Below are 121,896 nucleotides of genomic sequence, written 5' to 3' on the forward strand. Positions count from 1 at the left end.
CTCATAAAAAAACAAATGTGAGACTGATAAGTTTTTTCGAAATGGCCTAATATTGTCAGAAAAAATTTCTTTTATTATTAATATTAATTTTAACACATGGTACATCTAGTTAACTTCCTAGATGGAATTTCCAAAACTTTACTTAAAATCGCAACAACTTAAAGCTCAGCGAATGAAAATCTAGCAAAGTATGAAATTTTGAAAAAATTAGCTATTTATTATTTTTTGCATATTTCCATAGTCTATGGCTTTAAAAATATTGTAACATATTACAATTTTAAATGAATAGTAACATGTTTTGAGTTACAGGCTTCTAAAGTGTAGACGCTCAGTTCAATCAACTCCATCAGTTTCTGAACCGTCAATGTCAAACTTTTTCTGTATTTTCGTATATTGTTGTTTGTATATTATTCTCCATACAAAGCCAAAGAAAAAAAAACAAACTTTTGGATAAAATTTAAATTTTTGCTAAATGCCGCCATTTTGTCTATTTTGGATAAATTTTTCATCGTAGGTCATTGTACAGACAACATCTTCTAGAGATTATTTTTTTTAAATTTCATCCACAGAGAAGACCGGAATCACTGCAACAGTGGAGGTAGCTCGAAAATTATTTAATTTTTTTCTCCAAAAAAAAAGATGAGTATTCCTAAAATATATATAAATATATCCTTAAAATATTGGGTTGGGGTTTTAACATTTTATACACAAAAGAAATATTTCCCCATTTCAAATCCCCCAACTACACATTTCAATTACCGCACCGGAATTTATTAAATTTTTCATCTTCGTAAAATTTTATTAAACGCTAAACACTATAACACATACACACATAACATACGCACTCATAAAGAGATTAACAACGTAATATTGGAGAGATAAGCGCACAAATTGGACAATAATACTCGGAACGCAATAGAAATTACATCATGTGAAGGCCGCACTTATTCATACCACTTTCAATCAATTTCGCATCAACTTTCATAACTACAAATATTTTACGATTAGCGGAAAAGGAAAAGTTGACTAAAACTTTTCTGTAAGCTCACACATTCAGAAGTAAGCGGAGTGTAGAAATTGCCGCTTACTAAACATACAACATAAAATATTAACGCTGCACAATATAATTAAGCCAAAAAAGCAATGATATTCAGCCGAATAAGCGCTTAGCCGTTGCGCATGCGCATAAACGCTCTCACAGTGGCGCGCCGCACTGAATTAGTTTTTGCATTTCTTTTAAATACAGCTTTCATGCCAGCCTACTAGTGCTGATAGAATGTATGGGGCGCTGCTAAAGCGCCCAACTGCTTCGCTAAAAGCGCTATAAAACAATAATTATTATTATTACAGCTGCCAATACGAATACCTCACCGGCGCGCACTTTGTTGCCGCTGCGTTTGTAATTTAAGTTTCATATTGTTGTTGTATTTGCTTTTCGTTTGCCACAGCATTTATTGCCTGCCACTTGTGTCGGTCGCGGTATGTTGCAGCAACAGCTTTATTACTCACTCCACAGCGACGACTGTCGAACATACTAAAATGCTGACTTTGAACTTCGCTGCGCGCCCGCCAAGCTGGTGAAAAGTTGGCTGAAAATGTTGCTTTTCATAAAAGTTGCCACTGCAACAGCTGTTTGGCTTGCAAATAATCGTCTCGTTGCATTTAGATCATAATGATTGCAAGGCATTTCGACTGGTTTACAATTTAAAGTGATCGCGTAACACTTTTAATTTAGGTGAAAGAAGGAAGCACCAATGGCGGTGCATTCGAATTTTCACCGTGGGGTGTTCTATTATCATGATTTATTATGGGTTATGGTATATTTCTGTGAAAATTATAAAATTATATTTTGATCATATAGCATTTTCTCAACTCCTGATCTATGTTATATATCACAAGAAAATATCTATATATTCTTCTATTTACTATATTTCCAAAAGTTCGAATATATGCAGCCCTCTTCACCGATCTTTCGAAAAATTTTCGAAAATTCGAAAGAAATCTTTGCAATATTTCTTGTTTGAAAATTGATATCCTCTAAATTTTTATTATACTTGAGATATACAAGTATATCGGATATCTATCGTAAACCTATGTAGCTACCCAGAACTCAGTCTTTAAGAAAGTGGCCAAGTAAAAGTCGAAACTGATACCTTTATCTATTACCACATCTAATATGTTTAATAATTTTTCACCAAGATCTGGTTAATTAAAATAAGGTCTTTAGATTCCTGAAACCCAAAAACTCTTATTTTAGACCAATAGAAGACACAAAAATTACAAGGGGTCCTAAACTTTCACTTCACTAAACAGTATACATGTTAAAAAAGCTCTTAAAAAATTGTTAGAGGTACTTTTAATATTACCGATTTCTTTCTTAATATGATTCACGATCGATCTATTATTTCACGAAGTTTGTAACACCTAGAGAGAAACTTCGGAAACACTATAATGTATAGATATAAATGATAAGCGTGACGAGCTGAGTCGATTTAGTCATGTCCGTCTGACCGTCCGTGTTTCTATCTGTATATACAGCTTTTGAGAAATCGATCTCAAATTTTGCACACGTTCTTTTCTCAAAAAGAAGCTGCTCACTAATCGGAACTCAAGTCCTTGCATGGAATACTTTTTTATTTGGCAAGGTACTTTCACGAAATTTGGCATAGATTATTTAACGATTTCAAACAACTTTTTGAGCTAAGACCACTAGAGCTTATGCTTCTCAAGACAAAGGTCTTCACAAAATTTTTGAAAGTTGTTTAAATCTATACCTTGGCTACGCTACCACTTTTAGTTATACATATACATTTTACCATTATATGTAATTTAGATATACATATTTTCGTTAATGAAAAGCAAACTCGACCATATACAAGTATGTAATTTAGATATAAATCTTGTCATCACTTCGTTAGTGAAAAGCACACTGGGCCAATACTAAAATGTTATTCCCACAAAAAATTCAACAATCATTGTTGAGATATATCGAGGGATTGAAACCTAACTAGAGCAGCTATAAATAGGTGTGAAACTAAACTACCAAAATAAGAAAACTTTAGAAATAAAAAAAACCTCTATGACCTTCAGCAAATGAGCTCGTTGCTTAAATGTCATCAAAAAATATATTGACAGAAAAGCTTGTGATAAAAATATTGCATTATTTTTACAGTCACTTAACTCTTGTACGACCCTCGAGTTCTAGCTTAATTATATTATTATTATTGCTACACACAATAAACAAACACACCATTCCAGAGCACACTCAAATATTTCATAAATTTCACAAATTACACGAAAGCTTCTCCCCCTGGCCGCCACTGCGCCCAAAACTGCTACCTTTCGCTTTTAATTTTCCTTTCGAAGTGTGTATGTAAATACTCGTACTAAGTAAGTTTACTTACGCGCGCAACAAAGGCAACAACTTCAAATACTTTCGCATATTCAAGTACAACTGCTTATTCTCACTATGTTATCTTAAGACTATTTCCTGCACTCACCACCAATACCAACACAATCACCATCATCATAATCACCACCACCACCAGTGCACCTTTCCCTTCGATACTAAATTTGGCCTCATTTTCGTAATACCATTAGCGCATTGGCTAGTTCACCTGATTGCCTTTCTATGCCAGCCAGTTTGCTTGTATTTTCTTTTCTTTATTGATGAAAATAAAAATTGGAGAAATAAACGAAATTGTGTAATAATTTAGCGAATCGTACATCCGTCGGTGGACTGGCTATAGATAAGCCAAGTGCACATTAACTGCAGCTCTGGTCCGTCGTCTATGCATTCGTTTCATTCATGGCCTCTCGGCGTTGGCACAAGTGGAAATCATATAAAATCAAATGCAGTTTCGGGTTTAAGCACATTCGCTTTGTTACACAATCGGCATCAAGGTCGTTTTTGCAGCAAGAGGAAATATACAGAGATATCAAGGAACAGCAATCCCTTTAGGCGCTCACCAAACATAAGAATTAGTATAAAGGAATTTACCGTTACCAACATACAAAAAGGAATTGAATATGACAAACACCGTTGGAAGCTTGGTGAGTTTAACGGGACTGTGCTGCATTTGAATGTAGTGCAAAGTGATGGTGCAATTAAGTGATACGCAAGTGTAACTGTTAAGGAGTTGCGAAAGACTTACAAAAAACTTATTCGGAACATACATTAGAAATATATCGAAAATTGTTTTTGAGAAATATATAAAGTATATAAAGGTGCAGAAAAGTGAGTTAGCAAAGAATTTTCCAACAGATCGGAAACTCCTCCTGAGTAGAATTACCTATCAGTTTGTATTAAAGTGAGTGTCGAAGTTAATATATCAAAAGTAATAAAAAATAGGGTTTTATAATAATATTTATATTCCGAAAATCAAGAATGCACTTTGAAATCAATTTTAAAAATAATGTGCTTCTCTGCTAACTCAACCATTTAAATAAAATATTAACAATTCTAGAAATTCCACGAGAATTATTTAAACTACATCGTTTTAGAAAAAATTGGTTCTGAGAACCCAACTCACGTTAAATCTGGTCTAATGGTACTATTTTTCTAAATCTGGGCGCTCTATAAATCCACTGATAACATTGCTTTCCCACCAGAAAACAATCAATTATAGTACTCTTAGCGTATATAGCTATTTGGTATAGTATTAATTGGCTGAAAAGTTCACTTAATATCCTGCTTGTATGCAGGTCGCAAGTTTTACCAACATGTAGTGCTGTATAAGTTCGAAACCGCTTGGATGAACATATTCACATATTAGATCTTATTTCGAAACTTTCCATTCATTAGAGATTTTTCGTCAATAAGAGAGATCCTTTTCAATCCTTTAGATTTTGTCTTGGTTGTGGGATTTTAATTCAAAACCCTGCATATTTTTTATGCGACTTTCAAAATTTTCTTTCGGCAAGCTTTCTATCTTTCACCTTTAAAAGAGTGTGAGCTCTTAAAAATATTGCACGCAAAACTCAAAAGCATTCCTGCAGCGCCTTTTTGTGGTGGTTAAACCAATTTTTTGTAATATGATGAAAAAAAGTCAGATCATCAGAACTATTATTAGGAGACACACTTTATTACAAAAAAAAAAAAAACCAAAACAGGAATTAATTTTTAGAGAAATGTTCTTCGAAACAACCTCCGATGGTCTATATGAATATTAATTTGTGAACTTTTCCAGAAGATGAATATTTTCTGGAAAAATGCTAATTTATTCCGCAACCAGAGTGTTTCGGTAATTTAAACAAAATCAAACAGAAAACTTTGAAATGAAAGAGAGAGAGACGGCAAACATTAACACAATTATCTTCAATCATTCAAATAGTTATTAGGAATTTTATCGTTTTCTAATAACAGTCTAACAATTCGAAAAAAGACAATTTCTTCCGTAAATCTACATAGTCAATTTTATGTTATAAATAAAATATGATTTTAACCGGTACAATCAACCCCTAATATGGCAAGAAATACCTACGATATATTGTATATATAATAACTCAAAAGTCGAGATTCCAAAAATGAGGAACTTTATCATTCATTCAGCAAGGGTATTTTACATCCAGAATGTCCTACCTCACTTTATTCATACAATTTTAAATTCACTTATATTTTTCTTTCAAATTTCTACGTTCTACATACATTTTCGCTCAACTTGCAACACTAACTTTTGGCTCAACAACAGCTGCGGCAACTGCTACTTGCTGTAGCAACAGCAACATTACTGTCAATTGTCTGCAGCTCTACAGCCACATCGACTTCATCAAAGGCCGGAGGGCACGGGCGTACACCGGAAATGCACACTGGCCATGCCCAGAAAAACATGGCCCATGTCTATGCAAATCATGTGGGACATCAGCAGCAACAACAACAACAACAGCAACCCACACAGCAGCAACATTACGACATTCATTACAAACGAAATAGCAGCAGCGACAGCAATCATAACGGCATTGCTGCGCTCACAGGCGCCGAGACGGCAGCGCTAGATAAAGATAGAAAAACACAACGTCGAAGTTACAATGGATTTAGCGGAGGTAGCAGTGGTGCGGGCGGTGTTGGTGCACATAATGTCGGTGGCAGCAGTAGTTACAACTTTGGGGCAGCAAAGCTTAATGGTCTCACAAATCTTTCGGGTTTGCGGCACATTAGTAGCGGTTTCGGCGGTAGCTGGAGCACATCGGGACATGGAGGATCGGGCGCGGCGGGTGGTGCAACTACAACCACCGTTGTGGCAAAACAACACATACCAATTTATGAAGAACAGCAAGAAAATAATTATGGCGCCGCCACATTGGGTGCATCCGGCGCAGCAGGACACGCTGTTGAGGAAAACAGTCAACACGGCGGCAGCGGTAGCAACGGTTGGAGCAGTAGCAGTTTTAATTCGGGCCATTCTAGTGGCAAAGATGCGCTTAGTACAGCGCTTTACAATTTACACTCAGCTGGTACGCACAATGGCTTCCTGCCTTCGGCCTTCGCTGGCAAATACTCATCATCGGCAGCAGGCACCACAGCATACGCGGGCACACCTACATACCAACAAAGTCAACAGTTGCATCAGCCAAACGATAAAATCTCCGATGGCAATTTTCTGCATCGTTACGGGCAAAATTCCGGCGGTTACGATGAACTTTCCACCTCTGCCACATTCGCACATCAGCAACAACAAGCGCCAATACCATCGGCAATGCAGTACTTCATGCCGCTCGACAGTTACGCTTCCATGCACGCGGGCGCGGACTCGGCAACTTCATCTGCAACTGCAACGGACGCGGATATCTCATTTGGACAGCATCATAGCGGCGGTGATAGCGGGGACGTGGAGGTCGAAGATGATGAGGCGGGCGGCAAGGGTCCCTCTTACGATGACTCCACTAATTATCTACCCGAACAACATGATGATGGTGCATCGCAGCCCCATGTCATCAACTACATTCCCTATAAGGTGGTGAAAAAAGTACATGTCCCCGTGCGTGAACCCGTTCAAATACCAATCTCGCATGCGGTTATCGTACCCGTCAGCAAACCAGTACCCATACACGTACCCGTCACTAAACATGTAGCAGTGCCCGTTGAGAAAGAGTTGAGAGTCCCTGTGGAGCGCGTGGTTCCATATCCGGTCGAAAAGCCTGTGCCAGTGCCCGTGGAGAAGCGTGTACCATTTACAGTATATAAATATGTACCAGTAAGGGTACCGCATCCATTCCCTGTCAAGGTGCCCGTTTTCAAAACCATTTTGCACAAGGTAAAGGGTGGCATGTGGTGAGAATACCTTCGTTCGCATTTAATTAGTACTCGTACTTATTTGTGAGTATGCACAATAACCACATTCTTAAATAAGTATATATTAAATATTATACATTAATCGACAAGACTGTTATTCAACATGTTTAACTTAAGTATACACACATACATGGCTATTTGATATAAGTCTTTAACATTTTTCGAACGAAAAGAACTATATTTATTAAACGAGCATTACTCACGATAATTATTTACATATTTATATTTCACATTGCAACAAATAACTCAAAATTTACTTGGTTTGTAAACTTTTTATTTTTATAATTTGTTATACTTAATATGCTAATCGAATAAAAGTGTTAATTGCAACCAGTTAAACCGAGCGTTTCAAAATTCGTTTGGAAGTGTATTGAGATCAAGTGGCGGAGTACACTGTCGGGAACTTTCCATCAGCTCTAGTTTCAGACTTTCTGACTACTGCAGTGTCTTTCAAGCGGCTGCCACAAAGTTAGCAGCAGACTGCTCCGGAGCGAAGCCTCTTTCAGAGTGGTGACCTTCCACTCCTATAGTAGGGCAGCGATATTAATCTTGAGTTCGCTGGCTAAGCGCTCAAAACTAATAAAAGAATGTCTAGACTCCTTAACTCTAGCATCGAGTTATTTTATGATTAGACCGGTTTTGGTGCCTGGCCACAGCGACATTGCAGGAAACTGTAACGCTGATGAACTTGTTAGTACAGTCAGTCTCAATAAAAGGATAAATATCGAAGAAGAAAAATGATCAAAACAAAAATACCCTTCACAAACACAAAATATCTGATCTGATCTGAACAATTTCTTCGGAGATTGCACCATTGTCTGCGACAATAATCCATGCCAAATTTTCAAGATATCTCGTCATATGAAAATGTTTTCCATACAAGCATTTGTATGACATCGCGTATATACAGACAGACAGACGGACTTGGCTAAATCGACTCAGCTCATCATACTGATCATGCGTTACAAACAACGTGGTGAACTTAATATACCCTGTTCGGAGGATAATTAACTGATTCAATTTAGTTTTGTGTAACGCGTACATGATGAGCAACACCAAAAGAAATTTTCCAATAATCAACGACAAAAAAGTCCATGTTAGAATGCAGTCGAAGTGTACAGTCAAGCCAATCTTCGTCGGGTGAGCACCTTTTATGCTCAAAAGTTATTCAAAAATGTAATAACGGTTCTTAAAAGACATTTTGGCTGATTCACAAACAACTTTTTCTTCGTTTTGCTTCAAACATTTTCTTTGACAAATAAGTTCGGCGTATGCTTTTGTACGAGTCGCATCGAGGCGAAGCAAACCAAAGGGAATAAAAATGTTGGTCAACTCTTATCCTTTTACCCTTTGCCTCGCTTCGTTAATAAATCAAGAATTGTCGCAAAGCGATGAAAGTTGTTTGTGAATCCATAATTAAAGTTACAGCCTTCTTAGGTTTACCCTAAGTGTTTCGGCAAATGTCTCATCGTTAAAGGTATAAAATGTATACCTTTTTATAAACGACGATATCGTGTACCCAAAATTCTTCTTTTTGTGATTCTTTGTAACTCAACGAAATAATTTTCAATTTCTATTCCTAACGAGTTCCATATTTTCAGCCTTCAGTTAATGTTTCTTGCAGGAATTCCGAATCACGAAGAGGCCATGTTTTCGGAAGTCGTATTCCTCTAATAGTGGCACTCAACAGCGATTTTCCGTTAGAAATTCCGCAATTTTATTATTTAGCTTCAAGCATGCAATTAAATGAAATAACATGAGTGCGAGTACATACCCCATGCAAATAAATCTACTTATGAATGCATGCAACAACAACAACTACGTCCACATTACCAAAAATCGTAACCTTAAAAGTCATCTACGTTTGTGAGAGTAGCGAATTCCGCATTTGCATTGCGTTTTTGGCAGCCCGCGCGTTTTGTTCATTGAAATGCATAGCTTTGTTCTACAAAATTCGCGTGTATTTGTTTATTTTGTCCCGCGCACGGACATGATAATATATGTAAGCATACGCGAGCATATATTAAAACAGCAAACATTATTATGTATGAACAGATACATACACATTCACATATGAAAATGTGTATGAAGTGATATTCGTTGGAGCACCGCCAACGAATGATTCACGACACATGACATTGTACATGAGCATAAACATATTTACAACAATGTGTGGATAGAGTCTTATTACCCAGCAGTAAATGCTGAATGAACTACAGGTTGAACGTAAATCGGGATCAATACAGGTAAATATAAGCGTATTTGGAAAAATCGTTGAACTTAAGGGGGGAAACCAGTTTTGATGATTCAAAAAAATCGAATTTTTTTATTGCATAAATTGTTAGTCCAACTATTCCATAATATGTTGCTTAAGTTTCAAAACGAAATTCCAATTAGTTCCGATGATATGAGCACTAAGGTAACAAAGGTTGATTCAGTGCCGACTTTTTTTTAAATGCGTTTTTCTCGAAACTACTTTTTTCAACTTGCGCGAATCCTAGTTCGAAAAGTTATTGACGAATCAATATGAAAATTTGTGTGAATATCCTTTGTTCAAGTCCGAATAATATGAACTAAACTCTGGAATGATATTATTAAGTAAAATATATTTTTTTATGTAAGAAAGGTGACAAAAATGTTGTAAAAACATAACATTTTGTTCAAACCCTTCCAAAACATTTCCAGGTGTCCCGCCAGCAGGCAACTCTGATGCTATCGTCAATGGACACCACCCTTTAACTCCACCACTTCAAAATAGGAATAAGCTACCCTGCAAGTTTAAACGAATTATAAGTATTCTTTCTCAGTTCAAAAAAAAATCATAAAAAAACACTCGAATTTCCTAAACTGGTTTCCCCCCTTAACGCAATCGGCTCTAAATACTTTAAAAAGCGTTTTTTTTAAACACTGCTTTCAAAGTGAAAAAAATTCTCGAACTTTTTAGATGATTTTCAGGCAACAATCGAAGGAATAAGATGTGACTTTTCAAGTCACTCTAAAGTATAAAATTTTTCACAAATAACGACTTTTTTGGGAAGCTTCTATTTTGTTAAAAGCATCGATCATTACCTGTATTCATCTATTGTAATAATAACATATTTTTCGGATTTTTCAATATGAGATAATTTTAAGCGGAGGTCTTCCTGTATATCGGTTTTGGTATCAAGAGAATGCAAAATTCTAAATGATTTACGGAGTATTAAAGTGCTTTAAATTGTTCAAGTTGTTAAAGTTCATATTTTTATTTTATTATTATATAACATTCCTCTTCCAAAAAAAAAATCACAAAAACCTCTTAAAGCTGATTTTAAGGAAGTCAGGTCGAAAAATAGCTCTTTGATGCTTTTTTTTCAAATTCGGAAAATTCTCGAAAAGTTGAGATTGATTTATGCTCAATAGAAACCTTCTCATTTTACTACTGGGTATCGAAAACACAGCTTTGTTTGTACGCTTATACCATATGTACCCATGTCTTTATGCACCATTGTAAATCTAATGTGAATAAATTTGAAGCTTGCAAACAAATACTGAGTTATGCCTTGAGTATATGATAAGCTAGATAAATGTAGAACATCCTCACATATCATATCATGCCCGATTGTTTGCAGTGCCGCCAACTTCATTTCTATATATGTATATACATACATATGAGTATTATTGTTGTTGCTGCTTTCATTATTCTTTATATTTTATTGCATTACATTTCACTTAATTCATAGATTTTGCTGCTTTGTTTTGATTTTATATTTACAAATTTTTGTTGGATTTTTATTTTATCTTGGCTTTTTGCTGGCTGGCACTTTCGACAACAACAATGTGCATATCATCGCTCTGACTTTGTTGACAGTGAAATGGCAACACGCGAATGTGTTTCTTTGGCGCATTTCATGGAAGTTTTTCAGTTTCAGTGGAATAATTGAGTGAAAGACATAAAACAATTGACAACAATTTGAATTAAAAATGGTTTACTTGTTAAATTAATTTTATAAGAAGTTTGAATTTGGTAACTATTCTTAGATAGTTAATGGTTAGTGTGCTTAAGGAAGATGTTGACCAGTTAGTTACTCTAAATCACATTAGATTTATTACTTATTCTCACTCATATAATTTAATCAAAGAGAAAGAAAATTGCCGCGTGTAATAAATTTAAACGAGAAAGGCGATATTGTTCGAGTTTAGTAACTTTTGGTAAATAATATAAATGTATATACTCATATCTCATATATTGGCCGATATTTAAGTTGAAATGTCAACTAAGTGTCTGAAATACCTATATTCGATATATCTGGACCTGAGAATAGTGTCTACCGATTTTATGCACAAATAAACCAAAGATCTCTCTTATATTGACAGGCAATAATCTTTCAAATCCTTCGGATCGTATACAAACAGTGCCGAACACACACCAGTTGACATATGGAGATCAAACTCTACACGAACATAAAAAAAGAATGTACCTAGCTAAAGTTTTCTATCGATTCAATTTACAGTTTAAGTGGACCAGTACTTTTATTTAATATTCTATATAAAGGGTGATCCATTTCGAGCTTTCCTACTTTTTTAAAGAAAAAAATACAGAAATTTCTAATTGAATGAGAATGTTTATTAGCATTTGAAAGAACATTATTTGGCATTTATTTCTTGAAGATTATCGCTTTTTAATGTTGGCCGCGGCTACGTCCCCGATGGTCTATCCGTTGAGTCCAATTTTCGATGACTCGGTCGAGCATTTCGACTGGTAACTGGCGAATGACTGATGTTTTGCTCCAAGTTCTGAGTCGAAGCAGGATTGTCCGCATAGACTTAAGACTTTACATATTGCCACTGGAAAAAGTCTAACGGTGCAATACCACACGATCTTCGATCTTGGTGGCCAATCGAACGGCCCAAAAACTTGGAAAGCTTAGACATTATTGGCTTGACTACGGTTTCGTATAGCCAAAGCATCACTTTTGGTAAGAGGCCCCACCTTTTCTCCTGTTCTTCTGCATCATTATAAGGCAACTGATGTCTTCCTAACTCTCTTCTCAATACTAGGCCTCCAAGAAAGCTTTTTATCAAGGAATTAGCTTCAATAAGAAACGATTTCCAATTGCGACCATCAAAGTTATGTTTTGGAATAATACAGCGTTGTTTTTTATATCTTACAATTACAAAACTACTTGTATATATTTTTTGTCAGCAAACATTACCAGCCAATGAATAAATTGTGTTCCACTAAAAATTTTATAGAAGTTCATGCTGGAGCCACTATCTTAAGTAGGAAATTTATAATTGTATTAATTGCGCCTTTAAGATTATGCAACAAATGGTCGAGCAAGCATAAATACGCTCTAATCTAATCGTAAGTTTTGTTCACAGCATTTTTAGTTGACTAATTGCGGAAATTTGAAATGTGACACGCACAGGATTTAACCACAAAAAACATGTCACACCAACATCGCGCCGTCGATATCATTTCTACAACAAAGTTATGTCGTAGAAATGTTGGTAAAGTATTTTACTGATTCTTTCATTGTAACGGTGTGGGCGAAAGTATAGTTTTTTACAAACCCGGTTTTCGTTATTTCGTTTTTTAACATTTGTCTTAAACTTCAACAAACACAATTTCATAAAGATTCTACAAGCTCTTTAAAAAGATATTCGAGAACACCTTCTGTGAACTTAATATATTATATAACCAAAGACTGTAAGCTCGACTACGTCCCAGAGCAAAAAAGACTGTCCGAAATAGAGCAAAGACTCTAAACTCGAGAGCAGTACACAAAAAACAAAATTAAAATATATTTTATTTCACCCAACAACTTTGCAGCATATTGGTAAATGATGGCCTTATCCAACGAAGATCCCTTTCCTTATCGAACGAAGATCCCTGGCCTTATCCAACGAAGATCATCTTAAAAACCTTTTCAAAAATTACAATAAGCATTTAAGCATCTTCGACAAACTGAAGAACGAGTTTCCAAAAATTGGTGTGAATCTCTAGATGGCGTTATTGGTTGTTAATTACTATTGTAACTTCAACCATTGGACCTAATAAGATAAAGGTAGTAAGCAAAAATTTTAACTTTATTTTACTCTCTATGCGAATGAAAGCGGCGATCCTAAACATTATAATGATTTGGGTTAGTGTTAATTACAGATCGGAGGTTGACTAAATTAAACGCTTTTGCTCCAATCAATTTTTAAGCATTTTTACTATAGATACTGTTAGGCGGTATTAATCATTTCAGCTAAAAAATGTCTTCAGTTTTTTCATAAAAGGTAGTTGTGCATTTAAGAAGCCTTAATTTAAGGTCGGACCTCTTTTCCAGCGTGTACAATTCAGACCAAACAAACTTTTAATGCAAAAGCCAACGTCAACTACTGAAAAATAGACTAACTACGTTACCATTCTTGATTATCAGTTACATGAGTAACCATAAACTCGAATAATCATCGACACAACAACACGAGATATTTGCATGCAACATTCGGCAACAAAGTGGGCGATTGCTTGAACGTTTGACTGCTCACACGCTCGGTTAGCGGTTTTTGTTTTAACATTGAATTGCTAATTAAGATAAGTGAGCTTGATTTCCATATTAATATACTTACGAACATACAATAAAGTTCCTGTGTATGTATGTATGTATGTATGTGACGCTGAGTCAAAGCGAATGAGCTCAACCAGCTGAAATGGGTTTCGAATTACATGTCAACGGTCAAATAGGCGAAGTCAGTGCGCGACACGCACCTTAATGTCGCAGCCGGAAACGCTTCGCAAGCCAACAACAAAACAAAACAAAAGCAAAATGCGGACATTTAAAGCAAAACACACGCTGTGCGAGCAGTTTCAGATAGTTTCGCCTACGCACACATTTGCCACCAACAAATTAATTGTGTGTTCGCCTACGAGAAGCCAAGCAGTCAACGAAAATCAAATCGACATAACCCAACTCGAATTGCCATCAATATTTTTGTTGTTGCAGCTGATACTCTGGCAGCGTATTTCAGAGAGTGGAATTGTTTTGTCCACCCAACGTTAGCTGGTAGAATCGCAGAGAACTACAGAGTAAACAATGTCCGTTCCACTGACTATATCTTCATCGGTTATATACAGTTGAACTGAAATAGGTCAGTAAGGCAAAAATTTGTTGGTGTCCCTATCGGAAATTTATGGGGCGTGCGTTTAACAATACAAATACAGTTCTCTGCTCTCTGAGAGTACTCTTTAACTTTCCGACAAGAAATAGGATTTCCCGTTCTCCTCAGACCACCGACATAAAACTTCTAGAATTTCTTCTACCTCTAGATTGCAGAAAACTACCGATATGTAGCATACTACAGCGAAATGAAGATACATCAACTATTCCAGTTATAAGGCAACCGACAGCAAAAAAAGGGACAGCCGTAAACAATGCATGGAAACAAAAGATGTCTAAATACGTGAAAGCAAACCAAAAGATCATCCGATAACTTGACCGAAAGGTACGGTGACTTATAGAAAGTTTTAGTACTGGTGCAAATTCTTATAGAAATGGTGACTCAAGTACAGAGCTTTCTAAAGTAATACTGTAATGGAAGACTACGCTACAAATTCGAATTCCCGTAAATCGAATGCTGAGTATGGTTCCTCTGCCTAATTCGCAAGTAGGTTCAGCCCACAATCCGAGTCAACTACGTTGACATTGGATTCATTCCGAACCCATTCAATGGCACTAGACCAGGCACATACGGAATATTTCTCATCTGCAAAAAAAGCTGCCGATCTCAGACAGTCAGCACCACATTTGAGACTTTAGATAGCCGTCGTAAGTTTCTTAAATTCTTTTATATGTTTAACAATAATCCATATTTTTAATATTTGAATTAATCTTCTGAAGTATGACATAAACTTAGGATTATCCAAAGTTCAACACCGCCCGAACTTGGTCTTTCCCTACTCCTTATTTTCCTATTCACTATTTACGCCTTAGCGGAAGTGCGAAACTTTGCGTGAATTGGCAGCACAAGCGAGCAACAACTGAGTGACTGACTGACGCACTGATTGTCCGAAAGCTCAGTTTATCCAGCTGAGGTGCGGATTACAGGCGGATTTGGCAATGAAGTGACACGCTCGGCACGCATTTGTACTACAGTCCACCGGCCCCTCATATTGAGGACACCAGTCTTCTTTCTCCTTCACCTGCAGTTGTACTTATTCGTTGTTAAATAATCATCGCTTGCTATTGCTCGCATTCGCTCGCAGCAAAGGCTTGTAACTAATTAGATATGCGTGTTTTTTCCACTCCAGTTAAGTTTTGGCTCGCACTATAGCCACCAGGTGGTTGATGAGTTAGCTCGTAAGGTATATCATAACTTTTTCCATTACATTTTTAAATGCAAATACACCGTTTCCTGGCAGGCGTCCATATTGTGGACCCCTTATTCTTCTATTTCATCATGCATTGTTGTTGCTTTCATTAGCTCATTTGCATTTTAGCGGCGCTACATTTGGGCTTGGCAGCTCGAGAGCGCAATTGCGCGATTGCTCAGTTTCCTTCGCTGTCTTACCTTCAACGCCCACACGCCCACAGCACCCTGTCTAGTGGCAACCACACCTCTCATTTGGTTTAATATTTTGTTAGTAATTTAACAACATGTAAAATGTCATGTTTTTCGGTTAGATGTCCGCATTTTATTGTTTTCACTCATACCCGGTTTCCTCGATTTCTACGGGGTGTGTCACATTGCTGTTAATTGTTGCATAGGCGAATAAACACGATTTTTTACGACCGACTGTATTTTGTAGTGTTGATTTTATTGCCGCCTTATCTGCTTTGTCGGTACAAATGAAGTTATTCAACTAAATTTTAATTTATATTTTATTGAAAAGCAAATGAAGATCATGCAAGCTAAAAATGGCTCCTGGAAGGCTAAAACAAAAACGTGTTCCAAAATAGTTGTAGGAGAAATTAATGTTTTGACTACTCCAGTACGTGCCCAGTGTGAACACTTTTTATGGCTCGTAAATTAATTCGGTGTTTTCGTAATTTACGACCACGAATTGAATCGAAATTTTATTGACGTCGAGTCGCTGAAGTGCACATCCGCGTGACCGCCACACGCACGCTCCAACAACTCTGACAATTATCAAGTGCTTTTGGCTTGGGCTTTGGGTAATCACAAAATAAACTATTTTTTTAATGTTTCTAGAGAAATTTTGGTGCAAAGAAAAAGAAATGCATTAAATAATTAATTTTCTACACAGGGGAGAGAGAAAGACCAGCTGTGTTGACAACAGTATATTCTATATTTACTCTTGATAAAACAGCATTACACTCAAACTCCTGATATTTCAGACGAATGTCTGTAACTAGTGCGCTCGTCTACAGATTGAAAGAATTCGTAGGAATGCTGCCAAGTAGATATCACTTAGTCAAATAAATAACCGTTTAAACCCGACCAAACCAAAAATACTGTCGTTGTTCAATATGTATAGTGTTACAATTGAAGCAGTATCTTTGTCTAATAGTTCTATTTTGTCATACTGTGAAGCTAAATAATCTTATCTTTTTCAAGAGAGAGACAGAGAGAGTGGCCAAATATGTCCCTTCCAGTACAAAGTGAGCAATCTTTATGAGAATCTTTCCCACACTACTCGGTAAAAATGTGTAGTTCATTTATGCAGTCAACAAGTGATTGGATTGGTTTCGTCTGTATAAGGCCACAGCTAACTAGACTGAATTACTATCAACTATAAGAGAGACTAGACAAATATTTCCAATATTTAAAGTATTACCGAATTGGCATCCAAATTCAGAAGTTTCATAAGCAGTTTTACAATAAAATCTCAGAACAGACTAGATGCACTAAATGTCTTACAAGACGAATTGCTAAGTAGACTCTAATAGTTATCGGTGCTGTTTTAGTCCTCAGACATTGGTTAGTAGCCGGAATAATTTACGATAGTGTAATAATCGTAATTGCTTTCATATGTTACTCAGAAGGCAAAATAACCTTTAAGCGATTATGCATGTGTATGGTTTGGATAAACACAAACAAACAAAGGCTAAGTTCGGGTATAACCAAACATTTTATACTCTTGCAACTTGCAGGATCAAAGCCGGCTAAATACCTTGAGGTGTTGGCAATACTTTATATTCAAAAATGTAACGAAAAGTTTCAACTTCAGTGTTCGACGAAATAGTGTATGGATTACAAATTTCGTTTCATATTAACTTATTTTGAAGGTCATAGACTAAATAAGTTTTATGATTATATTTTATTTTCCGTCAGCGAAAATTATACTAAAATCATTGGGAGCATAGAAATTGAAAAACTGATTGCATTAATTGTTTACATTGCTCAGGTTTACTTAAGAACTTATATTCAAGCAATTTTATAAATCAGCCAGACGTTTCAAAATCCTGAATATCAGTTATATGGGGGCTAAGGTAAGTTTTCGCACGACTTTATTCATTTCAAGCCCAAAGGTACATTGTTACAAGAAAAATACACTCTCTTAATGTCATTTAAACAACTAGCACATTGACCGATATACATATGTGGTATAAAGTCAATCAAAAGTTCCAAAATCTTTATATCTTTATATATATATAAGTTATATAGTGGCTAAGGGAAATATTGTTCCGATTCAACTCATTTTTGGCACAAGGATATATTATTATCAAGGAAACATTTTAAACAAATTTCAATAATAAGTATTTCTCACAGGTTGACGGATATTTTCAACAAAAAGTCAGTCATACGCACAGGGGTCCACATATTTGGCGTCCGGTTTCTTAAAAAGTTATAATCCAATTTCAACAATTTTTGAGTGTAAGATGAAATACTTCGACGGAACTATTTTTGCAAAGTTTTATCAGGATACATCAATTGAGTTCCTAACTTTTTTTTTGTGTAATGTTTAACCCAGTGCTAACATTATGGCCGGACTCGACGAGGTGGTGTATTTTGTCTTTGCTGTTGTCTATCTTTGACGCGTGTTGAATCATTATTGAACCAAGCAATCATAAAACTTTCTGAGAAGTGATTTTATTACGAAATCGTATCTTCTTAACCGCCATATAGCGTAACCCAATCGCACTAACACAACGCGAAATACAGATTACTAAAGTCATTTATTAAAAAATAGTGGACTTCATTTTACTAAGGTGTAGTACTTGCAGTGGTACTATGTTTTGCGCCAGCACTGTGTATCATAAAGTGTTTATACATACACTCGGCAGAAAAATTCTGCGTACAAGTAGTAAAATGAGAATTCTTCGCGTAAAAACCAAGAGTAAAAGTGTCGCCGTACAGTGCGGCTAAAAATACTAGCATAGCATGAAACATGTAACCATCTCAAAATTGTTTAGACAACTTTAAGAAATCTCTCTGCACGGTAAACAATTCGTAAAATTAAAAAAAATAGAAGGGTTTAATGGTCAAGTCGCACACAGGAAGTTAATTATATCGTCAGTCAATAGGCAAGTGCATAATGCTTCCGCGAAAGAGCGCTTAAACAAGCTCAGGAAGTTTTGGCAGAAAGTTATGATGAAAACAAGTTTTGGGTCTTTGGAATCAAAGGCCGTAAGATTTTTTAACGAAAAACGAGCAAGGCACTCGATAATAACATCTTGATGTATACTGTGAAGCACGTTGGTGAAGAAGCAATGATATAGGGGTGTGTGTATTTAATAGCCTTTACTGAATATCAAATAAATTAGTTTCTATAAAAAATATATACAATTATTTTTCCCAACGATTTAGTTTTGCTGGTACCTTGTACGCAGACCCTTTCTGCCTAGTGTACATATGGTACATATAAATATAAGTTGTATGTTAAGCGTGTGCTAACTGCAGCGTTGAACGGTCGTTTATTGAATTGATTTGTTCTATTTTGCATTATTACGAATGTTGTTGTTGTTGTGATTGGCCCTCGTTTATAACGAATAAAGTTGTTGTTACTTTTGACTTTGCTTTCTACATGCTTATTGTTGGTTATTTATCGATGCATTTTATGCTTTGACTTTGTGGTTACTTTGCTATTGCTTAGCATGTGCTCGAAATAGTTTTCCAAGAAGACGTGTTGTGTTGTGGGTTTTGCTTGCCAGAATAGTTCTTAATTAAAATTTTTTACTTTGTTAAATGTCACATATTAAATATGTTGAAGAAACTTGCGGTAAAAACTGAACAACTGAGTTTTTGTATCAATGTTGCCTATAGAGACTAGTTTCAGTTTGGGGCGAAAGTAAGTAGTTATATACCAGTTGTGATTATTCTAGTTTTAACTTCTATGAAATCAGTGAAAATCTTCATAATTATTTTTTAAGTATAAAACAAATGTGTAAGTATATATATACTCACTGTTACTTTTATTACTCTTCGGCGAATGTCGAAATGATGGGGAAGATTACAAGAATGTGTCTTATTTCACAATATAATTCGGGTTTAAAATCAATTTTCTGAAACCCGGTATACTCGTTTTAGTTTATTTCAAAAATGCAAGACATATTATAGTATAGTCTCTTCCAAATGTTGATAATGAAGGATTTTTATTAAAATGAAGCTAAGTTAGTCTGGGCACTTAGATAGATCAACAGCAACGAAATTGTATTGCGCACCAAAATAGTGAATGCTGAACCGATTAGAATATTTTTCTGAAATGGTTAAAAGTAAAGCTTAATTGAGAACGCGTTAAAGACCTGCCGATGAGGGCCACGTTTTTGAACTCGCTAATAGTGTTGGCAGCACAAACCATTTTGAAGAATTTTTTGCGTCTCAAGCGCGTCAAGTCTCGTTTGATGCCAAAATAACGATAATACACCATGTTATACTACATTGGTTGGACTCGTATCGTTCGGCAACCACCGCATTCGACTGATTTGACTCCGTGCAACTTCTGGCTATTCAGCAAAATCAAAAGGCCAATTCGCAGACGCCGTTTTGACACCATTGAAGAAAAAACCAATTCGAAGAAGAAGGAGGAAATAGACTATTCCGAACTGGCAATAAACTAAACAGGTTCAAAAATTATTTTGGTCGGAAATATTTTTGACAAGTGTTGCCACCAATTTGAAACCGTTTGTTATACTGTGGGGTATACATACATACAATTTGAGTAGTACATAGTAAATATCAATTATGCGTGTGAACTCAATAAATTTTCAATTTGATTGCGTGTGATTAATGATAGTAGGACTTCATGTTCTTAATGGAAATTGATATTCGAGTGCCTATTTCAGTTATCTATTGTCGTTCTCTCTTGCGTTCGTTGAAATTCTTCGTTGCATGTTTATATCCAAGTATTCGATAGTAGAATATATACAGTGGACATACATAAAGTGCAATATATAAACCTATCCTCTGTCTATATTTACCAAGAATTCAATTGAGCTATGCACCTAGTATCCACAATGTAAAGTATGTAATTTTGTTTCGCCAGATACTTCGTTGAATTGAGTTGCATTGTAAGTCGATTGAATTTAAGTAATACACGTGCAATGGACTTCCGTAATTGCTAAGTGTATACATACAAGTACATATATATTCATATACTAATTTCCTACACTAAATTATTTATAGTGTTTTGACTTCGGAAAACTATGCGCTCTTGTTGAAATTAGTACCAAAGGGTTAACAAGAAATTGCAACACTTTTTTGGTGTAACTTTTTTATCAAAAGCTTCAGACCTTGGGTTTGGCTGTCACGCCTTTGCCAATCAGCTGTACTGTCTGTAGGCGAAATCAATCACCTAAGCGCGGTTGTGATGGATTCAAGACGTGTTGCAAATATATGACATTAAGATCCATCTTCAAGATTATTTGTATTCAAAGAGCACTTATCTTAATCGCTGTTAACTCAATATTGGAGATCAACTTTAGAACCTAAACTAACATAACCTAAAGTAAGTCTGCCTCAGTTAGAGCAAATGTAAGGCAAGTAAAATATAAAAGTAAAGTAAAATATATGTATGTATGACTATTACAACGCGAGTTAAATACAGAAAAGGAACTTTTAAAGTATTTCCCTTTCATGAAACTGAGTAATAACAATAATACTGAATGGATTCCAACAATTTGCATTCCTAAAGTCATAACTGAAATCAGGAAAGCATATACGACCATAATAGGTTGTAGACACTGCTTGGCTCAAGTAATTTTTTGAATAAGAGAATATATTACAAAAAAAACATTATGCTATACAAATATATTTGTTGTTTAAATCATAGTAAGAAAACAGTACAACTATTTCTGTTTTTACACAATAGATTGGTTCCAGAAAAAACTGTGTAAAAACCGAATTAGGTGTATTTCAAATGTCAATCAGGGTATTCAACGGGTTTATACAACAAAAAAAAAAAAAAAACTGGGACTCCAGATTTATAATAGATAACTTCAAGAAATGTGGCAAGGATTATTGCCTAAAGCAATGGTGTAACCTCCGTAATGGTTCAGATCAGATCAATACAGCATATAGCTACCATACAAACTGAACGAAGTGCTTATGTGGACATATTTTTTCATTTGTATAATAGCCGTGATGGCTGAAAGTTATACAAAAAGCTTAGCACTTTACTATACATTCTTACAAAAAATTAACTAACCTAACATTTTCACTATCAGCAGCATGCGACATCACAAAACACAAACGTACACATAACTTTTAAGTGCAGACAAACGGTTGATAGCAAATTTTGATGGCATTAAATATTAAAACTTTACCACAAGTGTTCCGTAGCATTGGAAATCTACCAATACACACACACTAACATATGTACCAACGAGAGCAATACCCCTAGCTCTGCTAAAATATATAAAATACTGTAGTCATTTTATAAACCCCAAAAAACTATCGAAACTCCAATAAAAAGATACGACTAGGTCAGAGTGACAAATCAGCAGGCAAAACCCGTAATAGGCAAAGTTTCCAAAACACATATCGAGCACCCGCTCGCACAGCACAGCAGTAATGATCTGCAAAACTCCAAATCACTACGCATTTAAGCCAAATCGCTTAACCAAAATCGTAACCGAAAATGAAACCACAAACAGACAAAATTCGTGTGTAATTTTTGAACTCTGTTTAAACTTTTGATCCACAGTACTACGTTATGCTCACTGTGCGACTTAACCTGCCTGCCTCGCTGACTGCCCGACTAGCTGCCGGGCTGTATAGCTGACTGGCTGGCTGAATGGCTCATGTGGAAAGTTATACGAGTCACCCACACACGAATGACAACTAAAACCTTTCACATGGATACATAGATACAGCCTGCCGGTAGCCAAGCGAACCCAAATCTAAGCAGCCACAAGCACCGACAAATCGAATGTTGCAAGCCGCTATCAGTCCGCCGACGCATAGCGTGTGGGGGGTGTGTGTGTGGCGACTTTCAATGAGCCAGCGAATGAGTGTGTAAAAGTTTTTCTATTGACTTTTTGCGATTGTTTTATTACTTTTCCTTCAATGATTTCGCCTGTTATTTCTCACAGTGTAATAACAATATTCGTAATTGGCATGTCACTGCGGTGGAATTCTATAGCTCGCGCGCAAACAAGCATACTCCATTCATATACATATGTGTATATTCGTATAGGTAGATAGCTCGGCTTCATATGCAAGTGCAGTTTGTAGATTCTCTTTTAGAAGGGATGCCCAGTAGGAAAAAAGATAATGGAAAATGATTTTTGGTTCCAATCAGAGCAATGGTATGCCTTGACGACTGTAAATGAGATATTGTACATAAAAGCTCATTTTATAAATTTTCCCATGAGACGGGAGACGGCAGAGTCTTGTCCGACAACTCAAAAAAAAAAGGAAAAGTTTAGTTCGGCGCTCTGTATGATACACTCTATATGATACACTCTATATGATACACTCTATATGATACACTCTATATTTCAGAGTATTAAAGCCGGTAGGTGAGAAACCTCTGGTCCCCAAGCAAACTTCCATAAAAGGTTTACTGTTTAGATGGCCCTTGATGGCCAGATTGTTTTGTTTGCGTTTACTTTTTCAAAACTTTCCCTAGCTTTCTCATGTTAAAATACCAGAAGCCTTCAATCCCATCTAAATAGCTGATACGTTATGTGAGGAGTTTAAAGTTTTCAATACAATCGGAATTATAATATGAATATTTCAGCCTAGTAAAAAACCTAACGATGTTCGCTCAAGTACTGACTTAAAAATGTTGGATGCTCAATTATTTCCTTCCAATCTTGTGGCTCGAAAGTTATTTCCGATCAATATCAAGAAAGTGACTTTTTAAAGACCGTCATTCTTTGCCGGCAATAACAAACTAGGAAGTCTAGTTTAACATGAAAGAACTTATTATAAAATCTGTCAGCCGTTTCGGGACGACTTACGAATTCCAGGACGCACCATTTGTCAGATAAAATCCAATAGTCTGTTACGTATAGTGTAAAGGATCTATTACCCGCTTTTTTTACCCTTTTACTTGCAATCCATTAATTCCCTCAGTCTCTTTATAATGCAACTAATTAAATTTCGAATTTTTTTTCCAAGATCTACTGTAACTACTATAGAATGTAACCATATCCCTCACTGCTGAATGCAACGTCAATTTCCTATTGGCCACTTTTATCTCCGCCATGCACACATTTTCCTCAAGGATTTTCTTGTGGTTTATATCGAATGTAAAGTGCAAACGTTGCGGTTGGATTGTGCGTTAAATTGCAGCTAACAAGTTTCTGTTTTCCTCAGATGTTCGCCCGCCGCCTCCCCGCCGTCCGATTGCTCCTTGCGTGCATTTGTCCTTTGCCAGCGCTTATCTATCGTCTGGTCGCCTTTTAACACTGCCACTTGCGTCAAATTGGTAACAATTGCAATTGCTTACACTAAAATGGAACACTAACAAGTTTTATGAAAATTTCACAAATCGTTTAAAGTTCTTGGAAAACAATCAAATCAACCAATTACCGACAAAGTTGCGGCAATGTAAGTGCTGGTTTATGTAGATATGAACTTAAAGGATACATATAAAAAAAGTTAATATAAATGTATGTATGTCTACGAAATATATTTGGGAATACCATTATTATTAACATTTAGTATAAAATTGTGTAGATAAGTCAGTTATTTCCAATATTTAAATTAAAAGCTGCTTATATTTAAATCTAAGTTCCAAAGAAGTTTTAAAGTAGGCAATAAAATGAATATTAAAGAGCATATGGACCCCGTGTTGATGGAAGGAGTCCACTCTTCAGTAACCACTGAATAGATTCGACTAAATAGTATAAATTTGATATATAAAATTTGAGGAAATCTGGTGATCCATATCTACGAATTTTGAGATTCACAAAAAACAAGCCTTCGCAGCTATCCAAATAGCATCCAGCGTTATCTTTCATGCTAGGATCAGCCCTACGACCTAACCTAACCTTACCTAGCAAAAATTGCAAATTGGTAGCGAGACGCATTGAAACTGAGTCCGGACTTTTACTACGGAATGATTTAATGCCAAAGCAATATGAATAAAAACAAGAGGGACGAAATCGAGGTCTGGATCCATTCTGTCTACTTACTTTCTTTCAACTGATTAATATATTTAGAATAACGTAGACTATAACAACAAAAACGATTATACAATTACATATGTACTACAAGTATATGGAGACTAGGGTAATACATGAACCTATTTCATCCATTTTAGGAGAATAGGTTTTCTTAATTTTGTGTATCTTAAATATTGACCCAAATATGTGGTGGTGTGTGGAAGTTCTAAAATCATAATTTATGTATGTATGTATATGGAAGCATTAACAGAAAAGATACAGTCTGAATTTCATTAGAATCAGCCAAAGGCATTGGGGTTATCATATATTCGATATCTGGCGGCTTAAAAGACTATGTACCGATTTCGACCCTATTCCATTAGAAGAACGAAAAGCATGTAGTAAATGGGGCTTCGGCAATTCATGACCTGAACTTCACCCACTTTCGGCAGCAAATATTAATACATTTAACGTTGTACACTTAATTTTGTATATATTACATACTATTGAATGATACATATATGTGATATGAAATCAACGGAAATTTCTAAAATCATAATTTAGGTATACGGGGGCAAGAGTAAGTACTGAAATAAGTGACATGTACTGAAGTAATATAAAATTTACTAATATTGTTATTTAAGCTTTGACTCTTGACCTTCCAGCACAAAATAACCACATACAACTATGTACATACAAGTATTACTTGGATAGCATATCTACTTCAATGCCTTACTACTCGTATCAGCGGCCTCGCTTCCCTTTGTGACATTAGCTAAGCTTGATTGTCGCGCTAGCATGCAGGGAATCCGTTTGTAAATTAGTTGCCATGGCGAGCTTCCAGCAAATGCACGCCATCATCTATTAGGAATACTTCTGTTAATTTCAATATGGTGCTGTGCATGTACCACTTTTTGTTGTTTGCGTCGTGCAACGCGTGAAACTTTTCTGAAGCATTTTCACCACACTTTTGTGGTAACCAAGCAAGCAATTGAACAAAAACAAAAGCGAAATATGGGCTAACGTTGTCTGCGCGCTTAGAACACTTTGTGCTCCAGAATATATGGATGTATGTATATATGTATATATTAAGGTGGGCCAAAACTAATTTGTATTTCTGTTTCCTTAGATACGGTGAAAATGTCGTGCAAATTGGTGAATAAGAATTCTGGTCAAGTTTGGGATCTTAATAATGTTATTAATATTATATTCAAAGGTGACGCATGGTGACTTTTGAGTTCCCATATTTATTTCGTATTTGGTTCGCATGTTAATGCATTTGAACAAATTATTGCATAGTGAAAATGAAAATTGTTCTTGTAGGGAACATAACGATATACAAAAACGGTCTAAAATGATTTTTTGGTGAATTGACTTGTTTAAAAGTAAACCGAGTTCAAAGTTCAAATTTAAATCGCAAAAGATAATAATATAACAATGAAAAAAAATGCGTTTAAAACATAAATTCATAGATTTTCTTCATTTCACGATTCAGTTAAACGATAAAAAAATTATAAAAATAGAATTGCAACCAGCGTTACAAATAATTCATTACAAAATATTTGAACGAATATACGAAATAAATTTTGTTTTTAATACCTAAATACCGGGTTAAAAAAATATTTATTATATTTATTTTTACAAATAAAATATATTTATATATATTATAAAATAAGTACATAGAATTAATCAATTTTTTTTATATCTTTAATCCCACAAACCGTATAAAAATTGAAAATCTATTTTTTAATCCAAAATTTTTGAATTACTTGTAAAATTTCGCAACAGCGGTTGCAAAAGAATTTTTTCACGGTATCTTAAAAAAAAAAGTAAAAGTTGGTTTTGGCCACCCTAATTTATAAATATATAATTTTTGTTGTTGCCACTATTTCGCTTTGTTTAGCAATATTATGTTTTTTGCTTTCTCTCCCCTCTTCTAGCAGTAAAAACAAAAATTGATTTTTAATTGAAAATTGTTTACATCCATGACCAACCACACAAGCACAACCACATGCAAACACTTACAGACAAACCAGCGCTAAAATATTGCAGCTACCAGAAAAACAATAACAACAATCCCAAAAATAAAAGCAAAGCATCAGCAAGTCGACTAATATGAAATTGATGAACAACACCTTCAAAGCTTTTCTCAATTTACGCAACAAAGTCCATTGTGCATTCAATTTCCATGCAAAATGCAAAAATTTCGAAAGAATTCTTTTTAGCAAACAAATAGATGAAATTGCAAGATTAAAGGAAATTAAAAGCACGCTTGCGCTCATCAGCAAGCAATAATAAAAACAATGAATGCGCTAGGAGTAATAGAACTAAGCGCACACGGCGTATACGTAACCTCAATTACTTGTTGCCGCAGAGCACTCCCTTTCCACATGCAATTAATATTAGTATTTTTTATGTGCTATGAGCGCACTTTCTAACGGCAGGCAATCTGCTGCTGTTTGTGCTGCCTTAAGATGCAATTTCCAATATGCTCTTGACCAACGCACGCCGCACTGCACTTCGCTCAGCGCCCGCCCTTTGCTAGGTCATTATTGTCTTCTGCATTAATCGCTGGTAATACCATAATAAACCTATCAACACTGGGCAAATATTGAATCATGGCATAGGCAAAACATCATGTGAGGCAGCCAACAACAACCAACAACAAACTACCCAACGCCTGCCACCAATTACAACCGCTTTATCGTTCACTCCGTCTACCTATTAAGGCACACCCGTGGCTACGCGGGGTCTTGTAGCAGAGCTCAACATAGCACGACTTTTGTGTGCGCGTATATGTGTGGGGCTATTGCCAAGTCGCGCACATGCAACATATGCAATTTTCGACACTGATTTGCATGCAACGCAACAACAAGCGTCAAACGATCTACCAAACCGCCAATGAAACCCCAATCTATGAGGCAGTGAAGCGTATCGTTAGCAAGGCAAGCAGCCAACCAACGCGTCCCCCTGCATCCAACCATTCATTTGCATAGAAGCTCACAAGCTTTCACTGAAATGCAGCTGCATACATACACACGCATACATATACACATATGCAAGTGCGCGCCTTCGTGTAAGTGTAGGTGTGAGCTTGTGCACACTCATGTTAGCCATTTCCACGTAGAAGTGTGTTAACTAGGTCAGTCCCGTCTTTCTGCGGTGACAGCAAAATTTTCGTATTCGCCCGAACGGCCGAGCACCCAAGCAACCAACCCCCAGACCGGTGTACGCCGCCAACCAAGCCACAGCGACTCAAGAACGCGAATCCGCCGCGCCAGCAACAAACAGCTAATCAAAATCACCAACAAGCGTGTTTAGCTTCGGAGGAGCAATATGGTGTGGTGAACAAGTTGAGCATCGAATTCGCTTCGCCGTTGGGGAACAAAAGACTCCGAATTTTTAATGTAGCATAGAGGAGAAAATGGCGATGTTATGTACATACTTATAAATTTATAAGCTGCTGAGGTGAAAAGAAATGTCTTATCGGAGCACATATAGGAATGATTGCTACGAAATTTGCTTTTCTTTTAAGGCACTTTTTCAACATAAAGTTTACACTTTAAATATAAAGGGAACTTTTTCCAAACCAAATGAAATTTTTAACAACAAGCAACTTTCTAAAAGCCTCATCTAACGAAAATTTAATTACCGCTGGATACAAGTAATCTTCTTTACACTCATGTCCATTTAAGTAAAAACGTCTTATAAAAAAAAACAACTCTTGGCAAGCCAACGCGGAAGCTCACTGTGTAGAATTGTGCAAAGAAGGAATTTATAAACTTTTGGCAAAGATCTAAATCAACATCATTTGGGTTCGCGGTCACAAAGATATAAAACACAGCAAAAAGCAGAGTATGTCGCCTAGAACTCGGTTGCAATTTAAAAATGCTTCGGCATCAGGAACAGGAACACCAAAAATCAGGCTATATTATTTTTAGGATAGCATGGATCCGAATCGGACAAGAAATCCACAACGTATTGACAAAACGAAGCTCTATATAACTACGGTGATCATCTAGATTTAAACTCTAGAAATCAAATAGGGCGGAATCAGAAAAATATGTAAATACAAGAAAAAGCGGTTGCATCGAATACTCTTCACAAATAAAAAATATTCCTTATAAGAACTTGATTTTGATCGATCAATTTGTATGGCAGCTATATGCTATAGTGACTTGATCTGAACAATTTTTTCGAAAATTGCACCATTGCGCTCAGACAATAATCCGTGCTAAATTTCTTTAAAATATCTCGTCAAATGAAAAGGCATTCCGACCGTTAAGTTTGTATGGCAGCTATACGCTGCAAGAGTCCGATATCGACGATTCCGACAAATGAGCAGCTTCTTGGGAAGAAAAGAACGTGAGCAAAACTGAGAGACAAGATTGCGCATAATCAGACGGACAGACGGACGGACGCGTATATACAACTTTCGTTGTAGATTTACGTGAGTACCTGCCGGCGACGGCCTTACCTCACGGTGTTCAAAACACAACGGATCAATACAATGCGTTGATCAGCGCCCCAAACAAAACGAGCTTATGCAAGTATTTATTTGGATACCAGTGGCAGTGTGTCTGGGTCCACACTACCATCTTGGTATGATTCGAGGCCGACCTAAAACCTCTTCCGTTTTCGGGTACGGCACCCAGTTACTTGTGTAACTTCTTTTTTTCGAACTGAAAATTCAGTTCTTCCAGCATTTAGGTTTAAACCACAGCCACCACGATACTCCCCAAAGGGCCGAACCCAATGAGCAGATTGAACAGAAGTCCAAGGGCTTTCTGCTCCCCGTGGTACCGGAAAGTCTCCGGTCAGACTGCGTAGCCTAAACTACTGCCAGTTGAGCTACCCATTACTCAAATGACTGGTGACATTTGTCGCTTGAACTTCAAATGTCTTTTTATTTGCTTTTTCATTTAAAGTGTTTCTAATATCAGTTCAAGCTGAGTATTATAGCACTATCACTCCATATACTATGCTGATATTACTGGGCAAAGAATATAATAACAGTCATAGTGCATATTGGCTTTTAGTCGCCTTTTACGACAGGCATGCCTTGCCGCGGGCATATTCTTTCCCCAAACCCGCAGGGGAAGGACGCGTATATACAGACGGATATGGCTAAACGACTCAGCTTGTCATGCATAACGTTTATTTACATACATATGTATTTATCAGCTGAAATACCGATCTTCGCTAAACTGTCTTTAGTCGATCGCGACTGCCATTCTTAGTATTTTTTGTACGACCTATCCAATGCTATTTCTTGCGTTTTATTTGCTTCAGTATTAGATTCTCTTGTAATAATCTAGGTGAGGTTTGGTTACTAGTATTATGTACATATGAGAAATAAATTTTTATGCCTTTTAGGGATCGCAGATATAGATTTCACTTTGAAACAGACCAATATATTGTATAATGGCTTTGATAATAAAAGGTTCTGAGAACGCTTATGGTTTCAATTTTACAATGGAAAGCTAAGTTGATCTGGTTCGAAGTAATTCTAAACTATATATATACATTATATACATATATATCTTAAATTTTATATTTTTGTTGTTTCTGTAGTGGCGTACAGCCTTTTCCAAATAAATTATGGAGTTTTACCGAATGAACAGACCTTGGCCAAGTATTATAGATGCTCAAATCCGCTCCGATTGTATAAACTCACCGTCTAAAAATGCAATTATCATCATTTGTGGCGCTACAGCTAATTTTGAGCTTTGGTCTGCTGCACAATGTAACATTCAGACATTTCGGTCATTTGTGGTTTCTTTTCAATTTTCAATTGGAGAATGCAATATACATATTTAATAACGGTATTCACGGTAAAAAATCTACTAATTAAAGAAGAAGAAAAGTAAAAGGTTACCCTGATCCTCAAAGCGTTTTGCCTCCTCCTGAAAATCTTCTGATGCTAGATGTGCCTGAAGTCACGCTTATGAGTCTCAATCCAATAATATAATGTTCTAAATTCAAAAAATCCAAGAAAAGAAGTGAATAAACAAATCATTAAAACTAATATGCAAAATCGCTCTATTTAAGTATTTTTATATTTAATTGACCTAAATAACAATAAACATTTAAAGCTTGTTATATTTTAAGTACAAATTAAGGAGGATATTGAGTGAAAATCCTTGCAAAGTAATAAATAAACTTATACTTAATGATTTTAGACATCAATACAAATACATAAGTATGTACAAAGAAGAAGGTATATAAAAATATACAAATACTACAACCAAATCTATTTATATATATAGGAAATTGACTGCATCTTAAAATATCAATAGAAATACATACATACAACTAATACTATACACATACTTATTTCGCTAAAAACGCGCCAAGTTGATTGAAGCGCTATTAAGCTCTCTTTTTTCGCTTTCACATCAACTTTTGATGCATAAACTTTCATTACTTTGTTACGAACGAAATGAGTAAACACTTTATAAGCTAAGAGATGCCGTTATTTGCAAGTATTTACAAGCATATGTATATACATATGTAAGTCTGTAAGCAGTATGTATGTAAATCATCGCTTGTTGCTGTGAAACACAACAAAAATGCATAAGTTCGCTGTCGTAAATGGCAAACAACTTAATAATCCTTTTAAAGTTTTGTGTACTATGTGTAAAAAGTATATTGGGTTTTAATACACTCGCACTTAGTAGTTATGTAAGGACGGAGTTTCATAGTAGTAGGTATGTAGTTATGTGTTAAATCTATTATGCGGCAAATAAATAGTGTTGTGAATTGATAGAATATGAAAGAAATTTTAAGTCCATATGCTCTGTCACATACTGTACTGTACTTGTGTATACTCCTGCTAACTAAATTTAAATACCTTCAATAACCCTACCGCACCTTTTTTTATCGAGTAGATAGTTCTTCAAAAGTAATAAAAGATCATTGTATTGATTAAGTTTTAATATTGATCTATTCATTGTTGAGATTTAAAGATAAAGTCGATATTTCAGCATACTCTCTATATATAATATGTATATACTGGCGGTTACACCTTAACTTCTGTTAGTCAAAGCAAAATTTGCGAGCAGTCTTGATGATTAAGCCTGATCGGTACAAGTTACCTACGAACAAAACGGTTGGTCTTTAAGATACAATCGAGGTGGTCATAAGATCGAAATTATTTTAAAACAACAAGAGCTTTGTTCAAAAAGTATCGCGAAGATTTAATTTTCGTCGCGTTCACATTGCTCAGAAAATGTTGGACTCAGTCCGCGACGACCCAGAGCTGCTCCAGAGAGTCATAACTGGTGACGAATCATGGGTTTATGGTTATAACATGAAAACCAAATCTCTATCATCTCTATGGAAGCTGCCGCATGAGCCAACACCGAAAAAAGCGCGCCAAGTTAGGTGGTATGTGAAGATTTTGCACACAAGAAATGACTTTTTGAGGTGCTTTGAGTACTGGAAAAAACGCTGGCATAAATGCATTATATCTAGGGGTGATTACTTTTAAGGGGACAAAATAGATTTTCATGAATAAATAAACACTTTTTTAAGGAATGCAAAATTCGCGATACTTTCCGAACAAACCTCGTATATATCTAAATATTTGTAAATTAAACAAGCCAAAATATTGGTAATTTCACTAAGAGCACCCTGTGTTGCTAAACCTTTACTTTGCGAAATGCCTGAATACATATTTCTTAATTCTTATGTGTTTCATTGACATATTGGCATAAAATTAAAATAAGTAATTCTCTGCTCCAAAGTTTTATATTTAAGTATAATATATGGCATACATTTACCGTCACGTGTTTATAATTGGAAACATAAATAAATGTCTTAATTGTAAATTTCTTATGGTAATTGTTGGAAAACTCAAATCATATATGAATATTAAAATTTAAATGCATAAAAATATTACAAATGAGGCAAGTGGCATGCAGCAGAGCTACTACGGCACCCCTGTAGCCATATTTATACACTTAAAAGCTTCACACGCTTAATATGCGTTAATTTACCCGTGTGACTCTGGATTGTATGAGTGTATGCGAATGAAAGTGTGGCAAAAGTAAATATTTGCTGCGTATGCGGCACAATAATATTAATCTTTAATCTAATAACAAAGTGCGCTACAGTTATAAACGAAAGCTTAATAAAAGCTACCGTCAAAGCGTGGAAAGTGTAGATAGAGAAATAAATACAAGAAAATAACAAATGGAATAATTAATTGATTTTTTTTTCAATTATTGGCATTGAAAAATTATTTCCGTTTAACTAAAAGCAAAGAAGTAAAACTAAATATGAAAAGAAAACAACTAAAGTTTTGAAAGCAAAGTTAATTTATTGTGGGTCATAACAGAACTCAGTATCTCTATTGTTGATTAACAGTCGGAAAGAAAAAATTTCTTAGAAAAAAAATTTAGTTTTATTTTGGAAAGCACACAAAGGAAAACAAAACTGAAACCTCTTCGTTGGTATCGTACCATTACTTACAGCACACGACATACGGTCGAGCAATGCAAATACTTAGACAAAGTGTTGAGATGAAGCAGTAATCAAAGACTCGTATATACAGGTGGTCTGAAAGAGGGGTGCTGATTGGGGCTTATGTGAACTTCGTCCAATTCACAAAATGAACGAATTTACAAATTATGACGACTATTGTGAAAGAGGTTTTGTTAACATAGCATATAGGTTCCTATTGTATTGTGTGGGCAATCGGCGTTCACGTTAACGTACTGTTTAAACCTTATAAATTTGGCTTTAAACCTGATAGTTTTATAATTTGGCCGATATTTAACATATGCCAGATCTTCATAAATATCAGAGCACAACAGATCGATAAATACATATTTTTCAAATGAACAGTCGGTTGACAATTAGTCTGAATTTGATCTTTAAAAATCATCAGATTTGTAAAATAATGCGACTAGCGTCTCAAGAATCAACAGGTTTAGAAAATTCCTCCAATATATTAAGCCATTTAATCGTACATTAACTTTCTGATATTAGAGAAAATAACCGAGTACTCGTGTCTATAACTACATTGGCGGACAAAAGTATACATACTCACCCTGTTTTCCCACGAACTAATACATAATCAGGTGGTTTCGTGGGAGAGTCTAGAGTAAGGAATAGGTTAGGTTTTCACTTTTTTAAGATCAACACGTATAATGGTATCATTCAATTTAATACCCATCTGAAGCTATAACACCGGCTTAGCAGCCATAAATGAATCAAGCCAATTTTTACAACCATATTCTGAGGTAAACCGATTTCCGAATTAGGGCGCTCTGCACCGGAACATATGGTAGTCTGAGGGTACAAGGTATGGGATATAAGGCGTGTGAGGCAAAACTTCATAGTTGCTGTTTTCAAATAGTTTTTAACCGGTCTTGCAACATGAGGCTGAGCGTTATCATGATAGAAAATTATTATGTCGTGTCTAATTGCGGATTCCTAGAGCTTTTCGACAATCGCTCGCTTCAGTTTGATGAGTAGCGTTCAACATTAATGGTTTCGCCTGATTTTGGAAGCTCATAATACATCACCAAATACATACGTTGCTTTGGCGTCATGGATATTCCACTTTATCGTTGATTTCGTTTGTTGGTCAGGTTTAACATATGATTTTTTGCGATTAGGGTTGTCATATTGGATACATTCCTCATCATCTATCACAATCCGAACCAGCTGCTTTAAAATGTTTTGAAATAGTTGCTTGAGTACCTCTCAAAGATTCTACGAGCTCTTCTTGTGTTTGACAACAATCTTCATAGAGTAATGTTTCTAGCTTCTCATCTTCAAACTTTTTCGGCCGCCCACGATGTTCTTATTCCAATTTTGGCACTTTCGCTCAGCTAGAGCATGTTCTCAAACAAATCCACCAAAATACTATGAATTTCGGCTGAAGTTTTCTTCATATTAAAATAATGTAGAAGAATTTCCCGCAAATATTTGTTTAAGCACAAATTTGAGTGAAAAAACTGTTGTTGTGACGCTTTAACATATACGGAAAAACACACACAAGGACAGTAGACTTCTAACTCATGTTCAGAATATTTTAACAATAAAATATCAATCAAGTTCAGCCATCTCTTGGCACGCTGCATTAATATAATTATAGATCCAATTAAAACAATGGAAAATCAAAAAGTTTTGCTTTATACTAGGCACTACAGTATAAGTAATGTCAAGTTGAAAGTTCAAGCGCAGAAAAATGTAATTTTGTCTAGTTTCGAAGGGAGATGATCGAAGAAATAAATACTTGTCGCATTATTTTAGACTCGAACCAATTATCTAAGGTAAATAGAGCGCTTACCCAGAAGAAGTGATTCTAGAACCGCTGCCGTACTCAAGCGTATTGAGTACCTAATCATTACTTAATGAGTAATAGGCTAGTATATCTTCAAAAAAGGTACTAACTATGTAAATCAATAGCCGTGAAACCTGTTCGTTCTCAACTCTAATAAATAGTTGCTCATATTTTCTCTGCGAATAAGTCTTGTATGGTAAAATCTACTTTGAATTTTACGAAAATGGAAAATAATTTGTAATTTATCAACAAAAGCGCTGCAGTAAGATGCTTTTAAAAAAAGCACAATTAAATTTCAAATCGATATCCCAAATAGTTTTCGAGTTACAGCCATTTAAAGAGCAGCCGCTCAGCTCAAATAGTTAGTCTTTAAACGCGTTTTTCTCAAAACAGCATTTTTCGTATTGGATGCAGTGATATCTCGAAAACAAATGATCCGATCATCATGACCTGTTTTTGCCTGTTTTGTATATAATTCTACATACATGATCTATCAGTTTTTTGATCTGATCAGAAATTAAATTTTGGCAAGCCAAAAACGACCGAAATTTAAGGTAAAATTCCACCATTTTGTCAATTTTGATTTTTTTTATCGTCGGAGAATATCCTCTAGTTTAACGAAAAAATTTTAATTTTAGGGTTTCATCCACGGAGAAGGCCGTAATCACTGTAGCAGTGGAGAGCCTTTTTTTAGCGCCGTCGGAGATCGCATTTAACTCAAAAACATTGAATTTTTTTCAAAAATTTCACTGTGCAATACCCTGAAAATTTCAAAATGGATACAGTCTCAGTTCCCAAAACTCGACATATTTTAGGCTACTACACTAGGTGTTCACCGTAAATAGAAAACATTTCCAATATTATGTGATATCCATGCAGTCAGGCTTTAAAACGAATTTTAAACAGTCCAAACAACAATTTATGGATTTAAGCAAAGTGGACTAAGGAAAAATTTGAAATAGTAAACAATAAATCACCCCAGAGCTTAAGAAGTTTGCACAATATAATTGTCGTGTCCAGTCGTTGTTGGAAATGTAGACATGTTTATAAATTCTGAAAGCTTTTAACGCAATAACCGCCGGTAGAACAGAAAATAGACCTCTGCGCCGCAAAAGATACATTTAGTCTCACTGGCAGTTGTCATCTGCATATTGTATATATAGCCCCTATATGCACGATTATAAATAAAGCTGACAAGATTAACGAACGGTCCCTTAAACTCTATCGAAGACAATAGACATGAACATTATTTCAATATCTCAAATCTTTCAGAAGTGATGAAGTCCTTGAAAGTGACTGTCATAATTTAAAGCCTTTAATTCATATATATTGAGGTCGAAGAGCTGGGAAAATCCACTAATGGTATAACAGTTACCTTTCACGCAATCAAAAAATAAATCATTGAAAAATTTACTCAATACCCGATACAAATTTCCTTAACTGAAATAAGTTCGTAATATACGCGGTTACGGATCACAGAAATCCACACAAACTAATCGACACCTCTCAACACAAGTGACCCAATGTCCGGTGGGAATTTCGATCTGATTTATTTTATTTATAAACTAACGAATTCTAGTTAATTTCGGCTACACGAACACATGCACACTGGTCACCTAAAAATAAAAACTTCCATACCAGTTATAGTATTTAAATTTGAAATGTTTTAGCAATATTTTGAATATAAATTTTTTTAGGCAACTTTCATTTACCCACCCCCACTCAATTTTAATGCGATTTCCATGGCGCTTCCATTACTTTGCTATGCTACACTGCGAGCGGAAATAGTGTCAACGAATTTTGTCGATATTTTCGGCTAAAATCTGTGAATTTCGTCTGTCATATGTCGAAAGCATTGATGTGCGCGATGCAAAAACATAAACAAAAAAATCAAAAAAATAACTGTTGGGACAGTACGCGTATTTGCGACAGCCGAACGTGTGGTGGGAACGCCCACACGCACCTACCAATTCCCAATTCAATTTCAATTTGTATTCGTGAATTTGAATTTCAATACGAAAGCAATAGCTGTAACCTCAAAGTTGACAATGGCAATGGCGATGCGGGAGCATGTTGAGCCGAAACTGTTTTGAGAAGCTTGAACTAGGTGCATACTCGTATATGTGTTTGTTGGAAAAATAAACAAACGAACAGCTGTTTAAAGTTCGAAATAAGAAATCATCGAACGAGTTATTTTGATCATTTCAAAAATGATGAGTTCTGCCTAACGGCTTTGATGTTGCATCAAATATTAAAAATGCCTTTTCATGGCCATGCGAATTCTAATGCGTATTATTATATGGAACCGGAACTATCGACATACATACATATGTCATTATGGGGGGAAGTTATGTGAATGTACAAGTTTTTACTTTTTTTTAACTCCCATAGGGCTAGATTTGGGTCTGAAATAATTAAAACGTCAACTAAATACAGTAACAAGATATGTGGCCGATGCAAGAAGACTTGGCATACTACTAAGATCCATATCAGAACTGATAACTTGGTATTTTACACAAAGATAGTTGGTATTTCCTCATCGTGGACCATATTATTGACCCTCTGACTAAGCAGCTGTACAGAATAGCTTGTGTTATATTATATTAACTGTTTAACAGCACTTCAAAGTCTGAAGGCTCAGATAAAATCATGAAACTTAAAGAAAAATATAATTAAATTACACCAAACTTTAATTTAAAAGTGAATGTTTTTTTTATATATATACATATGTATGTATATACCTATATGGAAACACCAAACAAAGCTTTTAATGATAATTATAATACATATGAGCTTTTTATAGCAAACTCGTTTAGCCAAAACACATACCATAAATGTTTTTGTACAACGCAGCTAAGGCCACCACTGTGCTTTACAATTCGTTGTAGAGTAGAGTAAGTCAATGATTTTAACTTTTTTATACGAGTATTTTATATAGATACTCGACACCTTTTTTATGGCAGTTATTTAGAGTCTGTAACAATTTCAGTTAACGCTTTTAGTGATCCCATATCGACGGTTCCCCCTAAGTTCAAAAATGTCTAAGTAATATATTGTACTTTAATAATTAGTGATTCACTTTGAAACATTTTGGGTTCCCTTGATCCTCCTGATTCCTGACCTCCAAGAAAACCTCTGCTAAAATGAAATTACAAACAAGTAAGGAAGAGCTAAATTCAGGTGGAACCGAACATTTCATACTCATGCAACTTGCAAGGATTCAATCCGAGATAATTCCTTCAATTAATTAATTTTATAAGCATACAAGTAAGGAAGGGCAAAGTTTGGGTATAACCGAATATTTCATATACTTGCAACTTGCAATTAACAAAGGCGGAGGAACACCTTCAAGTTTTAGTTCTGTCAAACTAAAAAAGGATACACTGTTATTAGAAAAAGATTGTTTCTGAATTTCATTAAGATTTCTTACATATTGATCGATAGATGCGGTATAAAGTGAACCGGGGAAAATATTAGGTATATGGGGCATAAGAGAAATTTTACCCATTTTTGGCACTTTTAAAAAATCGTTAGACCCCATTTACAGTGTTGTATCTTAACTTGCGGCTTGGGTATGGCACTGTAACAGTTTTCGTTTAATGACGTTTTGTAGGCGGGTCAATGGTCCGATACCGCCCATTTGCAATACCAGCGTCCTTTGGGTACCAAGAAATGTTATTTTAATTTATACTAAAGATATCGCTTACATCATGATTTCAACTCGTCACCTCATCCTAACCATTTATATATATATGTTTTAGGTGATAGAAACAACTGTTAGTTGAACAAAACTATTCATTATACTCTGTAGCAACATGTTGCAAGAGTATAAAAATTAATACATGTAACGATCGATAAGCTAGTCAAAATTTAGACTTTTGGCAAATTGGTGGCTTACCAAAAAAAGTATCGCAGCCATCGGTCGAGGGTTTCTTGACGACGTCTCGGAGGTTGCACCAATAAAACTTGTCTTACTGATGAAGTTCATCAGAAGTACGGGGTGGTTCAGAGAGGAGCCAATAGATTGAGGGGACCTTAGTCCCGGTGGTAATGTATATTTCAGAATTGCTTAAAAAAACGATCAAAATCTTATTTCATCGATCTTTAGGACTTAGGTCGGGACTGTAGATATAACCCCTTAACTAAAAACAAGTTAGAAAGCGTTAGAAGAATAAAAATGCCTGCGATTAGATCATTCTCACACAGTTTTGTTAAAATATGGGAGATATTAAGCAAGACATATGTATACCATAAAGGCAACTATATAATTGACCAAACAACAGTAAGGAAGTCAAATCTAATGATATGGGCGACCAGTCAACGTCATCTCTTTTTGACATTAGAAATACGGAAAACTTTCGTTTTACAAACTGTATACTTTGGTTCACAGTGTGTTACGTCGTGCAGTCTTATTCGATCAGTAAAGGTCCAAACCTTGCTTACATACTTGTGGAACTGACCTGCCACTAAGGCACTATGGGCCAATACGTATGTATAGTAGGTTTGGTGAAAACCATTTTGGCAAATATAGAGGTAAGATAGAAGAAGAAGATTAATATGTAGTATTCAGAAACTGTCTTATAACTTTGTTGTCGCCTTCGTGTGTAACTTTTTGGCAAGACAACAGAGAAATATCAAAACAAACACTGCTTATGTTCCATTCCAAATGGAAAAGCTATATTTATAACACTTCAGCACACAAGCATCGATTATGGATATTAGGGTGGGATAAAAAAAAAACATTATTATACCCGCAATAGGTTACATGAAATTTGCCACGAAGTTTGTTACAGCCAGAAGGAAACGGCAAAAAATCGATAAAGTATATATGTATATAAGTATCTGTCCGTCTGTCCGATATCGATCAGAAATTTTTCACACGTCCTTTTCTCCCCAAGAAGCAGCTCATATGTGAGACGCTGATATGGAATCACGATATAAGTTCTTGTATGGAAACTTTTTTGTTCGGCAAGATATCTTCACGAAATCTGGTACAGATTATTGTCCAAGGCAAACCGGACTAATATAATACAAACTCAAGTACTTGTACGAAAAACTTTTTTATTGGACAAATTAACTTCACGAAACTTGGCAAGGATTATTGACCAAAGCAATGTTATAATCTTCGAATATATTTTTCAGATCGCACAACTATAATTAGTATATAGCTGCCGTATAAACTGACCATTCAAAATCAAGATAATTATGGGAGCTCAGTATCTTTGAATCACAGAATGACTTGAAAATGCCAAGAAAGTGCAAAAGCAGCTGAAATAAAACTAAAATTCCAAGAAAAAAACAGCAAACAAAAATAACTAAAAAGTGTAACGAAAATATTTATGTCTTTTATATGTAAATGGCGTTTAAACTACTTTGGCATTTACCGTAAATTAGGTTAAATATCGGATCTAGCATTGCGTTGCTCTCTGAACTACAAAGTAGCCTTAGCACATGCGCGGTATTAAAAACAAATTGAACGCCGGACATAGCTGTCCGCTTTGCCATCGCCGCGCTTCAATAGTGTCGATTGTGTGTCACATATTTAGTTTTTAATACCGGTATGTGTCCATATGTGTGTTTGTGGCACGTGTGTATGTGTGTTCGGCATTAAGTCAGTATAACCGATTTTTTATTGTTATCGTTGCCGGCAACGTGTTCGGTAATAATATTAGCGTAAAAACGTAACACAAATAGCAACAGCAACAACAAAAACAATATCTACACTAGCGTGCTATGAATGAACTGGCGTTTTGTTATTAAAAATGAAGAAATAAGGAAAACGTCACACCACTAAAATGCCGGAGTGTCAAAGTGAATGTATTCAATTGCATTTTGGTGTTGCATAAAAGACTGAAATGTTAGTTTTTATTAAAACTTATAATTACCTAAAATAACAATGGTCATATAGCAACAATTGAATCGACCAAATACTGCCGAAAGGTTAAGGCCACGCTTATGCCTCGTGACAATACTCATCATTAATGGAGAGTACACATTTATTGTTAGGAAGCGAACCCACTATTTTCTGATTTATAGACAATATACCACCCACTAACACATTTGCTGGTAGAAGTGAACGATTAGTCGCCACTTACGACTACATGTATTTGCATAATCGTGGATATGTATGTACATATGTATATTTTTAGTTGGTCAATTCAACGAAACCTAAAGTTTTACAAGCTTAAACTAAGAGGCAAATAATAACAAAATTTTGAATTTTTCGTGACGCCTATTCATCCGTCGGTCATCACAAAATATAATATAAGGTTGTCAAATATCTCCCTTTCGTTTTTTTGCTCTTCATTCAATGCTTTATAAAAAGTGTTACAGTGATCGGATTTAGTTAAAATATGCGCCGTTTTGTTCGATGATCTGTTTCCATCTAGACGGCAACTTCATAATACCTTCCTCGTAGAAGCCCCCTCCTTATTTGCGAAGAATTCGGACAGCCACTTTTCACAAGCCTCTTTTGAGTTCAACTTCACACCACCGAGGGCATTCGCCATGGACAGGAACAGGTGGTAATCACTTGGCGCTACGTCCGGGCTATATGGTGGATGCGATAAAACCTCCCATCCGAGCTCCCGTAGCTTCTGACGAGTCATCAACGAAGTGTGTGGTCTGGCGTTGTTCTGGTGGAACACTACACCCTTCCTGTTGGCCAATTCTGGATGCTTCTGGTCGATCGCCTGCTTCAAGCGGTCCAGTTGTTCGCAGTAGATGGTAGAATTAAGCGTCTGGCCATATGGGAGCAGCTCATAGTGGATGATTCCCTTCCAATCCCACCAAACACACAGCAAAACCTTCCTGGTCGTCAATCCCGGCTTGGCCACTGTTTGGGACGATTCACCGGCCTTCGACCACGACCGTTTTCGCTTTATATTGTCGTATGTGATCCATTTTTCGTCGCCAGTCACCATCCGCTTCAAGAATGGGATGAGTTCGTTCCGTTTCAGCAGCATATCGCAGGCGTTGATTCGGTCCAGAAGGTTTTTTTGCGTCAAATTATGCGGCACCCAAACATCAAACTTTTTTTTGTATCCAGCCTTCTGCAGATGGTTCAAAATGGTTTGGTGACTAACTCCCATCTCCTGGGCGATATCACGAGATGCCATATGCCGGTCTAACTCGATGTATTCCATGATTTAATCGGTATTTGTCGTCACAGGTCTTCCGCCGGCTGGCTTATCCATGGTGTCGTTTTCACCGGCTCTGAATCGTCGAAACCATTCCTCCGCGGTTCGAAGTGATAGAGTACCATCCCCCAAAACACCATTAATCTCACGGAACGTTTCTCTAGCGGATTTGCCTTTAACGAAGGAAAACTTTAAAATAGCGCGAATTTCGGCGTTAGTGAACTCCATGTTTACACGTCTATAACTGTTGAACGCAATATCCAAACTAATCATGCATAGCGTTGTTTTGTAGGTTATGTCAAGACCTTTCAAATTATGTATAGTGTTGCCAGATACGAGCTCTGTAGCGCTTTGTACATAGCCGCGAAATTCAAAAGACAAAAAAGCGGGAGATATTTGACAACCTTATATAATGAATTCCAATGGGCTGTACTTTAACTTAGCGCTTGCTCACATCAGCTTCTTTGCATGCCTTTACTGTTGCTGGATTTCATTCAATCTAAAAAGAACAAGCATTCAAATTTTTAAATTGGGAAAATTCCTTTCCCAACTAATCCAGTCATAAGTTTTGGAACAAATAACTCGTTATTTAACTCGATTGTTTTCTTAGACGTGCATCAAAGAGGCAATACATTATTCGGCGTTGATCTTTTTAACATCAGTTACTTCATTTGGTGAATGCGCCCAAGTCGTGATGGCCACCGATCGCGATTTACACAAGAAAATTTGTTCAGCGATGAAGCTCACTTTTGGTTGAATGCCGTTAAAGTCCTCAAAAAGTTATTGTTTGTTGTTTTCTATGGGCAGAGGAGTTTAATGGTCCATAATCGCGAACATTTTCGCGACATTATATTTTATGACTTTCGACGTGGAATAACTCAGCAACAGTACAGCAACCAACTTAATTCAATTTTTGGCAATGAAGCCAAGGTCACTCAAATACGAATTTCGTAAAGGTCGTCCAAAATCAGCTGTTATTCCGGAAACTATTGAACTCGAGAGAAATGTTAAAAAAATACGATAGCGGTGCTTCGAAATGCGTCTCGGTGATGAAACGGCAGTCGACTAAAAGGCTGTTTCAAGATGAGCCGAATCCACCAGAAGTTGTTTGCGCACGAAGTATTGTACTTCCAAACAAATGGTTATCTGTTGTTTTTGAAAAACTGACATCTCGCAACCAAACCACTAGAACAGAAATTCTGAGTGGTACACAACCATTTGTATGCCAGTTGTCCTTCAAGAAATCTGGAAAACCAACCACCGAAGACGGGTCACTATTCACTACAACAATGCGAGCTCTTACACATCCACTGAAACAACTGCATTTTTCAGCACTCAAAACATCGATTTGATGAGCCATCCAACGTATAGTCATGATTAGACACCAAATGACTTCTTTTCATTCGCGTACGTAAAAATAAACTAAGAGGTCAACGTTTTTCGACACCTGAAGAGACGGCTGATGCATAAAGAACGCATGTTTTGGAGATACCTCAATCAGAGTGGCAAAAATTTTTCGACAATCGATTCAAACGCATGCAAAAGTGTATAGGTCTTAATGGAGAATATTTCAAAAACAATAAAGCGATTTTCAATGATTAATATTGGTTTATATTCACTAATTCCGAAACATAAAAGTCAACCCTCGTATTTTTAACACAAGAGCTTTCTCATGCCAGAAAAAGACTCACAAACTTTTATAAAATGTCATCATCTTCAATTACCTCTCATATACCTATATTCCAGTATATATGTAACTAGAACTGAAGTATTGGAAAGGGTAGTTCCTTTCGGACAGTGATTAAAAAAAACACATAATTTTTTATCCACATCCGTTGTTAATATTTTTGTATAGAAATAAAAACTCAAACAATGTAAGAGTTATACAATTTGGAGATATATGCATAGTTTTAAAAAAATGTCTCAAAGTAAACTGGTAAATTACTTACGTAATACTGTCGGAACATTTTCGCGAATCGTAAACGCAATAAAAATGTATGAAACTCTTTGTTCAATTAAAATATTCATTGTGCAACAAAATACGCGCCACGAAAGACAAGTGAATGTCACAAATCGATCAAAAGCGGTAAAATGACAAAAGACAGATACATTTAGTATGTATAAATATGTAAGACATAAAACTCATTTGTGAGCATTAAAGTTAGATATGGTTGATGCTTTGCTTATAAACACAATAGGTTTAATAATAATAATCTTAACAATATTTATGGAAGTAAATTTCCATAAGAGTTCGAAATTTTTATGATCAATGTAATGTAAATACAATATTAAACAAAAATATATTATATGAAAAAAAATTTGGTCCAGCGATTTACTTCCGTTTATTAGAAGCCGTCACGTGATGTGAATGGTGGCTATTATTTTATATAAGTAGGTTACAATTGAATCAAAAATTATCTTAATATTATAAGACTTTGGTATACCAACTTCAAATTGCCAAGAAGTAAGCTTCTGCTGATCCGAACAATGTCTTTGTATCTAACCAGTGATAGGCAGGAAGCCGGAATATAGTCTCAAGTTCCATCATTAAACAATTTGATGCAGACAGTTATACACATGTCTTATAACGATTAATTAGCTGAAGATCATTTCTCGTTTTAGACTCTACCTATTCGCACTATCTACTCTGTTCCACACTTACTTAATTGAAATCAAACGTCGGAGAGTGGTATAACCCACTAACAGAGTTTACAAAAGAGTCTGCTTCTTGAAAAATATGTACCTAAGTCATCTTCGTTGCGATTTCTTTCCAAACCGTAGTATCTTAAAAACCAAATGGATATTATTACAAGGCGTGAGATAAGTCTAAAAAATGTATCATAACGTTATGCAATAATAACTTTCTCCGACTCCGCATAAATAACTAGTATAAATACATAAACTGGCTTATTTGAATATAAAGTTGTTTTAATGAGGTATCCACAAGTGTATTCCCTTATATTAACTGTAACAATACTGTTATAAATTTAAGTTAGAACTTCCTTTCGTGTTTGGGGTCTAAGCCAAAACTGTAAGTACCACTAACTAACTTTATGGGATGCTTTGTAATATCACAAATATATTTGACAGTTCCAAAATTTCCATCTTAGAAATTAAAAAGGTTTTTGAAGTGGTTTTAGGTACAATCGATCGACTGCCATGAAATTGTGTGATGCATGATGTATATTTTTGAGAATTTTGCCAACTCTTTAGAAACTTTAATAAAATTCCTAGCATAAACGATTTACTACAAATTGAATTTAAAACCTAAGTGGTATAGTTTGTAGACCCATACTAGAAAGTATTATGTATAATGGTTGCCATTTTTTTTGCCCTGGATAGGGTATATTCAGTTTGCCACGAAGTTGGTAACATCCAAAAGAAAAGGTCGGAGACCATAATATTTATATATAAATGATTAGATTGATTGACGAGCTGAATCGATTTGGCCATGACCGGCTGTCTGTCCATCTGTCTGTCGCGAACTAGTCTCTCAGTTTTTGAGATATCAATATGAAATTTTGCACTAGTCCTTTTCTTCTCAAGAAGCTGCTAATTGCTTGGAGCCCCCAATATCGTACCACTTTAGCATATACATAGCTGCCATACATACTGTACGATCGTAATCATATCCCTTTATAGAACACTTTTTTATTTGACGAGATATCTACACAAAATTCAGATTATTATTCAAGACAACGGTGCAATATGCCAAATAAATGATATATTATTGTTATTTATATTGTTTATACAGGTTAAAGTATAAAATTTGCAATATCTTTCTTCGAAGTCGGTTCTGTCTGGCAAGTTTGTGGCAATTCTACTTTTATAAATCCTCGTATAGACGGAATAAATAAATAAAAAGCTAGACCAATTTTAATTGTCTAACAAATGTATGCGCATACTTATCTCTTTCATATTGAACGATAACAAATTTTTAAGTAAAAAAGTTAAAAAGTAAAATTAGTTTTGTTGCTGGCCTAGATAATTAAATTTCATGAAAATCAAATCCTTAAATAATCAACTTGTCCTACATATGGCATTTTTTAAATGTGAATATATTAGTTTTACAATTTTGTTCTACATTCTACATCGTGAGTTTTTAACAATCATACGAGGTCTAATTTATGCAAAACAAAAAAGTGCACAAAATAGAACAGAGCGATAAGCCAGCAAATACATATTTTATGAGTAGTTCGAGGTCAGCCTATCAGTACATTAACAAATTGCAAATATGTATTATTGTCAAAGTACATTCATTTTCAAAGGACAAGCCAACAAAAAAAATTAACTCTATGAACAAAAAATTAAAATTGTACGTAAACAAATACAGATAACATCAATTAAAATGCATTAGGCTCCTTAGCTTCAATATTTTTATATAACTAAATAATTTTTCACAAAAAAAAAGAGTTATTCAATTTTTTATGTTTTCCTTTAGTTTTTCTAATTTAACAAATTTTATTAGATAAATTTACTAAAGCCTAATATTTTAACATTGACACACATATCAGATGCCTGACTAACTTAGTTACATATTTAACAAATATTTAATTCGAAAAATATTTACAAGCAATTTTCCACACAATTTACCACACATTTGATTGTTCAATATAAAAACAACAACTCATAATTTCGAATTGCCTACAAAGTGGTTGCAATTATGTAACAATTTATTTGAACATATGCCACAATTGCTACACAAGTAAGCAAGTTACTCTTAATTAGTTAGAGCAATAGGCGATACTTAAAGCGGCAGCATTTCTAACGCTACAACAGCAATAAAATAAATATCCAGACAATATTAACATAATGCATTTGTTATCGAAGGTCGTGCTCCGATTCTAGCACGACAATTTTAGCTTTTTTACCATATATGCTGTTGTCGTGGAGCAATCGTTCAACACACTGCAAGTGATAAAACTCATTCGTTTTGTTTTAATTGATTGATGTCAAGGTATCCGACTGTTATTGCTGGAATATTGAGAAATGCGAAAATCTCGGGACGTGATGTATTGCAAGCTGACAGATTCGACTAAAATTTCATACTTATTTGTTGTATACATATATGTTAGGTCCGAGCTCTAAAAACTAAAACCCTGTAAACACAATACAGAACTGTATGAAAGCATAACTAACAGATGCCAAAAACGGTTTCCATTTGGTTTTAACTTCTTGAGAATTAAATTTATAAAAAGAACGTTTTTTTCAAATTTGCTTTTGTTCAATATTTTTTAGTTTATATTGTAATATTTCTTAGTTCTAAGTATTAAATCTTAATTGTATTTAAAACTAGACAAACTCAAGATTGTGGTTGAGCTTATGTTATTGTAGGTCTCTTCTTTTTATGCAGGTTTGAGGACAGGATTGTAACAAGACAGTAGCAAATAACCAAATACAAATACCATGCTGAACTTGTTATTGCTCTAAGAATGTTTGACTGGAAGCTCTATATTATTTATATTAAATTATGTTGGTTACATAGGTCGTACCCCACAGTTGAAAACCTTATACCCTCATACAACTTTATGACCGAACTCAAATGAACTTTATTAACTTTTCCTTCAATATATAAGGCTTTATATTGTGTGTATTCCTCATCTTCATTGCCGACTTGGAGCCGTTCCTGAGAGAAAATAAGTGTGAAGGTACGAACATAGACGGGATGGATATTCTTCTGCTATTATACGCCGATGATTTGGTTTTGCTGGCCTCGTCATCTGTAGACCTTCAAAGGAAAATTGAACTTCTTAGACAGTATAGCAGTGGATTATAAATATCCTAGAAATGGAAAATAGTCGCTATCCGTTAATTGCGAAATTAATTGAATAGACTAAAGATACTAAATAACAATACAAGCTCAATACATAACTGGCTAACTACCGTATTTATGCTCATCAAGCTGATCGCCCCAGAACTCATAACAACACTGGAAAGTCTCGACCCGACAAGTTGGAGAGCCTTTATGAAATATAAAGATTATTTACTGCAACAAGACCTGGATAGAGCTTCAAACGCTCATTATCTGCAACTAAGAGTCCAAAGACCTCTGGATGGATCAAGATCTAAGTTTCTGACTAGAAGAATTCTTTTTCAAGCGCTTAAGGTATTTCTCCAGGCCAAACTTGCTGGTAACCACTATAATCATCTAGTTCTGGACCAGATGTGCTATAAATTTAAACCAAGACAACAGTGTCCAGTGTGCAATACAGGTGGATCGGATGATTTGATACACCTCATCAATGACTCTCGCTGTACAATTTTTTCTACCTAAAGGACGATAATTCCTCGGTCCTCAAAGCTACAGAACTATTAAATAGACCTGATATTCATTCAAATTAATACTTTTTTTTATTTTATACGATACTGCTGCCGGTCTCACTATTTATCTTAAATTTTAAAATTAAAATTGTTTTTTACTTTTTCGGACCTATTGTACGAATAATGTTATATATTCTATAACAATAAATCAATTATTATTATTATTATATTGTGTGCATATAGTAAAAGAATAAAGATTACCTCGTAAGTATTGGAAATGAAAAAGGTCACCCAGCCTCACTTATTTCATCCCAGGTTCTTCCCCTTGAGGTTTGTCCTATTATATTAATACTCGTAAAGTAAAGGTTTTTTAACGTTTTTCTCTAAAATTCAAAGTTTCTGATAATCTTTGTTATAACTAAACATATTTAGATCAATTTATTGGTAATTATTCACTCAACGAAATTCCATTAATTGCCCTATTAGGAGTCTGTTTTGGTGGATTTGATAAATGATTTGAAGTTGGCGAAAAAAATCCAACCATATGAATTCACATAACTTGGAATTTTTTTGATGTTCTTTAAAAATGGGATCAAATTAAGATCGTACAAAAACTCGTTGTCGCTGCCCATTCTCTACATTAGTAATTATGTTACGTATACGTAATTGTTTAAACCTAAATAATGCACAAAGGGCAGCTAGTATATATGCATATATGCGTCAGTGTAAGTCTTAGAACAACGCCAAATCAGGTACTATATGTTATTTTATATTTACTAGATCTGTTTTGTAAGCAACTGGCAGCGAAATCAACTCTTAGACTGAGGAAATCCTCTCTATTAGTCGTCTAGAATAAGGGGCATTCAAAAATATAAAGCAAGTTTCCCGTTTCTATCCAATACCACAGATTTTCAAAATCTTTTAGAATTAAACTTAAATTCGGTCCCCAATATTGCCTTCCCTTCCAGAGAAGAGAGGGTGAGGTGAACAGGGATAAGTATCTATACGGATAAGGACTAAACTTGATAATCGTGTGGGATCTGGTGTCTTTTCAGAAAAATTAACTTAAAAAACTAAAATCGCCTACCGACTATCAGATATCTTCCAAGCAAAGATCATAGCTCTTAACGAAAGCCTTGCTGTTCTTATAAGGAAGGTGTTTAAAACAAAAAATATATGTATATTCCCAGATAGTCAAACGGCTTTAAAATCACTAAAGTCCTTTAAGGTATCATCGAAGTAAGTGAAAGAATGTCCGGTTCTATTAGTGAATCTAACATTATATTTCATGATAAACCAGTAATGGGCTCCAAGACACAGTAATATTCCTGCTAACTGTAAAGCAGATGAGCTAGTCAGAACAAGCACCAGCCTACAATCAGATTCCGAAGTTATTATACTTGTACTATTGAGATTCAAAAGGAATGACGTAAAAAGTAGAAGCTGTGGAACATTTTTTATGCGAATGCACGGCTTTCTATAGAAAAAGTATCCCAACTATCGGTCGCCGGTTTCTTGGCTATGTCTCGGAAGTTGCACACATATAACTTTTTGCATTGATGGACTTCATCAAGAGCACGGGGTGGATCAGAGAGGACATAATATAATGACATCCATTCCACCTACCTACCCAAGCCACATTTATTGACGTTATATCCTATAACACAAATTGAATCTTCCTCTTCTTCACAGTCTGAAGCAGCGCACACATCAATGTTTAAGCCTCCGGACAGTTTCGACTACGTGTCTTCCTTTAACAGAACAAATAAGATGTGTGCCAAAAAAATTTTTAACTGTGATCTTAATTAAACGGTCCAATTAGAGACCCATATTGTAGCATCCGAGATTTATATTGTTTTTGTTTATAGTGAAAAAATTAAAGTTCCAAGCATATTCCTGGCGTACGGATTCGTTTTCCCTTAGAAATCTTGTTATATATTATTATATATACTGTGAATAGTTATAATATACAAATATGTATAGTAGTACTATAAATATATGTATATGTCATTATGTTAAGGTAGCTTAAGTCGCCATACAAAAAATCGGACAAGCCTTTTATTGGTTTATTGTGGTAATTGAAAAATTGCGATTCTAAGGCATAGTACAAGGGTAAACTAGCATTAATTTGTAAAAATATTTTTAATAGTTCTCATTTAGTTAGACCAAGTAAGCCACCTCGACATAATGCTGCTGGTGTTTAGTTTCAACAGAAGCTCGAACAACATTTGTGGCAAAATATAATATAATATGTAGAAACAAAATTATTCGTAGCAGGCAAACCATAACGCCAAGCATCCCAAATATAAACCTACATACACAAATATAGATCAACAATAGGCAATGCCCAGCAGTTAATTGAATAAAGCTCAGCATCTTGTCGGCCACACACATTTGGCTCAGCTTACAGTTGCTTTATGAGCACGAATATCGCTGTAATCTTGCTTATTTTACTGCGCTTAATTCGCTTACCTATTGTTATTGTTAGTGTTTGGCTTGTTATTGTGTTGACTTCAATGCGCTGTAGGTAGCGCAGATTGTGCGCTGCAAAATGGTTAATGTCACAATTGCGCAATAATGAGTGACTTTAGCGGAGAACTCAAGCCACGCTATTGTTGTTGTTACTGTTGCGGTTGTTTGTTGTTTGGAGCTTTTTCTTACAAAGACTCAAAAATATGAGTTTTTACAGAAAAAATATGTGTGATATGTATCTATGTATGTGCATGAATATATACTGCAATAACAATTCAGTGAAGAAGTTGTGTGTTTTGTACTCGCATTTCGCTGGCGTTTTGAGATATTTGCGGACGGACGCTGCACACTGGCGGCCAAGAGCTTATAGCGCCGGCGTCGCGTGGCGCTCTGCGTAAGATACATATATACACCTTCAAGCCACCGCAACGTCTGCTCTGTTCGACTGCCTTCATCAGCGCTTCGGTTTTGTCTCCTCAATACAGTTGCTTGTGTGTATTTTCGCTTGACTTACCGCCGCTGTCGTTGGAGCTGTTGCTGGCGTTGGCGCTGTCACTGTCGCCGTTGCTGCCTGTGTGTTGCCAGCGCTTTACTATCAGTCAGCCGCTTAGTCACTCAGTTAATGGTCTCAGCCAAGTTTTTACTCATGCATTTCGTTTGTGTAGGCACATTGTTGTAATTGTTGTTGCTATTGCTTTTCCTTAACGTGCACTGTTTAGCGCCAACGACGGCTGCTTTACTTGGCTAGCAAGCGTTTTCAATTTCGTTCAGTTGCTTTTCGGTTCGTGAAGTGATCTGCCGCAGACCAAAAAACGCGTCCGTTGCACATTTTCAAAAAGCCGTCTTGGAAAACTACAAACGTTTCAGGTTTCCTGTATTCCAACTGCGTTCAACTAAATTATTGGCGAATTAAACCAAAATTCGAAGCATACAAGTGAGTGGTCTTTGGAGTTGACTGAGCTTTTATACATATAAAGAAACTTATGTATATGCATGTAACAATTTATAAACAAATTTTGAATTGAACTTGTATTTGGTGCGGATTATGTTAAAAATATCAAAATAAAATACATCAAAAGGAAAATGAAAGTGATCAATTATATGGACTCTGAAAGAATACTAAATCAGGACAACAGCAAGTGCAAAATAATTGAATCATATTTAATTTTAGTAAAAAAAAATTCATGAAATTTAATTGTTGCTTACAATTTCTTGCATAAAATTCGAGTTTATTTATTTTTTTTTTCCGAAAAGTGTGTATTATTGTTGTTGTTGTTTCTAATGTAAACAATTTACTAAATTCCAATTTTAATTTTTTTTTTTTACCGACAAAGAAAAGGCCTAGAATTATAAAGAAAGTTTTACCTAATATAAGTCGTACCTATAATTATGACAGCGTCTTATAAAGACCAGGGTTCCTGAGGATAACCATCATCAATCGCCAGTTTCCTCAGATAAACATGTAATTCGTCCATCCTTTACTTGAATCCATTACTTTGCTTTGAATCGCCCATTCTTGTATAATGACATAGCCTTCTTATTAGTTGCATTTTAATGAATCGGACCACGTTTTCGCCTTGAGTTAACATACCTGCTCAAGTTCGTCATTCATCGCCTCCAATTCTGATTGCGAAAAAATTTTTACTTAGAATTTTTCTATCGAAAGTCAGCAATTTGGTTTTATAATTTCTTGCTCAAGTTTCAAGTTTCAGCTCAATAGCTCGAGACTGGTCGTACTACGGTCGCACACAGTGCCAGTTTGTTGATCTGTTTTGATTTACCCATTGGAAAACCACTAGGTAGATAACATGAAAGCTCCTACAACAATTAGTAGAAAAAGCTCGACACTCAGTTTCGACCACAAAGTTTGTATAGCTTTTAATCTGCTGAATAGTAGTAGACACATTTTTCGAAAATTCAGGAATCTTAAATTATATTCATTATTAGTAAACGAGGCTACTCATTTATTAAAGATTGGTAATAAGTTATATAATGATCATGAGATGATAGGTCAAACTGTAAAACTGGAAAATCACTTTCCCCATTAAAATATTTTTTTGTACAATAACTTTTCGTCACACATACGACTTAACCGAACGCTTAAAAAGCTATGAAAATTATCAAGAAAACAAATATACCTTAAAATTACAAAGTTTGAATATATTTATTGCATAATAAAGAACTTTGTTATTGATTCGAAACAAATGTCGGTAGAAGCAGTTTGTATCACTTTAGGATAAGCCTCCGTCATTACTTATTTTGCAAATCTTCAATAAATAACCCTTCAGTAAGGGATATGGGTCAAATGAATCACAATATTTGAAAAAAAACATCTAGTTGGGTAATTGTTTTATTTTTAAAATTATCAATAAATAATAAATACATGTTTTAAAAAAGAAATAACATCATATTATTCTTTCGCTTACTTCCTAGATTGTTGGATGCTTCGAAATCTTTCATTAAAATATAATTGAATTAGGAAAAACAAGTGGTATAAGTACAAGTAGTGATACCAAAAGTAAAAAATGAAAGAAACTGAAATTAATATATCATGAATACTATGGACACTGTTGTTATTATCTGATTATCTTTGTCAAAGTTTTTCAAATCAAAAATCTTAATTAGCGGATAAAAATTACAGCTGAGGATTTCTTATAACAATGAGCATTAGCTGTACAATAGTTGTAACGATCTTTCAAAGCTCTTGATGAAACCATTATATATCGTTCAAATTTGATAGCTTAACATAATTTAAGAAAAATATTTCAGTATTTTATATTACTCTCCTCAGTGTTTAATATAGAGCATTGCCATAGCAAAGTGAGTTAATTAAGTGCCTAACACTCGATAAGTTTTAGTCAAGCCTTGATTGTGACAATTATTTTCTGTAGCTTGTGTAAATGAATTAAGGGGCACACCTCGTGTGACAGCCTAAAAAAGCGATGTTTGGAATATAAAAAAAAAACAAGAAAACACCTATAACAATTGTTTTAAAAATTTTAGTTATGTACCCTTAACTATAGAACACAGTAAACAGGTTCTCCACTGCTATACCGGTCTGGTAGGAAATATAAATTCACTAAAAAATATTCACTAATAAATTTTTTTTCAAAAGTTTAATTTTACAAAAAATTTTTTGTCGATTTTTGAAATTGATTTTTGTAAAGATAAAAAACTGAGCCATTGTAATGAGAACTATACACGTATACAGAGCATGCAGAAAAAATTTGATAGTGTTCGGTGACTCCGAGTAAGCACTTAAACAATTCAGAAAAACGCGTTTAAAAATAAACTAATGGAACTGATTGAACTGAGTGGCTACACTTTAGAAGGCTTTTACTCAAAAACTATTTGAAACATCCATTTAAAATATTAGTATGTTATGCTTAAAGGTATAACCTATCTAAACAAGAATAAACTTAATTTTTTTTTAATTTCGCAGTAGGTTTGCCTCTTAAATATCTAACGGTAGTACCAATGGGACCGCCAAAAACTCACACTGACGGTCGGTATTTGATTTTGAAGCTTTTTTCACGCAAAACAAACATTTATGTACTTGTATGTATGTAAAAAAAATGTTGCCATTTAATTAAGTAATAATGGCAACAATGCGATATATTAATTTGTATGACAACAGATTTCTTGCAAATTTAAATTAAAAAACAATAATTAATGCAAGTGCAAAAAAAACTGTCTAATCAGTTGAGAAAGTTTTGCTTCTTTTTTCACGTGCTTGTGCGCCACGGTGAACACTAATTGCAACAAACAGTTAAGTGAATGCCAATGAAGCTGCACAAAAACGAAAAAAAAAAAACACACACAAATTGAAAGGGTGCGAAAGTAACGCAATGCCACCAACACATGCCATAAATCTGACACTTTGCTGATGAACCTTGGTGGGGATAAGAAAAATAATAACAACAACAGCAATAATAACTACAATAATACCAATAACAACAATTTAAAGCTAGCGCTCTCAAGTAGATGAGGCAGCAGAGTACAAAGGCAAAGGCAAAGCCAACGACAGCAACAACAACAACAACAATGCTATGCAAACTATGTAATTGTAGTTGAAGGTGACACCGCAGCTTGGCTAAGCTCAGTACCGAGAGAAAAAAATACAAAACAACAACAATACAATGAGCAATGCAAGTAATGCGGCAGCGAGAAAAAGTATTGCTGAGATTTTCACTTTCATTTAGTTCAAGTGCCAGCAGCCTAATGCAGATGCTCCTGTTGTTGCTGGTGGTTACTTACTGCTTTTTGAGTTGGTTATTGTTTTTAATGCTGTTGTTTATTTACACAATTATTTTGTGTTTTTATTTATTTTTTGGTTATTAAATTTTTTTTATATGTGCTACATATATATATATATTTTTTTTTTTGTAAAGACACACAACATTAATTAAGTAAAACAAAAAGCCGCGGGAGTTAAAGAAATCATTTCACTTAATTGAAAGTTTATTAAAAATGTGAATAGCAGAATTATTAGCACAATTATAGTGAGTACTAACAACAGGCATCTGCCAGAGCTGCGCGAATTTATGCGGGGAAACAGAAAAGCACAACAAAAGTGAAGGATTGCAAAAACAAAAAATGAACTTTAAACTAGAGCGAGTCATTAAAGTCACGTTGGATGAGGTGGCATAGAAATTTTCGTACACAACTTAATGACAGCTGCCAAAAACGATGTGAAGTAATGAGAAAATTTATGTAGCAAAATTTATTTATTTCTACCATATTGTGGATTTGCTTAGGACTAGGCTTCCACTTTAGTGCTATATGGAGATTATTTTTCAAAAAGACAGACAATATTTAGAGATTTCATTCTGAAAAAAAAGATGTTCAAAAGAAAGACACCTTGTCCAACGCTCATAACCTCTAAGTCAATAATAAATTATATTACGAACTAAGCCGCCAATAATTCGTCCTTAAAGAGCGATTCTATACATAACCGCAGCTTATCACAACAAAACATATGTATGGTAATTAAGGACCAAATGTTTCTTTCAAGCAACTCAACTCAAACCTATATAACTGCCATTGTATTATCCCAAATACCCAAATCTTTATTTAGTAGAAGGCTTAGGTGCTTAGGTAAATCTTTGGTATTAAAATTCGATAAGAGTAGCTCAGGAAGGTATATAACCATACGCTTACGTCGAAGTAATTGCAAGAAGATCGGCAGTATTTTTGCGTACTGAGTATATTTCAAGGGACTACATCCCATTATCAACTAGTAGCTTCATATGTGAACAAGACCATTCTCAGCCTAAATAACATAAACCCTGAGAAGTTCCATGTGATGTTTTTGGACTACCCTTCTTCATAATCAAACCCTAATTAAACAATTCTTCCTCTTCTTCTTTTGCACTATAAGTGGGTCGGTTTGGGCCAAGAACACAAAACTTCGCCAGTTGCCTCTATCTTTTGCGAGTTCACGCCAGTTGTACATCCCAAGTACAGACAGGTCTCTATGAGTCTCGAATCAAGGGAGCTTTTCGATGAAGCATCGTATTCCACGCGTACGACATTGCCTAAGCAGTTAGATGCAGTTTGCGGTTCCATTTGGTTCGGTAACCATCGCTTACGCGGACGGCTCTACAGACATTGCAAAGAACAGTTAGCAGACAATAATTCTTTCGAATGCCCCAAGTGCTTTCCTATCTCGCTTTGTCTTTCATCGTTCATGTTTTGCACAGTACAATAGAACGGAAATGATAAGAAACTTATAGAGCATAATTTGAGTTCGTCAAAAGAGGCAGCTGCTTCTTACCGATCCCAAAATAGCACCTGTTGGCAAGAGGTATTCTTCGGGCTGATATTATTGATGGAGTTTACGCTTGTTCCGAGATTGATAAAGTCCTTAACTTCAATATGGAGTGTGATTTTAGCCGACCACTACCAATGAGCCGAAAGCAAGCTTCGTTATGCTTAAACTTTGCAAAATGAGTTGAAGATCGTGAATTTGTATAAATCAATTATTTTAAATATTTTTAGAAGTTTTAATATTGAAAACTCTGCATAATTCGACGAAAGGTGTATCCAAGTAGTCCAATTTACTTATATAAAAAAATAGTGAAAATAATTGCGCCTACAAGTTGTAGCAACTCGAAGTGTTTGTTTAAACAGCTGATTATGTACTGACAGCTAAGACATTGGCTAAGCCAGCACAGCGAAGTTAGACTTACAGGCATAACTAATAAATGGTGACATGTAATCGCCTTGATTGTCTGCTAACAACCGCAGCACGCCATCTGCAACAACATGCATAGTACTGACATATGTACATAGATCAGACATCATGATTAAACATCAGCGCTGATGCGAATGACACCGATGACAATTGAGAGAAACAGCGCGCTATTGATGAGGCAATGCACTCAACAACAACAACAACAAAATTAATAGCAACAACAAAAAATACAAGCAAATTAAAAACAACAGAAAAAATAACAACAACGAAAAAAATTACATTAGAAAACAACAACACCATGCATAGTCATTGCAACAGTTGTATCACGCTCGCTTAGTTGGATATTGCGCGGGCAGCTAGCAACCGGCTGACAATTGGACAAGCAATTTGTACGTCACTTTCAAAGCAACAAAAAATATGGTGTGTTATGTCAGCGTGAGCGTAGTTTAAGTAAATCAAAGTAAATATATTTATGGATTTTGAAAAACCCAAGAGCGATAAAAAAACACTAAATAAGTTGAATAAGCAACAACTCACCTTATGAGTCAGCGGCAGGCCGTGAAGATGGCAAGCGGCGGGCTTTCATTGCGCTGCCGCCTGTCAAGTATTATTTCCTCGAAAGCGGCTCCAGTGCCGTCCAGCGCACTAAGCCATCTAAGTAACGAGAAGAGTGCGCGTTGTGTGTGTGTGTGGCAAAGCTTGCAACGAAAAGTGTGTGAAAAAGGGCTAAGTGAAGAGGCGTAACAACACAACGGGTATTTAATTTGATAGAAAATTTGTGCACTTAAAAGCAGTAAAGATTCCCAAATTAATTTGGCATGCCCACTTACTTTTCCCTTTCTCATGTTGCATTTACATAGCGCAGTTGCTGTTACAAGTAAAATATGTTACATAAGACAGTAATCGTTATAAATGCTACAACAAAAATAACACAAAACCATTGGAGTAATCAAAAAAGCGCCAACCCACTTTTTATTTGGAGCACTTCGCTTCGGCTGAAGTGATTTTCCCTCATTTCCTATGCAACACTGCACGCTGCCGCCGCACATTACGAAATCCCCGCAACCGCAGGCAAATGTGCAGTTTAGCATTTTATATGTTTACACTTTTAATTTCTCATAAAATAATAGTGTTTTTTTTTTTTTACTTAAACCGTTAGCAAATGCAAGCCACCGCTCGCGAAGTCAAAGTGAATACGAAATTTAAATCGCTGCAATTAAGCGCCGCTTCCGCTGCCTGCAATCAACGCTGCGGTGCCGCGAACTCACCATGAACCGTGTGTGTTATGTAATGGCGCGAATGCATAAAAACACAAAAAAAAATACAAAATTCAAACAGACACACACACGACGAATTGCGAGGCAAAGCCACCGGCGCAAGCGCGGCACACACAACGCTGCGCTTAATGACGGAAGCGGCTGAGTTGCGCGGTTGTCGTTGCAAACCAGCTGGCCAACCGTGACATTGAGACTGTCTGTCGTTTAATGCGCGTGTTGGCATGTTTTATGCATGAAGACGGGCTAAGAGCAGAGCGCTGAAAGCCGCAATTCGGAAATTGGCCAACTTCATTGTGGGCTGCCCAAAAATGTAAAAATATTGGCAAAGACGGAAAGGTGTGGGCATACAAATAATACAAAGCAGACGGCGGCCAAGCGTTATTACAACATCAGCAGCTAAGGGTGTTGTCGGTTATGGCAATGAAAGTACTTTTCGTTGGCATTTCGCTGTAAAAAATTAAGAAAAACTATTACTTTCAAGTAGTAATTTGCGACATGCAAGTGCAGGAAATTTGGTTTCCTTGCTTCCGCTATCAGTCGGTGGTAATGTGGTTAGAGATATGTTGCTCCCACTAGCCATCAGAAAAGTTATTTGTTTCTTTCAGCCACCCATTCCTGAAGGAAATTAAACAATCTCTGAACTCACTACTATTATTAAGAAGCTTGCCATTAGATCCCTGCTAGTCTCAAATAGAGCGAGGTTCTACCAAAAAATCAGGATCGGCTAAAAATTTTACCAACCTTCAGGAGAAGCAAGGTTGAACACTTTTATAAGTTATTATTCATACTATATATTAATATATAGCTATTAATTTCGAATTCGCAAATGTTCTACAACTAATGGCAATCGTTTTGCTCCAAGCGTCCAAATTTTCTATACGATACTTTTCGATTATTGATGATTTTTCGTCCTAAATATCAGAGAAATTCGTTCGTTAGGGCCGTTCGATTTGAGTTTTAGTCTTCAATATCCGTTTGATGGGTGTTATGTCACATTGAGTTTTACATTGCTTTCATACTTCTGTACTCAAGGTAATTTCTTTCCAAACTAAATTAACTGAGATCTTTATAATAAGGGATTTCCAAAATTTGGAATGAAAAAATCTTTAAATTCAGAAATTCTGAAATATTTTGCGAACTTTCCAAAAAAACGCATTAGCATTTTTTTTAGCCAAGCTCTTTCTCCACTCTTCTAAAATCAAGTTACATTTCTTTAAACGTATATCAATAAGGTTAACCCAAATTATCGGCATTAGGTTAGCTTAGATTAGTCTGGTAGGCTAATGAGCCAAGCGTGGTCAAGTTTTGGTCCTTAGCGATACCAGATGGAGTACCGTTACGTGGTCCTTGAGGAGGAGTAAACATTTAGCATGCCTGCGCTTGACGTGAATTTCAACAGACTCTGTGGGCTCACTAACGATACCTATTTAGTGTCTCATAGAGTGCACAAAAGACGCTCCATTGTTTCCCTGGTGCCTTGCTCTTGACATTTTCTGCAGTCTTCTCGATCAGTCAGTCTAATTGTACATGTGTGTGTCGCCACCAGACTGTGACCAGTGAGTTTTCGAATTATGTTCCAACAGTCTCTTCTATCGAGTGCCAGTAGGAACTTTGTATATATCTGATCTACCGCTTTACACATGCCTTTTACACCCAGATAGATCAGTATTAGTGATGTATGTTACATCTCGAGTTGCGGAAAAACTTTAGAATTTTTGGTAGATTAATAATTCCTCTATTTCCAAACTTATCATAAACATAATACTTTTTTTTTTAATATTTATGCGTTTAAAATAATTAGAACGGAGAAAACTGAGCGTATTTTAAATCATAGTTTGATTTATGGAAATATCGAGATGCAGAAGAGATTTTTAGGGTTTAGTTAAATGAAAAAACGAGGTATTTAGGATCTGATATCCAAAAAGCTGACAAATTAAGATATTACCCATTTAAATTTATATCTAAAATGGTTCCTACATTCAATATGAAATACGTATATGTTGGATTAAAAAATTGGTACTATTATTTTCTGATAAATTTTTAATATAGTTGAATTAATTATAAATCTTAAAAAAATGTTTTACAAAGTTAGTTCTGCAAGTTTTGTAAACTTTTCGAAAGCACTTTCATTGCAAAGTCTAACCGCACCTTAAGAATAAGTGGCATCGCAAGTAGAAAGCATGAAACGAATAGTAAATGTTTTTACCCAATACTTGAAGATGCAGCTATATTAAAAGTAAATAAATGAAAAAAAATAAAAGTTACTTTTTATGGGCTTTTATTTAACGTCTGTGAGCGGTCAACCGTTTGAAATTTTAAAAATATAACCGAAACTTTTTTTACAAGTTGAGAATGAGCTGCCATTGCCGCTGCGCTGTCATCACGCACTCAGTTATTTACGCTCGCCTGACGTATGGACTCAAAGCAGTGCGCAATCATTCGCTAGGGATTTGTGAGCGCTCCACTTGAAAATTTCATAATCGCAAACAAAAGCCAGCGAATATTCAATAACAACAAATTACGGTAACCACAACCAAATGAGAGAAAAATAATGATAAAAAGTTGAATATATATTCAAAAATAAAGGGGTGTGTGTTGATATTGATCATGCCGAGCAAAACAAAAATCCATAATCGACTCAGTGTCAAATAACACCAAAAGAATAGATTAATTTCTTTCTTTTCTACAAGAGTCAGTTACATGTATTTGTATGCTCTCTCAAGGTGAGAGCCTTGCAAAAGTAGCTGCGCGCATACATTGGAGCTACGTCAAAGCTAATAATGTTTCCGCACCACGCACTTCTCTGCTAAGTTGGCACCATTGCCATCACACACACACACACCCATGCACACACTCGCATTCTGTGGACGAGTCTTTTAAGCGAAAGTGAAAGTTTTCTGGCTTCACCATGGAAAAACTCAAAGAAACTGCAAGTGGCGTATAGAAAATCGAGGTAAAGCAGAAATGGTAACAGCTTGGGGAGCCAACTTACGTACATAGGTACTTTTAAATATTGATACTCATACTCGTACATTTTATAAATATCTGCTTGTATATATTTTGTTTTTATTTGCGGTTTCGTGTGCTCGCGGTTAACGTAGCACGTGGCTGCGTTCGTATAGCGAACTATAAGCAACTTCTAGTGCACCGGAGACGAAGAGATACCCAGTAGGAACAAGATTTTAAATCTTATTCTTTAATGAGGATTATGTTGATTGTATGCTTTTACACCGAAAGTGATTTCGGTACTGGAAAAATCAGATATGTCTACTGTTGATAACTGAAAAAAAGGTTTAGAAAATACTTAGATCAAAAACAAATCAAGTACTTAAAAGCCAACATTCACAAATAATTTTTCAGAATATTATAGTTTTTTTTCAAAATTTTTATTTTTTTTTTAGCTTAAATTTTCGGTGAGCTTCTCAGCTGAGATTTATGAAATATTTCCTTTTAATAAATGGAATAAAATAAATGGTATCACTTAATATCTCAAATTTAGCTTATTATGAGAGGGAAAAGCCTTTTAGAAAAACTATTTAAACGCCATAAGAACTTCAAAACTCTGGGATGTGCTCTATAGCGCATGGAAGTACAGGAATATGTAACATTCAGCAATATGTCTATAACATACTTAGGCAAAGCACAAAATCCGGGATCTTTAACCGTTAAAACAAATAATCTCTATTATGTGGTGAGATTTTCACACTAGCATACATTAATTTGATTTTCTAAAAACACTCCAGAAAACACTGAATTGTAAGCTTTTATTAGTAATGATCTATTTTTTAAGGTGTCCTGAAATGTAGATATATTTAACTGCGATCATAAACTGTATATATTGGTGAATTTATAGTAATATTTTTTTTTCTTCCTCAAGTTGACGTTAAAGTATACTTTAAAACTGAAAGTTTATTAGTACTGTAAGAAAGGAAATGTTCACAATGAATAATTTTGTTCATAATAATCTACTGCTCTTCCAGTGGCAATTAACTGTATACTGAGAATTTATGGTTAACTTAGTACAATTGTTGTAAGAGTTTATAGCTATTACCCTTAATGATCCTTAGTCCAATTTTTTGGAAATTTTTACTAGACTTCATAATTTTTCCTGCCAGGCACTTTTGCACTCTTTCTCTACTCATTCACATTTAAACGAATGTACACAATGTAAGTAGATTGCGGATCACAACGAGCTAATATGAGCTTATGTGCAATGCGCATGCGTAAGTTCGAGGTCAAAACACCGCGGCCCGAGGCTATTTGAACTGTGAACAAAAGACAAAATAAATACAATTTCTTATAGTTTTCATTCAACAGTTAATTATCTTCAGTTTCTTGCGTTTTTGTGCAGAAGATTTATGTTAAGCGCAAAAATTTTTAAATTTTCCAGTTAATTTTTTTTTTATTATTATTTTGTGCAAAAATTCATTACTGAAAAATTTACATTCAGATGAGAGCAAACGTTTTTTGAAGTAATTTGTTGCATAAAAAATAGATAAAAAAAGACATTAGTTAAATGAAAATAAGCATTATGCTGCACATGCGCAAAGGCATGCGCTTACAAAAATGGAAACGTTTTATGTCAGGAAACGCCAACGTACAACCGAAACTGTTCGAAATGAAATGAAATAAATAAACTTTAATTAACGAATTTCGTGTAAAAATTCGCCCACCTTTTTTGTTTTTTTGTAGAATGTAACGGTACTCAAACAGCGTTAAATCCGCTAATAGCAATTAAGCACCACGAGCTAAATTTTAATGGCGCCCAGCGCTTTGCCAAACAAACGGTTTAATAATAGCCACATGCCACGCGCAGCTCTAATTGTTTTTCTTCTTCTGCAAGCATGTTCGTTCGCCTTTTATTTTTACTGCTATTTGCGATTTGCTATTTTCTATTGAATTTTATTTCTTAATTTCTTGCCCATCAACGGTTGAGCTTCAGCTGCCGATGCGCTTTCTTGATCAATACAGTTAAGCGAATTAACGCGCAGCAACATAATAACAATAATAAACGCGCGCAAAAGTGGTAACAACAACAGCAAATGACTAAAAAATAATATTGTGAATGTAAAACACGTAAAAACGCAGTAAAAACTTAACTTTGCTTAGTCTACAACAACTCTTCAAATATTATTTACTTCTTCACACTTGAATGACTTTGATTTGTTGTTGTTACTTAATTAGGCTGAAAAATCGTCAGAAATCGGTCAAAGAAAACTGAAAGTGGCGCTAAAGTATCCGCCTTCTCACATAAATTGGCCGTTGCGCTCACTCGGTCAGCATCGTGAGTATTAAGCACTATTAAATTTAAATTGCCGTTTAATTCCTTAACTTCTCTACAGTTTTTGCGCGCCCGCAAACTCTTAATATGGTTCGTGTTGTGTTCTCATGTTTTTATCCAAGCGTGTTAACGGTATAAATCGCTTTCATCGATTTTCGCAACTTAATTTAGTTACATTTTTATTTGTATCTTGATGCTGATATAACGGCATAACGAAGCAGTTTCGTTTACTGGAGAGTATATTTGAAGATCGCTTATAACTCGTAAATGTTTTTTTTTTTTGTGCTATCAACAATGCAATATAATACACATACTTACGTAGTTATACGTATGAGGAGAATGACACCTGTACAAGCTGGTTGCCAGTGTAATCTTTTTCCAAAAAAAATAAAAAATTCTCAACTATTTCAATAAAGATTTGTATCAAAGAATTAAAGTTCGGGCCTTTTTTATTCATTTTACAACTTCGACTGGCTTTGTATTACGAAAAGTCACTTTATCATGGTTAGAAAAAGCATTAATGTACCTATCTGCGTAAAAGATATTTATAGCCTGAACCGGGTATATTTAACCAAGAGCTTTGTAACGCTCAGAACGAAACGTTGGATACCCTAAAAGGTATATATATAAATATATATGTAAATGATAAACAAGACGAGCTAAGTCGATTTAGCCATGTCCAACTGTTTTTCCGTACAATCAGAAGATATAGATGCGAACTGGTGCCTCAGTTTTTGGGATATTGATCTAAAATTTTACATACGTCCTTTTCTGCTCAAGAAACTGTTGATTTGCCGGAACCATCAGTATCGGCTTACTCTAGCAAATAGCTATCATATAAACTGATCGGTGAAAATCAAGTCCTTGCATGAAAAACTTTCATGTTTGACATGCTATGGTCACGATATTTAGCATGGTTTATTGTACAGCATTGGGCAGCGCTAAAATCTCCAAACAAATTGTTCAGATCGTACCGCTTTAGCATATAGCTACTATACGATATTACGATAGTTTCGAATAACATTTGATTTTCTTTGTAGAGAGTCTTTTAGTGTCTGATATGTACCTAACGGTTTAAAGTCGGCTGAGGAATATTTTATGTTATATCGATTATTTTACTTTAAGCCAAATGCATACACCAAGTTAACTGTTTCTGAGTTCTCAACATTAACTCCAACAACCATCTATCAGTTAAGTTTTGTTAACTCAACCGAAACCGGGTGTTGGTTCGTTGAGCTAACCAGACATTGAGAAAATGGCTCCAAGATTGGTTTGTCCACTTACTTCTTCATACTGATATTTTTTTCAATAATGATAGAAATATATATTAAGACAAAATACATTGGTTCGTAACGGTGGTTAGTCTCTTTTTAAAAAAGATGTAGACAAACGGAGTGAATCTAACTCTATCGGTCATATAATCCGTGTCTATATTGGTTCAGTTAGATTTCTACAAAAATATTATACGGCCTTAGTTCCAGTTATAATATAGACCTTCCAATAATATTGAAACAACAAATGACCTGGTGAGATGCCCTGAAAATCTGCTAGATAAAACTAGGTACCAAATGAAGAGTCAAAACAGCGTTAAAAAAGGTCATGCTATGGTTAGCTGCTGAATAACACAAGGTAGGCTTTTAATGAATACATAACCTAGGAATTATTACATATGAACATGGGTAAACAGCGTTACTTGGTTTAATCGAGAGACGCAAAAGAACGAGTAATAAAATAATAGCATAAGTAAATATTCAAAGCCTCATACATTTTATATAATAGTATATGACTTCTGTGACTACTATATTAATGAAAAATATCCTTCAAAATGTATTTCATAAAAAAATGTCAGCGCAGAATTGCTCAAATATCGTTCGTGTCATCTAGAGCCAGTTCTTAATTATACAAGTGGCTACTTCCATCGAACTTAGATAATACTTTGTATTACATCATTTAAATTTTGTGAACATTTTGAGTAAGCTAATATTACTGTCAATTATGGAAATGTTTTCCAATATATTATATATTTATAATCCAGGTTCCAGAATATATAGAAGGTCATAGCATAGTATGTACAAATTGTATCAAAGCTCTAAGAGGAATGTGAAGAAACTGTCTTTCTATGTATTTAGTATCCTAAAGAGCTTTTCGTTTCAATACTTTCTTTTCTATTAAAAAAAATTTTTTTTAAACAAAACTTTTGCACTAAAAATACTATATTAAAACAAAAACAGATAATATTAAACTGAATAAAAACTGAGAGGCAACAAATCATTTTTAAAAATTTCACAGCTTCCTAGTATTATATATACATAGTTTCGCAATAAATTGCTTCAAACGATAGTGAAAATTCCAAAATTACTGTTACATAATATTTTAAAATTTCTATATCCAACTCTTTTCAAATTATCAGCACATCAAAATACATAAGAAATTCACTACTGCAATTAGTTGTTGTTGCGTTATACATAATTTGTTGCAATTACCGGGCACAAGCGGAACTGCCGACGATTAAACTCAACTCAACTAATGCCAACGAATTTCTGTCTAATTTTCTTTAATCAAAACAAAAACCAGGAAAAACAACAAACCAATTAAATGCACATAGTCTATTAACATTATATTTTCTCTCACGCAATTTTCCAGCGCATGCGCAGCTATCAACACATCGCAATGTTGTCGCCAACACCAGCACGCGCAATGAAAGCAACAACAATAGCAAAGACAACCACTTCACTAGTCACATTTGTACTTCTTCTACTACTCTCATTAAACGGCAGCGACGCGCAAACGCAAGCGCTTTCGCGAAACCAAAATGCAGAGATAACCGGCAAACCAACCATCTACAAGCCTGCCGTTATACGCACGGAACTACGCTTTGGACGTAACCTGGATCCGGAAAAGGTGCGCGTCGTCAATTTGAAATCCAACACCGGCGACAACGTCGAAATTTTGGTTGGTAAAGACTCGAGACGCGGACGACTTGATGATGCAACAAGTAGCTTCTTTGTGCGTAGCGCCGATGTACGCAAACCAACGCCACGCCCGCAGAATGCCAAACCCTCCGTAATTAGTTTCCAACATACGCCAGCGTTGTTGAAACAAGTGGAACTGGCGCGTCAAAGCAGAGATTACCAAGAGCGCAAGGCCGAAGCTGAAGCTCGTCAAGTGCTAAAAATACAAAATGCCTTGCGTCAAACTGACAGTACGCCGCCCACTAGCGGCAGAGCGCAATATGCACGCGGTTTACAATTTCGTGACGAGCCACAATGGCAACGTCAGCATCTTGTGACGCAACAGCGCGCCGCCGATGAACTCAGATTTATGTCGCCGGACGCACAAAAGTTTGGAGGCCCCATCAACTATATACCCATTGCGCAGAGTACAAATACCAATAACAAGAGCTTCTCATTTCCCTCCGAAGCCGCCACCTCACGCAGTCAACCCATCGCTCGCTCTTGGCAACCGCTGGAGTCCGTGAGCGCGCCACATGCACGCAACATGCGTCAAGCGCCCGACCTGTACAACAACAATGCTGGCACATATCCACTCGGAAATGGCTACAGCTTCCGTCCCATCTTCAATGCCGCTCTACGCTCTGTTGCCGAGTATTATACAAATGCCGCAAGTAATCAGGATACTGCACGTCGTGCCACGCGCCCTAAGAATATCATCACCAAAGATGACTATGTGGTGGCGAGCATGAAAAAGACCACCTATATACCCGCAGCTGTAGTGTTGACCTCATCTACAGCCGTCATGCCAGCCAATAGTAATAGTAACACTAAAACTAACACAAATTTCGACAGCAACAATTACAATAACCAATACAATAGCAAAAAATTGACCAATCAATATACTAATACTTACAAAACACCCTCTCCAAAGCATCCAAAAGTGCCCAAATTGAGAGACACACCAACGAATCAGTATGCTGCTGCTTCAGCGCCCACCTCAACGATCGTTGACGGTCCAGCGGTAACGGTTATTGAAGGTGTACGTGTGCCCGATGCGCCCGAGGACAAAGTTAGAACCTGGCGAAATGCGCGTGTGCTGAACAACAAGCTCGTACCTTACCCGGATGGTTATACGCCACCAAAAGTGCAGATTCAGCATTTTGATAGATGAGTGCATGAACGCACGTGACCACTGCATAACTATAGTTATTTAACTGCCAAAAATGAAAATGATTTCCGATTATTTCAATTACTTCGTGATTACACTTTACCTTTGGCATAGCTGAGCGAAAAAAGAGGAATAGTAGTGAGTGAGTGTGTTTCAACCAACAACCAATTAGTTAATTATCCTATGTTCTACATTAATACTTGTTAAAAAAAAACAGCAAATTGACTAAATGAATCGCCTACCTGAAATGCCTATAAGAGTTCATTAAAATTTTACGAGCGAAGCTATCGTTTTTATAAACATTGTTGTTGCACACTTTTTGTAATTTATTTATGTATATTTTAAATATTTAATTTAAGAAAGCTACAGGCAAATAAAAACTAAAAGAATTTATCATTTTTAGTCATAAGATATTGTTTCTTTTTATGTAAAATAAGTGGCATCCCTTTTATTTTCAAACTATTTATAATATCTATATATTTCTAAGCAACTGCCGAAGGCAATTAACGACAGTTTTAAATAATATTATTTTATTAAATATTATATAAACATGCATACATATGTGTTAGTAATTAAGTTATGAATAAAAACCTTTTTGTTTCCCTCCTTTTCTGTTAATCTATTTTGAGCATTTTAATTACCATTTGAGTCAAGATGCTATTATATATAGGTGAGCTAAATAAATTTTTTTTTTTTTTTTTGTAATTCTACTGTCCACGTCTTGTCAAACAATTATTTTCGCAGCATATCAAAGTTGAATTTAAGTATATGCCAACTTCGTTTCAGGTCACAGAACCATATTTCAAAATATTTACAAAACCCCTGAAGATATTCTGGAGGCTACCATAGCACCAAAAAATCTTACTGTCAGATGTGGTTTCTGTTACATACTTCTCAAGGCTTAAACTCTTTGGAGCTCACACTTTCAGATAATTCACCGAGCTGGTGGGAACAGTAATTACCCAAGCAAATTCGTACTGACGCTTTGCGCATTTATAAGATCGAATACAGGAGTTCTATTTTTATGGCTTTAAAAAGGACACTTGGACTATTATACCTAGTGCGAAGCCTGAGCACCAAAACGACATGAATTGATAATTAACAAAAGCTCTGTTATTTGATTTTCAATACATAATTATATTTCTTTGGCATTAAACAAATTAGTACTAAACATTGCAAAATCATTAAATATCGATGCACACACATACATATACACATCATAGCATGTATTGGTTCACGGTTATAACCTTAAAATCGTTTTCTTTGACATCCATACATTCATCGCTATAGAACTCCAAATGCACCATCTTCGTCGGCACCAACATCATAAAGCCGTTATTCGATAATTTATATCTGGTAATGTTGGTATTAAGCAGTTCGAGGTAAAGAAATAGGGCTGGCTTTGCAACGACAATATTCAGGCTGATAATATTGGCGTATTCATTGTTCACGCGGTAGCAGTAGGTGAAAAAAACGCTCAACTAAAAGAAAAGAAAATTAGAAAACGAACTGTAAACTTTGTTGAAATAAGAGTGATATTTGTGACCTACTGTTACTTTTGGGTTCTCTATGCCCACAGCATTCTTAATCGCGCTGGGAAAGTAATAATTGCGCGCAAGTACAGTTGATTCGGCGCTCAAAACGAACTCAACAAAAGAGTTGGTCTGGGTAAGGCCTTCTTTAAAAATGGTATCAATCGGTATTATCTTGTCGTACTGCACGCCATTGGGTTTCTGTAGATTTAATGAGGAAAATAAGTAAATGTCATTATTTGTGATAAAGCAAAGAGTGTTACCAAAGCGACCGGCCAAATAGTTTGCTTTTTCGGAAACAAATCCGACCATTTGTAGATATTCATAGATACTTCAAGTCCCTTGTAGTCCACTTCCAGCTTATCACATATTAAAGACACATTCACTGCTTCCTGATCGGAGTCGTAGAGTGCTACAATGTGAATTGGTGCCATGAAGTATTTCGCCCAATAGTGAAGTATCTACATGCACCCAAAGAAAACGAAATAGTGACATAAGTTGGGAAAGTAAGATGGCAGTTGAACAGAAACCTTGAAATTCCCATAGAAATCAATGCTAGACCAAGAAGGCGCCACCCAAACGTCATTCAACTGCCAGTAGAGTGCGCCCATTGTGTGATGTTCAGTGTCTCGCAAACTGCGATAGACTTCGGTCTCTATTTTTGTCACCATCGCCTGCGAAATTTGACTGAAATAGATCAGAGCTTCGATGTAATTATCATCCTCGGGTAGGGGCAGCGGCAAGTGGCGTCTTATCAAAGCAATTATCACAGTCATATTGGAGGGATGATGCTGACGATGGTGGATTAAATTGAGCAGATTATCCTTGGGATTCATTGTCAACTCCCAGGAGGTAAGTTTCGGCAAACTCTGGAACCCATACTCGGAAGCGAAACGCGGACGACGATATATATTTGGATTCCAAGCATCCTCAAAGTTCGTGTAGAAGTGTACTGTGAATTAAGTATAGATAGTTTACATATTCTTTAACACTTCAACCTTCTTCGACTTACTATCACCGTAGTTCTCATCACCGGGATTGTTCGATATATAATTATCCTTTTCACTCGCCTTGGCATTCGATGGTGAGGAGATAAGTGGCTTCGGACGTGAGTTATCCTGTATGATCTTCAACTCATGAAAGACGGTGCCAACATACAACTCACGATATTCGGCCTCGAAACGCGCACGATCGCCGGCCGTGCCATACCAGTTATCTACGAGTGCCGCTTCGTTTTCATTATTTGTCGCAATTATCGCAATACTCGGATGATAAGCGATGCGTTTTGCATTTTGTATGACTTCAGTGCGCACTGATGAGAGAAATTCATCTGTAGCGGGATACATAGCACATGCGAACATCATATCCTGCCACACCAGTATGCCATATTTATCGGCTTTATCGTAGAACTCGTTGCTCTCATAGACGCCGCCACCCCAAATGCGTATCATATTCATATTCGTCTCCTTGACGGCCGTCAGAAGATATCGTACTATACAGTTTGGATAAGAATATAAGGAAAATGTAATAACAACCAGAAAGTTTTACTACTCGATGACTCACGTTGGGATTCGTTGTAGCTCAGCTCGGGCAGTATATGCATAGGTATGTAATTGGTGCCCTTCATGAAAATCTCCACGCCGTTCACTTTGAACAGAAAATAGTTGCCAACGCCTGTTTTTTTATTCAAATTAATATAATAATTTTTCTGAGCTTCATTAATTAACACTTTACCTTCTCTTGCCGCATCTTCAACTAACTCAATAGTTCGAAAGCCTACTTTTATGTTCTTCGTAGATGTAGTACGAGCCCGTATATCGAGACCTTTTCGATTGAGCCACGCTTTCATCGAAAAGTGTAGTGGATATAATTTTTGCTCACCATAACCATTGGGCCACCACAGAGTCACGTTTTCCTAAGCAGAAAGATAATAAATATTCATATATTATACAATTTTGGAGAGTATACAAAACGCACTTATTTAGAGTTAGAGATTTCATCCTACAATCGTAGAGCTTGAAAATCAAAATATCTACATGAAGTAATTTCCGACCAAATACTTCGAATTTTTTGCACAAAACAGAAGATAATATATTATTTATATTCATATTCCTAGTGAAATTTCAAAGTAAAATAACGCAAATTGAACATGGTACACAGTCCCGGTTAAGCTATTTGTAAACTCCGTACTCCTCCGTTACCAAAAATCGCAACCTCATATATGGTAAGTGTTGTTGTTGTTATTTCAAATATCTAGTTTCAGTATTTAGAGAACTGGCATAGAGATTTTCTACCGATGATTGCCAGTCACATTCATGTCCAGTACGTTAAGGGCTGATTATATAGGACTATATTATTCAAAGTTCATAATAACCCAACGATTACCCTCCTCCCCCCCAACCGACGCGAGCGGCGCAATCCGCATACGTGCGGAATTAGCCGAGGCAGAAAAGGCAAGAGAGTTTTTTAAGTATTGAGATGTAAAACTGCGCAGCTATAGGAACAAAAATTTTCAACAGCTAAGGTTTATAGTTACGATATAATAAATTGCTATAATTTCATTTATTAAGAGAAAACAATAATACCTTTTTAATTTTGAAATGTGAGTCAGATAAGTCAAATGTGCTGGAATGAGAATTAAAATCATGACATATACGGCGGAATGGTTCGTTTAGTTCGAAATCTACAGCATTTTAACCGTAAAGGTCTAAACCGAACCGGGATATTAAATTTAATTTCAGACAGGAGAAAAGAACTACAAACTGTTACATTCAATATTTTGACTAAGAATATTATGCCAAGCATTTTCCTACGACTAGAAAGTGTAGGTAGATTTATAAGTTTTAAACGACTAGTTCTATACACTAGACTTATTCTAGAATCCCATCGGAAATAACCTAAGGCAAAAAGTAAAAATTGTTTTTGAACAGACTCTAACTTGTCAGAATGGAGTTGTTAGCTAGGGTTTCATACAACAGAGCCATATTCCAATATAGGTCTAACCAAAGTTGTAAAAAGTGTTTTAGTAATATACGGATCTCTAAATCTTTAGACCAACGTTTAAAAAAATGAGGACAACTTTTGCTTTCAAGACCATGTTATCAATATGAAGACTAAAATTAAGGTTAGGGTCAGAGAGAATATGAAACTGTCCAATAATCTAGCGAATGGCGCTCTAAAAGTGAGCCCAAACCGAAAAAATCAAAACTCGCTGAAGGCACTAAATTCCATCCCAACCGAGGCTTACAACAAGTGTTTAAAAAACTAGATTAAGACTTGATATGCTTGAATTGACTCAAGAGCCTATAGTAAAGGCGATAAAAAATGTTGTTGGTTGGTATTAGATGACCATGCAGTATTGCTTTGATTTGACTAGACCTTTGACAGCGGATATTCATGAGCAATTCTAAAAAGCCAATTGAAGGGTGAAATTTACATTTTTTCAAAAAATGCTCGTTGTTTCAAAGCAAATAACTGAAAAATAAAGATTCCAACACATCTTCCGTTTTCCATTATTCTCACTTACAATGGGTAGCGCTTGGTCGAAAGTAATAACGGGATTCTTCCATGATAACTTCTTCTTAGAATAAGTGCTGATTGTAATGGGATCCTCCATAAGCTCACTAAAGAACAAAATTAATTATTACATAAAATACAAGAACAACACAAAACCTACAAACATACATGGCATAAAATTTTAACTCAGCAAAGAAATCCTGCCTGCCACCGCTGTCGATAAAAACGCGTATATGCATATTCCAGTGCGTCTCATTGCGACTAATTGCCACATCCACATCGCGTATCAAAGCCACCTCATAGAACTCCAACGCTACTGTCTTCCTTCAAAGACACACGAATATAATTACGAGCTTTAATTGAAAGCAAATGAATAAGACATAATTGACACCATTTACCAGATACCCATTGATGGTGCTGCCAGTCCCCAATCCCACGCGAAACTGGCCTGCATTTTGCGCAGCATATTCATATGGCATTCGCCGTGATAGCTGACGGGTGGACAGGCGGGCGGTACAGACATGTTGCGCGCCGCCAACGCATCGGCTCTGACACGCGCCGCATGTACCGGTGAGATCAGACGCACCACCAATTGATTCACGTCCTTCAATATGTGGCCCACTTCGTATGTGTAGCGTACGAACATGTTGTCGGTGTAACCCAATAAATGACCATTGAGATAAATTTCCGAAATCGTGTCAATGCCGTGAAATGTGAGATTGATAAGACGAGAGTCTTTAATTTCCTCTAGATGTAAAAAATTATAGACGTTTTTATGATTATAACGGATATAATGAAAAGCTTATGCTAGAGGTACGTACCAGCAAAATTCAGAGAATACGTCCAGTTGTCATAAGAAATGTAGCGCAAGTCAATGTCATTGTAAGACTTAAGCACATCTTCACCCGCGATCGCGCTGTAGACACCAGATGGCAAATTTACCTTCGTATTAGCTGAAAATGAAGTTTAGAGATTAGAAAATAACAATAACAGTAAGTAATTTAATATTAAGTTAGGATTGTTTATACCACGCGATATATTCAACACAACTTTTTATACATATGTAGTAATTTTTAAGCTTTCTTTCGTCTATTATCTTTTGCGTTTATTATTTTTAATGTTTAACCGTTCTCAAAAAAAACATAGTGTTCCGGAAAGAGGCCAAGATTAATTATGAAGCAAGGTTCTTTGATAAATATTATAAGAGAAGAAAAAGAAAGAAGTATTGGGTTCTGAAAAATAATAAGACAAGCGAGGTAGAATCTAGCAGCAATATATCTGCCAACTAAAGTCTTTACTTGTGGAGACTCCATATTTCTCTACATATGGCTTTCCACTTTCGTTTGTTATAAACATATGCTCAATGACATTTTCTGCTTAATCGGTCTATGTTGATTTCAATCGTCGGTTAAGTACTCTTAACGAGATAAGAACTACCTAAAATAATAAAGATAACGGCTTACCATTATGTTTTAAAAATGATTTTGGGCAAGCGACCACCGCGCCGCGCTCGAATAAATACCAGCCGAGTGGCCTAATTTTCGACCAATTTTTTTAGCAATTAGGGCGGTATGTTAGAAATAAAGCGCTGAATATTCTCTTCGAAGACGTCAATCGTATCGATCTTATTAAGCGGCTTAACATAGCTCCACAAAAAATAGTCCAGCTGTGTAAATCACTTGGCATGTAGCATTGTCGCTGGATACAAAGGTCCTACACCACAACACACTCTAATCCAGGTACGAAAAAGTCATTAACCATGGCTCTATAGCCTTTCCTATTGACTGTACCATTATGGTCGGCTTCATTTTGGCAGAAATATGGACCAATGACTCCCTCTGCCCAAAGAGCACAGCCGAAAATTGCGCCTTTCGGCTGGAATTTCTTCGAGCCAGCCGCGGCGGTCACTTCTCCGAGTTCATTATTAAAACATAACAAACTCTTATCTTTATAACAAAGCGAAATTCTCTGGCTATAAGATTAAATTGCTTGTATATGCGCTTTATTTCTTTTTGAAAAGCACATGTCTAAAAAAAACACTCTACTTACCATAGGTGAAAATTGTGATTTTGCATGTTTTTGAAATTTTTTTGCTACCTATATTTAATTTTTATGACTTGGCCCATATTTTCATAATTGTGAATATTGTATGAGTCGACATGAATCGCTAACAAAGTATGCAACTTTTTGCTTGTAATTGGAACAATTAAAGGGAGAATTAGTACATAAAATTGAAATGTGTTGGACTTGAAAAAATTATAATTTACGAGATGAAATTTCATGTTCGTTTGTTTAACCGGAATTTCCACATACGAATTGTGTTTAAAGAGCATTAAAATTTCACTTATTCGTTGTAATTATATATTAAAAATTTCAATTACAAAGCTTCATTTGTTTGAAAAGAAAACAGATAGACATATTCAGACTGATTGGTTTTTCCTCTAGTATTGATAAAATGGACCAAAACAGTTTTGTATTATAAATGGAAGTGAATGCTTGAAATCTTAGTCTAATTTAAGATATTTTTATTTTTTTATTGCAAGTGGTAAAAGTTTTTCTCATACGTCCGATACAAAACCAACACCAAACAGTGTTTTCACAACCTACTTGTATATTATCGATTGTTATAGGTATCAGTAATTTGTTCCAAAAGTTTCATTTAAATATGTATCATATGAGCATCGATCGTGATCTACCAAACAACGTGCATCACTCATGAATCATGAGGATAGGGATACGATCAGAAGAGATCAACTAACGACATTTTAAATATGTGATTGTGGTGTCGAAACCAAAGTTCAATCGTATTTATGAAAAAACCCAAAAAAGCTAAGACCGAAAAACTCTGTGTCCAAGGAAGAACTTAGGATATACATATGTACACATCTGAAAGTCACTGGATTTGATGACGGACTTTGAAAATTGACATAAATATAATATTGATGGGATAAATATAATATAATAGAAATTTGAAGGAAACAAAATGAATACTATCTCGTACAGCTGATATTCCTAATTATAAAAGCTGCATAGAAATTGGAAAATATAATATTTATTATGCTGTAACTAATAGCAGGTTATTTCGAATTTCCATTCTTCTCATAATCCATTAGCCGTATGGGGGCCGACTTAAAATATGTGATCCCCACATTTGAGTCTTATATGTGACATGCAGTTATGTTGCCCTACTTTCAGGCTCTGCAAAAGCAGCTAATATTTCAGAATTTCCACTTTCAACACGCCTAACGGTAATAAACATAAAACTTTTACAAATGTATCTTATCTTCATAAAAATACCATAGGTATAAGTCTCTATAGAAGATACAATGTCTTCAACGTCACTCCGAAATGAGACAATAAACGCGTTATTACTTGGTAATTATGTGATAAGCCGCGCCTTTCTCAACTTTATTCCTCAATTACGAAACACAAACTTACTGTAAGTGCCATTGGTTAGCGTCCACGACAGACCCTTCAAATCTTGCACATACACCGACTCCGCCACGACACTCCCACATATATTACAGAGCCAAACGCTGGCGCACAGCACAATTAGACCAGCACGAAAGTTGACCGCACTTTTCTTCTTCATAATTCGCATTTTATAATTGAAAATTGCTTAGCACTCATTTACATACTCATCAATCATGCAAACACACATATATGATTTCAGCAGACGACTACGAGTCTCTTTGCGTTCGCCAACTTGTTTATTATTATAATTTGAATTTTATTTATTTTTGTTTATGGTTTTTCTACATTTGTTATTTTTGCGTGCACTTGAACTTTCTTTTGGCGCTTCGGCTTTAAGTTTCTTATGTTTGGCAGCTTGTCAATTTCACTACACTATTATGTTATACGCCGATCAACACCTTGCCGGCAACTAACTTGTGCGATCAACGCGCCGGCGATTTTATTTGTTGAACTTCAATGTTCTCCTACGCTTTCGTGCTCTCTGTGATTTGGTGGCAAAGAGAACAGAAATTAATTACTAAGAGATAAGCCAATAAACATAAAGAAAAGTAGAATTGTAAAGAAATGGTTAATAATATTTGCCAATTTTGAACGAAGTTCTACTAATTTATATGGGACAACAATATAACAATAGACCACAGCTCAAAGTTCAAACCTCGCATTTTAATCTAGTCTTATATAACTGTGTTACTCAGCTTCATAAGGTTTACTCCTTGTTCTAAAACAGCTTATTAATAGTATTGGTTCTTCTCCTTCATGTGATCCTAATAAAAAATCAATTATACGGCTATCCTACCCACCGAATGTAACCTTTGGGGCTGTTAAGCATACAACTTCCTTTAGATTGGTTTTGAGCCTGCTGAAATATTTACGGATAATATTGAAAATTAATTTCTCTACGAGGGCTGGCTTCTATATTTCGGGATTAGAGAACAACAACAAATATTAATCATCGAAAATTGTTTTTCAAAATATTCTCCATTAAATACTATACACTTTTGGAAGTGCCTCGTGCGCGAACAACCATAGCCATACAGTCGACTGCTGTTTACTTTCGGACACATACGCGTAAATCCCCATCTCATCACCTGTTACGATGTTATAGACGTGTTCCGAAGCACCGCTATCGTATTTTTTTAACATTTCTCTCGACCAAACGAGCCTTTTGTGAGCGATTGATAAATTGTATGGGATCCAACGTGAACAAACTTTTTTACTGTCCAATGTTCATGCAATATTAAATGTGTGCTAGCTCCACTAATGCTTATAGTTGTCTAAATCTCACGAGAGGTTACATGACGATCTTACAATATCAGTTTGTGCTACGGCCTCGATTGAATTCACCATACATTATGGTTTAATTAATTTGGATGCTTATATAATGCATTTCAAACCTTAGTTATCAATACCATTTCTGCAAGATAGAGTGCCTTTAGAAACATTCTTTACTCTTGCTTTAAGTCCGCTATGCTCGTTTGGATACTAAATTAAAACTTCCTCCAGAGCATTTCATACCATTTTTCACCAAGCTGAGTCAGTCGATACATAGTAATCATTACTCATTACTCATTAATATAATGGAATCACAATAACTTGCCAGTTAGTCGCTATCTTAGACCCCTATAAAACAATTATTAACATAAAGTCTTAATCTAAAACAACGAATTATTAGCAGAAACATAACGAATCTACATAATAATCTAATAATTTATCATTACTTTTCAAAATATATATTATATTAATATATCCGAGAACGGAAATTCCAAATTGCAAATAAGTTTTTTAAAAAAACAAAAAACCGCTTCAAAAGTGCGAGGAGGTATACACAAAAACCGGCATCTTTCTCCAAATTACTTTACAACTATGATTATGCATAATAATATGTTTTAATTACATTTAGTTTACATGTGAATACTTATCACTTATTATAAATATGTCCATGTTTATGCTCGGTTTTTACCAACTTTATTTTAATCACATAGTCTCATACAAACATTGTTGATAAACACTATGGGCATTCAATAAATTATTCTCTCTCTTAATGTTACTCTCCGTCACCAGCTGAGACTCTTTAAAACACACTCAATTGAACTCTATCAAAAGGTCAGTTATACATATTCTCTTACATCCCCAAATGGACACAAAGCGGTAATAAAAGTATACAATCTGATTTATAAATGTGAAACTTTTTCATAAGCTTACTTACTATAGTATTTTTTAGATCGCAATCCGAAATAAGTTATTAAGTTAGTTTGGAAGCATGATAATAACAATTATGTGGTAAATACTTCCATTTAAAAGGTCTGAATTCAGCCAATATCTAAGCCTGATTGGATCTAACTATAGGAAAATCTGTAAAAAAAAATTCGCAAATAATCCAAAAGTATTGCCACGCCTTAGTATACTATCTTTTTTTATACCCTGAACAGGGAACATTAAATTTGCCACGAAGTTTGTAACTAACTCGGAGATCCTACAATATATACATATATATACAAATGATCAGCATGACGAGCGGAGTCATTTAGCCATGTCCTTCTGTTCGTCTGTCTGTATATACACGAACTAATCTCTCAGTTTTTGAAATATCGATCTAAAATTTTTCACACGTTCTTTTCTCCCAAAGAAGCTGCTCTTTTGTTGGAATCGCCAATATTAAACTACTATAGTATATAACTGCCATACAAACCGAACGATCAGAATCATGTGCTTATATAGAAAGCGTTTTTGTACTTGAAGAGATATCTTCACGAATTTCGCATGGTTTAATATCCACGGCAACGGTACAATCGCCGAAGAAATTGTTCAGATCGGACTACTGTGGTAATTATAACTGCTGAATTTATAGTAAGAGTAAGAGTATGTATTTGGTATATAAATATATATGTATATATACATACATATATACATAAAATTTTTGGCAACTTTTTGTCGTATTACTGAATTTATTATGTTTTCTTTTCTTCATTTTCTATTGATTTTATATGGACACTTAAGGTGTTGCGCATCCGGCCGCTCTGAATATTGATACATGCTAGCACGTATCGTACATACCTACATACATATAATATATCAACAACCAACATTAATTTTAATTTTAAATAGAAATTTACTAAAGTCCGCTAGCTCTCAAACTGTAAACATTTTATTTGCGATACTGTTATGTTAAGTTATAAAAGTTTGTTATTATCAGTAATTTATAGTAAGCAACAAGAGTTGGCTCTCAAAATATATATTAAGTTAGCGTGTAGTAGTTCTATTGGAAAAGTTTTTACAATTTTAATTGTCTATCCCGTATTTCAACGTGAGAAGTATTCGCATTAATGATTATTTTATTTTATTAATTTCTATTATTTATTTCGTATCTATTATGTTTGGCATTTGAAAGTGATTTCTCGTAGCGCTCAGGTGGGATCAAGCTAAGCAGATAGTGGATATGAGAGCAAATCAATGATGAGAGCATATTTGAAATGACAACAAATTGAGTCAAATCGGATATTTGAAATTGTCTTTCGAGTGGAGATTACTAATAAGAAACTACTGTTTCATACATAAAGACCTTCGGATACTTGAAAATATTATTAATTTTAATTTCATTTTATAAGGTTGGAAGGTATCTCCCTTCCGCTTTTTTGTCTTTTGAATTTCGCGGCTATGTACAAAGCGCTACAGAGCTCGTATCTGGCAACACTATACATAATTTGAAAGGTCTTGACATAACCTACAAAACAACGCTATGCATGATTAGTTTGGATATTGCGTTCAACAGTTATAGACGTGTAAATATGGAGTTCACTAACGCCGAAATTTGCGCTATTTTAAAGTTTTCCTTCGTTAAAGGCAAATCCGCTAGAGAAACGTTCCGTGAGATTAATGGTGTTTTGGGGGATGGTACTCTATCACTTCGAACCGCGGAGGAATGGTTTCGACGATTCAGAGCCGGTGAAAACGACACCATGGATAAGCCAGCCGGCGGAAGACCTGTGACGACAAATACCGATCAAATCATGGAATACATCGAGTTAGACCGGCATATGGCATCTCGTGACATCGCCCAGGAGATGGGAGTTAGTCACCAAACCATTTTGAACCATCTCTGGATACAAAAAAAAGTTTGATGTTTTGGTGCCGCATAATTTGACGCAAAAAAACCTTCTGGACCGAATCAACGCCTGCGATATGCTGCTGAAACGGAACGAACTCGTCCCATTCTTGAAGCGGATGGTGACTGGCGACGAAAAATGGATCACATACGACAATATCAAGCGAAAACGGTCGTGGTCGAAGGCCGGTCGTCCTAAACAGTGGCCAAGCCGGGATTGACGGCCAGGAAGGTTTTGCTGTGTGTTTGGTGGGATTGGAAGGGAATCATCCACTATGAGCTGCTCCCATATGGCCAGACGCTTAATTCTACCATCTACTGCGAACAACTGGACCGCTTGAAGCAGGCGATCGACCAGACCACACACTTCGTTGATGACTCGTCAGAAGCTACGGGAGCTCGGATGGGAGGTTTTATCGCATCCACCATATAGCCCGGACGTAGCGCCAAGTGATTACCACCTGTTCCTGTCCATGGCGAATGCCCTTGGTGGTGTGAAGTTGAACTCAAAAGAGGCTTGTGAAAAGTGGCTGTCCGAATTCTTCGCAAATAAGGAGGGGGGCTTCTACGAGGAAGGTATTATGAAGTTGCCGTCTAGATCATCGAACAAAACGGCGCATATTTTAACTAAATCCGATCACTGTAACACTTGTTATAAAGCATTGAATGAAGAGCAAAAAAGTGGAAGGGAGATACCTTCCAACCTTATATTTTGTTTTATTTTATTTTGATTTGTTTTATTTTATTTTATTTTAGTTTGTTTAATTTTATTTTGTTTTATTTTCATTAATTTTATTAAAATCTTACAACCACCATTTACCGATAAGCTGTCTTTTGAGGTAGCCGGGAGAAATATTTCATGGCATATCATATTATATTGCAGGCAGATACTTATATGGATATACATAAGTATTTCACTTTATGTACTGTGATATTGGGAAACACCGAGAGATATGTGGTTATTTCAATTTTTTTTCGACGAAGTTGGCTCAATTACGATGGCAGAACTTCGTTTTATGATAAGACAAAACTTTTTACCAAAATTCATTCGAATCGGTCGGGGTCGCGTCCAACTATTTGTCGATTTGACATGGAATGATCTAGTTAGTACAATTCAAATAATTTCCTGCAAAAAACTCAGATTCGTTCGTACGATGTTTGTTCTTCTCAAGTCATCTAATTTTAGAAAGGTGATTCATTTCAATAAAATATCGACAAAATAGTAAACTGGCAAGCGCTTTAATGAGGTATTCTCATACTCTCTGGTATATGCAAGTAATCGATGATGGTATAATATTTATAAGCTAAAATTTCCAAAAACCATTATGTAATCTTAGAACTAACAAAGAGTCTTAATTTATAATTATTGTAGAAATTAATCATGTTTGTATTTTTTGACACATTTAGTCGCTCATTAAAGAAATCGGGTAATATACCTCAAAGTATTTCAGTAAATAACAATAAACTTGTCCATAATTGTAGCAACGTGTAAATAAGTACTGCTCGCATATGGCTAATCGATCAAAGTAAAACATTTTCCGGTGCAATGACACTTGCGCTACATGATGTAGGTCCAACAGCGCCATTCTCAGCGGAGCTTCCACTTCTAGCGCAACTCATAAGTATATGGGCGAATTCCAAAAAATAGCGGTACCTTCACGATAAGTTAAATGCTTAATGGTGTTACATACTGTGTCGTAATTTGGAATGTATTAAGTAAGGTTGCATACACAAGTAGGAAAGTAGGCGAACGAATGCATGTGCCAATACTGGCACACACACTTATTGCCACATATAGGAAAAGAACTTTTTTCGACCAACTTATGGCACACTTAAAAGCCAGTACGCGTATCCCTCCATAGGTATATATGTAGATTTTAATGTATGTCAGCAGTGGCAAGGAAATTCTGATATAAAAGTAAAAGAAGAGACCTCAAAGACAACAGTTGACATTGATCGCTGACTTGACGTAAACCGACGAGTAATTCTACCTAAAAAAATGCTTGCCTACACAAAATTTTTGTTGTGCGTTCTGTTAGCTAGTGTGGCCACCGCATCGGATACCTCAAAGCCAACAACCACCAAGCCCATTTCCATTACTACAGAAATCATTGAATCATCAAAGGATCCTCAGGCGAATGTGGCGACGGCAACGCCTCTGACCGATGGCCCCACTGAGCGACGTGCAGCTCAATTCGACATGATCGCACAACGTATGGATATCAGCAGCACGCTGGAAGATAACAATGAGTATCATTACCTCTGCACAGTGGGCAAAAAGCGTACCCGTAAGTAGAAGAGATATTTAAAAGGTAGTACAAATTTGGAATAAACTAAATTTCTTTGCAGAGAACGTCATGTGCTTCGCTGAGGACAACACGCGCTGGGACACACCCCACGATGTGAACTTGAAACTGCGTTGCCCCAAATCGGGCACAGGTTATGAGATCGCGTTCTCGCAAGTGGATGTCTGGATGACCTCTAACGATCTAGACTGCCGTGTAACCGAGGGTGGTGTGGGTTATGGATCTATCGGTCTGCAGCTGACCGCCTATAAAACAAATACGTTCAGATACATTGCTGATGTGTTTTCGGTTTGACAATAGGAGCATGTTTGTTGTTAATGTGATGAGGTATAAAATAAATGGTTTAAATTGAGCAATGAATGTTTGACTCTTATTCGAAATTGAGGAAATCAGCTTAAACCATAGAAAAGAAGTGCTCGAAAAGAGGCTAGAAGTAAAATCTTAACTAGAGTTGGACAAGATTATAATTAAATTATTATATTTGTATCCGAAAACGGTATAAAGCTAGCGGGTTCTAAAGACCCACAATGATGTTATGAAAAGCATCCGATGCGCGAAGTAAGTAATACCGCTTAGATTTTCGTACAAAATCACTCATTTAGCTAAGTGAAAGCAGAGTGTAAGAGTGAGCGATGCGACCTACGTTCTGGATATTGTAATAGAATAAACTGCCTCCTATCCAGAATTGACCTTGACATACTAAACATATATCTGGCATGCAAAGAGTTCCGAATGATACTAACCATCTCTTTGCATACCCCGTCAAACCTACTCAACGAGCACCCTTTTCCCTTCCAACCCCGTCGAATTAGCTCGTTTTCCGGTCCTGTATAAGTGACTTAGTTTAATTATTTCGGCATTCCCTTTTCATTGTTTGAAAACGAATTCCCTATTCAAAACAGATGTAGTGCTTAGGGGTTATGTGCAACAATCTCTCCTGGTAGACACAAAATTTGAAAATCGAAATGGAGCTGATTACCATTTAAACAAAACCCAGACGTTATTAGTCTCTAAAGAGAATGTTCTTGGTTGCATGCTTCTGTTCTCACTTGCTTTCAATTTTGAATCAAAAGCTATAAAGCTCGAAGGTTCAAAGTTTCATCCCCACCACAGAAGTCGGGCGACTCTTTACAAGCTGTCAAACCAAATAAACTGAAAGTGCAGTAATAAGTTGTCAAGAGTAGTCTTTGCGGTTAAGAGAAAAAGCTCCAAAAGGGATTGGAAGTTGATTACCATTTTAGCAACGTCTGGCTTATATTAGTCCTTTCGATCCTTGCCATATGTGAGTGAAAGTAAGAGAGCTAAGAAAATATGGTAAATATTGCAAAATTATTCGCTTCGCAGATTTAACGGCAGTTTTAACATCGCTATCAAAGAAAGCGAGTTTAAGCGAACTAAAATGGTACACGCTTCTTCAAAAAAAAAAAACTTTAATGCAAATTAATGTTTTTCATTTATTCAAAAACTTCATATAAGCCTGTTCACGCCTGCTTCAATTAAAAAGTGGGTCAACAAACCCTCTCAGTTTTCCACACTCTCATACGGTAAATATGAGTACTTAATTTTAACCTTATATTAGTCATTCGATCACTTCGATTGCGTTATGGCAATTAAGTTGATATAACATATAAACAATAACAATTATGGGCTCCTAAATACAAACAAATGTACGAATTAATACACATACTACTCATAGGCAACTCGGGCCCATACTTTTGCACTCCGTAATCAGTCTATTAGTTGATATCGGGACTGCGCGCCGACAAGTCGATTGATTTCTAATTAGAAATTGTTCAAACGTTTTGTGTGATAAAAATAAACAACTTTTTTGATCATTTCTTTTGTATTTTTGTAGTTTTTGCACGATTTGTTGCCGAAATGTGTTATCTATAGAAAAAATAATGAAAATGTTTCCTGCTTTTAATGTAATTTTATATTCAATAACCGCTTTATTTAGTCTAACAAATATTTTTCTGGCGTGTGGCGACAAAGTCAGTGTGGTGGAGTTGACCACTTTGTGGACGCTGAGTAATCAAAATGGCTGTAAGTGCAGTAAGAATAATTTTAAAAGAAATTAAAAAAGAAATGAAAAAAAACGTGCACGTGCCTAATAAATATATCATATATAGCAAGATTTTTTGAATCATAAAATACTTCTTCAAAATAAAAGAGAACTATATAGTAATGTGGTTATTGTAAGCGCTAAGTCTTTATAACCACAAAGAGCTCATATAAATCTCGCATTGTAACTTATCAATTCAATTCGATTCTTGTGTGATGATTTCATATGTAAAATCACTTTCATTTCACACCCTTTGTGATAACAATTTTGTTTACTTTTTCGACAAACTTTTGTGATATGTGTAATTAATGTATGGTTAAGCGCATATATATATACATATATATATATATACCTGATTATAGATACATATATATATGCATACAAAAATTTGAAAAAAACAAGAAAGTTTCCAACCTTTCTATAAAACTATAGTGATCCAGTGCAGCAATCTAAAAATATCTAACAACTTAAAGAACTCAATATAATTTTTGTGCGGTGTTGAATCAAAATAGTATATAGTTAAGTATAATGTACAATGGTGATTCTTCAAAAAACGGTCACAAATTTCAGTAAATATAAGTGGTATAACGGATAACACGAAAAACCAATTAATGACTTAGGGGGTTATAACCACTTGCAAGTCAGAAAAAATACGTTTTTTGTGATCTATGTTGTGGAGAACACAGAACTTATTGAATTTTAATAATCGGTGATTAATTTTGAAAAATTTTGGAAATCCTTGATCCGATTTCCGCTGCCAAGCTACAGTAACACCTTTGAAAAAAAGTGTCTGACGCTGAGGATGAGTTTTATGCTTAAAATTATCTCAAATTCAAAGCCCCAAAAAAAGTATTATTACTCTAGAAGAATCTAAGTAATGATCAAAGAACCAGTCAAAACAATAAGAAATGTGAAATATATGTTATTGAAGAAGGTCGTGTAAAAATTTCAAGTCGATCGGTCCAACCGTTTCGAAAAAAATTTTCATACAGACACTGAGAACAATATTTCGAAAATAAAGTGTTTAAAATTGTAAAAGTCGACAGAGAATAAAATTTCTTAATAGACGCACATATCTTCGAAACTATTTGCCGGATCAACTTCAAATTTCGGAGAATATTTTCAAATATATTATATTTACATTCGTTATATATGCAAAGAAATAGAAGTTTTTAAATTCCCAAGTGGATATAAATATACATTCGATATATATGCAAACAAAATTGAATTTTTGAAATTTCCAAGAAATTTATATCAAACGGCAACCCGCTTTACAATATAATATAACTTAACATACTTTTAAAATTTTCTAATATTCGCTTAAGCTTATTCACTAAATTGGCTATCGAAACAGCAATAAATTCTATTAAAAAATTAACTTAAATAAATATAATATATAAAAATGAAGTACTATAAGCTCTTACAAGTATTAAGTATTAACTAATTGCTTTAAAAGTAATCATTATTACAGTGACAATTAAAATATCCTATATATAACTAGCATTGAATTTAAGTGTATATCTACGTCATATCCTTTCGTTTATGATAAATTATCGGCATTCACAGTGTATTTTATACACAAACATAGCGTATATATGTTAAGCTGCATGATCAGTACTCAGTTACATTAATCAATATCGTCAGAGTGCACAAAGTGGCTGGAACATTCAAGTGTTATGCTGATAAGATAAGTCGATTTTTTTACTATGTCAACGCTGTGCTTAATTGAGTGGCTTTCGAAGACTAATAACCGTGCCATGGGAGTTTAGATAAGGCAAACAAGCTGCAGAACATTTTTTTATGATTTATTGGGAAATCACGGCAAATAAAGTTTTACTAACTAAAAGCAGGCGAAAGTAGCTAACATCGTTATTTGATATTTTGGGTAATTCTCTTTCAGAAGTTTTGGTTTAAGACGGCTACAAATTTCTAAAACCTTTTATCAGAGATACATCGTGATTTGAAAATTTTATGGCAACAGATTTTGGAATAGATGCTGCGAGCTTTTTAAACGGCTTTAATAAAATATAAACAACTTAAATGTTGAATTATAATAAAACTGGTAATTAAAAATGAATTCAAATTCAAATTATCATTTCTATATTATAAAATCGATCACGAAATGTACCATCATAAAACGTATTTATTTTTCATAAAGATATATTCCGATGTATATAGCCTACACAATACAATATCTTTTTTTGTTTATATAAAAAGTTACCATTATTAGCCTTGGCTGAAAGTGAAGGTAGTACTTCTTCAAGAGGCAAATCAACTGAAAGTGATTAATCACTTATATACGTATAATATTTCAAAAAATTGTGAATTAAGATAATTATAATTAGAAAAGTCTAAAAAATAAGTGGGTTATGGTAATAACGCAATAATTACCAACTAATACACTGCTAGCACGAGAGTCAGGTCGAAATCATCGGATCGAAGAGATTTATATCCAGCAAACAATTTTAACTCGGCAGTATTGCGCATATCACGCTCGGTGTTTCCTCGGTGTTGAGAAACGATTATGGATGTCAGAAATGCTTGTTTTTGCAAAGGATTGTGATTGGAGATGAATAACAGATCCATTATGTAAAACCTTACCAACCAAGCCAAATCAACGGCAAATCTGAGAATACCATATATTACGATTAAAGGAATTATGTTGGACCCTAAAGACCCCAACTTCGTTGTCTTTAAAAATCCTAATAGACAAAATGTTTTTCATGGCACCAAAGTGCATTCATATTCATAAAGAATTTCGTGCAGGGCACATTAGCCTTAGCGGCACGACCCTGCGCGATATTATTTCGTCGCTGTTTCGACAGCAACTGAATGATAGAACGTAAGTGTACGTGTGAAATCAGCTTACACAATTGTGCCAAGAACGCTCACCACTGATTTACACTTTTAATAACAGTTATCTTGTGATTGGCAAGCATTTCATTAATTAAGTATTTAATCACAAATACAACCAAAAAGAAAATAATTACTAAATGTCATATCAGGAATTTCCTGTTTACACTATTACCAAAAATCTAACTCAAATATCACAAACGAGACATAATAAATCAAAATTTGAGTTTATAACACTTACCTAATGAAGTTGAAAAAATAATAGGGCTTCTTAAATGGAACTTCTTAAGACAGGCCATCCTACGAAAAGCTAACCCCGATTCTAAAAATAATAATGTTGAAACTGAGTTTTTTTTTTGTGGAAGTATAGATTTTGTGTTCGATTTGAAAAAAAAAACAAATGTATTTGGAAATTATATACACACAATTTCAGAAAATTTTCTGGTTTTCCGTTTTGTCAAATCTTTCCATTTGAAACACGAGCTGTATATAGCATCATCTGCCCGAACACATGATGAAAGAAACGCCACCACTTTGTTGTTTTTTCAGGTAACAACTACTAATTCAACCACTTCAAAGTCAGTTACTTATTCTTCGTTAGTTTAAGTTTAAACCCCCATTTATGTGTCCTATTGGGAAGATATTGTTTCATAAAATGTGCAACTTTCGTAGCACACATTTTTTCATCAATGGTCAATCTTTGATCTGTGAGAATAGTACCAAATCTTTCATATAAACAACTAATAATAGGCCTTATGTTGAGCCAAGTAACATACCATATTCATGTTTGGGGTAAATGTTTTTCATAATTATTAAAATGGAGGCATCTGCGAATGGTCTCATATCAGTTATGTCATTAGTATTTTTTATTGATTCCAAACCAACTTTATCTGAACAATGGAGGCGCCCGTTACCATATTTTATCACTGACATGTATGTATAGCAAAATAGATATGAACTTCCTCACCTCTATTTCATTGACTTTTAAGGGCTTATCAATATTACTTTGCAATACATAGAGATTAGCCTCCACCACCATTTTTTTATCAGTTCCGGAGCTATAAAATATGGAAAAACAATTAAGAAGTGTCAGTACCTGAATGATCTTTTAATTTCGGTGGTTACGTAATATTGGATCGGAAAGATGTTTAATCTGCATTCGAACTAAATTTTTTCTTGTTCCATATAAGCCCCTTCTTACCTGTACGATGACTAGCTTGGCTTGTTGCTGTTGTTGTAGCGGCAGAATTCTGCTGAGTTGACAGTCCTTGGCCGAATAAAATCCGGGTCCGTTCCGGTTACGTAGACCCGACTGTCATGGGAACGGACAGGCTCGAGGGATATGGCACTTCAAGCTCTTCATCATGACCGTCTTCCTCAAGACTGCACTTTTGATTTGTTTCCCATCAACATCATTATCTTCGTCGTTATTTTAATGAAATTACGAAAAGTCTTCGAAATATTTTCTAGATCTTCTTCTGACCGTTCTCCGATCGTACAGTGACATCATCTATAATAGTACAACAATTTAGACCCAAATCATAAAGTTTGTAATGTGCAGTAAATGCCTAAAATAAAAGCATTTCGGAAAAGGTTATCACTTATTGTTTTTCGTTAGTCAAATAAAGAAAACATTACAGAACAGACTTCAAACCAAACAAATTCGAAAAAGATTTCGGGAAGCCAGTTTTATAAAGTGTTGACATCTGTTTCAAAGAACATATGTATATCATTATTTAAAGAAATAGCAGTAATTATGAAATAACTCCAAAACTTATTCCTCTCCTCACTCGTAGCAATAACAAAGTCGGGACTCAAAATTCCCATTAGCGTATACTCGGCGCTGAGCTCAACATACGGCGATGTATTGCAATCGAAAAACGATGTAAATCTGCGTTGGATCGCATACGATAATTGGACCTTTACGAAGCATTTCAACGGTAATATAAACCTTACACTCCATATGCAATTATGTAACATAATAACCGATTAACTCCAGTCGAAGAAGAAGACTTTGCAAATGTAAACGTGATCAATTTGACGATCTACGGCATTGACACGGTGTCGACCATCAGACTAAATGGCATAAGTATTGGCAAAACGGACAATATGTTTATACGTTACAATTTCGATGTGCTACATCTTTTAAAACAAGAAAATGTCCTGGAAATAGAAATCAAATCACCTATCTGGGCAGCCAAAACGCTGGCGAACGATCGAGGATCATGGTTTAAAGCGCCACCAGAATGCCCACCGGAGTCTTTTAGAGGCGAATGCCATCGAAATCTATTGCGTAAGATGCAGATGAGTTTCGGCAGTGATGTAGGACCGGCGATACCCTCGATGGGTATATGGTAGTTTACATACACTGGATTTAATCTTTGAAGTCAATAAAAAATTTTTTTTTAGGAAAACTATAACTTTGGAGTATTATGAGGTCGCTATTTTGCGTGTAGTCGATATTGCTGTGGAGCCTAATACTACGCACTGGATCATGGATGTACATGCTTTCTTCGATACGGGCCTATCGTATGACTTCTTTGGAAATATTACGTTATTTGCACCGTAAGTCAAAAGCTGGATGGTCCCAAAGCAATACAGAACTAATAACAAAAATCATAATATCTTAAATATGGTTTTTTTCGACCAAATGAAGTCACTATTGACCACTTACCCGATTAGACTTATTTTCGAATTTTTAAAGTACTATAAACCTTTATTGACATTTCAGTGACCTATTAGAAGAAAATCCATATGTGGTGGGTCTAAAGACCATAAGCTATCAATCGCCTAGAGTCACATTCCAAGTACCGGTGCCCAAGGTAAGCTTCGTAAGACCTTAACAATGAATTAAAGTTAAATAATCTCAAAAGTTGTGCAACTGAACATATAGAATTCCGTCAAATTATGGTGGCCTAATGGCTATGGCGAACCAAATCTCTACCCAATATTTGTATCCGCGATATGTTGGGCTAACATGGACAAACCACTATTGCGGGCAAAAACTGTTTCAGAAAAATTAGTTTATATTGGTTTTAGAACTGTGGAATTAGTTGAGGATCTCGAAGAAGGTGGGTAGCTTTTCAGTCAGAATAAAATGTATATATAAAGAAATAAATATTTTTCAGGACAGAGTCGCACATTCTACTTTAAGGTCAATGACGTGCCAATTTTCATAAAGGGTGCGGCATATCTACCCGCTGACATATTACCCGAGAAGTATGATGACGTTGAAAATGGTGAGTCTAAAACTCATTACAACAACAGAAGTTTGAGATTATGAAGATTGAATGTAAAAATATACTTACATATGATGCGTGGTTTTGTGTGACGTCAGTTTAGCGAGGCACTAAAGACAACTTTTTGCCGGCAAAGCGCCATAACATTTATCTTTCATCAAACACATTTTAAAAATAATTTAATAATTCATTAATATAAATATTTTCTCAACAAAGTGGAACATACTTTGCGATCGGCCCAAATGGCGAACATGAATATGATACGTGTCTGGGGCGGAGGTCTTTACGAGTCTAAAACCTTTTACGACACCGCTGACAAGTTGGGTTTGATGGTTTGGCAGGATATGGCATTCACCAATGCCACTTATCCAGTTACTAACCTCTTCCTCGAGTAAGTAAAAAATATGATTCCATACTAAATTAAGGAGCTCTAATAAAACCTATTTTAAATAGTTCAATTCGTGTTGAAACATCGCAGAATGCCAAATTTCTCGCGTCACATCCATCGTTAGTATTAATAGTGACAAACAATGAGATCGAATTATATCTTGTGTCGCATAAAAATGATTTTGGCTCGGAGCAAGAATATGAACGCTTAGAAAATGAGTACAAACAACTATTCATAGGCACGGTTAAACCGGAGCTAAATGTCATATCACGCAATTCCTTCGATCCGCGTCCTGGACCAATGATCTCAACACCATCGAAGGGTATTGAGGAGAACAAAAAAGATTTGCCACTCGATTTGCAGAGCATCAACTATGGCGATGGTAAGTTGTATATTTGTAGAAAGTAGATAAGTTAATAATATTTTAATCCTTTCGATCTTTTTTTAAACAGTCCATTTTCGGAAGAAAGATATCGATGGTTGCGATCCAGATATATACCCACGCGCACGCTTTGTTAGTGAATATGGTTTTCAGAGTATGCCAGCAATAACATCGTGGAATATGACAATGACGACAAACGACATCATAGTCGATTTGATCAAACATCGGCAACACAGCCCGCATGGTATGACGCCGATGTTGCACTTAATCGAACGCCATATACCCTTCCATGCTTCCAGCTGGGAACAGGACATCAACGCCTTAGTTTACTTCAGTCAAATTACACAAGCCATAGCCGTTAAAACAGGCACAGATCTCTTTCGCAGTCAGAGCGTAGATCATCGTACGATGGGCGCCATTTATTGGCATTTGAATGATGTGTGGGTGGCCCCCACCTGGTCCAGCATTGACTACTACGGCAATTATAAGGTACATAAGCTTTGGTTTAGAATATATGACAACTGCAGTTAATTCATACCAATTAAGGCCAAGTCAAATAATTCTAAAAATAACAGAAATTTAGAGTTGCCAAACTTTTATAATGAATACTTAATTATTATCTTTTGTTACAGCTTCTTTACTATTGGTCCAAGGAATTCTTCGCACCAATTTATATAGTCGCTTTGAATGACGCCAGCAATAAAAGCATCAATATAACTTTGATCAGAGAAGAGTACACGGGATACTCGGATGCGCGCAAATATGTGGAATCGATAAATCTCTACTATTGGGATAAATTGATTAGCAGAAAATCTTTTACCCGCAATGAAGTTTTGGTGAGTTCAAATGTGTATGGAATCTCTTTAAATTAACTCATAATTTTGACATCCCTCATGTTTTAGGAGACAAATTCGGCGCAGACGCGCTCTGTGCCACTGGATGAAATCATATCTTCTCCATTTACAGTTAATAATTGCTTTTTAGAATTTACGCTGAGCAATACTAACGACGAAGTAGTGGCGTCAACATTTTTCTTACCCACGAATTTAAAGAATATTGAGGGCATAACCGATCCGGAAATAACGGTAAGTACTTCTACGTATATCTTATATATTATATTTTAAGCAAATAAGACGCAGTTTTTAACTAAGTTCATCCGAAGCATGTTCTTAACGCACCTTTTGATTTCGATAAAAAGTTTCAATAAACAAAATATACTCATAGATATCTATAATAGTTATTCAGGTTCTTGCGAACTTTTTGCAGAATTTTTAACAATACTTGTATTTGAAACTCTTGTGAGAACAACAGAAATTTGACGCAGAAGCTTGTAAGTATTTCTAGCCTCAAAATGTCATACTTCTCCATTAAACTAAATTTGGTTCAGATCACAAAAGTTTTGCCAGAATTGCACTATGTATGAAAGTTAAGGATTTGCTGATTTTAGATGACGACTCTTGGGTGGGTTTCGAATATTTAAACCATAGCTGGAGCAATCAGAGCCTTAGAAAAAAAACTACATAAAAAGTGCTGAAGTGATGATCTGATATTCAAGTGCCAAACTAAGACACCCATTTTATATTATATTTTTATTTTTATGGTTTGAGTTGTTAGCCTTCATATCCTAGGTGTGTAGGTAGGAGTGCAGCTATCATGGGCTCAATTAGGGCTCAATGCACCATTTTGATTTACTATTGTAGGACCTTTATAATCTTACTATCCATTTTAAATCCGCCGGTATAGATGGAGGTTGTATCATCCTCCCCTTCAATCACAATATTAAATCTAACCTTGTGAGGATATAACCTGATTTGTTTAGCTGATTCAAGATGGCGCTATGTCCATAATCCTTTCTGTTCCAACCTCCTAATTCCTTTATTCTTATAGTAGATCTTGCTGCTACTTTCCGAGTAAAGACGTCTATGGGCAGTTGATGCAGGAGCATATTCAGCGCATCAGTCAGACATGACTTAGTAGCATGACTAGCAACCCTTACACAGGCTGCTTCATGTCTTTATATCGCACATTTTTCTGAACCTCTTGAGGACCTCTAACTCAACAGACTATAAATTTCGACTAGATCATAATAGTTCTACCTTTTATCCCTTATTCCAAAGCACATTGTAATTACTAAGTATATGATTAACACTCATTTTTATTTATATCACATATTTTTCAAATGTTTTAGGCCGAGATATCCTGGCGATATTGCAATGAGGACGCGCTCTCTTTAAAACGTCAAATCGCTTATAGTCTCTTAGTACGTGTCAAATCGCCAGCGCTGTACGTGTTCATACAAATCGTACATCCACAAATCAAAAGATATAAACTCTCACATAACGGCTTCATACAAGCAGATCCCGTTAAGATCGTACATTTGGAATACGAACATTCATCGGAATGTATGACCATCTCGAATGAGAATATAAAGGTACAAACCATGAATCAATACCTGTTGGCAGACGCGGAGAAAAAGGCGCAAAATGCAACAAGCTCACGAAGACGGCGACGCCGAAAATTGGACTTGTGATAAGACGAAATTTCGATAACTGCTTTAAGCAGTTATATAAGTGGCGCTATATATACATCTACATACAGCATATAAATGTATGTGCGTCTCTTTATACGTATTTGTGATATATAATATTTAACAAGTGTTTGAGATTTATTCACAGGTGTGTCTTAATATGACAAAACCTGTTTATGTGAAACGTTATAATTGTTATTGTAAATTATAAAAATTGTAAATATAATCTGTTAAGTTATAAAGTACAGTGTCTACAATTTTTCGAAGCTTTCAATTCAATAGTTTCAAGTGTTTTCTTACAATCATTATCATTTTTGGCGTCTGCGGTCAACAAAGTGTGCACGTGACATCTGTTCTAAGTCTGAGTTACTTGAATTTTATCTGCAAATCCGAAAAAAAAATTCCGAAAGCACATTCAACAGCTGTTTTAGCCCGACCATTTCCTTCAAATTTGTTCGCATATAAATGGTGGATTCGCAAGTTGTTTACTCATAGTCATAATTTGACTATTTAACGGTGCGGTAACGGTAGTTTTATACAAGTGCTCAAAACAAATATACAAGTAATCATAATAAATTAGTATCAATATGATATTAAAGAGGAAAGCTGTCCTCTTTCTTCTTAGTTTTGCTAGTTTGCTCCTTGGCACGCGCTCGGAGCTGGTTGAAGTTATAGATCTCAATGCCAACTGGAGCATTACAAATCAAAATCTGAGTGAGTTCTTAAATTCGACGAACATTTCAAAGTAATCTTTAGCATGGTTTTACTTACAGCCATAAGCAAAAGTAATATTCATCTGCCATCCGGCGTCTATAGCGTCCTATATGACGAGGATATTTTGAACTCCTACAATGACATCAATATGCGTTGGATAGCGCTTGATAACTGGACTTATACGCGAACATTTAAAGGTAAATTTTTGGTGAACATTCAATTTTCTAGTCCTCACTGCATTCTTGTGAGTACCACTTCACCAGATATCTGAAAGTAAGATCTCTAATGTCTAAATGCATTGCTATACCCACTTTCGCACAGTTTCTCGCAACCACTTACCCAAGCACTTCTGCAATTTAACTTTCCACGGCATCGACACTGTCGCCGAGATACGCCTCAACAACCATGTCTTAGGGCGCACCGACAACATGTTCGTACGCTATAGCTTCGACATAACCAAATTGCTGATCGAAGACAACGTTATCGAAGTGCAGCTATTCTCACCGATACAGACGGCTAAAAAACGTGCCGCAGACTTCGCTGTTAATGGAACATCTTATCCGCCGAATTGTCCCTCCGATCGCTATCATGGCGAGTGTAATGTCAATATGCTGCGAAAGATGCAGACTAGTTTTTCATGGGATTTTGCCCCAGCGGTGCCTTCAATGGGAATTTGGTAGGTTGAAAGTGGATGAAAACGTCTAAAAGACCTAACCTAATTGCCATTCATAGGAAATCCGTGTACTTGGAATGCTACGATGTGGCGATTATTCGTGATGTGGATGTGGTCATCAGCCGCACGAAAACGCATTGGAAGGCAGAGATGTATGTGTACGTTGATGTGGGTGGATCAGAGGACTTCTTTGCTGAGCTCAAGTTCTACGCTTTGTGAGTTTACAATTAAAATATGCACAAATATTCGTTATGTTTATGTTCTTCTTTATTATAGTGGTCTCTTGGACGAACCAGTTATCATTAAGGACTACACAAAGCAACGTCTGATGCGTAAGAATCCGGTCATAATGTTTTCACAAACTTTCCCTTTGGTAAGCTAGACAAATTTTTATATATTTTGTAATACTTCAAATTACTTACATATATAGAACTCCGTTATTGCTTGGTGGCCTAATGGCTTTGGCAGCCAAAATTTATACACCTTTAATTTTGTGCTCAATGCATGGCTAAGTAACGAAGGTCCGAACATAGATTCGCCAACAGTCTCGCAAAAATCAGTTCGCATAGGTTTTCGTACAATAGAACTTGTGGAACAGGAGCTAACAAATCGTAAGAATTTGAAACGAACTTTCATAGCGCAAAGAGTAACTGTGCCTGATCTTTTCAGGTAACGGCTACACATTCTCCTTCCGTATAAATGGCGAGGACATCTTTATAAAGGGCGCTAACTATATGCCATCGCACGTGCTGCCGGAGAAAATGCAAGATCCCGAACGCCGTAAGTACTTAATATTGATAATAGAAAGGCGTGTGAATTTAGAATCATTTCTCGAAACTATAAAGAAATATTTTGAAAGTGATTCAGAACCGATGACTGACGCTCTTGGTCTCTGCTGTCAGGGACCTACTTCTGCCAGTGGTTGCGATTATTGGTCTGAATTTTGTTTAATAGATACCAAACTTTTTACATTTCACTTTTAACATTTCAGTTTTTAGGGTGAAAATGCTGAAATTTCTAAAAACAAACTCCTAAATTTAACAGTAAACTCTAACATCTCTATTTCCTCACAGTCAAGCACCTGCTCACTTCTGCCAAGGATGCCAATATGAATATGTTACGCGTTTGGGGTGGTGGCATTTATGAATCCGATCTCTTCTATGAACTCGCTGACACATTGGGTTTGCTAATCTGGCAGGATATGACCTTCGCAAGCGCCATGTATCCTGTTGACCCGGCTTTCCTTGACTCTGTCCGCACCGAGGTGGTGCAGAACGCGCGCCGTATCGCCTATCATCCCAGCTTGGTTGTATTAGTCGCCAACAGTGAAAACGAGCTGGCCTTGGCTCAAAACCTGTATGGCACGCTCGTTGAGCAGAAGCGTTTCGAGAATGAATACCGTTCATTATATATGAACAATGTGATTCGACAATTGAAATCAATGCAACATCCCGCACGCATTTCGCCGCTGTTCTCAACACCCTCGATAGGGAAACGTGGAGAGAAGTACAATTACATTTCACCGGATCCACAAAGCGCACAATATGGCGATGGTAAACAGATGCTATATTATACAGATCTAATCTCTATCTTTAATATTATTGCAGTCCACTACTTTGTGGTACACGAAAACGGTTGGAATGTCAATATTTACCCCACGCCACGTTTTGTCTCCGAGTATGGCTTCCAGAGTTTACCGCGCGCGGAAGCTTGGAAGCGCAGCATGCTGGCCGGGGATAATTTAATGGAAATAATGCGTCATCGTCAACATCATCCCATGGCCATGCTACCGATTGTGAATTTGATACGCCCCAATCTACCGCTACCGCTGACGAAAGACGCACGTTATACCGATGCACTGATTTATTTTAGTCAAATCGCACAAGCAATGGCGCTAAAAGTTGAAACCGAATGGTATCGCAGTCTACGAAACACCGAGCATCGTACCATGGGCGCACTCTATTGGCAGCTGAACGATGTCTGGGTGGCACCCTCCTGGTCCACAATTGATTTCTTCGGCAATTATAAGGTACTTGCCATTGTTTCGGTATAAACTTTGATTTCTAGGTTTTATAAGGAGTCACATTAGTGATCAACATATTACCAGACATCATAAAAATGATGCATTTGTTTCATTGCATTTATTCTATAGAGCACTACTAAGCTCTCCAAAAATATCTTTCTCTTACGTCCACAGCTCGCCTATTATTGGTCTAAAGAATTCTTGGCACCGATAACGATCATTGCTTTACCTGACACTAATAACAATGCTATTAATGTAACGATCGCTTGTGATCAATTGGAAGTAGGCAGCGAAAGTGTGCATGTAACGGTACAACTTATCAAATACGACAAGTTGACGGCGGTGAATTATACCAAAATTAACACGAGCTTGGTAGGTTTTGCTCATTCAATCAATTAAGACACTATATAACCATTTTTCTGCAAATTTAGAAAAGCAACAGCGCAACTAACATACAATCACTTGCCAAAAACAAAATTTTCACTAATGAAACTACCGAAAAGAACACCTTCTTGAAGCTTATTCTACACAAGGGATCTGTTGAAATCTCGTCGACCTACTTCTTTCCAATGTCCTTTAATAAAGCTGAAGGCATCAGCGATCCTGAACTGGCTGTTAGTGTCGTTATAATATTTTTTTTATTTTTTTTATTATTATCACTTTTATATATTTCTTTCTAGTATGATTTACAATGGATGCACTGCATTGAAAAAGACCAGTCCTACGAGAATGCCTATACTTTGAAGATCGCTGTAAAGCGACCAGCATTCTTTGTTGTCATTGATATTATTCATCCGAAGGTGGGAAAGTTTAAGCTATCACATAACGGCTTTGTTCAAACCAGTCCCACCACAAAGGTGAATTTACTATTCAACGCGGCAGAATGCATCATTCTACAGAATTCGAATGTGATAATTAAAACCATGCATCAATTTATTTCCTAAAGGTGAAGATATCGCTACAACTAGCATATATACAGTATATTCTCATATGATTAAAATACACAAATTTTTGAAAAGAAAAACAAATAAGCATGAAAAATTAAGAAATATTGTGTTTTATTAATTTGTTCAAGTTGTTAGAGTATACAAGTAGGGTGTAAGTTTTAATATTTCTCCTTCTTTCTGGCAATTTGGCTTGGTGGTCAAGAATGAATCACGCCATTTTTTGATATCCTGTACCTATTTGAATCGTATTCCAGTGTGGACTTTCTGCATCAACCGGAACAAATGATAGTCAGAAAAGGAAAGATCTGAACTATAAGACGGGTGAGGCACAAACTCCCAGCCGCTGTTTTCCAAATAGTTTTTAACCAGTCTTGCAACATAAAGCAACGAGCGTTGTCATGATGAAAAATTATTGCTTCGGGTTACAAATTCCGGTCGTTTTTCGATATTGGCTCGCTTCAATTTGAAGAAGGTCAAAATACAGCATGCTATTCTGATCCCACCAAATACACTCAATTGCTTTTGAATACAGTCGGCTGATTTTAAATGGTGGGCAATGCCTGCTTGCGTCACTCCCAAAGATTCTGTGAAGTCTTTTTGTGTTGGGTAACAATCGTCATCGAGTTATACTTCCAGCTCTTCATCTTCAAACTTTCTTGGCCGGCCAGGACGTGCTTCGTCTTCCAAGCCAAAATCACCACTTTTAAATCGAGCAAAACGACTTTTGGCACGTTTGCTCAGCTAGAAACGAAAAATCACCATACAATTCATACATCAAAATACGATGACTTTACACTTGAGCTTTCTTCATATTAAAATAATGAAAGACAACTCCCCGCAAAAACACTTTTTCAAGCACAAAGTTCCAGATATTTGATTAAAAATATTATAGTTGTTTCCGCTTCTAATGAATGACATATATTGGAAGAGACGGTCAAGTACAGAAACTTTCCAACGGATGTTCGGAATATTGAAACAATGGAATAATAATCCAGTTATGCAATCTCTTGGCAAAACAATACATAAATTATTGTTTCTAAAGACCGTCGCTTAAAGCGATAGAAGTAAAGAACTGGAAATGTAACAAGCGTGGATTTTATTCATAATAGATTTCTTCTCCATCAAAATCTTCTTGATTGGAATCATTGTGTTAAAAGTCTTACTCGTTTAAATGGATAAAGTAATATGCGACCTGCTTACTTCATTTACTTTCTGATGATTTTTCGTAGACACTTAATTTTTCCCCAGTTGCATTGACTACAACTACTCATCTCATAGAAAGCTTATTTAACTTCTTACTCGATATAAATCTTTTCTTTCCATTAAACGGCAGTTGGGCCATATAATTGCTGAAAATGGAAATACATTATAGCGATTATAACGATCTTTCAACTTTTCGATGCTTTTTTTGGAGTTTGATTTGTATTTTACCTTAAAATTTCCTCAGTCTCGACGAAACTAAAATACGATACGTTATTACTGCTAAACTTCTTTCCAGCTAGCAGTCTCTTGAGATCTGAGAACAAAAAGAGACCGCTTCATATTCTAAGAATACTGTGAATGACGAAAATAGTCCTAGTGCATACAATTTTTCCAGACTTTTGCCAAGTCGGAATAGTCTTTTGCCGACTTTTTTACTCCTTTTCTATTTGGTTTTTATCACCTCAATTATCACAAACCGACGTTTCCGCATTGGCATGTTGAATTTGTTGAATAGCCAGAATTCGCATGGGGCCGAATCAAACGAATGCGTTGGTTACGGAACGGTTTTTTGGCAAAACAGTCGCGAAGAACTAATGCAGTATGACATGGTGCTTTCTTTATTATGATAAAGAGACCAAGAGTTGTTCGCCCATAATGTTGGCCGTTTCTGATGAATAGCTTGAAGCAAACGACGCATAACGCTCAAATAATATAATTTTTTGGCAATTTTGTACAGCGGAAAGAATTCATAGCGCACCACACGACGATAATCACATCTACTTACTTTTACATAAGTATTCAGTTATTAGCAAATAAAAATTTTTTGTTTTTGTTTTGGCGGCAAATTAATTTATTTTCCCATGTTAAGTACAACCCTTCTTTCTATCAGAACTAGTCAAAATGGTTCGAGCTTTTAATTGAATTAGTTTTTTTATTACAAAAAATAATACATTCAGTTTGAATTCACATCTTGAATTGGGCACTTACAGGCACATACACATTATTTACATCCTTAAAACTAATACACAGTGCGAATTAGGCACATCATTTCCGATTAATATTTAAATTGTGCATCGGTAAACACTATAATTTAGCTAAAGTCAATTAGTTTAGCCTTAATGACACATATAATTAGTATTTATTTCTATTTTTCCTACAATACTAGTAAATTTCAGTTAAGTAGTTATATTTATAATCGACTAATATTTCAACTTTTCACTAAAGCAACCATTTCAAAAAACTGCAAAAAACGGTTAAACCCAACAACAGCGCTGGAATTGTTACCGTGAGAAAACTACGCGTGCGATTGCCCGAACCACGCGCCGCACGATAATCCTCTTCCGGCAGATATTCGCGTATGTGACGGGTCTTATTCATCATCCAGTGGAAGGCCTGCATGTTACCCTGACGTTTCAACTCGCCACCAACAAATTCGCGCACTTTCGCGTTGTACTCGTTGAGATAGCGTTTCTAGTGAGAAAGCAGAAGAAGCGGGATTACTAAATACATCTTTTTATAAAAAATTATTTAAAATACTATATATAATGGAATTTGGATTATTTACAAAATTCCGGCTATATATTTTATTTTCCTCACCTCCATTGCATTTAAAAGCGTAGGATCGATTAACTTTGGCTCGAAGGGTACCAAAGTTACTTGGCGAAATTCCAGAAATTTCATGCCATTCGGATGCGTCTTGCCTGTATCGACTACTTCTAGCACATTTTTCAGGCGTACACCAAACTCACCAGGCCGATAGAAACCAGCCTCTGAAATATTCGAGAAAACATCAAGCCATAAATAAGAGTTTACATAGTACAAAACTCTAATATTAGAACTAACACCCACCGCTTGAAAAGAAATATCCCTCCAGAAAACGATGAGAGCCTTCCTCGCCGTAGGCTATAGAAATTGGGGCTATGAGTATAACGATTTGGTTTGCTGTTAAAAAATATCTGCAAATATTTTTTTCAAACTATACTTCAACTTACGCTCCTTAACCGCTCCGTAGGCGCCTATACCGCTACCCGTCGTCTGTGGATAATCCACCATATTTTCCCACTCCAAACGTCGCACCAATACATCCAAACCGGATGCACGTAAATTGGAGGGAAACCGTAGCTTTGCCAGCACCAACATGCCCGCCAACACATTTGTATAGGCGCGTTTCATATCTGTCGTCGGTTCACCGAAAATAAACGTACGCGATACATCGGTTGTACCTTCGTAATATTGGCCACCCGATTCAATGACCAGCAAACTCTGATCGGTCACTTCGATATCGGTAACATTGCTAGAAATGTAGTACGGTAATGCGGAATGTTCGCCGAAAGCTACAACACTGCGCTTCGAAAGACCACGTGCATTATTCTGCGAGAGCCGCGAACGATCGATCTCATATTTCACCTTCTCCTCGGTCCATTGCTCGATGAAAAACTGCAGTACAAATTAGAGCAAGTAATGAGTAAATTTTTTCAACATATGTATATCAGAGCTACTTAACACTCACTCGGTTTTCCAAAATGCTCATGGCTTCACATATGGCTGCGGCATCACGCACATGCGCCTCATGCATACCACGCTGCTCTTCGGGAGTTTTTTGCGCGCGCATAAATATTATGGGCGAAGCCTCTATGTAAACTATATTACTTGGCAATGCCGCGAAGACGGCTTCAGACGCACCTTCTTCATTCACACATGGAGCTGGTACCAATACACGTTTCCAAATTTGCGCATAGGTGCGCAGATCACTCCACACTTTGTAGTATTCCCTAATTCTGCGAGAATAATTTGTAGTTTAGAAAAGGTGACTTGTAAAATATTATTATATAATATTTACTTCACACAACGTTCGTTGTAGCAGTCTGTACGCAAATGAAAATCAATGCCCTGAGTCATCTTACTATGGTCAACGTAGAAAAAGATTTCATCGTGGCTCACTATGAGGTAGGACTGAAAAGTAACGAGTTGAAACTCTATTTATCTCTTCCTCTACATATTCAAAAAACTTACCTTCACCACCGGCGTATATGGCAAGTCCAGTCCACGTATATTCAGCAAGTAGGCTATCTCGGTGAGTGATGTAACTATGATGGCATTACAACTAAATTTCTGCAATTTCATTCTCAACTCGTCCACTTTAACCTCCCACTTGTCGCCGGCGAACTGTAGTTCTTGTACGCGTATTGTGAAATTTGATGCTGGCGGACGTTCCACCCATATCATGTCCAGCAAATTGTTATTTATGCGGCTAAGCACTAGTAGCCGATTACCCAGCTCGCGCTCCCAACGCATCCACAAATAGTGTGGCACAAGGTGTGGATCGGCGCCAACGCGCTGATTTGCATACAATTTAGCCTTTGAGCATAAAATTATAAAGATTTTAATTATGTTTTTTTTATTAACCTTTCATTTACACCAACCGAAAGCCACGCCGTTATCGTTACAGTGTCGTTCATTCGATAAAGCTCCCATTCACAGTCGATTTCCGCATCAGCTTGCTGCACATAGCGATTGTCTACCCAGAGCGCCGCCGAACGCGCCGTAACGACAGCAAACGCTCCAATACCCGTAAAACCAGTAAGATATTGTACGCGTTTGTCACTTTCGGTCATTTCCTGATTCAAATGCTCATCGTAGGGTGGTAATATATATGCATCGATCTCGAGACCACGCAGCGATGAACGAATTTTCATCTGTTCACGCAACGCATGCAGACGTTGTCGGTATTCGGTTACAGGTCTTAGCTGGAAGAACCAAGTACAATATTAGTCGTAATATTATGAGATAATCCTTTTGAAATTTAACTGTCTAGAAAACATTCCAATTATAAATATCTTATGTTATGTTTACATTTAAAAATCTCCAGCGTTTTATCGCATTTCCAAAATGTTTGTTGTATCTAAGAGGTTAAGGAAAATGAACCATTCCTGCTATGTTTGATTATGTTTTTGCGAAGATTAAGATCTTATTTATCAATCCTCCAAAGGCAGAGTTCTCCTAAAAAACAGTATATACTACGAAGCAGACTCCAATTGGTTATTAATACGTCATAGTAGCCAACAAATCAGTCAGCTTAGACTTTGTCCACTTTTTTATCAGAGAGCTCTGCACATATTTTATTTTCCTCAGCATTCTCTACGCTTATTCCAAGGTCATCTATTTGGGCTTTAACCTTATTGGACCTTATAAATAAATGACAGAGACAGTAACTGAACCAAAACGGAATGTAATGCCGTATTACTTATATTGCCACGACAGCGAAAAGCTTCAAAGCATTCTTCAACCAAGTATAATACAACTATCAGTAGTTTCAGAGGTCTGATTGTAAGGGATGCGTCGAATGAATGCGATTACTTCAGCTAAGAAACTACTACATTGCTGCGATAAACTGTAATTGAAACAGACAATACTTCATCGGAAACTTTCCCAAGGTATGGGGTTAAAGACGCAAGACTATTAAAAAAATTATCAGCACGCGGCGTTCGACTTAATGAATACTTTGAAAGTCCTCCAGCCCTCGTAGTTGAAACATGCAGAGTCGTGTAAAATATTTTAACTAATTTTCCCTACTTTTAGAGCACATCTTGAATTATTCAAATTAGGTTTGACCTAATCTTAATAGCTTAAATCTAAAAAGAAAGTGTCCTGTAGCCATTTCTACCAAAGTGATTAGTTCGAGCTCTTAGAAATACACGGTAACTTTGCTTTAGTCCACAAACTGTATCAAAACCAAAGTAAATTTTGCAGTTCGGCCCATACCTATAGGACTTAAAGGTCAGCTTTGAATTTAATTATAAGATCAAAACACGATTCCTCTTCTTTATATTTGGATCTCAACGCTATTTCTATTGCCTCTTATGAGTCGATAAACTACGCTCATATGCGAATTGCGAACCTCGCACCTCGGTTGTGCGGAAGGAGGATAATCGTTAGGTTTATTATTAATATTCTCCTATAACGCCAGACATTGTTATTAATCAACTAATCGACCAATAGCTTATACTTAAAAACATAAATGAGGAAAAAATCTTAAAATCACTTACCAATTTCCCCTTGCGATATTTGCAGACCTCACGAAAATATCCGGTTGGTTCATTAGCCGCTGAGCTGGTGACTAGCAAAACTGTAAAAACAATACAACAAAACCAAAGGTGTGAACTCAATTATTTGACCATTCAATTACTCATTAAGTCATTAGCAACAAGAAAACGAGCTTCTTAAGCGATCATTTAGTGTATTAACAACAATTGGTATTGGTCCTGCAAAAACTTCATGTGCTAGATAATATTATACAAAAGAGTAGCATACATAGTGAATGTAAAATTTAGAAAGCTTTTTTCAGCAGAGCACTCAGTGCAAGCACTCTTCTAATAAGTATGTATTTTTTGTGTATAAATAATTAAAATAATTTAGTCTCGCTAGATATAGCTCGAATGCATCACACGTCCATCTCTGCCAAGTTCAACGTCAAAAAGCAAAATGTATTTTCACCCCCACCCACTTTTTTGTGCAGAAAGTGTCATATTGACATGGAAATTGCCTCTACATTTATCACAACTAAAAGATATTTATATTGAGAGTGACGGCATTTTGTCAGCGGAAAGTCAAAATGTTCATAAAATTTGGTGAAATATGTTAAACAAAAATACATAAGAGGTATACCTATAACAGAAACTGGGTGAAATGCTTTTGCAAATTAGAGGGGTTTGTCACAATTTTATGGCAGCGCTACTAATTTTCCCATTCATTTATATATTAAATATTATTATTTGTATTTGTTGCATTGCAACAGCTGTCGTGTGAATTTCGAAATGCGATTTTTGAATACTTAAATTAATTCGTAATTTATTTATGTATTTTTATGAAAAGAAATTTTAGAGAAATATTATATGAACATACTAATGTGGGAGTATGAAATATATAACAAAATATAAATAATAAATTATATGGTATTAGAATCGGAATCTTCAATTTATAACAAAGAACTAAATGTCTATTAAAAATGTGTTTCAAAAACTAAGGTTCTGGTCAAAATACTCCAAAACTTTTAGTACGAAGGAGCGCACAATATTTAGAGCGATAAGTTGACAATATAAAATAACTCCCACTTTGACATTAAAATATATCCAATTCCAACAAAAAATAAAAAAAGCTTTAACTTCAGTTCCAACGAAGCTATAATACCCTTCACAGGTACATTTTTTATAACATAAAGGAGTTTAAAAAGGTCTTTATTTTGACTTTGATTGGTCATATAAACTGGCAGCTATATGCTATAGTGATTTAATCTGAACAATTTCTTGGGAGATTCTAGAGATGCATTTAATAACAATATATGATAATTTCGTGAAGAAATCTTAACAATTAAAAAGTTATTCCATACAAGCACTTGATTCCGATCGTTCAGTTTGCATTACAGCTATGTGCTACAGTGGTCCGATATCGACGGTTCCGACAAATGACCAGCTTCTTGAGGAGAAAAGGACGTGTGCCCAATTCCAGATCTGAAAACGGAGGTACTGTACAGACGAACGAACAAACGGAGATAGCTAAATCGACTCAGCTCGTCAAGCTGATCATTTATATAATATATATATTTTATAAGGTCTCCAAAGTTTCCTTCTAGGTGTTACAATACACAAAACTTACAGATAGCTGGCAATAATTATTGGCTGTGGGGATGCGGTGTATGCCGAAGTTTTGTGTTCCTAGAAGTAGACGTTTGGGAAGCTTGCAGCAAGCCTATTTGTTTCCACAATATTATTATATTACTAAATTTCTTCACATCAACATGATAATAGAAGTACTATAGACACTATCCCAAGCCAAGCTTGCAGAAATTTTCAAAATCACTTAAAATAATTATGCCCGGTATAATGAAAGTGTAAATCTGGAGAGTGTTCTTGTAAATAGTATATAATATAAATTTTCAAAAAAGCGGTCTAAAGTGACCGTTAAAAATAAATCCTATGTTTAATGCGATTACCGAGAGCAGTATCAGATTCGTAGGTTTGTTTTGACCGCGTGTGGACGTAGGCGTGTCATGCTGGTGTAACGAGCTTCAATGTGGACACTCGCCGATTTTTGCTAAGCCACACCCAGGTGCCCCGGAAAAGGCTACTACGCAGGATATATATTTTCAGAACGCTGATTGAAGCTACAGGTAATATCTGAGACTATAAGCATCTAAAGAGACCGCATGGATCGTATCCTGCCTCAAATATTGGACATGAGAAAGGTGGCAATTGTGAGACACTTTCCAGCAGTATTTGACGCAGTTTAAAAGTAATTCTAAGGAGTTGCAGAGTTCTTTTGTGACCGTCGACTAAACATGGATGCACGGATACACACCTGGTATTATGGAATAGTCGAAACAGTGTACTTAATCTAGTAAACTTGCTGCAAGGAAGGCGAACACTGATGCTGAAGCGCCGGAGATTTATGGCAACCGTCTTCTGGGATTCAAATTATCTGGATAACTCTGGTGTAATCCCACTGCCTGGAAAATGGCAAAACGGTCACAGGGCTCTACTAACTTAAATTATCGGGCTGTTTTGGCGACAAGTTGTTGTAAAAAGACACAATTTGGGAAAAAATGCTCTTCTGTCTTGATAACCCACCGACTGGACAGATTTCTGCTAACTTTTCATATCCGAATGAATGTTCTATACCATCGATCACGTCACAACAATTTTCTTTCAAATTATGTATGCGGCATTTAGCTGAGTCGCTGAACTAGATCCCTTTATCATATCGCATTAATAAAACTAAGTATTTATTTAGAGTAGTTTATGCCTAAGATACAAATCTTCAAATAAATAAATGTCAAACTCCCTAGGCAATTTCACGCGTTAATATAATATTTTTTTAATATAAAAGAATAAGAAAAACACCCATTAGACCCAATTTCATGGTCAGCAATCAGATTGAGAACACATGGCCCACTGTGGACAGATGCCACAGTTGAGTGATGACGCTACTACTGATCATAATTTCCGCGGCAATCGGCCACATTACACATCTGTAGCGACAGCAGAGCAAGCATAAACGAGTGATTTATTGTCAAAATGCCATGCCAGAAGATTTTCGGAAAAGACTTCGAGGAAATATTGCTAAATACTTTATGTTATTGTTAAATGTCGGCAGAGTCATGCTTGTTAAAAATATGAAATTACTAAAAAGCAAAACGGAATTATTAATCACGTATACGCACCGTGGTATTACTCATGACGTGCACGAATTAAAAATAAAATCTAACAACGGAATGAATGCTCGATGATTGTTTTTATATATTTTTTATATAGACGTTCTGCTTTCCAAAATTTGAAGTGGTATTTAGAAATAGAATTTTTAGAACAGCAATTTTTTTAGTTGGAGCTAGAAGGTTGCTCTTTTATGGTTTTGAATTGAGCTGAGACTGTTATTTTAAAATTTTATTTTTATACAGTAGTACAAGTATTTCCCTTGGAATATGAATCCCACCTTGTGCAGATACCAGGAACCGATGGCCATCACCTTTCCAGCCAATAGCAAAATATTCACCTTCTTTGCAGCAAAGTTGGCTGGTGAAGCACACAGTTTCGACGGTTCCTTGATGTCTGATATATACCACGAAACAACGTAGAAACTCCTTCGGCTTGTACTCAAACTGCGCCAAACACTACTGCGAAGTAATTTCAGAGTTGGACTTTTTTCCCTGAGTGAGCAAGCGCGCCATCTATGGTTCCGACAGCTTTCTCTTGTCGAATATTTCATGCAGACTCATGCGTTCTTTTGAGATGCTTACTGCGAATGGCAGTTTGGAAATTAAGTATCGTAAACCTTCGTCAGATTATTCGTAACTGTTTTCTAACTGACAACAAAGCGAGGTTCGTCAAAAACTGTCGTGCGACCACGTTAAAGCTTGTTAAACAATTTATTGACCATCCCTACCGTAGTAGAATCACCGACCATTATTTCTCGTTTTCTTCTATCTAAAATCCGCGGACACACCCCCTACTTCATGGGGTCAAAACTACCAGTCCGTCTTGGTTGAAACTTCGGCAGTAGCCGTCAGTGCGTTGATGTTAGGTACTTATCGGTACGCCCTCGTATATGTAAGGACCTCAAGCATAGCAATTCATGCCGAAAAAATTATAATTGATTGATTGCAAATTCTTGGCTACGGCTTCAGAGAATTAAACGTTTTCGTTTATAATTTTGTATAGAGCCTTTATTAAGTATTTCAAAATATGAAAAGCAAAAATATTTTAATTACTGCCGACCGCCGCTCAAGCATTTAGCATTGTCTATTTTTTGCTACAAATTCTTGGATTACATTAAAATACTTTAACAGTGGCGGTCATAAAATAAGCCTACATGCGTTAATATTTTTCAGATTTAGCAAATATTTATTACACAAACAACAAGCAGCTAGCAAACTCTCTCTGCCAGCGCACATCTACTCACCTAGAATGCTCAACGCCAATCGCCAAAACCATTTAGCTGTCGACATCTTTTCGGAATGCTCCGCTCCAGCTGCTGTTGCTGTTGATGGCTGTTATTGTTATTGCTGCTCATACAATTTTCATAAAGTTTCGAACGACTATCACAACGTGCGCGGCACACAAATGGCTCTGATTTCAGCGCATACGTACACCTACACGTACATGCCCACACACGCACACAGTCGCCAAAACAAATCGCTTTTCCGCAATTAACGCAAAGTGCGGTGTGAGTTTTCTTTTCGCAAATCACATAAACTTTCTAGGCCTCACTGCAACAATTATGCTTATATGTATCGCATTGAACACTTGGCCGTTGGCAATCCGAACCTCGCGCACACTGATGTTCTCCGGTAGTATTCTGAAAGAGAAGATATTTGCGGTTGCGTTGCGGTGAATGCGGTTTTGTTATCGCGCGAGTTTTTTGATTAGCGATTAAAGTGCGAAGTAAACAACACAGATGCCTTAATCGTTGTGCACACATTGTTGCTGCCGTGCTTGAACAACAGAGATTTAGATATTTTATCTGTTTTAAGCGTTAGTGGAGACATACACACATGCGCACATATATCCATATACTTGTATATTAAATATGCGAGATACAAGTCTAGTGGCGCTGTTTCTATAAAGACACGCGCAGTTAAATTAAACTAGAAAATCTTAAATAATTTGCTCGAGCACTTCTGCTATTTAGAATGCATTTGCGACTTATGTGGTATGCATATAAATTGATATTATACAAATAAGATGAGGCTACTAGCTTCTAGTGCGGTGAAAGCCAATTGATATTAATCATATTGGTGCCTGTACATGTGACAGTTATGTATGATATAAAATCAACCTGGAATGATTTCACCCATATTCGCGTAAAAACTGCAATAAATCTAATAAAATATTTTCAATTATTTTTGTTAAGAAATCTTACATAATGACCAAAATATACGGTATAAAGTCAATTGGAAGCTTAAAATTTTTTTATTAAGTATATACAAGCTAGTGGCAGTATTGACTCGTGTTTATCCAGTTTTCGCATCACAACATATTATAATCATAAAAGGATGGCCTCTGAGTTTCATTAAGATACCTCACATATTGACTGATGTACATATATACATACATATGTGGCATAAAGTCAACTGGAAATTGAAAAATTCTTATATTGGGTATATGGGGGCTAGATAAAGTAGTGAACCGATTTTATCAATTATTAAGAGGAAAAGTTGCCATCATAATTTCGTTAAGATATATGTATTACAGACTTACTAATCCCAACATAGGCACTGAGATTGTTTTACTCCGTTTCTGAGGGCTTGAAATGGTTAGGTGACCACTTTTAGGCAGGAGGTGTCGCTTCTTGAAGGCACTATTTGTGCATGGTTCAATGTTTTCGACGGTTTTTGGGCTTATATGTTGTCAAGGGAACGAATCTAATGGAATTTATTATTGCGTTCTATATGTTGAAGAAGATGTTTTGAGCAAATTTGGTTGATGAATCTTCAATCATTAAATCCACAACCACTTTTTGAAAAAAATTTAACTGTACCAATATTAACGTATTAACATTATTTAGAAGTTTTGCATAGTTTAATACTTTTTTATATAACTCTTCATCTATCTTGATTAATTCAACATCCACTTTTTTGCTAAGCATTTGTCGATCATTTTTTGAAATGAATGTTGCCACAAATTTAAAGCCAAACTGGAAATTTTACATTTCTGGCCGAGGAACACCCCTTATATCTTATACTTAATAAAAAAAGAAACGGTAGTGTGTTACGTACCAGTAGAAAGTACAAACCACAGCGCGGAAAGAGGTGAAAATTTGCGCAATTTTATTTTATTTATTCCTGAACAAGCTCCTAACGGAGGACTTTTTTGCTAAATCACCATCCATATATGTATGTATATGAAAGAAAGTCGTTTTAGTTACACTATTTATAACTCAAGAACGACTAACATGGGAATGTTAGAACTCTGAATCTAATTTCGTTGCAATTGGTCAACTAGCTCATAAAAAATAGATTTAACGATGAGTTCAATAAGACGAACAGATTGTCACCCGGATACAGGTAGTATATTATATAGTTTAGTCTTCGGTACAAACCAATTTATTACATTATTCACAAACGTAGAGAATTGATCTTTAAAATGTGACTTTGAGCTTTCAACTTATTCATATATATATTAAGCGAAATAGAGTATATAGGAATGAAATCGGGATTTATATAACCACTGCAGAAAAGATGTAATTGCTCAATTATATTATTTTTTATTTTCATAATCAGTCATAAGAGTTCTTTTATTAATAATAAGAATGAGTTTGTTTTGCAAGTACTGAAATTCAACATTAGACTAGAAAATTTATACTACTGATTTTCACAGCTTCTAGCAAACTTGATTAATATTATACTACTAAGTTTTGTTTCTGTAAAAGTAATCTAAAAGTTTTGCCTTGTCCCACATTCCTTACTAATTATCAATACCAAGCAAACTTGCATTATTTAGGACAGATAAGAATATAACTTGAGCTCATGATGCAGTTTATATGCGATTGCGAAAATATTTAATGCATTTAAAGAGAAAAATTTGCATGAGCTCAATAATTTTTTAGTTCAGTCTAAGACTTAGACTCTAAGTACATAACTGAAAGAGAACGAGAGTTAATCATGCTCAATTTACTTCTACGTACGGCGTATGCATTTTTTGGTAGAACAGAAATTTTCTAACAAAGCTATGAGCTTTGCAATTTAAAACAAGAAAGAACTTTGGCTGTACCGAAGCTATAATACCTCTCACAGGTATAGCATAAGGACTATAAAAATATCTTTATCTTGATTTTGATGGCTCAGTTTATATGACAGCTACATATATGCTATAATGGTTCGGGGAAAAACGACGTGGATATCATTTCAGATCGATATCTCAAAATATCGCAAAAACTGAGGGACTAGTTTACATATATACGATTAAAAACATTTATACTTTTTAGGGTCTCTGACGTTTCCTTTTGGGTGATACAAGCTTTGTGGCAAACTTAATATTCCTTGTTAAGGGTATAATGATTATTTTTCATTGAATTATAAAATTCAAGAGAAAAAAATTAATTTTTCTTAAAATAGTCAAACTTCACCCGTTAATATCTTTTGAACGGTTGGGTTTACGAAGAAACCGTAAGATACCATATTGTAGATCATTCAGATTTTATAGAAAAATCCACAAAACGACATATTTACAAGCAGTTAGAAGCGAGATATGAATTTTCCGATCTGATAAAAAGAAAAAAATAAAAACCTTTATGCGGACTACCTTCCCGTTACAATTAAGAGCTAATACTTGGAGAGCCTTTCTTGGATGTGTGTATGAACTAATTTTTCAGAATATGAAGCGCAAAAGAAACTATTCGGTTTTTTTACCCACGCTTTTAGTTCGAATCAGATGTGATAGAGTCGGCTATATCGGTTAAGGAAACTTTCTATCTTCTACTTTTGCTAATACTAATACCATATATAGTTGTTTTTTAAATTTATTTTAATTTTTCTAAAATTTGATCGTCAGTTTAAAAATTTCTTTGCAATGATATGATTACCAATGTTCTTCTAGATTTACTGCCAATAGAAATATTGAAACTCTAAAGTGTGAAATACGAACATACAGAATTTTGTGCGAATGTAACTAAAGATATTAAAATAAACAAAAAATAATTACATAGAGTGAGTAAAAAATTTTTATTCAAAGAATCGTCAGAAACTTTAGGTTTACATAAGAAAAATCCATAAAGGTCTAGTAAAAATAAATTCATTATTATAGCTGGCTTTAGTAATCTGAGTAGTGCGTATGGTCCTGTTATTATAACAACCAATCATAATTACCAACTGTTTCCATCTATGACGAATAATTTTTTTTGTGCAGCTGTCCCATTTTTCATTATAAGAATGATAGATACTACTTATGATAGTAAAATTACCTTCAAAATATTTATCAAACAAAATGGTGTAAATTTGGCTTAAGTGAATCATGCAAATATAATAGACTTCCTTTTACTAAAGATCATTCAGATTTAGTAACTAACGACTCTGACTCAAATACAATCTGGATATTATAGTATGATCACGGCGTCTAATCTCTAAAGACAGAATATTTTTAGATAACCTGCTAACAAGCAATAACAAGTTGCCTCATAGAAGGAGGGACCGAAGACAACTACTGACTATTTCGAAGGTAAATGAATATAAAATATCTAAAATTATATTTGTTTTAAAAGGGCTGATATACATTTTTTTAATCACTTTACTTATTTAAAATAAATATATAGCGTATGATTGGAATGTCAAGACGAAGAAGCACTTTATATCTGAAAAATTTGCAAGATGATAAATAAACTCTAGAGGTCCACCGCTGGTTTTTAGAGCACCAGGATTAGAAATTTTTCAAAAATTAAGTGCGTTTTTATGTCATAGACCTGCAGCTTCAGAAAGTGTTACAGGAAATAATTTGTCGAGATTGAATTCACGTTATCTGAATGAGGTTAGTCATAACCTCAAATTGTGGGTAGATTGCATGTCTAGGAGTCAGTTACAGTAATACATTTGAGTCAAAAAATGTTAGCAATGATTATACTGAGGCACTTGCCGTTGATTCTTATGCTTGAATCTGGGATTTTGCTCGACAAGTGCTAACATTTGAACGTGTTGCTCAATTCTTTAAATTAATGCTCACCGTTGGAACCGACCAAAATATACATACACCTATGTATATGGCGTTAAGTATCTATGTGTGTATGCATACTAAATATATGTACTTGTAGTTTGAGGGCTTGTTAATGTGCTTCACACACCCACCATGCAACGGAAGCGAAATTTTATTGCTTCCTCTCGGACGAACATGTTGTTTGTTTGGAATGCTGCTAAGTTTAGATGTATAAAAAATGTTATGTGTATATTAGCCGTTACCGTTTCGGTTGAATAAGACTATGTGGAAGAGAAGTTCAAGTCAAAAGAAGTTCAAAATCAAAAATCTAAAGTTGCGTTCTATAATTTTCTTATTCCACTCCTTAACAATAAAGTGACGACAATAAAGAGCTGCGCACTTTATTCGTCTAAAAACTCATCATACTTATTTGGCAACTAGATAATTAAAAACGAATTGACAAATTAGAACTATTGATTAGAACAAAGCGACCTTCCGACGTTGCCAAATTTGGTGAGCCCAAGCAATAAATAAAAATAATTTTGTAATTTAATGAAATTATATTCTTGCTTGCTCATTCCAGCGCCAGCCAATTATGAGTGGCGGCTTTCTATGGGCACCGGACGCAAATACACACACAAAGGCATATACTCGCATGTGTTGCATATAAATATATTTATTATATATACTTATATATAGTTTATAAGCAGCTAATTATACACTTCATTTAAATGTCATATATTTACTAAAATGTCGTTGGTGGCGTTGCAACGGCTTGCTTTGTTCCAAGCGCTGTGTGGGTTGCAAGTGTTGGAAAAAAATGCAACAACAACAATTTTAATTGTAGCTTAAATATAGTAGCAATTTGCACTAACGTCAGTTGAATGCAACAGCTGCCAACAAGGGCAAATTCTATGCAAATTCATATTTCTTTTTTGTTCTAATAAAATTAGTTAAGCCTTGGCAAACGCAAGCAAAGCTGCATAGACGTATGTACGTGTATGTGCGTTTTTGTATGTATATTAGGCAATGCAACAAATGCGTAAACGCACACACTTGTGCATGTGTGTAATTCCTTCCTGCATTTGTTTACTTGTGACTATATATGCATGTACTACTTATGTATATTTGTGTATGTGTGTGTGCTATACATGCTGCCAATATATTTTTATAAGCAAATATCAGCTGTTTATTGCGCTGGCAAACAATGTTGCGAACAACTATTTATGACATTTGCTTTGTGGGCGAATTGTAATGTATCCAACACTTGCTGTCAAAGGTCATATTTGACAAAATGGCATATATGGATGGTGTCAAGGACGTTCACCATTCACATAGTGATAATTTTTCTAGGACTTGACAATAAGATAATTGTACTAGAAACATTGAATATATGAAATGATTTTATCTGTTGAAAGTAACTTATTCGATCTGAGATCGGAAATTGTAGCGTTGCCTTGGACTATAATTTCCGTCAATTTCGTGAACATATCTCGCCAAATGAAAAGGTTTTTCATACAAGCACTTGATTCCGATCATTCAGCTTTTATGGCAGCTATATGCAATAGTGGTCCGATATCGGCGGTTCCGGAAAAATAATAAATAAGTTTGTTAGGGGAAAAAGGACGTGGACATAATTTCAGATCGATGTCTCAAAAATTGAGGGACTAATTGGCGTATATACAGATACACGCACAGACAAACATACAGACAGACGGACATAGCTATGGACGACTTAGCTCATCACGCTGATCATTCATACACATATACATTTTATAGGGTCTCCGACGTTTCCTTGGCCAACTTAATATCCCCTTTTTAGGGTATAAAAATTTATTATATATTAGTTGAAAGAGGAGACGTTTCATTATCCCAGGTGGATATTGTGCATTCTGCCGATTCATAGTCTTTTAAGGGTTTATGATTTTATATTATTCTGTTTCTTCTTTCCTAAAGGAAACATTTCGGTGTGTCGACCATTCATATTACACCAAGTATTAATGTGACATTACAAATCCTGATGTGTGCCTCTATTAGCCATAGCAGCCGTTGAGAAGCTAAATGGCCGTGATCAGCTTATAAAAACTTTTTTTAAGGGATTTTCACAGAAGAATCCACATATTTTTTTATTTAGATTAGATCATTAGAGTAATCAATAACTGTAACTTTAATTATTATTTACTTTTGAAGAAAGAATAGATTATATCCAATTTAGCCCGAGTTCTGTATCAATGTTCCGTATGATGCTAGAGCGTGAAGCGCAGCCAGTCTCCAGTAGCCTAAGACTTTCACTAACTGCCTGTCTCCTCTGCTTCATACTTCATCTGCATATTCAAAGTAACTTCCAGAGCCTTTACTGAGGTTAAAGTCATCTCATCGACCATTAATTTGTTAACAAAAAGTTATTTATATAACGAAGTAAATATAATCAGAGCATAAAAAATTATATTTTAAGCTTTATAAGAATTCAAAGACCCTAATTGTATAGAAATATTGGACGAAGTGCGGTATTTTAAAACAAGATTTCGTTTTGACTCAATTAGTCTTCATTTAATATTTTGTAATACACTAGAAACCCGAATGTAGAATATAGAGTTCGGCAAATAATAAGATAGTATTGAACTATAAACTTAAAGAACTGAGCGAACTGATGTAAGAAAGTATATAAGTAGATGTAGCTTATGAAAATTAATTTAGTTTATTTTGGCTGCTCATAGAGTACGATTTAGACAAAACATACTCTTATTGGTGAAGATACTTCATGATGAATTTGTAAACAACAGACTTATAATTTTGTTTATTTATGATCAAGAAGGCAATTAGTAAGGTGAAGATGTTATCACTGCAGCCAGAAATAATTTATAGCCCAATAATGAGGATCATATGGAAAAAAGCATTCGTTAATGTCAATGTTATTTATATATAGCAGTGTTCGATTCCAAAAAAAATATTCTAAAACAGTGAATGTAAATGTATCACATGTGTATGTATGTATGGAGAGTATAATGAATTTGAGAAAGAATAGCGAAATCAGCGTCTACATTATTAACTTACTCTCTTATATAAATTCATCATTTTTAATTTTTTTGGAAGGAGAGCTCAAACATTTCCAAAAGAGAAATGGAGTGTCGAAAACGACTATTGTTATACACTATATAATGAGCGGTCATATAATAATTGTGACATACTTGTATACATATATATGTCTCTGAACTAATTTTGATTTGAATAAAAAACTGATTATTAATTATAAGATTATATAAATATAATAATTATATATATTATTATTTTTGCATTCAATTCATTTAGGTCAAATGTGCACAAGAACCACCTATGAAGCACCTGGAGCTTCTGGCGACCTACTATCGATGTGTATAGCCTGACTTTATGCTGATAGAACACAATTTCTCTGCTATTGGCCAAAGCTGGCCGCTTCTGGGCGACTACCACCTTCAGTCGATTAAATTTTGACAGAAGTGGTCTGAACTGAGAGTGGCCGTAAGAGAACAGCTCATAGTAGATTATTCCCTGCCAATCCTACCAAGTAGATAGCAAAACTTTCCTGACCGTCAATTCTGGCTTGGTCGGCATTGGATGTGTTCAAGCGTCTCTCTCATGCCTACTTTCCTATACTTTATGCATATATCGCCGTTACTTATGCACATCCGGCTCGGATGTGATGCCAGTAGGTTGTTATCTGCCATTAGGCTAATAACCGCCTGCAGCCCTTTAAGATGTAAGTAAAAAGCATGTTTTTTTCATATCTCTGGAACATGATCTCGGCGAGCCTACATGTCCATAAGGCGCCATCTGCAGGTAAGGGTAAGAATTTACCCGCGGTAAGGCATAATTGTCGTAAGCGGCAACTAAAAGCCAAATGCACTATGATTGTTATTTTACCTTGCATAGAAATATGAGTATAGTAATGATGTCAGAAATAGTGCCATAATACTCAGTTTGAACTGATATTATAGACTTTAAATGAGATTCCAAATAAAAAGACATTTAAAGTTCAAGCGACAAATGTCACCAGTCATTGAGTAATGGGTAGCTCAACTGGCAGTAGCTTCGGCTACACAGTCTTACCGGAGACTCAACTCTGGTACCACGGGAAGCAGAATACCCTTGGACTTCGGTTCAATCTGCTCATTGGGTTCGGCCCTTTGGGGCGTATCGTGGTGGCTGTGGTTTAAACCTAAATGCTGAAAGAACTGAATTTTCAGTTCAAAAAAAGAAGTTGCACAAGCAACTGGGTTCCGTACCCGAAAACAGAAGAGGTTTAGGTCGGCCTCGAAATCTACCAAACTTCTACACACTGACCACTGGTAACCAAATTAATACTTGCAAATAGCTCGTATTATTTGGGGCGCTTATCAACACATTGTTTTGATACGTTGTGCTTTGGATCACCGTAGGGTAAGGCCGTCGCCGGCAGGTACTCACGTAAAACACACCGGACGTTGTCCTTAAGGCAGTATCAGGACTGTAAACACTATTCACATTTTCAGCCGCCTGGTTTGTTTTTTCGCCTTTGCTGGTGGTCATCTTTGGTCCGTGAACAAACAATATTGAGTGAAACAGTTACAAATCTGATCTTTGATCAAGTACTCTAATACTTTCTGGTATTAAAATATATCGCTTTAAGCTTTAACAACTTGTTACGTGTACTTCATGATTCTACCTTATCACAAATGCCACAAACACTTGGTGAGCATAATAGCCTTAATTCAAATGCATTAACACCAAATTCCCCACAAATAATGAGTGCTCCCCTCCTTGCCAAATGTTTCAGCCGGCAGAGAGAAATAGTTCAAAACAATTAAAATAAACTGAAAGAATAAACATTCGAAATTTATGAACTCCACACGTACGCGGCGAGACGAGTTGATTTCGGCCAAACAAACATGAACGCGAGTGTGAGTGTGAACGTGAGCAAAATGCACTTGATTTAGGCCGCAAAGCAGCAGCTATACTTTTCAAAGGAAGCTTCATAGAATTTTTCGTGGTTGCTGTTTGGATTTAAACATATGTATGTATGTACGTATATACGTATGTATGTGGCCACATTTTGTTTGCCTGAACATTGAACATGAACATTCCGCACGATAATTAATGCGCTGGCTATTTTAAAATCGAAAATTTGCTTATTTATATGGAGCAGCAATCATTTTCCACCGACGCATGCCATGTAAACATGGCAATATATTTGAATATGTACATATGTATGTATGTGTGTGTGAACATTTTTTGAAAGTGCAGGGCATACGAGTTTCAAATTTGAAAAAAAAATGTTTTAATATAATTTTGAAAAAAAATAATTGTTAATAAAGAGAAAAAAAGCGCTAATTTAATTATCAGTTTCTGCAATTAACTACACTCGCGCGCAAAATTGCCACAAATCATTGCAAGCACGACTTTGTTTATAAGCTCACTAATTTGCCGTGAATACAAAAAGCAAGTGACTCATGCGGCGCACAGCTGAGGCAGTGCCAAATAAAATTATGCTTCTTTATTTGCGCGTGGATTTCAAAAACTTTTTTTCAGCGAGCCAAATTTTTTTTCATGTTTTTTTTTCTTTTAGTTTTTGAAATCAACAAACACCTTGAAAACTGAAAATTTCGACAATTTTTTTATTTTTGAACTATTGGCAATGACCGCGTCCACGCTTAAGATTGGAAAAGCGCCGATGCGTACATGTACATATTTATGTACCAAATATGTATGTACATATGTGATGCTCTTCGAAATCGTTCTTTTTATTTGAAACACTTTTTCAAACAGCAACGTTACTCATACGCCGTGTGTGCTTTTGTAGCAGTTATTATTATACAATATCAATGCAATTTTTTTTTTTTTTTTTTAATTTTCTGTAAACAGCTGGTGCATTTGTTTTCAAGAAACACAACAGTTTCATATATTATAAAATTTTTATTTGTTATTTCAATATTTTTAACCTGTTAGAGTCTTAGGCTTTGGTCACACGCGTGTATATATTTGCATAGGCCAATACTATGTGTGTCAAGATAGATTTAAATAAGAAAAAATAATAATTTCCGTTACAATTTTCTCGCTTTCTCCGAACCGCACGCAAGCAAAGCAAATAGCGAACTAAATGCGCGCGCCACGCTCAGCGTAGAATATTTTCTATTTTTTTCAAAATCTCAAAGTACGAAATAAATTCATTGCATTATGTTTCGAACAGCGCCAGTATTACGCTTGTGTGTGTTTGTGAGCAACAGCACATACAATAACACACACACACACGTGCATACAAGCACACAGAGAAATAAAAAGTTCATGCGTTTGGGAAGTCAGCGGAGCTTTAGCGGCAAAATGGGTTAAGCAAAAGAAAATCGCTGCTACTGGTTGGCGACAATAGCAATTGCCTCTTTGTCAGCTTGACAGGCGTAGCTACACACTTACAAACACACATAAATATAGTGCTTAGAGAGACGGTTAGCGCTAAGTGTTTGTGCGTTTGCTCTGCATGTTCATTAGTCGTAAATGCGGTGACGAAAGCAGCGCTTGCTCTGCTCTGCTCTTAAAGCATTACGCGTCGATGCGTTTAAATTACTTTGCGGTATTGGCTGCAGTTCCTGAATGAAATACATCTCCATCCATACATAATAACATGCAAGTGCACATGGCAGTATGTATGTATGCGCGCTACTTTGTTGTAGGTAGTGCAAAGTTTTACCAAATCGCCATATCGCTTACATACATACATTTACCCTCTACACATTGTAAACAAAATTTATTAGTTGGTAATTCTGTTTAACAATTTCCTTTAAGAAAGTTCACAAAGGTTTCTCTTACGTGGAAACAGTTTACAAAAAACACATTACTATATGTTCCTAAATAGTATACCATCTCATCAAATTTGACCCGGACTAGTCCATTTAAATCCACAAATATATTGTATATACGTGTGAAGTTTACTTAATCACGAATACAAATTTTTGAGTGTCACAGAGCATTCAGTGAAGGGTCGCGAAGCTATCAACAACTTGCCTGATGAAAGTTGTCCATATACTTCTATTAATGACGATAACCTCAAAAAATTAAAGAACCATTGCTTGAAAATCATCGTCGTGACATCAGGCATATAGCAGAGCATCTCAATATCTTATTGGAATCGATTCATCACATTTTGGTTAATATTTGGGGTATGAAGCGTGTCAATGCTAAACTCGTACCAAAAGGCCTGAACCTTAAGCGAATAGAGGTTGCATAAAGATGCTAGACAACGTATCTGAGTTTGTTATATTCATCAAATACATCATTACTGGGGACGAGAAATAGTTTATAAATATGAGGTCGAGACTCTTCAACAATTTAGCGAATGACGCTCCAAAAATGAGCCCGAACGGCGAAAAACCAATCGCTGATGGCACTGAAACTAGAAGCGACCAATTTTACTCAAATAGAAATAGTATTAGTCCTAAGCACCCCTAATTTGGCAGTCGGTCGCACTGTCATTTTCGACGAATTATCAAGAATTATAGAAAGAAGTTTGAGCCATCTAAATGCCAGCCATATATTATATATTTTTTGTATATAGTTCTTCGTTACATCTGTCACAGCCTTAACCGAAAAAATTGTGCGGTAAAAGCTTAGCGTAAACCCTACCCCTATCATTGTTTTAAAATATCCTCGAACAATCGAAAAGGGGTTTACTTAGCATGGAGTAATTGTATATAAGATATTCATAGAGACCGGTAACGAAATCAATGAATGAATAAATAAAATTTATACCGAACGCCAATTTTTAGAATAGTCTGAAAAAAGGCGAGTTAACATCACCTCAGCATTTGGACCGCCAGATTACAGATTTCTGATGATCTTAAAGCACTTGGTCGATATATACAAGTTTTGATACATCTTTTGATGTTTTTTCGTATTACAAGAAACTTATTTACAGCTGTCCAAACGCTGGAGATTACGAGGATCTACTTCAATATCCAATCT

At 35.6% G+C, this 121,896-nt stretch overlaps 7 protein-coding genes and 1 long non-coding RNA gene across 10 annotated transcripts; 5 read left to right on the top strand and 3 right to left on the bottom strand.

The window, feature by feature from the left end:
* Window positions 1–3,760: 3,760 nt before the first annotated feature.
* On the top strand, window positions 3,761–7,577 carry LOC106616237 (filaggrin-2). The gene is made up of 2 exons (XM_014232803.3): window positions 3,761–4,053; window positions 5,691–7,577. Exons 1-2 carry the CDS (start codon window positions 4,030–4,032, stop codon window positions 7,272–7,274), a joined length of 1,608 nt encoding a protein of 535 aa, XP_014088278.2. The 5' UTR covers window positions 3,761–4,029; the 3' UTR covers window positions 7,275–7,577.
* A 44,125-nt stretch (window positions 7,578–51,702) lies between these two features.
* On the top strand, window positions 51,703–68,438 carry LOC106616242 (uncharacterized). Its single transcript, XM_014232808.3, has 2 exons — window positions 51,703–51,874; window positions 66,338–68,438. Exon 2 carries the CDS (start codon window positions 66,341–66,343, stop codon window positions 67,817–67,819), a length of 1,479 nt encoding a protein of 492 aa, XP_014088283.2. The 5' UTR covers window positions 51,703–51,874; window positions 66,338–66,340; the 3' UTR covers window positions 67,820–68,438.
* A 504-nt stretch (window positions 68,439–68,942) lies between these two features.
* Window positions 68,943–76,762, bottom strand: beta-Man (beta-mannosidase). The gene is made up of 12 exons (XM_036368267.2): window positions 76,303–76,762; window positions 73,686–73,817; window positions 73,263–73,611; window positions 73,033–73,188; window positions 72,875–72,971; window positions 71,083–71,263; window positions 70,912–71,022; window positions 70,361–70,840; window positions 69,879–70,300; window positions 69,612–69,809; window positions 69,367–69,549; window positions 68,943–69,297 (listed from the first exon to the last, which is right to left on the bottom strand). The coding sequence occupies exons 1-12, from the start codon at window positions 76,463–76,465 to the stop codon at window positions 69,034–69,036; spliced, it is 2,736 nt and encodes a 911-aa protein (XP_036224160.2). The 5' UTR covers window positions 76,466–76,762; the 3' UTR covers window positions 68,943–69,033.
* Window positions 76,763–82,295: 5,533 nt separating this feature from the next.
* On the top strand, window positions 82,296–83,106 carry LOC106616244 (uncharacterized). The gene is made up of 2 exons (XM_014232811.3): window positions 82,296–82,728; window positions 82,790–83,106. Exons 1-2 carry the CDS (start codon window positions 82,440–82,442, stop codon window positions 83,038–83,040), a joined length of 540 nt encoding a protein of 179 aa, XP_014088286.2. The 5' UTR covers window positions 82,296–82,439; the 3' UTR covers window positions 83,041–83,106.
* A 1,378-nt stretch (window positions 83,107–84,484) lies between these two features.
* Window positions 84,485–94,439, top strand: LOC106616243 (beta-mannosidase). 2 transcript variants are annotated; one of them, XM_014232810.3, is made up of 13 exons: window positions 84,485–84,789; window positions 89,458–89,601; window positions 89,661–90,015; window positions 90,071–90,226; window positions 90,393–90,483; window positions 90,555–90,732; window positions 90,790–90,900; window positions 91,117–91,291; window positions 91,354–91,670; window positions 91,741–92,159; window positions 92,303–92,506; window positions 92,573–92,755; window positions 93,859–94,439. In XM_014232810.3, exons 1-13 carry the CDS (start codon window positions 84,648–84,650, stop codon window positions 94,198–94,200), a joined length of 2,817 nt encoding a protein of 938 aa, XP_014088285.3. In that variant the 5' UTR covers window positions 84,485–84,647; the 3' UTR covers window positions 94,201–94,439. The 2 variants fall into 2 exon arrangements, with proteins under 2 accessions (XP_014088285.3, XP_069961679.1); XM_070105578.1 differs by lacking the exon at window positions 84,485–84,789 and adding an exon at window positions 86,719–86,870.
* LOC138855736 (uncharacterized) lies at window positions 87,852–89,349 on the bottom strand. 2 transcript variants are annotated; one of them, XR_011394814.1, is made up of 5 exons: window positions 88,863–89,349; window positions 88,629–88,719; window positions 88,438–88,551; window positions 88,087–88,366; window positions 87,853–87,983 (listed from the first exon to the last, which is right to left on the bottom strand). It is a non-coding gene; the product is annotated as an uncharacterized lncRNA (long non-coding RNA). The 2 variants fall into 2 exon arrangements; XR_011394813.1 differs by having other exon boundaries at window positions 87,852–87,983; window positions 88,438–88,719.
* A 249-nt stretch (window positions 94,440–94,688) lies between the features above and the next one.
* LOC106616223 (beta-mannosidase) lies at window positions 94,689–98,656 on the top strand. The gene is made up of 12 exons (XM_014232788.3): window positions 94,689–94,911; window positions 94,971–95,108; window positions 95,233–95,587; window positions 95,644–95,799; window positions 95,861–95,957; window positions 96,015–96,195; window positions 96,254–96,364; window positions 96,658–97,137; window positions 97,192–97,613; window positions 97,782–97,979; window positions 98,039–98,221; window positions 98,288–98,656. Exons 1-12 carry the CDS (start codon window positions 94,785–94,787, stop codon window positions 98,549–98,551), a joined length of 2,712 nt encoding a protein of 903 aa, XP_014088263.2. The 5' UTR covers window positions 94,689–94,784; the 3' UTR covers window positions 98,552–98,656.
* A 2,012-nt stretch (window positions 98,657–100,668) lies between these two features.
* Window positions 100,669–120,039, bottom strand: LOC106616224 (xaa-Pro aminopeptidase 2). Its single transcript, XM_014232789.3, has 11 exons — window positions 119,883–120,039; window positions 109,208–109,603; window positions 104,803–104,882; window positions 103,180–103,503; window positions 102,770–103,114; window positions 102,597–102,709; window positions 102,267–102,534; window positions 101,749–102,193; window positions 101,606–101,674; window positions 101,354–101,526; window positions 100,669–101,227 (listed from the first exon to the last, which is right to left on the bottom strand). Exons 2-11 carry the CDS (start codon window positions 109,251–109,253, stop codon window positions 100,976–100,978), a joined length of 2,115 nt encoding a protein of 704 aa, XP_014088264.2. The 5' UTR covers window positions 109,254–109,603; window positions 119,883–120,039; the 3' UTR covers window positions 100,669–100,975.
* Window positions 120,040–121,896: the final 1,857 nt, after the last annotated feature.

The sequence above is a fragment of the Bactrocera oleae genome, chromosome 2 (assembly GCF_042242935.1).
Source record: "Bactrocera oleae isolate idBacOlea1 chromosome 2, idBacOlea1, whole genome shotgun sequence".
NCBI classification, from domain to species: Eukaryota; Metazoa; Arthropoda; class Insecta; order Diptera; family Tephritidae; genus Bactrocera; species Bactrocera oleae.

What these genes read in the sequence shown, in the direction of transcription:
- LOC106616237 (XM_014232803.3), top strand. Translation starts at nt 4,030, where the DNA reads ATGACAAACACCGTTGGAAGCTTG. An exon ending in CAAACACCGTTGGAAGCTTG is followed by an intron (nt 4,054 to 5,690) that starts GTGAGTTTAACG and finishes GCTCAACAACAG; the next exon opens with CTGCGGCAACTGCTACTTGC.
- beta-Man (XM_036368267.2), bottom strand. Translation starts at nt 76,465, where the DNA reads ATGCGAATTATGAAGAAGAAAAGTGCGGTCAACTTTCGTGCTGGTCTA. An exon ending in GAGCTACAACGAATCCCAAC is followed by an intron (nt 70,841 to 70,911) that starts GTGAGTCATCGA and finishes CAAACTGTATAG; the next exon opens with TACGATATCTTCTGACGGCC. An exon ending in TAGAGAACCCAAAAGTAACA is followed by an intron (nt 69,298 to 69,366) that starts GTAGGTCACAAA and finishes CTTTTCTTTTAG; the next exon opens with TTGAGCGTTTTTTTCACCTA.
- LOC106616244 (XM_014232811.3), top strand. Translation starts at nt 82,440, where the DNA reads ATGCTTGCCTACACAAAATTTTTGTTGTGCGTTCTGTTAGCTAGTGTG. An exon ending in AGTGGGCAAAAAGCGTACCC is followed by an intron (nt 82,729 to 82,789) that starts GTAAGTAGAAGA and finishes ATTTCTTTGCAG; the next exon opens with AGAACGTCATGTGCTTCGCT.
- LOC106616243 (XM_014232810.3), top strand. Translation starts at nt 84,648, where the DNA reads ATGAAAATGTTTCCTGCTTTTAATGTAATTTTATATTCAATAACCGCT. An exon ending in GCTGAGTAATCAAAATGGCT is followed by an intron (nt 84,790 to 89,457) that starts GTAAGTGCAGTA and finishes CCTCACTCGTAG; the next exon opens with CAATAACAAAGTCGGGACTC. An exon ending in ATACCCTCGATGGGTATATG is followed by an intron (nt 90,016 to 90,070) that starts GTAGTTTACATA and finishes ATTTTTTTTTAG; the next exon opens with GAAAACTATAACTTTGGAGT.
- LOC106616223 (XM_014232788.3), top strand. Translation starts at nt 94,785, where the DNA reads ATGATATTAAAGAGGAAAGCTGTCCTCTTTCTTCTTAGTTTTGCTAGT. An exon ending in GTGCCTTCAATGGGAATTTG is followed by an intron (nt 95,588 to 95,643) that starts GTAGGTTGAAAG and finishes TGCCATTCATAG; the next exon opens with GAAATCCGTGTACTTGGAAT. An exon ending in ATTTCTTCGGCAATTATAAG is followed by an intron (nt 97,614 to 97,781) that starts GTACTTGCCATT and finishes TTACGTCCACAG; the next exon opens with CTCGCCTATTATTGGTCTAA.
- LOC106616242 (XM_014232808.3), top strand. Translation starts at nt 66,341, where the DNA reads ATGCGCAGCTATCAACACATCGCAATGTTGTCGCCAACACCAGCACGC.
- LOC106616224 (XM_014232789.3), bottom strand. Translation starts at nt 109,253, where the DNA reads ATGTCGACAGCTAAATGGTTTTGGCGATTGGCGTTGAGCATTCTAG. An exon ending in ATTGGCGTTGAGCATTCTAG is followed by an intron (nt 104,883 to 109,207) that starts GTGAGTAGATGT and finishes TTGTTTTTACAG; the next exon opens with TTTTGCTAGTCACCAGCTCA. An exon ending in CGCTTTTAAATGCAATGGAG is followed by an intron (nt 101,228 to 101,353) that starts GTGAGGAAAATA and finishes CTTTCTCACTAG; the next exon opens with AAACGCTATCTCAACGAGTA.